At 42.9% G+C, this 144,179-nt stretch overlaps 2 protein-coding genes across 4 annotated transcripts; both read right to left on the minus strand.

Annotated features, from left to right (window-relative positions):
- Positions 1–16,416: 16,416 nt before the first annotated feature.
- Positions 16,417–108,746, minus strand: DERA (deoxyribose-phosphate aldolase). 3 transcript variants are annotated; one of them, XM_084636420.1, is made up of 9 exons: positions 108,587–108,746; positions 90,921–91,018; positions 70,417–70,564; positions 68,314–68,409; positions 66,928–67,062; positions 57,345–57,473; positions 23,358–23,470; positions 17,493–17,642; positions 16,417–16,581 (listed from the first exon to the last, which is right to left on the minus strand). In XM_084636420.1, exons 1-9 carry the CDS (start codon positions 108,615–108,617, stop codon positions 16,525–16,527), a joined length of 957 nt encoding a protein of 318 aa, XP_084492546.1. In that variant the 5' UTR covers positions 108,618–108,746; the 3' UTR covers positions 16,417–16,524. The 3 variants fall into 3 exon arrangements, with proteins under 3 accessions (XP_084492546.1, XP_084492547.1, XP_084492548.1); XM_084636421.1 differs by lacking the exon at positions 108,587–108,746 and adding an exon at positions 100,504–100,581; XM_084636422.1 differs by lacking the exons at positions 90,921–91,018; positions 108,587–108,746 and adding an exon at positions 84,941–85,082.
- A 4,194-nt stretch (positions 108,747–112,940) lies between these two features.
- On the minus strand, positions 112,941–127,726 carry STRAP (serine/threonine kinase receptor associated protein). The gene is made up of 10 exons (XM_084621074.1): positions 127,414–127,726; positions 124,914–125,049; positions 119,996–120,077; positions 119,676–119,748; positions 118,605–118,701; positions 116,849–116,986; positions 115,540–115,676; positions 114,516–114,665; positions 113,834–113,899; positions 112,941–113,478 (listed from the first exon to the last, which is right to left on the minus strand). The coding sequence occupies exons 1-10, from the start codon at positions 127,523–127,525 to the stop codon at positions 113,417–113,419; spliced, it is 1,053 nt and encodes a 350-aa protein (XP_084477200.1). The 5' UTR covers positions 127,526–127,726; the 3' UTR covers positions 112,941–113,416.
- Between the last annotated feature and the right edge of the window lie 16,453 nt (positions 127,727–144,179).

Genomic DNA, 144,179 nt, shown 5'->3' on the forward strand with positions numbered 1-144,179 from the left:
AGATATGCAGTCAGACTGTTGTGTTTTATGTGTGCAGAGCAGATATCTGACTGTTGTAGGACTGCTATTTTGATACGAGTACCTTATGCTTAAGAACCAGGCTTAAGGGTATTTTTAAAGAATTATTCTAAATACACATTATAAAATGTTTATGTGTGCACTAAGGAACATAGTTATGCTATGTTTGTTTGTTTTTTTAAAAATAGTCTCTTTGCACATACTTAAGATGTCAGAAATGATTTGTGGTTCCCTCACCCTCAGGCTGTGCAAAAGAAACTCTTAGAACCTTAAGAGTGCTCCTAAAGTGCACATATAAACAAATCAATTGGCACATTTGTGCTGCTCTTGCCTCGTCTCATGTAGTCTTAGGGCATGACAAGAAACTCTAAGCAAAGTAGAGTTTTTCTGTCACCTTTAGAAAATGAGAGGAGATGCTCTTGGGACAATAAAAGCACTGCTAAGTGCACCTCCAATCATAAATCATTTTCAGAATTGCTCCTGGCTTTTTAATTTCTTTCATTTGTAGGATTTATAACACACTGACTTGTTAAAATGTTTATTCGATGCTTTTTGCATCACATGGGCACTGTTGGCAAGAAACCAGATTCCCGTGTGCATTAATCTAAATCTCGGCAGCAATAACCTATGTTTTTAAGAAATGACCAATAACTGTGTGTGGGGGAAGGGGATTTTTTGCTATCCTTGTACTAAATAAAGTTGCCACCAGTATGGATGGTTAAACTGGCTCGTTCCACTCTTCCCTAACTAATATTCACCATTCTTCCTTTGTAACATTGTGTCATTGAAACAGAAAGCTTCTTGCCTGAAAATTATTTATAGAGCATTGCAGAGCTTTATAAGATTTTTATATGCTCCTCTGCAAGCCAGTCTCCTTTTGGAATAGAGTTTGCTTTCAATTTTAGTTCATGGAAGAGAACTATTTGATTTCTTTTCATAGTTCTCAGCTCCAGAAATATGTATGAACATATATCATCTCTTCTGACAACTTCCTTATTTCTGCTGGCTTTTGGGGAAAACTGTATAGAATCCTAGAAGTTAAAGAGGGATTGGATGATCTAATGGTCTCTTCTATCCTACTCCCAGTGCAAAATTGTGCCCTTACAGTACATGTCTGTCTACTGTTTTATTCAATCTAGTCCCAAGTGATGGGACTTTTGCTATTTCCTCTGGGAGACTATTGAGCAGCCTAACATCTTACTTTCAAAAAGGTTTTTTATATTCATCCTAAATTTAACCTTTGTTAGTTTAATCTTCTACTCCTCGTTCTATTCCAGTGTTTAACATTAAATCAATAGAAGTTAGGCACCTAAATACTTTTGAGGATCTGGGCCAAAGTGCTTGATTCTTCACTGTATTGCGCTGTTTTATGCTGCTGCACTAATTTGACTTCAATGGGCTACATTGGCTTAAAACTGGAGTAACAGAGTGGGGAATGTGGCCAAAAGTAAGTTATACCTGTTGCATGTTGTCAAGGTTCCTTCCCCACTCTGAACTCTAGGGTACAGATGTGGGGACCTGCATGAAAGACCCCCTAAGCTGATTCTTACCAGCTTAAGTTAAAAACTTCCCCAAGGTACAAACTTGTCCTTGTCCTTGAACCGTATGCTGCCACCACCGAATATTTTAAACAAAGAACAGGAAAAGAGACCACTTGGAGATGTCTTCCCCCAAAATATCCTCCCAAGCCCTCCACCCCCTTTCCTGGGGAAGGCTTGATAAGAATCCTCACCAATTTGTACAGGTGAACACAGACCCAAACCCTTGGATCTTAAGAACAATGAAAAATCAATCAGGTTCTTAAAAGAAGAATTTTAATTAAAGAAAAGGTAAAAGAATCATCTCTGTAAAATCAGGATGGTAAATACCTTACAGGGTAATCGGATTTAAAACAGAGAGACTCCTTCTAAGCAAAACCTTAACTTACAAAAAGACACAAAAACAGGAATATACATTCCATCCAGCACAGCTTATTTTACCAGCCATTAAACAAAAGGAAATCTAACACATTTCTAGCTAGATTACTTACTAACTTAACAGGAGTTGTAAGGCTGCATTCCTGATCTGTTCCTGGCAAAAGCATCACACAAACAGACCAACCCTTTGTTCCCCCTCCCTCCAGATTTGAAAGAATCTTGTCCTCTCATTGGTCATTTTGGGTCAGGTGCCAGCTAGGTTACTTTAGCTTCTTAACCCTTTACAGGTGAAAGTGTTTTGCCTCTGGCCAGGAGGGATTTTATAGCATTGTATACAGAAAGGTGGTTACCCTTCCCTTTATATTTATGACACATGTCAACAGTGTGAAACTCCTGAGTGAGTGCCAGGGTATTACTCCTGGGGGATGTCTTTGCCACTGCGCATGTGCAGGATTTATGCCCCCCACAGATTTCTTTGCTTCCCCACAGAAAAATGACTTTCTGATGGGGAAGCAAAGGGAATCCACGAGAGTGGTCATGCCACCTTCCCCAGCAGTATGTTTTGGGTGCCCAGGGCAACTGGCAGAGAGGTAAATCACTGTGGAGCAGGGGACAGGACTGGGGAAAACCAGGCTGGTGGCTCCTACCCTGTGCCAGGTTCAGCTGCTATCCCCAGCTGATCTGAGGTGGGTGGGACTTCCTTGTCTCCTGCACAGCATCCAGGGCCATGTTAAACCCACCCCCAAATTTCTCCCCTGGGTGTATGAAGCTCTGCAATCTCCCCCCCCCCCGCAACGCTTCCTGCACCCATCACTCCTCAGAGGCGGGGGAGAGGGGGAATCAATGTACAGGGAGCTACTCCCCTATCCGCCCAACACCTGTGCATCCAAACCCCCTCATAACCAAACCCTCACACCAAGCCTCACCCCCCCCACTGAGAACCCACCCCCCACAATGAATCCCACACCCCCTGCACCTGGACCACCCCAACAAGCCACCCACATCCAGATCCCCCCTACCAAGCCCCAACCAGCTGTGCCTGGATCCCCAACCCACTGAGTTTCACTCCCTCAGCATCTGGACCCCCTCATTGATTCCTCCACACACACCCAGGCCACCCTTCTGATCTCTATCCCCCCACACCCAGACTGCCCCCTACTGAGCCCCAACCACCTTCACCTGGACCCTCCTGCAGAGTCCCATTACCATAGCACCCAGAACTCTCCAACAAGCCCCTGTACATCCAGATCTCCCCCTGCCCCCAGATCCCCCCACTGAGCCACCCGCACCCAGACTGACCCACACAAACCCTCTCAACCCACACCTGGATCCCTCCACACTAAGCCCCTCCACACTTGGATCCTGTCTTGCTGAGCCTGCTTACCTACACCTGATGCACCTGGCACAGAGGTGCAGGGCCCTGGGGTGTTTCTGGGGCAGGCCCAGTCCTTGCACTGTGTCAGGGTTGGGTGCAGCCTCACTGCTGAGTCTGTGTCCTGGGAGGAGCTACACAGTGATCTCCCACCTCTGTGCAGCCAGTGGCCTGTGCTCACCAATGCCATGCTGGAGCCTCCACATTTATTTGACAAATAAAAATTGCAGAATTTTAAAATATGTGCAGAATTTTTTTTTTTTTTTTGGTGCAGAATGCCCTCAGGAGTAGGTACTGTTAACAATATCTAGACCACTGCCCTTTCGTGGAGAAAATGTCAGACTTCCTCAAGAAAATTAAATTAAGTCACTGCTCAACAAATAAGCAAGTGTGCATGCTGTACCTAAGGGCATAACACCCAAACTTCTCAGGTGCGCCACACGACCCATAAGTGTAGCATTATGCCGTCTTTTTGTCCAGGCTTGGACTTCTGGAAAGGAACCAGCAGAGTTATAAAGCAGACGTATAAAGGTATCTGCTTTATAAGGGGACAGTTCCACACTTGCAGTAGCTACAAGCCAATAACTCAGCTTTCTGCTCCCAGAAAAGTTTTTACAAATGTCCAACTCCAGACTCTCCTTGTGAAATGCTGTTACTCGGGACTTCAGTGCTGGGTGATCTTCAACAGAGACTCTACTTCTTACTCTTCATCTTTTATCGGAGATCCTTTTGATAACAGCTTATATAGATCTAAGGGCAGGATTTGATTATGTCAACAGAACTGCCCTGTGGAAGACCCTATGAGGCACTGGAATTTTCAACATCCTCCTGAAGTTAACTCAAAATCTACACAATGACTCGGGCACCAGTGTGATGGAGGACCCATAGGCCTGATAAGATTACATGAGATCTGGGGTGAATGAGGGATGTATCCTAGCCCCAGCCCTGTTCTTCTACAGAGTGGACTGGCTCTGTTAAGGTTTCTTTCCCACTTTGAACTTTAGGGTACAGATGTGGGGACCCACATGAAAGATCCCCTAAACTTATTTTTACCAGCTTAGGTTAAAAACTTTCCCAGGGTACAAACTTTGCCTTGTCCTTGAACAGTATACTGCCACCACCAAGGGTTTTAAACAAAGAACAGGGAAAGAGACCACTTGGAGATGTCTTTCCCCAAAATATCTCCCCAAGCCCTACACCCCCTTTCCTGGAGAAGGCTTGATAATAATCCTCACCAATTTGTACAGGTGATCACAGACCCAAACCCTTGGATCTTAAGAACAATGAAAAAACAATCAGGTTCTTAAAAGAAGAATTTTAATTAAAGAAAAGGTGAAAGAATCATCTCTGTAAAATCAGGATGGAAAATACTTTACAGGTATTCAGATTCAAAACACAGAGGATCCCCCTCTGGGCAAAACCTTAAAGTTACAGAAAACAGGAATAAACCTCCCTCTTAATACAGGGAAAATTCACATAAAACAAAAGATAAGCTAATTTGTCTTGCCTGGTTTACCTATACTGGTTGCAATATTGGAGACTTGGATTAGGATGGGTTGGAGAAGATGGATTTCTGTCTGGCCTCTCTCAGTCCCAAGAGAGAACGAACACGTAAATAAAGAGCACAAACAAAAGCCTTCCGCCCTCCGCAAGATTTGAAAGTATATTGTTCCCTTATTGGTCCTTTGGGTCAGGTGGCAGCCAGGTTAGCTGAGCTTCTTAACCCTTTACAGGTAACAGGATGTTGCCTCTGACCAGGAGGGATCTTATAGCACTGTATACAAAAAGGTGGTTACCCTTCCCTTTATAACAGGCTCCTTAAACAGATGTCCACAAATAATACTACAGTTGTCAGTTCAGCTTCTTTTACTGACCTGATGACATCATTCATGTAGTCCTCTTTGGCCAGGATGCAAACAACCTTAAATAAAGATTAGGGCTGTCAAGCGATTAAAAAACTAATCGCGATTTAAAAAATTAATCGTGATTAATCATACTGTTAAACAATAATAGAATACGATCTAGTTAAATATTTTTGGACGTTTTCTACATTTTCAAATATATTGATTTCAGTTATAAAGCAGAATACAAAGCGTATAGTGCTCACTTTATTTTTTTACAAATATTTGCACTGTAAAAATAAAAGAAATAGTATTTTTCAATTCACCTAAAACAAGTATTGTAGTGAAATTTCTTTATCATGAAAGTTGAACTTACAAATGTAGAATTATGTACAAAAAATAACTACATTCAAAAATGAAACAATGTAAAACTTTAGATCCTACACGTCCACTCAGTCCTACTTCTTGTTCAGCCAATCGCTCAGACAAACAAGTTTGTTTACATTTGCAGGAGATAATGCTGCCTGCTTCTTGTTCACAATGTCACCTGAAAGTGAGAACAAGGATTCACATGGCACTGTTGCAGCCGGCATTGCAAGATATTTACATGCCAGATGCGCTAAAGAGTCACATGTCCCTTCATGCTTCAACCACCATTCCAGAGGGCATGCGTCCATGCTGATGACGGGTTCTGCTCGATAATGATCCAAACCAGTGCAGACCAACTCATGTTCATTTTCATCATTTGTGTCAGATTCCACCAGCAGAAGGTTGATTTTCTTTTTTGGTGGTTCAGGTTCTGTAGTTTCCGCATCAGAGTGTTGCTCTTTTAAGACTTCTGAAAACATGCTCCACGCCTCGTCCCTCTCAGATTTTGGAAGGCACTTCTGATTCTTAAACCTTGGGTCGAGTGCTGTAGGTAGCTTTAGAAATCTCACAGTGGTACCTTCTTTGCGTTTTGTCAAATCTGCTGTGAAAGTGTTCTTAAAATGAACATGTGCTGAGTCATCATCTGAGACTGCTGTAACATGAAATATATGGTAGAATGGGGGTAAAATAGAGCCAGAGACATGCAGTTCTCCCCCCAGGGAGTTCAGTCACAAATTTAATTAACACATTAATTTTTTAACGAGTTTCATCAGCATGGAAGCATGTTCTGTGGAATAGTGGCTGAAGCATGAAGCGACATACAAATGTTTAGCATATATGGCAAGTAAATACCTTCCAACGCTGGCTACAAAAGTCCCATGTGAATGCCTGTTCTCACTTTCTAGGAACATTATAAATAAGAAGTGGGCAGAATTAGCTCACGTAAATGTAAACAAATTTGTTTGTTTTAGCTATTGGCTGAACAAGAAATAGGATTGAGTGGACTTCTAGGCGCTAAAGTTTTGCATTGTTTTGTTTTTGAGTAGTTATGTAACAAAAAAAAAGCTACATTTGTAAGTTGCACTTTCATGATAAAGAGATTGCACTACAGTACTTGTATGATGTGAATTGAAAAATACTATATCATTTTTACAGTGCAAATATTTGTAATAAAAATAATATAAAGTGAGCACTGTACACTTTGTATTCTGTGTTGTAGTTGAAATCAATAGATTTGAAAATGTAGAAAAACATCCAAAAATATTTAATAAATTTCAATCAACATTCTATTGTTTAACAGTGCGATGAAAACTGTGATTATTCGCAATTCATTTTTTTATCACAATAATTTTTTGAGCTAATCACATGAGTTACCTGCGATTAATTGAGAGCCCTAATAAATATGCACTAGAGAACTTCAGCATGTGGTAGTTGCCTTTGGGCTAAGATTTCTTGGGGGAAAAACAAAATCCAGAGTGTCAGCATAAAAGTTGTGATACAAGACATCTGTGCCGCTGGACAAACCCTGGAAGTATTGGATGAATTCATCTTTCTGAGCAGTAAATTGTCATTAAATGGGCACAGCCCATGAGACATCCAAAGGAGAATCAGTTTAGCAGTCCCATCCGTGAAAGGCCTGCATAGTATCTGGAGCCAAAAGAAGGTGAAATTATATACAAAAGTACAGATTTATCAAACCTGCATACTTCCAGTCCTCTTATATGGATCTGAAACATGGAAGTTGCTTAAACAAGACAGCAGGTGGCTGGAGGCATTGATATGCATTGCCAGCAGTGACTACTGGGCGTAATATGGTTTGATTTTATCAGTAATAGGGATGTATTATTGAGGACTAGCCTGGAGAAGATTGAAGTCAACTGTCACATCTTGGTCATACAGCCACATTGGAGATAAAGTCCCTGCACATCGAGCTCTGACAATCTGACTTGAGATCAGGAAGAGACATTGCCTGGCCACTGACTGGAGGTGGCTATGTGGTCATTCACAGCTAACCTAGTTGGACCAGATCAGTAATAACCCTGTGGAGCTTTTAGACATCTAGAATAAAGCCATGCATCGTGGCCAACATTTGGAGCTATGGACCTCTGCTGTCTACACATGTTGTTTGTTAACAAATGATGATGATGTTGCCCTTTAGGGGCTGACCCAAAGAGCACATGTCCTATTAACAGTGAACAGAGACTTTTTTTCTTTAGCTCAAGGGAATGGGGTCTTTATTTGTTGAGCAGGAAGTCTAGAGTTTTTTACTATTGAAAACCATGTAGTTCTGGTGCGAACAGATTAATGGGAAGAATGCAGACAAGCCATACTGGAGATGTTAGCATCACAATGGAAGCTCCATTTGTATTGATGGGAAGTGAGTTCTGCAGGGGGGCAGTCCACATCAGTGTTTCTTCCTGGTGTCATGGAGAGACAACCTTCTGATAATTACGGATAGAGGTGAGACTTGATCTCACAGTGACCTTTGACACTTCTGTGCCTAAGATGCTGTTGACTCACCCATGAGACCTTGCATGGATAGATGGAGTTGCATTAAGCTAATTCCGATCATTCTTCTCTGGCAAATACCAAAGGGTCATGATGGGCAACTGCTTCTCCTTCCTGTAGGTCTCAAGCCTGTCACTATTCAATGATATATGTGAGAACACAAGGGGTGACTTTTGTGACAATATGGTCCCAGCTGCCCTCACTCTGCCAATGACACCAACTCTGTTTTCCTTTCACTTCCATCACCATCACTGTTTTCTCCCAGCTATCCCACTGTCTGAAGCAAATTCCATCTTGTGTGGAAAGAAAACGGTCTCGAGATACTCCATCCTCTCCTAAATGTGTTGCTGGAATAAAAAATAAAATGCCCAGAGAAGTTTGCAGAAGTGAGTCCACATCCCCTCTCGTGGGGAGAGGATCTGTACCCACACTGGAGAAGAAAGTATGCAGTACCTGGGTGCTGCTGGATTTATCAGGTCTTCTGAACACGTTACAACACTAGGCAGACAGCTTCTGTCATTTTTACCTAGTCAGGAGATTATGCTCTTTCCTTTAGGATGAAGCCCTAGTCACAGTGATTTGTGCTTTTGTCATCTCTGTGCTGGACCGGTGTAATAAATTGTCCAGGATTGAAAGGGGATATCAGGCAAAAAAAATTGCATCTGTTTCATCCCCTGAAAGTGTGCCATCTAAGTGGGACAGATGTAGAGCACACACTAATGCTCTGGGAATTTCAGTGGTTCCCAGAGTCTCTTTAAGGTGTAGGTCTTTAGCTTTAAATGGCCCCAGTCATCTCACAGACCACAAATCACTGTAAGCCATTACCGATGAAGACTACAGCCATCTGACCGAACCCTAAATGAAGCTCTTGTAGGATGGGACAAGGCGTTCTCAGTGGGACTGCCTGCCTCCAAAGGCCAGTATGAGTTTACTATTTGGAGAACATTTTAAGGCTCTTCTCCATGCAGGCCCCCCCACAGCAGCAAACAGGCCTAGCAATGCCTTTCCTCTCATTAAACAAGAGAACAATCCCATTGATGAAGTCATCATAACAAAAAAAGAGTAGGGAGGGGAGTAGCATGCAGTCCTTTGTTCCTAGATCCTATGGTTACAAGTGTGTCACAGCTCGGTCCTAGATACAGTGTGATCCTACCCCTTTGCAGGATTTTGTTTTAAACGTTAGAGAACTCATCAAAACCTGTAATTCAGAATTAAAGGGTGCAGGGAGAAAACCTCCTGGATATAGTGTACTGTGCTTTAAAGCTTCAATTCCTCAACTGTGGCACTCTCGCAGTGCATCTGTTTAACATCCTGCAGGTCCTGGAATTCACTCTGAGAATTATTCTTAAACAGCATTCCACAGAACTGTCCCCCTTGTGCTCACATTACGCTTCTCTTCAAGTTCAGAGGGAAACAACACAAGTTCTCTTTTTCCTACATAGCTCTCTTATCCGCTGCCTAATAAAGGTGGACTATGAAATGTTGGAGAAAAAGTAGCTATTTTTCCCTACAGTAGAATTTCTTTTTTAGTTATTTTTAATCTGACACCTATTTTAACATGCATGCACACTGCATTTATTTAAATTTCTCCCTTCCTTTTGTTTTATTATTTACCTTCTGTTCCAAAGAGATCACAAAAGATTTTATTTCTATGAGCAATTGGTGGTGGTGGTCTTCTTTACCTTACTGCCCACCTTTCTTTATTCCCTTTCCTATCATCATCCAGCCAGGTGCCTGGTTGAAATTGTGATCAGATGAGGTGATTTCACCAATATTTTTGGAATTGGATTAGGTTTCCGCTAACCAGACAACTAAGTGCTACTTGCTCAGAGGCTGGATTGCTATGCTGTGCTTTGATTGTATTCAATTCCTGAAATAAGTCTGAGCATGAAAGAGTGCTTTGGGTTAGACAGGAAGACCAAGACTCAGCCACAGAAAGTGGTAATGCTGATTTTAGTAGGTGATGCTGTTAGTATGCAGCCAGTGCCCCACTACAGTGCTGCTGGATGAATTTTCTTCTGGAGCTGAAGAGACCTTCCACAGTTACATTACGTATGATTTAAAAATATTATTTAAAAAATGTAAATCCTCATGCTTCTAGTCATAAGTCAACAACTAACTCATGGTGGTAAGGCAGAAACGTCCTCTATCGGCAGGTAACTTCAGCATAAGGTTTTAGCACCTTCCACTGAAGCATCTGGTGATGATTGCTGCCAGAAACAACTTACTGGACTAGAAAGACCACATGTTTGATCCAATCTGGCAAGTCCTACACTGGATCAGGCCAGCTGTATTCTTACCTCACAAGTAGCAGGTCAGTATCCCTATGGAGGGAGAAGGAATGTAGCCAGTTAAAAGTACTGCTCTTGAGAGTATGCAAGGAATCCAAGTCCCAACATCACAGATCTCCAGGTATCCATGTGGAGTGTCAGTCCATCCATGCAGTGCTATAGACTCCCTTTCTTGTGGTAGAACACAACCTACTTTGTGATTATGCTACTGTTGGCTACCTGGTCGTCAGCTGTGGGCTTCTACCACTCCTGAGAAGAAAAACTGGTGGGTCTAATGTTGCTTCTGCCAGAAGCAGCATTAATTTTCAAAGAGAAATCTGTATTTCTTCTAGAAGAACATCCAATGCAAACTAACTACTTTGTGGCTCTTCCACCCCTGCAATCTGGCTACATCCTCCCTGAAATGAGAGTCAACCTCAGACATCATTGGGTGTAGGAGCAGCTGGCACTTCATGAGGGTAGGTCCTGCTCGATTTCATATTTATTATACGTCATTCCTCTCCACACTGACTGGTGAAGGGGAGCTCTTGCCCTCCCTTTTTTTTTTTTTTTTAAACCAAGGTACCCTTATCAGCATGTGAGAGCTGTTCAAGCTCAAACACATGACGCAAACCCACTGTGGATTGTAAAACTCTGCAAACAAATTTCACACCACTGGCGAAATGGAGAGGTTGTATTTCTATTGGTCTTGCAGAAAAAACATCATGCCTTGTGCCTCCAATTTTTACAACTACATTAAACATTGCTTACTGTGCCTGCAAACTCCCTTTTCCATGATCCCTAAATAAGGAAAGAGAATTGGGCTTTCGTGCACCTAAATCCTGAAAATAGAGCAGTACAAATTATTTCTTTTGAAGCATCTGGTATAGCTACCAATGCCAAGGGCAGCACAGTGTACACAATGGAGCAATATTCTGATCTGCTGAATAGTCATTTTGCTTTGAATTGAGATAAAGGAAAAACTGAAATGCAGGCCAGAGAATGCAGTAGCTGCGATCTCCAAATAAATAAAATAGATGACTATCAGATGATCCGTCCATAAACAATGTGATGAATGCATGCTGAGTCTGAGTCAATGGAACTGATGGGAGATGATGAGAAATCAGTTTGATTTCATGATAATATCTCTGTAAGGTCAAATGAAAGATGATCTGGGAGATAAGAATGGCCGTACTGTGTCAGACCAAAGGTCCATCTAGCCAGTGTCCTGTCTTCTAACAGTGTCCAATGCCAGGTGCCCCAGAGGGAATGAACAGAACAGATAATCATCAAGTGATCCATCCCGTCGCCCATTCCCAGCTTCTGGCAAACAGAGGCTAGGGACACCATCCCTGCCCATCATGGCTAATAGCAGACATCCCCTTTCTTTAATTTTCCTCTAATACACGTGCTAGTTGCATAAGCTGTTATTAGTCAGCCATTGTTTAGCATGAACATGTGATAAAGCTGGGATACCCTCTGTACTCCATCACTTTTGGCATGATCTATAGAGCAGCTGGGACTTAGGTGCTTGTTTGTCATGGTTGGTAAGGAGGGAATCCAAATTATACTATTTGCCAATATTACTTTTGAAAAATTTAGAACAGAGAAGTTGACTGGCGTGTCAATTCCAAAACCAATTCTAATAAACCCTCATAACTGTGTTTGCATGAGTTTGGTTTTCTAGTATTTCTATTTGGTAGTGAAATGCTTTGCTTTTTAGTCCATCTAAGGCAGTAATTCTACAATGTTCCTTTGAGCAGACAAGTCAACATTCTGAAAAGTGACTAGTGATTTTGGGTGCCATACTTGAGACACCTTGAAGAGGCCTGACTTTCAGAGGATGACTGTTCAGCAATTTCTAAGAATTGGCACCCCTAGGCTATCTCAAGTTAGGCACCCAAAATTGAGGCAATTAAAATCACTAGACACTGGAATAACCTGACGAGGACTGGCTCTCCTTGTTTCAGCTGCTAAATGTCAATAAAAGAAGCTCAAACTGGAATAAATTATTTGAAAATGTTTATTTTCCATATAAGCCATTGCTGAGGTTCCCAATGGGATGTGAGGTGTCTGAACAATCTGTCCATTAAGATGTGGTCTCTACTATGTAAAAGTTCTTGATTACCTGATCTAAGGTATTTCTAGGCTACCCATCACATTCTTGCCACAGCTTGAAAGCTGTGCTCTCTCCAACTCCCTGACAGTGTTTCTTTATCACTCGTAACACAGTTTAGACTAGCTAGGATTTCAATTCAAATGGTCAGTTGGCATTTTATATATGATATCTCTGTACCAAGAATAGTCTCATCCTCATCTGCCCTATTAAGAATTGACCAGCTGGAGCTTCTTCTGTCTTTCCCTCCTGGGTAAATTGTATCTAATTGAAAATTATTCCCTCCCTCCCCCGTCTTGCTACCCTCATAAACATTTGATGTATCATCTAGAGGTTACCTGTGGTTATTTCAGCAAAGGATCATCAGGTCTTGGTTAAAACTTGGGGATTTTCTTTGGGGAGGCAAGAAGCCAAAGTTCTAACTGAGCAAAACAAAATTAAAAGTAGACCAGGTTGTCCTGATGTTATGTTTTACAAAGTACAGGGTTGGTTGTTTTGGGGATGGGTGGTGGACTTTTGCTATAAGGGCATTGCAGCTATCAAAATACAATTTACACAATCTGAAATTTACAGCTGGGATATAATCCCTATGGAAATTCCTTCTTTGTTTTCAATGTTATATTTTATAACAATCTCCATTTTTTTTGCCATGCATGTAGGCACATGGAGCATCTTAGAAATGTTCAGAACTTGGTTTGTACAGTCTTTCACTTGATTCTCTATTGCAAGAATTTTTTTCTTAATAAAGAACCTGAAATGCTTTTTTAAAAAGTACACGAAGATCCCAAATCAATAATGGGGCACTGAAAATGTCCTCATTTAAAAATAATGGTTTTACACGTTAGAACTACAGCATGATCTGAAACAAACTTTGCATTATAATATCCCATGAACTCTGTGGAACTTTGTATTTAAAGCTGAACCGCACAGTTGGCTGCTGTGTCTCTAATGGGCAGAACATAACCTTGGACCTGAACTTTCCCAAAGTTTGGAGTTCTTCCGATATGGTGCCAAACTTTCCATTCAGGCCTATCTCCAGTTAGTAACTGACTTCAGGCACTCAGTCTGTCCTTGTTTCTTGGGCAGCAGCTGATACCATCACAATAACCTAGGCAGGGGCTCATCTTCCTCAGGGATTTATTTTACAATATGACCTTAATATCCTTCAAGCAGTGGTCAGAAAATGGGAAATGGTCATAGGCTGGAGGAGGCAGTACAAACCTAGGGCCAGTCACATAACACTGAGCAGACAGTTTATTATTAAAAAACAAAGCACAAAACAGTTTTAATGTAATCACTTTCATTTTTATTATTTTTTCCTCCTTTCTCAGTGTATCCCAAATTCCAAGACAGAAGCATTTAAAATACAAGCAGATGATGCTTTCTAGAAGTTCAGCTTTTTCAAAGCATTGATTGTCCAGGAGTTGGGTCATTTTTAGTTGGGTCATTTTTAGTTGGGTCATTTTTTTTTTTAACACCTTGAAGAAAAGACATGAGGAGCAGTGTGTGGCTGAGAGGAGTTGCAAAAGGCTGTGTTTAAATCTAGGTTTACCTCACTGGCTGTATAATAGGAGTCTCAAGAAGAAAAGAACAAAACAAAACAAACCTGGAACAGCAGGTGTTGCGTGTCAAGAATTGGGAGTGCACTGGCAGAAATTTGTGCAATTTTGCTTGGCACCTAACTATGCTATGCGGGATATTCTGCCACATTTACTCAGATTAAGTAGTACATAATTATAGGAGTAGCCCCACTGAAATCAATGAGATTATTTGCAAAGCAAGGTACTCATGTTGAGTAGTTAAGGTGGCAGCAACTGGTCCTTTAACCATATCAGTATCTATACAGCACTCTTCATCTATGGATCTCAGAATGCTATTAGTCCCTATGTTGTACATAAATTCTTACAAAAATGTCTGAAATTCAGCAATTAAAAAAATAGCTTTGGGCCAAAATATTGGGATTGGAAGGTTTTAGCTACATTTTCCTCCTCTGAAATGATCCACATCCATTTGGTTTGGTATAAAAATACAAAAATATGCTGCACACATGTTAAGGTTGCTCTTCTATGACGGTGACTTAGGCCTGGTCTACACTAGGGCGGGGATCGATCTAAGTTACGCAGCTACGTGAATAGTGTAGCTGAAGTCGACGTATTTAGATCTACTTACCGCGGTGTCTTCATTGCAGTAAGTTGACGGCGGATGCTCCCCCGTTGACTCCGCCTGCACCTCTCGCGCTGGTGGAGTACCGGAGTCGATGGGAGAGCACTCGGGGGTCGATTTATTGCGTCTAGACTAGACGCGATAAATTCATCCCCGCTGCCCGTCAATCCAGCAGGTAATGTAGACAAGCCCTCAACAATAGCAAGTGATACTGGCCTGCCACCTATTCCATGTGAAGTGGCTGCATTGGGCCATACCTTTGCCTCCCTCCATGGCATGGGCGCTCAGTCACAGGAGCAGAATTTTGCCACAAAGTTATTCTAACCAAGAACTGGAATTTTTCTTCATAGAGACTTGCCACAAAGTCAGAGAGAAGCTCTGTGATAAAAAGCACCACCTTCATTTTGAAAAAGAATATATGCAAACATGGCTACACAGCTCAGTCTAAGAGGCTGATTCTTGTGTGCTGCAGGAGTAAACCAGAAAAGGTCCGAGGCCCTCTGACTCTACTGCATGCTAGGAAATCAGCTGAAAACATATTTTCTAATACCAAGTATTGCATATAGGATTACATTCTCTGCAAATGCTGTACTCCATTTTTTCTACTGTTCAGTTTATCCATTTGTCTAATAGTACACTACGCTACTTTAAAGCACTGGAACTCTGGTAGAACTTCAAGACTAAATAAACCAAATCTTGATTTTTGCATTACAAGAATCTCCTTGAAACTATAATGAATTTACCTGGCAGTTTGATATGTGGCTAAATCCCTCCCACCTTAATCACATGATTAGTCCCATTGAAGTCAATGGGACTAGTTACAGTAATGAGATAATCAAGATTTACCATCTTTCTAGTTACCAGGTAGAATACAGTGATGACATAGTGCATTCAACTCACTGATGGGCAGATGGGTAATGAGTTGGATACTACTGTTACAGTGCTGTAAGTGTAAACACTACTTTACCCAATGTGTAAAAGACAGGGAGCAGACCTGTGTAGGATATCTCTCAAATAACTTATCTTTTTACATATAGGTTTTTAAAATGTCAAAAGTAAGTTTTTTTAGACAGAGTTGGAAACTCAGCCTGTAAGTTCTTGTACAGCAGCAACATTCAAAAACTGACACGCTGAACCTGCACATTAAAATGAAAAGTTCTGCATTAACATGTTTAAAAATTTGGTTTTTGCCAAGCAAGTTAGGCTGAAATTTTCAAACTTGAGTGTCTGAAGATAGGCACCTGAATGTATATTTAAGCATCAAGATACAGATTCCCTGATTTTCAGTGGTTCTGATCTCATTAACATCAGTAGCAACCGTGGATGCTCAGCTGTTTTGGAAATCAGGGATGTAGATGCCTAACTATAACTACTCAAGTTTGAAAAATTTGGCTTTAGCTACAAAGACATTTTATTAAAAAAAAAAATAGCCAACTTTCATTGTCTCCGATTACAGTGTCTGAAATGTAATTAAAGTAACAATTAATAGAGCAATGTGTCTATGGCAAAAGCTGCACACTAACTGACATGGAAAAAAACTGCAAAATCTGTAGCTCTTGAAAGTAATTAGAAATCTGTAGCATTCCACAGATACTTCACATTCGGCTCCTGGAAAGTTTTACCAGACAACTTAAAACTTTATTATAGTATTATCATGTTATCGTTGCCACTGATATGCTTTTCAAGCTGGTCTGAGGAAGACTTTATGTTATTAACACTGCAAATCTTGACTATTTCAGATTTACTTTCCACCTCTCCAAATCCCCCCATTTTGGCTCAAGCACCACTGACTAGACTTGAACATATTTTTAAATACAACAAAAATATGAAGCCAGAGAATTGGTTCTTTTATCCTTTTATATGCACTTTTGGACTAGGTTACAAAAAAGACTTTAGGACATTTTTTTCTTAAAATTCTCTTTATAAAAGTCATCCTGAATTACTCATGGGACTAAGCCATTGGCAGGTCATGGTAAGCTGCATATCTGCCAGTCACATGATGGTAAATCTGCAAGGAAAAGGAGAATTTCTAATGGTATCATACACAACTAAAAATTAAAAAGGTATCATTAGCCAACAAATTCATGACATGCTGAGGGGCAGTTGGGTGTAAATATATTTTAAAATGAGAGAGAGAGAGTGTGTGTGTGTGTATATATATATATACAGGAAGAGTTCTATTGACTACAGTGGGCTTCAGATCAGACCCATGTTGAATATAAAATGTACTTTTTATTTATATCCCTCTTCCCCACCTATCATATGCTCCTGGTAGCTTTAGAGAGTGTAAACTCTATGGGGCACTAGGAGCAGACGAATACTCTAGAATGGGTGTAACACAGCCCTCTCCCCTATGGCTGTTCAGTAGCAAGAGGCAAAATCTCCTTCTGTATGCTGCTTCTACTGCAGAGGGCTGAATCTTACATCATTGGCACGGCAGGCAAGCAGTTCCTAGGCATAGCAGGCAGGTACCAATATCTGGCCACATCCCTCCTTTGCTAACACATTCTCACTTCCTGCAGGGTGAGAAACAAACATGGCATAGCTGCAGGCTTTGGAGCTCAGCAGCAGTGGAGTGACTCTGAGTGGTGGAAAGCCAGCAGAGCAGATTCCCTCTGCTCAGCACTGTGAGCCTGGCCCAGGTAGCTGCCTAGGGAGGCAATGCAGACTGATTGGATCATGGAAGCCCCCTAATGACTCCCTGTAGCAACAAGCTAGATTTAAAGACATCCAGCAGGGAAGCAAAATTGTAGTTCTTAAGTAATTAGAAATGTGCTCCATTATCCTTGAAATGGTGTAGAATACATATTTCATGAAAGCAATAAGCAAACTTTTTCCAGAAAAATGTTTTCTCTCAACCAAGATTGGAAGGAACCTCCTGGGACCTCAAATCCAGTCCCCTGCTATCACAGAACTAACCTGTCTCTCGATATCGGCCAGCAACGTACTGGCACCTAGGCGAAAGAGGTCTGGTTTCAGCCACTCATCTCCTAACTCCTCCTTCATCAATATGAGCCAGGTAAGAGCATCCTTTGCACTACGAATGCCTCCAGCAGGTTTAAATCCAACCTTAAGAAAAATGTAATACATAAAAAATGCTATTTATTTTCAGTGATTTGTCTTCATTTTAGGAGAAATGAAAATCTGCATATCTACAGCTGGGAAATGTCCCCAGTGTGCAGCCAAAACTCTGTTACGGGTTAGGTTCTAACTTTAGGCAAAGCCTTGAGCAAGCAATAGTGTGTAAGCGGGGCACCAACTCAGGAGTAGTCCTGGAGGGCTTTGTGCCTCAGACACCCCTATGAAAGGTACAATTCCCTCCCTGCTTCCGGACCCCCAATGAGATAGTGGGGTAGAGGCAAGACTGTCCGTTCCCAATCCACCCAGCCCCCACTCACATGCTCTGAGGAAAGAGAGAGACGGTATGTAATGTCTCCGACTCTTACAGGCCCGTTCCCAAGTTCTGGGTAGCTGACGTAGGGGTATAAAGGATGATTCTTATTCCTTTGCATAGGCACATAGTCACCATCTAGTTCTAAATGTCTAATAATAAACACATACACAAACATCTCCTCAAAGATGTGGAAGTGAAGAGTTCTGTTTGCAATGGGAGTTAGTTATCTGTCAACAACTGAGAGGCTTCTATATTTTACTGAAAGCGTATGCATGATAATTATACGCTACCAGTCTGTACTCTTAAGCTATATTTAGTACACTAAAATTAATATACAGTTAATTGCCTAGATATAATAAATATTTCTACAGTGATGAACCAAGTTGGGTCCATCCCTGCTAGACATATGAAGTTTTGTTTGTTAATTTGGCAAATACTGTCATTCCAGAGAACATCCACAGAATGTGTTTTTTTATCAGAACTGAAATGTGAGGCCTGCAATATATGAAACAATGTAGATCTGAATTTAAACAATGCACACTGTGTTAAGAGAACGCATTCTGGGTCCTATGTCGGCTGCATATCCATACACTTTTAGAATTGCAGAATCCGTCCACATCACAGTCCTTAAGAGCCTAGGAGTTCCTAAACCAGAATGGACCATTTATCCATCAAGTCTATTATCTTGCCTTCAGCAGTGGTCTACACATGTGCCTTGAAGCTTGAAAAGCAAAGAGAATCAGAAGCAGGCTTGCTGGTATTTGATGTAATGCAGGAACAATCTGGATAGTCTGCAGTGTAGTATATAGTATATAAGAGTAACAAGAAGGGTTTCTTCAGGTATGTTAGCAACAAGAAGAAAGTCAAGGAAAGTGTGGGCCCCTTACTGAATGAGGGAGGCAACCTAGTGACAGAGGATGTGGAAAAAGCTAATGTACTCAATGCTTTTTTTGCCTCTGTTTTCACGAACAAGGTCAGCTCCCAGACTACTGCACTGGGCAGCACAGCATGGGAAGGAGGTGACCAGCCCTCTGTGGAGAAAGAAGTGGTTTGGGACTATTTAGAAAAGCTGGACGAGCACAAGTCCATGGGGCCGGATGCGTTGCATCCGAAAGTGCTAAAGGAGTTGGCAGATGTGATTGCAGAGCCATTGGCCATTATCTTTGAAAACTCATGGCGATCAGGGGAGGTCCCGGACGACTGGAAAAAGGCTGTAATGTCCATCTTTAAAAAAGGGAAGAAGGAGGATCCAGGGAACTACAGGCCAGTCAGCCTCACCTCAGTCCCCAGAAAAATCATGGAGCAGGTCCTCAAGGAATCAATTCTGAAGCACTTAGAGGAAAGAAAAGTGATCAGGAACAGTCACCATGGATTCACCAAGGGCAAGTCATGCCTGACTAATCTAATTGCCTTCTATGATGAGATAACTGGCTCTGGATGAGGGGAAAGCAGTGGACGTGTTGTTCCTTGACTTTAGCAAAGCTTTTGACACAGTCTCCCACAGTATTTTTGCCAGCAAGTTAAAGAAGTATGGGCTGGATGAATGGACTATAAGGTGGATAGAAAGCTGGCTAGATTGTCGGGCTCAACGTGTAGTGATCAATGGCTCCATGTCTAGTTGGCAGCCGGTGTCAAGTGGAGTGCCCCAAGGGTCGGTCCTGGGGCCGGTTTTGTTCAATATCTTCATTAATGATCTGGAGGATGGCATGCATTGCACCCTCAGCAAGTTTGCAGATGACACTAAACTGGAAGGAGAGGTAGATACGCTGGAGGGTAGGAATAGGATACAGAGGGACCTAGACAAATTAGAGATTGGGCCAAAAGAAATCTGATAAGGTTCAACAAGGACAAGTGCAGAGTCCTGCACTTAGGATGGAAGAATCCCATGCACTGCTACAGACTAGGGACCGAATGGCTAGGCAGCAGCTCTGCTGAAAAGGACCTAGGGGTTATAGTGGATGAGAAGCTGGATGTGAGTCAACAGTGTGCCCTTGTTGCCAAGAAGGCCAATGGTATTTTGGGATGTATAAGTAGGGCATTGCCAGCAGATCGAGGGATGTGATCGTTCCCCTCTATTCGACATTGGTGAGGCCTCATCTGGAGTACTGTGTCCAGTTTTGGGCCCCACACTACAAGGAGGATGTGAAAAAATTGGAAAGAGTCCAGTGGAGGGCAACAAAAATGATCAGGGGACTGGAACACATGACTTATGAGGAGAGGCTGAGGGAACTGGGATTGTTTAGTCTGCGGAAGAGAAGAATGAGGGGGGATTTGATAGCTGCTTTCAACTACCTGAAAGAGGGTTCCAAAGAGGATGGATCTAGACTGTTCTCAGTGGTAGCAGATGACAGAATGAGGAGTAATGGTCTCAAGTTGCAGTGGGGGAGGTTTAGATTGGATATTAGGAAAAACTTTTTTACTAGGAGGGTGGTGAAGCACTGGAATGCGTTACCTAGGGAGGTGGTGGAATCTTCTTCCTTTGAAGTTTTTAAGGTCAGGTTTGACAAAGCCCTGGCTGGGATGATTTAGTTGGGGATTGGTCCTGCTTTGACCAGGGGGTTGGCCTAGATGACCTCCTGAGGTCCCTTCCAACCCTGATATTCTGTGATTCTATAGTGGTGCTTTCACAATTCTCTCCACCCCAGGAAGATTCTCCTCAGAGAGCCCTGAGATCTTCCTGTTCCTTTTTTTCCTCTTAATCTGCTTTCTCCTTACACCCTCACCCCCTGAGAGGATTATCGTTCTGCTAAATATTTGGAGAAGTTATATCCTGGAAAGCATGAATCCCATTTTCTATAGGATACAGTGAGATCAGTAAGAAAATGTACTGGAATTTTAAAAAAAAATAATCATTGAGCTACATATTTGGTAAAGATTATAGTAATTTAACAAAACAAACTTGTAGAAGAAGTATGTTTCTCTCACACTGAAGCATTCTAATAACACAATTTCTAAAAGATAAAAACAGGAAAAGCTGCTGAATCTGAAATGCAGAGAGAGACAGAAAGAAAGAGTGAGTGTAATAGCTCTAGTTTTCCAAAAATAATTCAAACCACAGCAACTGGAAAAACATCTGCAATGCAAAGAATTAAAGCAAAGTGTATATGGTGTCTGTTTTTCCTTCACAAAGGGAAAAACTAATGAAAATCTCATTAGATTCTTCCTACCAGTGTCAAAGCCCTTTGAGATAATCTGTGGCTAAAACAAGTAAACTTCAGGTTTTAAAATAAAGGGGGGGGGGGGAGTGGGAGAGAATAATTAAAAATAACACTTGCACAGTTTTTCCTGTTCAGCATTAATATTCTAAAAAAGTTTTTATTTTTGCAAAAAGCTGGCAAAGACTGGCCTATTCTCGCCTCCATTTCCCAGCTTTCCAAGGAGCACATCTGACTGCCATAAAAATGCAAAAAGATATTTAATTCAAGAGCTGCATAAAGTCTAGCTGCCTTTTCCCTGCTGTTTCACAGCATTTCATTATTTTGTTTAATAAGTTCATCTCCTTGAGAATTTTCTTTTCACCTTATATTATTAAAAGTAATATGTTTTTATGGATTGGGGGTTTCCCAACAGAAAAACTAATTTGTGTGTGTCCTTCAAATAATGACAGGAAAAGATTATTTCCCATTGTATTGCACACTTTTCATATCACTACCACAGCTTATCATTCAATAAATGTTACTCTGCAACCTGTTCCTTTCCTTGAAAAAGTTTAATTTCTGTATTAACCTGTTTTTGCCAGCTCACGCCTTGCTAGAAAGCTTCTGTACAGCAGCAGAATTAGTTTGTTAAAGAAACCATTTAGAAATCTCTTGTCACTGATAAAATTGTCTTCAGTTAATAGAAGGATGTAAAGTCGGTTTACATCTAATTCTCTCTCTCACACACACACACACACACACACACTGTCTCTTAATAGCACATTTTAAACTGAGAATGAATTATGTTAAAATGAAAGGTAAATTAAATGATTATATTAATTAAATGTAAAAATCTTATAGTAATGCAGTGTGAAAGGGCAAATCCTGACTTCTGGCACACAGCTCATGGAACTGGGATCTGTACTGAGGACAGCCACAGGGGCTGAAGGTGGGAGGAATCCCCTCCATCACAGAGAAGGTTACAGAGAAGGTGTTACTCTAGCCACATGGCTGCAGAAGCCCCCATAGCCGTTACATACACACACACACGTGCGGGGAAATAGTCAATGGAGTCACATAGGCTTCATCTAGACTAGGATAAAAGGTGTGTTGTTAGAATATACCATGTTCTAACATCACATCTTTAAAATCCTAGTCTAGCCAAGGCCAGAGCTGTGGATAATTGGACCAGATTCTCTGTTACACTAATGCCCACGTAGGCTATTCTGGCAGCCTAAATGGACCTTAAAGGGAGTGGAAATGGTCTCTTGAGACTACTGCCTGTGCCAGGGGCCTTCCCAGCTGACATAAGGGCAGAGGGAGGGGTGAGCCAGCGATGGAGAGGGGATGTAATGGGAGTACTGTACTATAGCTATTTTCTGCTTTCCGGGGACCATGGGAGGAGACGAAGCACACGTAAGAGCAGTTCTGAGGTTGTTTCAACTTAACTTGGGGTTTGCACAGGCCCCCAACTGCCCCAGAACACAGGAAAAGGAAAGGTGGCTTAGAGCTTCCTTTGGCCACCTTCCTCTTCCATTACTGTTGCAAGTACAGGAACAGATGAATGGAAAATTGGATCTGCCCCAAGTCTCTGCTCCACAGTGATACGGAAGGACAGCAGTAGTAAACATCCTGTGTGAGCTCTCAGCAGCCTGTTCCCCACCCATACCAGTTCTGCTGCAGATCTTACACTCTGCCTTTCACGGCTGGTGGGAAACCCTACATGGCCAAGAAGAAAGCAGTAGAATTTGTACTTGGGGTGAGAATATAAAATAATCAAGTAAGTAAAATGTTGTAGCTTCTGACAAGTATTGTATGTATTGGGTCAATTCTCAACTGATGTAAATCTGTGCTGTTCCATAAACTTCAATGGATCTAGGCCAATTTCCATCAGCTGAGGATCTCTCCCATTGTTTATTAAAATTCACATTTATACAGCCTAACTAGTACACCAAAACACTATACATATGCAATGGGGACTGAATGGATGCTGCACAAATTTTCCCAGGGGGAAAAATTCCTCTTAACTGAGACTTAACATGGGAAGTTTCAGCTAAAGAGGAACATTTTTATAAGCAAGTAGAAAGAGGCAGCTATAAGGAAAGTTGAGTTGCACCTTGTCCTATATGAAAGCTAAGATATATGTTAATCAATCAATCATATGTTCTGTATTTTGAAAATATTCAGGTTTTACCTCAACTTCTCAATGACACAGTTTTTATTTACACAAAAGATTCCGATAGTAAGAATTACCTTGTTGCCAGTTTTCCAGTAGAAATCTCTAACGGCTCGCACCATGACTATGCCTACTGGAAGGGTGGCATTAACTGCTTCTTTTCCTGTAGAGGTCTTAATGAAATCAGCACCTTAAAAAAACCAGAACACTCCATGGTAGTTTTATAAAAACAGTAATTCTTTGAATATATATATATATATCTTCTCATCCAAGGATCTCATTATGTTTTACAATCATTATTAAGCCGTACATCATCCCTGTAAGGTAGGCATTATCCCTATTGTACAGCTAGGGAACCTCAACCACAGTAAGGTTAAGAGTCCTGGTCAAAGTTTTAGAGCAACTCAGAACAACCACCAGGGGACAGAACCTAGGCATTTCTACTCCTAGTTCCTGTCTCTAGCCATCAGAACAAAATCTGTCTTTGCTCATGTGTCAATCAGCTAATGTTATGATATACAACATTTAAATGCATGGTCAGTAACGTATGTAGGCATTAAGAAAACATTCCAAAGAAGCGGACAGTTAGCCTTGGTCCCTGGCTTATTTCACTCTGCATTTTCATTTGAATACAATGTTATTCTTCACTTTGTTACCTGAGCTCTTGTGAAGTGTTGGTTGTACCCAGCTGCATTTCAGTGTTGTCTTAAGTGAATTCTGCAACACAGTACTCAGTTTGCAAAATACTACTTTTTTTTTTTTTGAGGGGGGAAGAGTGTAGGTACAGCCAGGTGTCTGATGCTGCTCCCATACAGTTCAATGACATCACTCCCACCGACTTCAGTGCAGCAGGCTGGAGCCCTGGGAACTGCAGGCTCTTTAACTAGCAAAAGTAGTCCAGGAGACCAATTCAACCATAGGGTAAGACTGCAGCTCCCATTTAAATCAAATTACATCTGCTTACACCTCAACATCAAGTTTAGCTCAGGGTCTGGTTTATCTCTCATCCGAACGGTGGCATCTCCAACAGCACAATGCCTTCTAGCAGTAATCTGGAGCAGTTTCACTGGGAGAGCAAAGCAAAGGAGGCCATCTCTTGAATCATTAACACCACATCCCACAACACCATGGGTTTCCTTGTAAGTTTCCCATTCAAGTACTGAACAGACCAATTGCTGTGTAAACTGTGTAATCTGATGAAGATCACATTTTGATCAGATGGGGCAACATAGAAACTCTTCTTAACACCATGGGGATGCAATTTAAAGTAAAGGGCAAATAACAATTTACTTTATCCACCTTAATTTTTTGCAAAGTTCAGTCATCTCTTTTATTGGACCAACTTCTGTTTGTTTTTTCCAACAACAGAAGTTGGTCCAATAAAAGATTTTTAGCTAATCCCTCTTGTCTCTCTAGTATCCGGGAAACAACATCACTACAACAACACTGCAAACAAAGAATTAAGGTCACCCACGTTATATACTTTGGGGCCACTCCCACTGAAGTCAGAGTTTTTCCTTCTGATTTAAAAGGGAGCAGGATTGAGCCCAGTGTATACACTTGATGGTCACATGTTTTTTTTAAATAGAAATCAAACTTTAACATTATCAAATTTTAGTTTTTTCAGTTTTTCTTTTAAGTGCAGAATTTAAGTCCTTCAGTACAATACTCCGCCCCCCCCCCCCCCGCCCATTACAAGGTAAATCAAAGCTTTTATAAGTCTTATAATTACAAGTCTCTATGGTACAGTTTCATTAAAAACTTTCATTAAACAACAGCTGCCCTTGTATATGGTCTTCTAATCAATTTGGTCAAACAGAATGACTTCTAATCAGCTGTTGATAAAAATAGAAGATGAAATTTTAATTCTAATAGATTAACCACAAACTCAAGACCGTCTTCAAAATCCATCTAGCTCCATTCTCCAGTGGATTTAACGACTATTCAGCAACTCATTACTAAATAGAACAAGATGAACATTTTCCAGTTCATTAAAGAAATGTACTATGTATTTTTGCATTGTCCTCAAGATTCGTTACAGGGAGTCTTAATTACAAGATAATGGATAATGGTTATTAAATGCAGACGCCAGTAATGAAGCTCTATTCATTTGCGAGCCTCAGAGACTGCAAATAGGGGAAAATAAAATTACTAGCTTCAAAAGATTAACGGATCAAATTATTATTCAATTTTGAAAATTTCATTGACTACATAGAAACAAGAAGAGATTAAAAACTATTATTAGTACAAAAGTAATGCATTTATTTATTTATTTTTAAATAATATCTTAAGGCTATTATCAGAATAATCAGCTTTTAGATGTGATTATTAGACAAACATACAGCCAATTTAGCATCATCTCCTAACAACGAAAACAATACATTGTTATTTCATGAACAAATTCTATTTATGATACAAGAGCTTGCTAACAGGATTCCATAAAGAATCTTGCGGAACCCAGAAGATGTATGCTATCAGAAAGCACTACAGTGTAAGGCATTACTAACATTTTATATTTCACTTATGAAAAAAAGGGATTTAAAAATCGACCACTGCTTTAAGGAGCAAGGCATTAAGTGGAATTCATGCCAACCTTGAAATTGGAGTTTCTGGTGACATTATTCAAACACCAAAACAAAACAAAACAAAAACCAAGCAATTGACAAAAGTTCAGCAAGAGTTTTATCTGGTGATTCAGATAATTTTGAACCTATAACCATCATCCAGCCACCCTTTTATGAATGCACATACACAGAGGCAAGTTTTCAAATACATTTCTAAATAGCTTGTGAATTAGAAAGTGACTCAATGAAATACTAAGGCTAAGATCTTCAAAAAAGGGTGCCTAAAATTAGGCTTCTAGGTCCAGATCCTCAAACATATGTAGGTGCCTAAGTCGTTTGGCACCTAAATATCTTTGAGGATCTGGGCCTTAGGTCCCTCTATAGGCCCTGATTCCAGAACATGCAGAGCACAGGTGGAAGGCTGTGCCAATGCAGAACCATTTTGTTTAGGTATTTCTATGGAGCTTGAAGGGAGTTAGACACCCAATTCCCATTGCATTTTAATGGGATTTGGGTGCCCAAAATCCTTAGCTAGCTTTGAAAATCCCAGCCATTGACTTCTGTGGAGTTTTGTGCATGCTCAGTAGTATGCCTGCATGCTATATTATACATAGGGCCATACCAAATTCATGGTCCATTTTGGTCAATTTCACAGTCATAGGATTTTAAAAATTGTAAATGTTATGATTTCAGCTATTTAAATCTGAAATTTCATGGCATTGTAACTGCAGGGGTCCTGATCCAAAAGGGGGCCGTGGAGGGATCGCAAGGTTATTGTAGAGGGGTCACAGTATCGTCACTCTTACTTCTGAGCTGCTGCTGACGGCAGCGCTGCCTTCGGAGCTGGGTGGCCAAGAGCCCAGCTCTGAAGGCAGGGCCACTGCCAGCAGCAGCACAGAAGTAAGGATGGCCTGGTATGGTGTTGCCACCCTTACTTCTGCTTTGCTGCTGGCGGGGCGCTGCCTTCAGAGCTGGGTGTCTGGCCAACAGCCACTGCTCTCTGGCCACCAAGCTCTGAAGGCAGCACAGAAGTAAGGGTGGCAATACCTACATTAACCTTGCAAACCCCCCACGTCACCCCCTGCAACCCTATTTGGGTCAGGACCCCCAATTTGAGAAACGCTGGTCTCTCCCATGAAATCTGTATAGTATAGGGTAAAGTACACAAAAGACCAGATTTCATGGTCTGTGACCCATTTTTCATGACCGGGAATTTGGTAGGGCCCTAATTATACAGAACCAGGGACTATGGTGCTAACTACGTGTTCTAACTTACAAAACACTGATTACCTGCACTTTTGAAAATCCCATTAGCTACATTGGGAGCTGCTAGATCAGGCCACATATTTAGGTGCCTCAGTGTGGACTTAGGAACCTATATCTTTAAAAAAAAAAAACCTTGACAAAAGGGTTCAAACATCTGTTATTAGAGCAGAATAATTTGCAACACTGTGGTTACGAGAGAGAGAGAGCCTTCTAAGTATCTCGTTCTGAAGGATTTAATTATTTATTTTGGTGGTGTAACGGGAGTGTGATGGAATGTCTACCCCACACAAGACTGGAAGGGGTTAAGAAGGCCAGACAGGACAACTAACTCCACAGGCTGCATCTGGAAGGGGAGCCAAGGAGCAGGAAATTGAAAACAGGCACAGCTGGGCAGGAACAGACAGGGTCCATAAAGCCAGGAAGCTGTCAACAGACAAAGAAAGACTGAAGGAAGACTTTGGGACCCCTGAAGGGGGAAATACAGATAGTACTGAGCCAGAGGGCTGAGTCATGAAAAGGAGGCTGCCGTTTCTGGAGCGAGAGGGGCCACAGGAGGAGAGGACGGTGAGAAAGACACCACCGGAGGAAGGCACAATACTTGGCTCAAGCAAATCTCTAAAATGACCAGCAGGAGGTGCCACCAGCAGTGAGTGGAGATACTGCTATTTAGTACAGTTTCAAAAGCAAAAAAGTGTACTTTTCAAAAGAAAAGCTTTGTGAGCCAGAAATAAATGCAATACCTAGTAAGGATGGTTTAGCAGCATCCAGGCATAAGGATGAGCTCTACATCTACACTGTCTATCTTAGGTACTTGTATGGCCCCATTACTGTAGTAACTGAGAGCATCACAAGCTTTAATGTATTTATCCTCACAATACTCCCCTGAGGTCGGGCTGTGCTATTATCCCCATTGTAGAGATGGAAACTGAACAGAGAGTCTAACTCACTTGCCCAAGGCCAATCTATGGCAGAGCAGGGAATTGAACACCAAGACTCCCAGGTACTAGGCCTAACCACTGGACGATCCTTTCGTACTTTCCCAATTCATTTCACATGGCAAAGATCCCTCATATCATGTAAATGTAATTAAGCAGCTGCTTAACACTGTTGAATGTTGTTTAGATTACAGTAGTCAGGAACAATATTATGTTTCTATAATTACGCAATAAGAAATAATAAGCAGTGTAGCAATCACGGCGTAATCACAACCTTTGGGTTGCAAAGCACCTCAGATGCCTTGGGGGCATGATTATCTCCTGATAACTGCATACTGCTTGTAGTTGTCTTAGTCTTAATAAAGAACAAAGATGCGGCAGGCAGTTTAAAATAATAGCAATTTTACTGCAATTCTCTATAACTACTAGTAAAGCACTCGTGAAGATTTCTTTATTATTGTACCCCAGTTACAATACCATGTGGCAATATGGGGTAAATGTATGTCCTTACAAGATCTCTAGGTCACAAGCTGACTTAACACAGGCACACTGATCGTGCCACATGATGAAGTAGTAGGAGTGGATTGATATATATTATCAACAATGGATACATGTTTTATGGCCAAGATTGTTTAAAAATGTGCCTAAAGTTAAGCTCCTAAGTCCATACTTAAGCATCTAAATAAGTGGCTTGACTGTGGGAGCTGCTAGGTGCTCAGCTATTAGAAAATCAGACTAGTTAAGTATTTGTGTGCCTACTTCTAAGCTACTATTTTTGAAAATCTTGCTCTATCAGTTTACAGTAAAGTCATTTACATTTTCAAATACTGTATAGTGCATTTCTGCTCTGAAAAGTGGCTGTAAAAAGTACATCAGAGGGCTCCACCCTCCCTGTCTCTCGGTAAGTCCATATCATATTTGCTCTGATAATAAATAAAAGGCTGACCTTTCTAATTGCTAGTCCTGCCATCTCCACTTGGGCTTCAAGAGTCAAAATGGGTTCTTCCCTTCTTGCTTATCATTACCAGTAATTAAGATTCTGCAGGCAAAATGATGCCCTTAGGGACACTTGTGGGCCTTACACAAATCATGAAATCCTTCCTCATGACAAGTCTCTCAAGACAATAACCCCAGGTCAGAGCAGGATGCTGCACCCGTAGATGATGTCTGTGAGAATTATGGCATTAGAATCACTCATGGTTAGCTATTGCACTACTATAGTGTCTACTGCAGTTCTCCATAGGATAGGACCACTTCATTAGTATTGTGTTTCTTGCATGTTCATTTTATACATGTTCTTCTTGGCAATCCAAAAGGAAGAGCTACATCAGCTTTTCTTATTCGCCAGTTTTCCGTGCGTGTTATCATCTCTTGAATATTTTTGGGAGGGGTTCTTCCAATCCAAACTTCACCGGGCATAGTTGCAGGTAAAATACATACTTTATAAATAATGTCATATATAATGAAAATTTCATTTTTTCCTAGCTGAGGTTTTATTTTTCTAATGTAAAACAATGTACATAATGTATTTCATTCAAGGATTTCAGAGCACTTTATCTATAGAAAAATTCAGAACACCCCTGTATGGTATTATCCCCATTTTGCAGATGGAAAAACTGAGAGGAGTAAAGTGACTTGTGTAAGGCCACATAGTAAGACAGAGGTAGAGAGCAGGAAGAGAACCCATGAGTCTAAATACACACACTCACTCCTACTGCAACCACTGGAAAACACTCCCTCAGCTTATCCAACAAGAATGGAAGCTTGCCTATACTATGTTTCTTTACCTAATAATTGTGTGATTACTATTCATACTCTGCTCTGTTTTTGAGCAGGGCAGCATAAATAATGGAGACATGGAGGTATGTTCCAATTTTCATCACGTTTGAAAATACCATGGTGTGTCCAATTCTAAGTATTTGAGTACACGCGATTTCCCATTTTAAACATATAATTAGGTGCACTGGTTTGAAAATCTACCTTTACTTGAACTGAATTGCACTGTGTCCCTCACTAGCTCATAGTAGGGTAATCTAAACTAAATATCCTAGACAATAAAACTATTGTACAATATGTATAATAATATCTACTCTAAATATTATTAACTATTTACTGACTGTCCAAGTTTTAGATCAATATTGTTTAGTAGCACAAGATATTGTCCAGCACAACCTCCATTACATCCGTTTTAAGCGCTAAAATTTGTAACTATAGCAACATATGCTCTGCCACAAGTAACACTATGATTTGGGAGAAAGTAATAGCTATGTACAAATAGTTTAGAAGAATAGCAGTATATAGCATAATATGCTACATATGATTTGAGCAACTGGGTTTAATTTTGTGCTTTCTAATGCCGATAATATATATGTTCCAAACTTGCTAACACTAAAAGTCAGGTATGCTTGAGCATTGTCTATTAACTTGTGAGAAAATTACTCAAATTGAAGAAATAGCTGCTTAAAATGGATTTAGAAATACATTGTACTGAACAAAGCAAGCTAGAAAATTAGTCTACTTCAGGATTAGAAAGTGCTATGAATTTTAAACATAACTTTTAAAAGCCATATATAACGTAACTAAAGTCATGATACTTCAATGTCATCTTGAATATTTTTTCAATATTCTATTATAAAAGTACTTTAAGATGCTGTCCCTGCTCTCTAATTCAGAGAGAAAGAGAAAGAATTGATTTGGGGGGGGAGTGAGGGTGAGGGGAAGGGAATTTCCATGTGCGATGGTTAGAGTCTCTCCTGTAGTCAGCTTCTGCTCAGCAAAGGAGAATATGGAGGTAGCATCATGAAGGTTATGGTGCCAATCATAAAGCCCAACTAATTTGGCTGCCTTTCTCCTGGGCCCTAGCTGTCATCCACTGCAGCTGGACTTCCAACACCATGTAACTCTGGCCACAGCCATCCCCAGTTTGAAGCTAAGATATCTTCTCGGCCTTATGACAGGATTCTTAGATGGGGGATTATAAAAGGGATGATGGAGCATAGAAGGGAGCTCCTTTACAAATCTTAAAGGTCTGGCAATGGAGATGAGGAAAACATTTGGGTCAATTTTTTTTAAATGAATGTATGCCCCCTCTTGCTGCATGTTAGCAGACATAAATTTACCCTGGAATGCTGGGGCCCGATCTGCAACTCTTCCTTATGACTGAGTAGGCACTACTCCCGTTAGTAAGGTTTGTGGGATTGGCAACTCAATGAATAAAATTCTCCATAAATTAACTTCCCTACAGGAGTGATTTGGATCTCTATGCATTTTAAAAGTCAGCTACATATGGCCTTAGCTACTGTCAAATTGTCTATTTGTATTTCACATGGATGCTTTATCAGCACCCAGTTTGGTAATATTTGTAGTCTCACTGAATTTAACCACACTGCTAAAAAAAACCAAAACAACAAAAAACCCCATACTCTTGCAGGTATCTGTCAGAAGTGGCTATAATCCAGGGAATGACTAAACACTATGCTGAATGTTTGAGTCTCTGGGTCCACTAGTCAGTAGTGTCCATTCCTGATCTGGTAATAGGCTACAAACCATCTTCTGGCTTCCAAACCAACACCTCCCGTTACAAAATTAGTAGTCTGATTAAACAGCCTTTTTTTTTTTTTGTAAAAGACTTTCTAAAAAGAATAAATATTCACACTTGCTTTGCATATTTGCATATTACCCTACTTTATAAACCTACATTTTTATTTTTAAATGTAGATCTTACTTTTTAAAATATATATATATTTATAAAATCATTTTGAGTTTTGGCATTTAATTCCTCCCATTGAAATACAGCAGATAGGAGGAACTGAACATGAAACCTTCTTTGTGTTCGATGTATAAATCCTGCCAGGTATTTGGTGAGGAGTTATTAAATGTCAACCTTCAAAGAGCCTGTATGTGTAATGTCTTATTTAAAAAAAAATGTCAACTAAAGATGGCAGTCTTGGGTGGGGAAAAAAAAAAATTAAAGTCCAGCCTTTGACAATATGGACCACTTTCAGGTCACCTCTTCCAAATTTGCATACACAGGAAAAGTGACCAAGTAAAATATTGGTCTCCACTCCAAGCTTCCCCAACATACAGACTTGTCAGTAGGTAGATCTTCTGCAGTTATAACAACACAGGAGACCTTGTGCAGAAGAGCATGATCGGCTTCCTGATGTGGCTATTTTGACTGTAGGATACTCATGAGATTCCAAGGTACACATTGATGCTGCAAAAATTAGCACTAACGTCTGTATCTATACAGTACTATATATGCTCTGTGTAGTGTATATATTAGCAGACACTATATAAAAAACACAGCCAGTCAACACAGTAGCCCGGAGAAATAGAGGCTTGAAAAATCAGGCTCTGATCCTTTCAGCTGAGTGTATTCTTTACCTGTCGCCATCTGCTAATATTTAAGCTGATGTATTGTACCAGACACAAGAACAATTTTTTACTCCTTAGATTTCATATTTATTATTGTCTTTAGTGATCTATGTTATCTAGTGTTGAAATAGGATCAAAAAACCCACTACTATGTTTTATGTCTTCTTCATGTATAACCTAACATATGAATAGTTATACAAAAATGAACAATAAAAGAGGAGTATAAACATGATCTGTACATGTTTGAATAACAGTTGCTTTTAATTAAGTTAACTTTCTTCACTGGTTAGAACTAAAGATCAGGATTCCTGGGTTTCATTCCTAGATCAGCCACTGACTTGCTATGTCATCTTAAACAAACCACTTTGGCTAAAATTTTCAAATGTCAGTACCTGAAGTTAAGCCCTTAAATATACATGTATGCGCCCAAGTAAGCAGTCTGATTTTCAGAGGCGCTGAGCACTTGCAGTGCCTACTGAAGTCAATAGGGGCTATGTGTGCTCAGTATCTCCCATCTAAATTAGGTAGCTAACAGGGGCTTGAATAAGGCTCTAAGTGCAAAATATTAATACGTTTGCATCCATTAGGCTGGCTATATTTTTAATTTACTGCAACTAAAATACCTACATGAAACAGAATGGCAGCTAGTGATGGGAGGCAATATTTAATCAACCTGCTAAGATCATACCATGCAGAGTTAAAACATGCAAGTTGAAATTGCATACTGTCAACTGCACCAGGTGTGTGTTTATAACAGTGTTTAAATATAACTATCCGATTCATTTGCAGTAACTAAAGGGCAAGCAGTCGGCTACCAATGAAATCCAGGGAGGAAATCTCAATGATTTCAATGGGAACTGGATTTGGCCCTAAAAAATAAATAAATGAAACTTATTTAACAACTTTATTAAAATAGTTCATAATCACTAAAATGCAAATGCTGAAAAAAGTGGCACATGAAAGGTAAATATTTATAAGGTGGTTTAAAAAAAGAAATTTCTTGTAAATTTTGGCAGAGGAGTAGACTGAAAAGAATGGTAGTAAAAGGAAGTTTATTGTTTTTTCCTATAACTTATTTTGATCTAAAATGCCATTAAGAAGGCCCAACATCTGCTCAATAGCATCTGTAAGTAACATTATGAACACTCAGACAATTTATATCTTTCCTTTTTATTAAAAAATAAACAGGTCTTTTTAAATTATTCACTAGAAAGTTAACATAAAATCAGTGTGGTAGCAGCTAGCGCTCTGCAGAAAGGCATCTACAAGCTTTGTAGGATCCCACTGATCTAAGTCTTTCTACATTTCACTGACTACTCTGCTCTTTATATGTTGTCCAACCCAATTTAGCAAATGAAAACACAGAAAACCTATATGCCGTATCAAAATCACATCCATAAACAATAAAGAATGGAAAATACATCACTAACGCCTCTAGTGCCCTGCTAGTTACTTTTTCCAGCTTGAAATGACTCTGTTCTCAGCTCCCCTTGGCATCACACCAGTCCCAGTCAAATAATCTCAATCCCTCCTTGCATCCATGTTCCACAACTCCAGGAATTAGACATTTAGCCTCAGCTCTCCAGTGCTTTCTGAATAACTACGTGTTGTGATAGAATATTGACACAAAGTAGTAATACTTTGTGCCTATCCAGAGCGTTTTCCTATGTAGATCTCAAAGCTTATTGCATCCTATTTGCCTGCTTTGGAAGCAACTCTCAAGACCAGGGCACCTCTTAAAACCATACAGAGCAGGTGCTCGCCTTTAAGTCACCCTCTTTTGTCTCTGTTTCTCTAACGTTTTGGCTGAACGGTTCACACAAAATAACCCCACAAAACAGTTACTAACCTTTTGTACCTGTTGTTCTTTGACATGTGTTGCTCACATCCATTCCAGACTAGGTGCCCAGTTGCCGGAGATTTTTCCCTTAGTGGTAGCCGAAGAACTGGCTCCAGCGCGCTCTGGAGCTGTTTATGTATGTGCCAGCATAAGGGGTCCTGCTGGCTCAGCACCCTCTCAGTTCCTTCTTGCCGATAACTCTGACAGAGAGGCAGGAGGGTGGGTCCGTGGAATGGTCATGAGCAACACATCTCGAAGAACAACAGTTACAAAGGTTAGTAACCGTTTTTCTTCTTTGAGTGCTTGCTCATGTCCATTCCATGTTAGTGACTCACAAGCAGTACCCCTGGAGGTGGGCTCAGAGTTCACAGACATGCTGACTGCAACACCTCTCTTCCAAAATTGGCATTTTCACAGGCCTGCTGAGTGATGGCATATAGTGGGACATGAAGGTATGAACTGACGACCATATTGTGGCCCTGCAGATGTCCTGGATTGGTATCTGTATGAGGAACTCTGCTGGCAAAGCCTGAGCTCTCGTGGAATGAGCCATCATGATGGCTGGAGGCAGAACCTTCACCTGCTTGTAGCAAGCCTGGACACAGGTGGCTATCCAGGAAGAAAGTCTTTGGGATGACACCAGCAGCCTTCTCATCCTGTCTGTGACTGCTACAAACATTATACAATGTACTACGAAGTCCAAATCAGTGGGAAAGAAACCTTGGAAGAGCAAGAGGGATTGTTCCAAGCAACCGTCACTGGCGGCAAGAAGGAACTGAGAGGGTATGGAGCTGATGGCACCCCTTATACCAGGGCATCTGCGTGCAGCTCTAGGGAGCGCTAGAGCCGGTCCTACAGATACCACTAAGGAAAAAATCTCCAGCAACTGTTTCACGCGACATGCACACACCTAGCATGGAATGAACATGAGCAAGCACTCAAAGAAGAACTTATTACTCTCTGTTTACACACATTCTTAAATGTATGCATTTGAATAGTCTCATTGAGTTCACTGGGACTACTCACATGTTTAAAGTGCAGCATGTGCATAGGTGTTTGCTGGATCAGGGCCCTGGTTAGTGAGGGCATTCAGCACATATTTCTGGACTGGGCTCACAATCGAGCTGTGCAATTCAAATCTCATGAGGTTTGTCTACACTGCAATTAAACACCCATGTCTGGCCCCTGTCAGTGGGTTGGGCTCACAGGACTTGGGCTCCAGTGTTATTTAAATGCAGCATAGACGTTTGGGCTCAGGCTGGAGTCTGGACTCTGGGAGCCGATGAGGGAGAGGGTGCCCGAGCCCAAATGTCTACCCTGCTATTAAACAGCCCCACAGCCCGAGCCCTGCGAGTCCTAATCAGCTGATGGGCCAGCCCTGGATATTTAATTGCAGTGTGGACATATCCTTAGGGTCTGATGAAAGGGTCCATGAAAGTCAATGGGAGTCATTCAACAGGTTTTAGATCAAACCCTTATTGAATAACAAAATCTCCTTATGACTAACTTGGTTCTTTATACTGGAATATTTTCACTTGCAGTAGCTTTCTATCCCTTTTTTCATCTTATTTTATCATTTGTTTATCCTTTTGTATACTTTCTGTTTTGTATTTGTATGTTTTATAAATCACTGAGGTTTCTTCTGCTATTTATCACAAACCAGTTTTATTTGAATGAATGCAGACCATGTTTCATGCTTTTCTACCGAAGACAGAATTTGTTTTTCTAGACAACAAATTCCTAATCAATTTTCTCATTCAACATGTTTTTCTTTTAAGTCAATTTCATATTCTGCTACCTTAGATACACACCTTCAAGAAAATCTAAAATCAGATAAACATGATCTCTAAGCCGAGCCTATTTAAAGAAAAACAACAAAAAAACCAACCCCAAAGTCATGCCTCTTTTATTTCCAAAACTATATTAAATTTATTTTAATGGTGGTGAGTTTTCCAGCTACTGTTCCTCCCAGCAATCTCTTAAAATTACTTTAATATTTCATAAGTCAATTTTGTATTTCTATAATTTCTAGATACAGTAAGTTAAATATTTATTTCCATTTATCGCTTGTTTGTTAAATTTAACAACTGCTGCTCAAGTAATAAAAAACAACCTGAAATAATATAGAAAGATACTGTACCCTGTACCTATATTGATTTTCATAATATCTACATGTTTTAAAATTATCGCAACCCATTACCCTCAAATAGAGAGTCTTCACAGATGCTAAGTTTTATTCTATGAAGCCATATTATTTTGCTGGCATGTCTGACTAGAACTATCCACTCTGCAATAATTTCTGAGTTTGATGCGGTATGAAACTTCAGAAGTTTTAGCACAAACTCTAACAAATTATTTAATAGGGAAGCAAGCTTTCATTCATGAGGACAATTAACACAATAGGGGTGCATTCTCACCTCTATGCATTGGTGGTTATAAATTGAAAATATATCATTTACTTAATGTTTGCTGCAAAGAGCTTTAAGATCATCAAATGAAAAATGCTATGCAAGTATTAGCACTAAAATATAAATAGAATGTTTACCCTTCACAACAGTAGCAATGAACTTTATCATAACGCTACTCCGTGTAACCCACTGTTCAGTGTATCTTATGCATTCTGCTCCAGTGGGTGATTCAGTGAGCCATTTGCTTTTTCCTCAGGTGGCAGCAATCTGGGCTAAAGGTCCTGGGTTCAAACCTTGCTGATAAGCCATATGGGAGGGTCATTACACCGATGGAAATTTACAAAGGCTGTCAACCCTTTGGCTAGTGTAAAACAAAGCACAGTTTTATTGTGTAACTGTGGTGGTTTCATTATCACAAAGACAAGTCTCTAAGCTACATTTAGCAAATTAGAGAATGATAGGCAAGATATAAATAAAGTGATCTCATTGACTGCTCATGCTTTAGGACTCGACTACTGAAGACTTATAAAAGGTCTCCCTCTGGGTCAGATCCAAGCCTAGTGAAATCACTGGAAACGCTACTATTGCCTTCAATGGGTTTTGGCCATTCATCCATATCTATACTAGACAGTATCACTTCAACAGAATGGAGATTGCACCAAACCCTGGGGTGTCCTGTGCTGCCAGGGAAGTGCTGCTACTCCATCCTGCATGCAGGTCTCTCTGCTCTGACTCCATGTTGCTCAAGGCAAAGGGAGCATTGGGGGCATGGCCACAAGGAAGAAACGTGGTACCGCTGCTAGGCATCCTCAGCTAGAATGCTGCATTCCTCCTTACACTGAGCTCCTCATTAGGTGTATGTGCTCACCACATGCACCAGTGCAAGAAGTTTCTCCCTTAGCAGTATCCGAAGGGGACCAGCTCTGGTGCCCTTGGAATGGCGCCCACATGGTGCAGCACAAGGGGTGCCACCGGTTCCCCCCACCCTCAGTTCCTTCTTGCCAGAAACTCCGACAGTGGGGAAGGAGGGTGGGTTGTGGAATGGACATGAGCAACACATCTCGAAGAACACCAGTTACGGAAAAGGTAACTGTCTTTTCTTCTTCATGTCCATTCCAAAGCAGTACCTCTGGAGATGGGTGTGACAGTGCCCCCCATAAGGCTTTATGGAAATATGCTTATGAATGTATATGTGACATAACTAGAATATGTTTTATGCTACGTATGCCATGTAACATATCTCTGTAAAGGTTATGATCTACTGAATCTATTAATCCTATTTGTATGCATGTATCATTTTTGTGTTCGAAGTTATGAATATTGGGTGTGTACTGGCTTGATTTTTAAGTAGCCTTTGTAAGCATTTGGTCAGCTTCTTGAGAAAGGAATGTGCAAGTTAAATGCCCAATCAAGAAGCACTTAACGGACAATGGATCTTGAAGACGCCAATCCACATCTGAGCTTTCTCAGGAATGTGGCTTGGCTTGTAAAAAACTCAGTCATACATGGACATGTGACTTGCCCATGTGACTCCAAAACTCCATTTTGCAGCTGGATTCTACACAGGGGGCTGGGGGGCTGGGTGTCCACCCACAGGAGAAAGTCTATTTAAACCCCTGGGAGACCCCTCCATTTGGTCTTCAGCTGGCTAAGGAAATAGCCTCTCCACCCCCAAGGATACCTGAAAGAAACTGGAACAAAGGACAGTAACTACAGGGGGTGTGCGTGATTGCTGGACCCAGCCTAGAAGGAGTCTAGTCTGTAAAAGGAAGGTTACTGGAATTCCTCTAAGGGTGAGGTTTTTATCTGTATTCAGAGTTCTTACTGTATTAGACACAGACTTGTATGTTCTATTTTATTTGGCTTTGTAATTCACTTTGTTCTGTCTGTTACTACCTGGAACCACTTAAATCCTACTTTCTGTATTTAATAAAATCATTTTTTACTTATTAATTAACCCAGAGTATGTATTAATACCTGGAGGGGCAAACAGCTGTGCATATCTCTCTATCAGTGTTATAGAGGGCGAACAATTTATGAGTTTACCCTGTATAAGCTTCATACAGGGTAAAACGGATTTATTTGGGGTTTGGACCCCATTGGGAGTTGGGTATCTGAGTGTTAAAGGCAGGAATATTTCTTAAGTTGCTTTCAGCTAAGTTTGCAGGTTTGGGGCACGTGGTTCAGACCTTGGGTCTATGTTGGAGCAGACTGGCATGTCTGGCTCAGCAAGACAGGGTGCTGGAGTCCCAAACTGGCAGAGAAAGCAGGGGCAGAAGTAGTCTTGGCACATCAGTTGGCAGTTCCCAAGGGGGTTTCTGTGATCTAACCCATCACAGTGGGTAGGAGTTCACGGACGTGTAGATTGCAAAACCACTCTGCCGAACCCAGCATTGTCCCTGGCCTGCTGAGTGAAGGCATAATGAGCGGTAAACGTGTGGACAGACTACCACATTGAGGCTCTACAGATATCCTGGATAGGGATGTATGTCAGGAAGGCCACCGAAGACGTCTGCGTTTGGGTTCTGACAATCAGTGGCAGCGGAACACCTGCCAGGTCGTAACAGGTCCTTATGCACAAGGTGATCCAATTGGAAATCCTCTGCAAGGACATCAGGTGACCCTTCATCCTATTGGCTGTAGCAATAAAGAGTTGAGTTGATTTTTGGAAAGACTTGGTTCATTCTAAGTAAAAAGCCAAGGCCCTCTGGACATCCAGGGAGTGAAGATGCCTCTCCTCACTGGTCTTGTGCGGTTTGGGACAGAACACTGGGAGGAAGATGTCCTGGTTCATATGGAAGGGTGGAGACCACCTTTGGCAGGAAGGCAGAGTGGGGCCGCAGCTGAACCTTATCTTTTTAGAAGACCATGTACGGATGTACTGAGGTCAAGTCTTTAATTTCAGAGACTTGTCTCGCTGATGTCACCGCCACCAGGAATGTGACCTTCCATGACAGGTGAGAAAGGGAGCAGGAACCCAGCAACTCAAAGGGCAGGCCGGTGAGCCTAGAGAGGACCAAGTTAAGATTCCACTGCGGGACGGAGTCCATACCTGCGGGAAGAGTCTCTCGAGGCCTCTCAAGAATCTGACCCTCATGTCATGGGAGAACACCGTCTGGTCCTGGTTCGGTGGGTGAAAAGTGGAGATGGCCACGAGATGCACCCTAATGGAAGAGTGTGCCAGGCCTTGGTTCATCAGATGAAGCTGGAAGTCTAAGATAGACTGTACGGAAGAGTGCGAGGGAGAGATGCCATGCTTGGACACCCAGCGGGGAAACCTTGTTCACTTGGCCAGGTAAGTCAGTCTGGTTGAGGGCTTCCTGCTTCTCAGGAGGACCTGTTGGACCTCATCTGAGAAGGTCTGCTCCTCCGAGTTTAGCCATGCAGCATCCACGCCAAGAGGTGGAGGGACATGAGGTTGGAGTGCAGGAGCTGACCATGGTCCTGTAACCGCAGGTCTGGTTGGTTGGGCAGGGGCCAGGGAGGGGCCACTGTCAGGTCCATGAATGTGCTGAACCAGTGCTGGCAAGGCCACGCTGGGGTGATCATGATAACCTATGCCGGGTCTCTCTTGCAAGGACCCTGCTCATGAAAAGAATCAGAGTGAATGTGTACATCAGGTTCCCTGACCATGACAGAAGGAAGGCATTGGAGAGGGAGCCCTTGCTCAGGCATTGCCAAGAAAAAAACTGGTGGCGTTTCCTGTTTAGCCTGGTGGCAAACAGGTCCACTTGGAGAGTTCCCTACCTCTGGAAGATCATACAGGCTACCTCTGACACCTGAGGTACCTCTGGGTGGAGCGACCACTTGTGGTGAGAGGAGAAGGCCCTGCTGAGGTGATCCACTAGCGTGTTCTTGACACCAGGGAGGTGACAAGCCTCCAGATGGATTTTGTAGCTGATGCAGAAGTCCCAAAGATGGAGTCCCTCTTGGCAGAGAGTCAATGAACGTGCTCCTCCCTTGCCTGTTGATGTAGAACATCGAGGATGTGTTGTCTGTCAGAACTCTCATCACCTTGCCCAACAGGTGAGGTAGGAAAACTCCGCATGCCAAGCAGACTGCTCGGAGCTCTTTGACATTTATGTATAATGTCATCTCCTTCTGGACCACATACCCTGGGTCTGGAGGCCGCCGAGGGGCATGCCCCAGCCGAAGTCCGAGGCGTTTGACATCAACTCGATGGAGTGATGGGGAGTGTCGAATGGAACTCCCTCTAGGACGGTCATGAGATCGGTCCACTATCGCAGTGAGGCGAGTACCATTGAGGGAATGATAACGACCTTGTCCAGGTGATCTGTGGACAGGGAATAGACCATCACCATCCATTGCTGCAGGGGCCGCATCCGGAGCCTGGCATGGCAGACAATGTATGTGCAAGCTGCCATGTGACCCAGCAAGTGCAGGCAAAGCCTGCCTATAGTCGGGGGAACGCAAAGACCTCCGCGACGAGGTCCATCAACATCTGGAACATTTCTAGTGGCTGGAACACTCTGGTCGAGTCGAGCACCGCTCTGATGAACTCTATCCTTTACACCAGAACTAACGTAGACTTTTTGTCATTCACCAATAGGCTCAGGGAGCAGCATGTGGCTTGCAGCACCCTGGCATCCTCTTGGACCTGAGACCTGGAGTTGCTCTTGACTAGCCAGTCGTCAAGGTATGGGTAGATCTGGATACCCTGACACCTGAGGTAAGTAGCCACCACCAACATGCACTTGGTAAGGACTCTGGGTGCTGTCACCAGGTCGAACGGGAGGACTGCAAACGGGTAGTGGTGGGGCCCCACTGTAAACTGGAGGAAGCTTTTTTATATACTTGTTGAGGTTCCTCAGGTCCAGGATGGGCCACAGACCGCCCTTGGCCTTTGGGATTAAGTAGTACCAGAAACAGAACCCCTTGTTCCTGTACTAAAGAGGAACTTCTTCCACCGCACCCAACTGTAGCAACTCTTTACCTCCTGCGCGAGGACACTCTCGTGAGAAGGGTCCCTGAAGAGGGATGGGAAAGAGGGATTGGAAGGGGGGAAAGTAAACTATAGAGTATTGACCTCTGCCACAGTATTGAGGACCCAGCGGTCTGAAGTTATAGCTGTCCATGGGGGGAGGAAAAAAGAAAGGCAGTTGGAGAACAGCAGGACAGACAGATCTGGGGTAAAGCCTGTTAGATTGCCCTCAAGTGCACCTTCAAAATGCTCGCTTACCCCTCTGCTTATTCTGGGTCGAGCCTGACGGGGCAGAGGGAGGAGCTGGGTGACTCAGGTGGCGCTTTTAGCCCCTATTCTTCTTATGGGGGGGCTCCTGGTGGGTTTGACTCCCTTGGCCTTGAGATTGCTGCAGTTTGAACTGCTTACGGGCTGGACCTGGAATGTACAGCCCCAGAGTTTTCAGGGTAGTGGGAGAGTCCTTAAGGCCATGCAGTTTACGGTCCATCTGTTCTTCAAACAGGGCCTGGCCATTGAAGGGGAGGTCATGCATCGATTTCTGAGCCTCTGTTGACAGACCCGAGAGGAGCAGCCGGGACGCCCTTCACATGGAGATGGCCGAGGCCATGGTGCGAGCCACGGAGTCTGCTGTGTCTGAGGCTGCCTGGAGGGCTGCTCTTGCTGCAGCCGTGCCCTCTTCGAGGATTGCCCAGAATTCCTTCTTGGACCCTTCAGGCAGCGAGACCTCGAACTTGGACATGGCTTGCCACATACTGAGGTCATAGCAGCCAAGGAGGGTTTGGTGGTTGGCACTCTCAACTGAAGGCTGGAAGACTAATAAATCTTTTGCCCAAACAGATCCAGTTTCTTCGAGTCTTTATTCTTGGGTGTAACCATGGATTGACCCTGCTTCTCCCTCTGGTTAATGGCCTCAACTATGAGGGAGTTTGGGGCTGGGTGAGCATAGAGATACTCATGGCCTTTACCTGTCACAAAATATTTGCACTCAGCCCTTTTTGAGATAGGTGGCAGGGAGGAGGGGGTTTGCCATAGGGCATTAGTTATTTTCGATAACACCCTACATGAGGGGGTAAGTCACTCCAGCGGGTGCTGTGGACCAAAGGACATCGAACCAGGAGTCCGATGGCTCCTCTAGCTCCTGCCTAAAGTCCCATGTTGGAGGCGACCCTCTTCAAAAGCTCCTGATGAGCCTTGGCGTCATATTGTGGAACTGGGTGAGGGGGACCTGTAATTGCTTGATCCAGTGATGATGAGGATGAAGCCAGCACTGAGGGATCCACAACATCCCCTGGTAGTCCATCTGGCTGCTCCCCCTAGGTCCTCATGTGCCTGGGCGGGGGGGTCTTTCCCTTTGGGGCCTCCACCTCCAGAGGAGGGCGGGATGCTGCGGCTGATGGCCTATCTGAGGCCGCCCCACTGATCGGGCAGCCTGGGAAGGCTGGGTGAACCCCCATGGATTCCAGGGGTACCACACTGCTGGCCATTGGCTGGAGGCCCTGGGGTCGGTTGCAGTGCCAATGAGGTCAATGATACCTCTGGTTCTGGGGCCTGTCTTGCTACCAGGGACTCCTGATCAGCACCGGAGTCATAAGCGGAACAGATGTTGCAGAGTGACCTGTGCCTCGATGCCGACTTGTCCGATCAGGACGAGTTCCTCCCGTGGGACCCCGGAGATCTTTGATGGATCTGCATTGCTAGACTGGTGAGCTATGCCTCATGCTGTTTGACCTGTACCAGGACCTAGAGCGGGCTGGCCATTGATAGAATCTACCCGATCGAGGGGATTCGCGTCTCAGCAACGGGTGCTGTTGGGCGGGTGACTGGTAACCCCATTCCACCGATCGGTTGCAGGACCAGTGCCGATGGATCGTAAACCTGATGGGTCAGTCTCGATGCTCAAGCCGGGGAGCGCATGCTTCCGCAGGTCTGTGCCAGGTTACCGGCGAGACGCGCCTCAAATTCTGCTGTCCGTGCCCAGGGTCTGGACCCCGAAGAGGGCTTCTCTGAGCCTGCCTCCCAAAGCCCAACACATGATAGCTCCATGCAGGCGAGGGCTGGCGGGATGTCCTCTGCAATGGGGAGCGGCGCTGCTGAGTCGGGGACACTGAGAACGATCCCACGGTGGGTTTACCCTTGGGCTTGGGTATTGCCAGAACTGGTTTGGGCAGCACCGATAGCGTGAGGATCTCCTGCACTGCCTGCAGGGCCTCGGGCATAGGCGGGACTTGGAGTTGACGGTGGCCTTCGTCACCGTCCTGTGTGGCAGGCATAGTATAGGAGAGGCTTGACTGCTCAACATGAGCTGGGGCCCAGCTCCCTGACGGAGGTGTCAAGCCACCCAGCACGGGTCTTGGCTTTCCTCCAGCCCTCTCCTTTCCCTTATGAGAAGTGGGAGATCTTCCCCTCACAGACCTCTTCGGCTTCTTGGTCGGGGCAGGCTGGCTCATAGACGGCACCAGCGGGACGCTCCGTGCCGATGCTGCAGCGTTTGGGGCCAGGTCAAACCTCTGCTCCGGTGCTGGGGACAGCGCTGACTCCATCAGGAGTGCCCTGAAACGGATGTCTCTCTGCTTTTTTGTTCTCAGTTTGAATGACTTACAGATGCGACTTAAACAGCTAACATGCAGGTCACTGATGGGCATGGGCCACTTACAAAAATCGCATTGTTTAAAGCCTGGGTATCGGGGCATCGTTTAAAGCCTGAGGATCAGTCCCTAGGCTGAGTCCCGTCCAGGACCAACTAACTAGAACTAATACTAAGGGTAAATACTAAACTATATACAACTATTTTACAAAGAAATATTCATGAGACACATTGAACTAAGCAAAAGCTAGCCGAAGCAGCAGAAGTTCCAGCACCGTCATTGGCGGCAAGAAGGAACTGAGGATGCGGGGAGCCAGCAGCGCCCCTTACACCATGCGGGCGCCACTCCAGAGGGTGCCAGAGCCGGTCCCCTACAGACACTGCTAAGGGAAAAACTTCTGCCAACAGTGCATGCGGTGAGCACACACACCTAATATGGAATGGATATGAGGAAGCACTCAAAGAACTACCTTTTACGACAGAAGACTATGTGGAGAGAAATGCGTCTCTGCTCCACAAACAGATCTTCTCTGAGGAGCATTTGGCCTTCAGTCCTTACTCAGGCAAAATGCCCAGTTGATCGTGTGCCTTTAAGAGGAGTAATATTTTTGTCATTGAGAAAATTCTCTCCCCCTCCCCATTTGGTACTTTTCATGTTCTCCAAACTTTATAAACATTAATTCATTCATTACTTTGACAAAAGGTCTGGTAAAAGGTATTACATCCATATTACAGATGGCTAAGCAGAAGCCCAAGGGGGTTGAGTGATTTGTCTAACGTCCATGGCAGGCTGGCAGTCAGGAGTCCGAATCCCCAGTCTTCTGCACTGTCTCCGAGTATACTACCTCCTTTAGTTGTTCCTCCCTCCCTGACACCCATTTGTCTGTCTGTCCATCTCTCCACTGAGAGCTCCTTGGGGAAAGCACACTCTTGCTTGTAGGGCTGGAAAGAACCTTGCATATCATGGCCTTTACCAAATCAAACTGTAATAATTCATAAATAGTAGGCCAGATTATCTGGTTTAAGTTGGTATGGTTGCTTTGATTTAGGGGAGCGGGGCATTTGAACCAGCGTGTTTGTATATGAACAAAATGTAAATGCACATAGACAGATAAGCCTCACTGCTAATTATGACTGCTTGCAATTTCTTGTCAATTTTGTTTTCTAATTTCCACTTTCTACATATGCAAACATTATGAACCAGCAAGTGTCATCATTTGAGAAGTAGGATGTGCCCCAGTACACACCCTGATCTTCCCTGCAATACTGCTATAGAAGCCAGCTAGTACACTTTTTGGTAAGTAGAAGACCTACAAATATGCAATAGAAGTGTGGTGCTGTAAAGTATTTGGGTTTGCAGCTTATTGAAGTGTAAACTAATGAAATTCTAGTCTTCTCACTTTATTTCTGTAACACTCAGACTCTCCCTTGCAGGTGCTTTCTATTTTTTTCCAATGCCTCTGTTTGTTTCTGGTATGACTTTAGCTCTCTAATTAACCACACTCTCTTCTGTTCCTCTTTTGACAATACTGGAAGAATTTTTATAAGATCCCCTACTGTTTCTTAACTACTTTCCACTCCTTCACTTTTGATTCCCCATACATAAATTATTGAATTCCAGCCAGATTTTTAAAATCTCATTTTGCATTCCTTCAAGGTCTGCTTTACCCACGTCCAATATTTTTTGTGTCACCACCCTTTTTATGGGCTGTCATCAGCAATTCAAATCTGAGGATGATGTGATTGGATCTTTAGAGCTTTTCAACTTCAAACTTATCTATCATGCCCACATTATTTCCAATGATTAGTTGTAGAATAACTCTAAGCTTGTTGGCAATTACACCATTTCAGGGAGCAGTCCTGTACTGCCTTATTGAACATGCATCTTCCTTCATTTTTCTATTACTGCTTTTTCACTCAGAATCAGAATAATTGAAGTCCCTTTTATTGCTATACCAGCCCTTTTCAGAGGGAGAGAGTCAGTCTTATTTCTGCACAAACATTTCCTGCTCTACCTTGTCATCCAAAAACATTTTTATTCCATAATCTAATCTAAACGTTTATTCAAAATCCTCCTCTTTGTCCTGCACTGTGATGCACTCTTCCATAGAGCAGATCTTCAGTGCACAGAATCTGTTCTCATTCTTTACACTGAACTTCTGATGATGTCAGCTGAAGTTCTGAATGTGCAGTACACATGCAGTCTATGCAGGATGCAAGACATCTGCTGTGCAGAATGGAGAGAGTTATACAAAGATAATGTGCTTTCTTTCTGTTGATTATGGGCCTGATTCTCCTCTCATGAAGGACCAGATTGTGACCTGCTGTACACATGCAGGGAAGGAAGGAGGTGTAAAGTGTAAATATGCATAAGGAAATTAAATGATTGCATATCAAAGCATAATGGATTTAGTCAAATACATTTAGAAATACAATCCTAGAATAATTGAGTTTAAAAAGAGGATGAGGCAAATGGCCTATGCAGGGAAGGAAGGAGGTGTAAAGTGTTTCCTTGCTCCCTTGCATGGACTATCAGTATCATGTGTCACAGCATGAGTGACGGAGCAGCCTGAGAGACTGCTACGCTCTCTTCAACAACAGTGTGCTGGAAGGAGCAAGGACTGGGTCAAACATTAACTCCATTTGTCCCCTGCCCCAACACTGCCAGCCAGTGCATCAGAACCACTGTGGAGGGGAAGCAATTCATGCCTGCTATGGGACTCACACAGATTACTTCCTTCTGGAAGGATGAAAGGAACTAGGCACCAGATTGTGCCTCAGGCTAACAGTCTGGACCTGTATGCTCTTGGAGCAATTATGCACTGCCCCTTATTCAGGAGTTATGGTAAGGACATAAGCTATCCTTCCCATTGTGTAAAGCAGAAGTAAATTAGTGAACTCAATGATATTGCAACTCTGTAATAAAAAGTGAAGAATAGGGCTCAACATTGTTACACCTTCAACTCTTGCTAAACCTTCTCCTGCTTTGGTTTGCTTCTTGCTTTCAGTTTCATAATGAACTAGATCTCTGCAGTTTTAGTTACAAATCACAGTTCTCCTTAAACACAATATGCTTTGAACTCTGAGTGACATCTCAACTTCTGGACTGAGCACAAGAACTCCTGAGTTCTAATCCTAGTTCCTGACTTGCTGGGCCAGTTGCGTTCTTCTTATGTAAAAAATCAAAAAGAGAATCCTTTTACACCTCAGTGGGGTGTGGTAAAGGTTTCTCTGCTAATGTGTGTAGCGTGCTTTGAAGATGTACATAGTTATCATAAGTGCTACGTCTTATTTATTCAGCAGTCTTGTTTCCTACAGTGCAGACAGTATGCCTAGTTTTTCACTCAGATTTTGCTAGCTTGCTTGCCTCCCTTGTTCATTTCTCATAAAACATTTGCTTGGAAGAATTTTTCTCCTTTGGGGCAGGACAGTCCACATGTCACAGCAGGAATATGTTCCCAGCACCCAGACAGCTACCAGTATGTTTACTGCCCTTCATAGAACAGGACATGGTGCTTAAAATGCCAATAACTGACAGCTCCTTTCTGACCATGTTCCCAATATTCATAGCATAAGCAGAGCTGCACCAGCATTAGGAACAGAGGAAACCTTGTGGCAGAGAAAGTGAGTCAAGACTCTGTTTTCTAGTGCCCATCCCCTAAACACCTTGGATTGTCCTTTCTCTTCTTTTAAGCTATTAGCCTGTCACATCCCCTCTTCATCCAACAGTGGGTGCCTGTGCAAGGTAATGTACTGGCACTTTAAGGATCAGGCCAGTACTACCATGTACTTGCACAGAAAACAGTACCATTTTGGGAGAGGAACTCATCTAGGGTTTGTGAAGAAGCCCAACCTATTGCCTGTGGCTTCAGGGCCCTAGGCTGGGGATCCATGAACAGGGCAGGCTAGAACTCCCCGCTTCCCTCAGTAGTCAAGGACAAGGCTGGCTTATTGTAAGAAAGCCAATCACTTTCTGAGATCCAGAACAGCAAGTTTTCTGGGAAATGTCTTTCCTAACAGTCCTAAATTCTGGCAAGGCCTGCTGGGAAATTGGGAGGGGTATATAAACAGTGCCATTCTGGCCAAGGAGCCAGACTGGGCTAGTTGGCTTTCCTCAAAGTTGTGGGTAAGAGAAACCATTTGCTTCAATTTCGGTTTGGTTGTAAAAGTTTAATTGTTTTTTGTAATGAGCTGTGGCAGATACTTCGGAAGGGTGCCTAGGAAACTGGGAATTTTTTTTCTTTTCCTGTTTTGAGCAGACTGAAATAGAGACTTGGTCAGGGAATGTTTTCTGTTTGCAAATTTCATCTGCCTTTTTTCTTTTGGCTGGCCTGCCAGTGTAGCCCTTTCACACAGTAGTTTTCCTCCCTCCTTTATATTTTTTGCAGTTGTTGCAATACAGAGAGATCACAGGTGTTAGCTTGTTCAGACATTTGCCTCATCCTCTTTTTAAACTCAATTATTCTAGGATTGTATTTCCAAATGTATTTGACTAAATCCATTATGCTTTGATATGCAATCATTTAATTTCCTTATGCATATTCAGTCATTTCAAAGAGCATCTTTGTTAAAGAGTATGGGTTACACCTTCATGACCTTTCTGGGGGTAGTTGCATACTTGTGTAAACACCTCTAATATTCTAATAAACCCAAACATCTATAACATCCTCATAGTCTCTTCCCCCACACATCCCGGGGTGAGACAGAGGAAGGTCTGAGTGATATTAGACCAGCTTTCATGTGGGGGAAAAATGACACACACACACACAAAATTAGTTCCTAAAATGGGTACATTTATCTATCAGTCCCCCCATTTTAATCCCCCACCTGCATCCCTTTCTTGCTCCATACAAGTCTTTGGGTACTAATGGGATATTTTCGAAAATTGGACAATATGGCTAAAACCCATTTTCCGAAACCAAACAAGCTTTCAGCAGGGCATGTGCCCTTACTTAATTCATACAGAAAAGGTTTTCCTCGTGTTTTCTAAAGCTACTGCTGCCTTCCCCATTCCTTGTACAGCTGGCTTGCCAATTTTTTGATGTCTTTGTCAAAAACACACAGACCTTCTTGTCATAAGCAAAGCAGTGTATACAGGCTAAGACAGAAGCAACGATACATATAAAAACGATTTCCAAGTGGAGAAAAACTTAGCACAGCATCTACTGGTGTGGAGAAAATGTGCTCGTATTTGGCCCCTCTAGTCTTGGTACTGCCAATAGGTTAAATGGATTGAGTATCTGCTCTAGGAATGGGCACGACTTGCACAGCGAGTGCAGCCGCCAGCGAAGGAACTCCACTGATTGGTTCAATCTCCTCAGTGTTTGGCAACCAGCTGATAGAATTACAGGTGTAATCAGTGTCCCTTAAGCTGATCTTCCTTAGCCCACCTCTAAGGGCCTGTCTTCACTTGCAACGTTAAAGCTTTAATGTGGCTTGTGTAGTCGCTGTAACAAAACCACCCCCATGAGGGGAGTAGCTCCCACCGCTGGTGCACTGTCTACACTGCCACTTTACAGTGCTCAGGGCGGTGTTTTTTCACTCCCCTGAGAGAGAAAGTTGTAGAGCTGTAAAGTGCCAGTGTAGACAAGGCCTAAGAGTATGTCTACACTGCCATTAAAACCCTGTGGCTGGCCTGTGTCAGCTGACTTGGGCTCGCACTTAGGGGCTGTTTAATTATGGTGTAGAAGTTTGAGCTCAGGCTGGAGCCCAGGCGTTAGGATCCTGCAAGGTGGGTAGGTCCCAGAGTTTAGGCTATATATAACCCCAGTCTGAACAGCTACACCACAATGACACAGCCCCTTAGCCTGAGCCTGAACCAACTGGCTTGGGCCAGGCACCATACACATAACCTAAGACTTCAAAGAGCTCAAGATCCAACAGTGCGGCAGATAAACAGCCAGTGATGCAAGATTCCTGATTCATATTGAAATGCAGTCTGCTTCCTTGAAAACAATGTACTTCCTCAGCCACTGATGTGCACTCACTCCCAGGTGCCACTTTCTTTTCCCTAACACTGCAAGAATTGCACCTCTCAGCTAACTGATTATCCTTTAAGGGATATCAAGATCTTTGTAGCTGTTTAGCACAGGGTTAAATAAAGAGAGATGTACAATGTTAAATATTCCAGAAGAATTAATACTGTCAGTCAAATCTCAAAGACTTCATCTGGGTTTTCCAAAAGAGATTAAAGAAGGCAGGTGTCCAACTCCCATTGAATTTCAATGGAATTTAAGCACATATTTTCCACTCCTTTGAAAATCACAGCCTTCATTTAGGCACACATTTTGCCAGATCAGATGAATGGTACATGTAGTCTAGTATCCTGCTTCTGGCTGCTGTCAACACCTTATGTTTCAGAGGACAATGAAATGCTTGAATAATGTGGCTACAATGCACAGTGCAATGCTGAACATTCAGAATGTGGGTGGGTTGAGGATAACGAAATGGTGATGTTAAGAAATTGAATACGAAGGAGCACCTCCTTTAACAAAAAACCTGTGACTAGTGTTGACATGTGCCTCATGTTCTCTAAATACTAATATAATTCAACAACATGACCGCATGCAATCAAGTCACATGGGCTGATCTACTAACTTCTTTTTTGGGTTTGTTGGGCAGATGAGCTCTAAGCACTCGCTCCCCAACCTTCTGTAGACCTAATCCTAAAACCGTTAGGCCAATGGGAGTCTTTCCATTGATTTCAAGGGTACTGGATTAGGTGAAGAGCGCTTGCTAACTAAAGATGACATGTTGCCTAGCAAAGTCTAAAGAACAGGTAGGAATCCTAGGCCGAAGATGGACGTTTGTCCTCTGCCGTAAGGAAACAGAATTGGGATGTGAAATAACATAGGACATGTCTAGCTGGGGACATAGGGTACCTCACCACTGCAATTAAGATCAACTGGGATGTTGACCATCCTTTGTTATAATCTTGAGAGGACAGAAAGGCGATAGGGCCTTCTCTGTCACAGGAACTCTCACCCTCTGAATATTTACCAAAGTACATCCCTGGCCTGCTCCACAGCAAGGCAAAGCTTAAAATTCCTGTTTACGGGGCAAAGAGTTTGTTACTGTGGGGAAGAGGGTTAGTTTGCTGACCTGGATTTAAAATGATGACCCAGAAAAAGTACTTTTGATTCAATTCTGGGATTAATTTGGGATTGCTGTAGTGCCTATAGGCCTTTTGAAATTTGCAAGACTTACTGAATTAATATTAGCACTGCAGGAGCCAGTTGTTTCTCCAGTTATTTTTAGATATCACTGGCAACGTAAAATCTAACGTAACCCATTATTTCCTGGCTTTTGGAGGTGCTGGGCACCCACAGCTCCTACTAAAGTCAAACTGCCATGAGTGTACAACACCTCTGAAAATCGGGCAGTATCTGTACAGAAATGCTTAGACAAAATAAACCCTTGACAAATTATCCAGGGAGTCAGCCAGAAGACTTCTCTTACTTGCCACCAGTGTTCAAGGTGCACACAAGGTTTGGAGCGACAGATGACAGAAGATCAAAGATCCTATACATTAGACATAGCATTTTTCAGGAGTGATATTAAGACACAGACAGGAGTTGCATAGTTAGCACCCCATTGAGCTGGAAGGAGGCAATTTCACCAGTCCCACCCACTCCCCAATGGCTATGGCTGGCCTCCTGTAGCAGAACCAGTTCTAGTAGGCAAATGGCATGTAGCAGCACTTGGAGTGGCTATGCAGAGCAAGTGGTACAGAGGCTTCTCCAGCCATGAGCTGTAAGGGCAACAGAACTTCTCTGCTGCTAGTGATTGCCAAAGGCAGAACGATTCCTCCCCCTCCGGCCCTGGAGGAAGTTGTCAGTGCACAACCTGACGGCTCAGGCTGTTTGCTCATCTCAGATTTGGATCTCAGGGGCCTATCTGTTTCAGATTAGCTGTCTGCAAATTCAAGATGGCAGCACTGAATCAGCATGTGTTCAGAAGGGTTCCTGCACCAGACAAGAGTGAGAAATTTATTTTAGATTAAAGCTTATTCTACAGAAACTTCTGGCTAAGATCCCACCAACTTGTCCCAGACAACTCCCTACGTGCCTTGGCAACTGGATTACTTAGATTGCAACCACTTTGGGGCAGGGATGGTCTTCTTGTTCTGTGTTTGTAAAGTACCTAGCACAATGCAGTTCTGGTCCATGACTGGGGCTGGTAGTCATACTACTACTAATACAGTAACTCCCCACTTAACGTCCTCCCGCTTAACGTTGTTTCAAAGTTACATCGCTGCTCCATTATCATAGACTCATAGACTATCCGGCTTGGAAGGGACCACAGGAGGTCCAAAGTACCATTAGGGAACATGCTAGTTTAAAGTTGTACAATGCTCCCTTATAACGTCATTTGGCTGCCTGCTCTGTCCACTGCTTGTAAGATTTTGTGGAAGAGCAGCGACTTTACAAGGGAGCATTGTACAAGTTCCTCTTCTCTGCCTCCTCCCCCTCCCTCCCAGCGCTTCCCCCACTGCCAAACAGCAGTTTGGCAGCGCTTAGGACTTTTTGGGAGTGGGGGAGAAGGAGCGAGGATGTGGCATGCTCCGCAGAGGAGTTGGAGTGGGAAGAGGTGAGCCCGGAGTGGAGCGGGGATGGGAAGAGATGGGCCTGGAGCATCCCCCGGCAAAGTCTGCGCCTATTCTTCTCCAGATAAGCTGCCACTGCTGCTGTGAAGGTGCTTCTTAGCATCCTTGCCTGCAACGGGCTGTGCCTGTGTGGGGTAAGCCGGGGCACTTCCCAACCACAGTACAGTACTGTACAGTATATAATGCCTTTTATCTGCCCCAGAAAACTTTCCTTGGAACCTAACCCTCTGCATTTACATTAAATCTTATGGGAAAATTGAATTAGTTTAACATTGTTTCACTTTAAGTTGCATTTTCCAGGAACATAACTACAACGTGAAGTGAGGAGTTACTGTACTAATAGTTAAATCACAGAAAGCCATATCTGTCCCTTTGAATTTCTGGTGTCCTTATTCTTTACACTCTTTGGGCCCTTCCCAATCTAGGAACCAGATTCAGCATCAGTGTAACTTTTTTAAAGTTAACAGCATTGACAACATGCTTCTTGCTAGTATAATTGTAGCTCAATTTCCATGAGTCATTTAATGAGGGTGAAGATTTAAAAAAACAAAAGCAAAGCCCACAGCTGTATTACTTTTTAAATTATCTGATTAGTCTGTGGTGAAAAACTTATTATGGTCACAAGAATTAAGCACATGGAAATCAGTGGGAACGGCTGGATCTGCAGCTGTTTTGCAAATCAGGTGACTTCTTAGTGTGCCTAAATCTTGACTTAGGAGCCTAACGAGGCACTCAGTTTTGAAAACCTGAGCCCAAGTTCACAATTTTGGCTTGTTGTGATACTGTCAGCTTCAGGCAGTAACAGATATTTAACCACAAAATAATCAGATCACAACAACAGTACAAATGTTTACTTTAAAAAAAAAAAAAAAAAAGTCCTCATCTCTGTTAGGCATGATAGCAAGAAGTATGCTGGTCAAGCCCAATTTTTACAGGATCATGCAATGGTAACTTTTTTTTTGGCATCCATGCATGTACAATTATAGTTTCTAGCACGGTCCAAGATGTAGTGTCAAATTCATCCTTCAGGCAACTACCTAGCTCTGTAGGTCTGCTTGATGATCAGCACATATGAAAATCAGACCACGTATTCAGGATCTGAAATAAAGATTTAGGAGCTGAAAATTAGGCACACCTTTTAAAAAAGAAATCATCGTATTGGTTGCAAAGAAGTTAGGTGCCTGAAAATAGAGATTTAGGAACCTAACTTTAGGTGCACAGGCTCAGATTCTCCAAGGTATTTAGATGCTTAATGGCTATTGATTTCCATGGGAGACAGGCGTCTAAACACCTGTGAAGGTCTGGGCAACAGCACCTTATTTTTCAGAGATGCTGAGCACCTGCAGCTCGCACTGACTTCCACTGGAGTTTTGGGTTCTCTGTCTATGTGAAAGTCAGGCTCCCGTGTTTCCAAATTTGACCCAGACCACTTGGGTACAGCGCTCAGTTCACATTCCCACACTTGCCCCCAAACAGAAAGCAAGAGATCAAAATAAAGAAGCTACCATACATATTCACAAGGATAAGCACTTACAAAATGAATCACGATGCAAAGAAAATCATTAACAATACAGCCACCTGCTGTACTGCAAGAACACTACACCAGTAAAAAAAAAAAAAAGGGGGGGGGGGAGGAGGGTTAATGTATAGAATAAACCAAAATAATTTGCTAGTTTTCAACTATTATGTATTACAAAAGAGGTCAAAATGATCAGCAGATCAAATTAAACGACAGTGTAATTGTTATAAGGCTCATCACTTGTCACAATGATTTTGATGTATGGATAAAAACTATATTTACAGGCATAGTCCTCATCACTGTACTATCTGAACATCTCAGAAACACTAATGAATTGACCCTCTCAACACTCTTTAGGTAGAAAAGTATCATCTCTATATTACAGAGGGAGAAACTGAGGCACAGAGAGAGAGGTTAACTTGTACAAGGTCACAGAAGAAAGCTGTGGCAGAGCCAGAAAATTATTAGAGTAGTATTCGTTCAATGTCAATAATGTGCTTGGCGATTTCTCCTACACAAAAATAAAGATATTCTCAGAGAGCTTACCATAATAAAGATGGGCACAAACAAAACAGGACACTCCAAAGGTGAGGATAACTTAGGTGATTCTAATTTAAACTTCCCTCCATCTAATTCAATTATTAAAGTCTCTTCTTAATGAGCACTGTGAAATAAGCGGGTTTAAAGAAGGGATTTTGAGAATAGAACCCTTGTCAGCTAACTGCTAGTTCTGAGTCTTAATTATGAAACCACCTTATGTCCCTAAAAGCTTGTGTAGACTAAAGAAATTTGCACCTGGCTAATGTAGATACATAGCACTGGTACAAAACAGTGCTTGAACTGTTGTCATGCACCTAAGCAGGTTGCACTGTTGCAGCTATACCAGTGCAAAAAACAAACAGTAGGAGGAAGCCCTAAATCACTAAAAAAAAAAAAAAATCACTTCCTTTTTATGCTGAGGTGTTTGTCTCCCACTTACTTTGCAGCTTTTAGCTAAGTCCTAAGGATCAGATTAAAAGTAATTTTCTTTGATGTTTTCAACAAGGAGGAAAGATTTTGCAATTTTGGAGTGTCTCTTAGCTGCAGATAGAGAACACTGCTGCTTCTCTGTCCCAATTATAACCTGACTAACCATTTTACCACTAAAATACCTAATTAATGTGTGCTAATCTTACAAGTTTGAGATTTTTGCATGTAGAGTATCAACATATGTTATTTCGGAAGTTAACCATTTCATGGAGCTGTTATTCTCTACACCACAATGGAGGAAGATGGCAATGGGGGTTGCCCAAAGCAATCTTTCTAGGCAGTTTTCACTGAATTTAAAATATTAAGGTGACAGAATCCACGTTGGATATTTATCTTTGTGCGTTTTGGAATTGCTTGGACAAGGATCCGCCCTCCCTCCCCACAAAATTGTATGCATCCCTGTTCAGATGCACTGAGGATGGGATGCTTTAGTTGACACCATTTGCTCCCTGAAAATGCAGAGGGCCTTGTCATTTTGAGGCTATCTGCACAGAAGTACTAATGAATGTTATCTGTAATTCCTATAATAGCCACAGTAGAATAGTCTTATTTATAAAACAAATCAAAGCAATTCTTTACTATCAGTGTATATCTCTAAAAGAATGATCAAATGAATAAAATCCATTAAGCACTTACTGGATAGATTTTCAGTTTTCATTGATCTGACTGTATTCTAGTACTAAGCAGTACTTTTTCACTGCAAATTTCTATTATACATTCTTACAAGGACTTGGTCCAGTCAAGATGTTAGCGCACAACAAGCCAGGGTGTGAATATACAGCGTGCCAGCTTGCCACATAGTAACATCCCATATGCACACTGCTACATTACGCTAAAAGTTCCATTGTCAGAGTGCACTATGGAACTTTTAGTTCACCGTAGCAGTACCCACACAGGACGTTACTGCACGGCAAGCTGGTGCACTATAGATTCGCACAATGGCTTGCCACGCACTAACATCCTGAGTAGACAAGCCCTAATATTGGGTGATATTCATACCTGTGCAGAGGCCCAGCCCAAGGCACATGCACCACTTAAACCCTGAGAACACCAGAATTCAGGGGCTCAAGGGTTAATTTCAGCCTCAATACTCATTTCTAAATTTGCACATATATAGGGATAGACAGGGCTCATCAACATGAGCTTACAGGAGCAGTCCCAATGATATCGGAGCAATGTGGTCTATTGGATAGAACACAGGACTGGGATTCAAGAGTCTCTGGTTCTATTTCCATCTCTTTCACTGACCTACTGGGTAAACTTATGAGAGGGAAACTTACCTCTTTGCCTCAGTTTCCCCATCTGGAAACTGGAGACACTAATCCGGACCACCTTTGCAAAGTACTTTGAGATCTAATGATAAGTGCTATTTAAGAATATATAAGGTGGTAGAATTATTATATTGGACTTACTCGTGTAAGTGGTCATTGGAATGAGTAAGGGTTGCACAATATAGCCCGAGGTAAACGTAAACAGTTCTCCCATATATACTATTTAGCAAATTAATAATGTTTACAAATCAGATTTTTCGTCCATTTCAACTGGTCCAAATGTTTTGAATTCTGAAATTTTGATGGAAAGCTTTGTTGACATTCTGAATTTAGATGAAACTTACTACTTTATTGTAAGTTCTTCAGAGGAAGAAGTGTCTCTTACTATGGGTTTGTACTGTTAGTAGTAGAATGAGGCCCAATCTCAGTGAGGGCCTCTAGGAGCTGCTATACATACAAATAAATAAAAATATAGGAAAAAAATTACTAAACTTTTGAAAATTATTCTTCCCATTTTATGACCAGCTCCAGTAAATATCATAGTTTTATACAAAACAAGTGACATATCTTATTACCTGCAATATTAATAGTTACTGGCAGGGTTGTTGCATCACAGTTTTGCCTATTCTGAGTATTTAACATCCAATTGTCAAGCCCCTAATTTAAAACTAAAGATTTCTGTGGCTGCATTACCTACAAAATGGTTAAAAATGCATATATTTACCTGCCATCATCGCTACCATGCTGGCTTTGTAGACATTGGTAAGTGATCCCAGCTCTCCTGTTCCCAAGATTGTTTTCATATGAGCATCTCCACAGGCCTGACGAAACTGATGGATCTCTTCATAGAGGCCTACAGGAAAGTCATTTTAAAACTATAAAAGCTGGTCAAGAAACATTCTCAAGTATGGTGTTAATTTCCACTTCGGGGTGAATGCAGACAGGTCTAAGAACTAGTTATAAAGCAAAGTGTTAAAGGTTCATTGAATCACATGGCTGTGTAGATAGTTAGCACTGCTATACAGTTTCAAATTCATTTTAATAGCTGTTAACTTCATTTCATTCAAAACCAAGAATATATTCAAATATGTTTGGCATATGAGAACAAGTCAGCAGTATAAACAGGACAAAGACTTAAAAATTTCACTGATTAGCCCTAAATATACCAATAAAACACTATCAATACTTTCTAAAGTCTTTCCTGTATGCTTGTTAATAGCTTTCCTGTATATTCATCATGTCATTTTTCTCCTTCTCACTCCAGCCTTCTGATGCTCTTGGCCTTGCCATCAACTTTCTGGAATGTCTTCTACTTTCTGGAATGTTGTTTTGTTTTTTTTTCAGCCTGTCCCACTCTGTCTCGTCTTCCACTTCTCTTCTACCCCCACATTTCTAATTCTGCCCTTAGATGAGATACAGTTCTCACTGGAGTTGCATATGTGCATCCAAGGGCAGAATTTGGCCCTTACCCTTATCCATAGTTGATAAGATGAACTGGTTAGAATTCAGGAAGGAGCTCTTGTGTGAACCTGTAGCTATTAAACAAACAAACCAAAAACTCTCCTTTTGAATGTGAAAAGATTGTCATAGCCACAGGAATGCCACACACCCCAGTGCACACTCCTCGTAACTTGACAGATTCCTATTTCAGTAAGAATAAATTTGAAAACATTAAGGGATTTCTAATTGATATTTTTTTTAAAAAATGATTAAACCCCTTTGACCTGATCAGATAATGAGGGTTGAGTGTGGGAGCACTGAGAAATCCACCATATTTTGGTGGAGACTGAAGTATTCTAAAACAACAAAGAATGGGAAATAGCCGCTAGATAAATCTAAACATGAATATTAATACACAGTCATGCTTTTCTAGTAAAATATAACTGCAGACGTTTTGAAAAAGGGCAGATACCCCAACATTAGCGACCTGGTGAAATCAAGTATGGAAAGCCCCTACAGAGGAAACAATGACAGACAGCTTTATATCAGAATCAAGTAGATTCTATAATATAGTGTTCCCATTTTTGGAATTTTAACAAAATAAAGATACAGACAAAAGGATGACCGACCAAACTGGGTCCTTTAAAGGTAACAAATTCAGATTATGAGTAAGATTTGTTAATACATATATGGAAATCAATGTATATTAATAATGATAAAATAAAGTTAAAATATATTTAAATACATCTTTGCTGTGCAATGACCATGATAATTGTGGACACTGCAGAGCAAAGGCATGTTTAGTGATAAACTATAAATGCTCTCTCCACTCCCAAGAGAGTCTCCAAACCATTCGGTGGACTTATCAAACTGCTTCACTGCTGGTCCTCCACTCCACCTGCTGTGCTGATGCATTCCATTGATGTCAGGATGTAGCCGCTATGTTTGATAGTACTGCAGTGTTCCGCTGCGACATATTATGCATATTCGCAGACAACTGGCTAATGCACTTAGTGAGTCCCTTTATAGACACCTGGCTTATCTCACATCTCACTAGGTACCCAAAGCGTGAATTAATCAGTGCTACCATACAGTCGAACATGTATTATTGATAATTGACGATACTCCAGAAGCCTCCTAGATCAAATCAACACTCAGAAAGGAAACACAAAGAACCTGTGTTATTTGCTTGAGTAGAGGATTTGAGAGGTGATAATATGACTGGCTGATGCTCATGTTAGATCATAATACAGTCTCTTTTTGTGGTGTGACTATTTCATGAAGCCTTTAGAAAACCAAGGAAAGCAGCTTTCATGTTCTACTAGTTTCAGTAGCAATAAGAAAAGATTCAAGTTTTCTCTAGTTCTAAGACATGCTGCCAAAAATTTCAAAACAAATTAACAGAATGTAAATTTAGGGTGGATGCCATAAAAGAGAATTATCTTGTTCTCTGAAGGTAGTGCTGTAGTTATAGTATTATCCCCACACTTTTGATATGTGTTTCTCTATGAAATTAGTGCTGGAATGAGTTAACAGCCCCAATGGCATGTATGGCACCCAATGAAGAGGAATAACTGAAGCTCCTCAGCTATGAATATCTTTTCTGCCACGTTCTTCAAGGTAATGGAGAAAGTGCATATGTACTTTTTTTTCCTAACTCTAGCAGTGGGGATACAAGAACTTGTCTGTAATAATTACCATATATTCAGAGAACAATTGTTACAGATAGTATCTCGTTTTTATGTGGTGCCTTTGATCCTAAAATATCCCAACACACTTTGCAGCTTTACAGCATGGGGGGGGGCAGGGGGGCGCGGAGAGGAGAGGAAGGTACCCAACCGGCACAAGTCATATTGCTATATAGTAAAGAGAAAGGAAGTTTTGATCACAGATGTTGGGACAAACCCCAAACCCTATAAAAAAGGCTTCAGTATTTACACAGAGCAGACAGGAGATCATTTTACAGTTGCATCCAAATGACTTGCACAAGCTTCATGATACTCAAGTTACATGCTTCTTAAAGAAACAGGGTTGTGTAGCTCATACCCAGACCTAAACCCATGGTTTCCTGGAGTCTGGGCTTTGTATGTGGTAGGGTTTGCTACCAAAAATGTCTGTCTATAGTTCAGCTCCACCAGTCCCATCACTGGGAAAGTGCACACAGGATGCTAGCAGCCACTGGTATTTTAACCACTATATTGTTCGGATTTCCTGAAGGGGGATAAGTGACAAAGTGGTTAAAATGCCAGTTACTGCCTCATGCCGTGTCTACACTAGTGCTCCTTTTGCTACAACTGGTGGCACTGAACCAGTTAGTAGTAATGGTGGAAAAGTTCTTTTGTCAAAAATGTCTAGTGTAGAAACAGCCTTCTTGTTTCAGACGTGAAACTTAGACCATTACACTACTCCACAGTCATTGGAAAGGCTATGAGAGAGCCAACTTCTGGCTGCTGTTTAAACAAAAACAAAAAAACAAAACAAAAAAAACAGCCAACCAGCCCTCGTCACTCCAGGGAAGATTGTTAATAGTAACATCTTGATACACAGAGCAATATCTCTATTAAAAGTTGTCACTTTCAACGCAGCAAAGACTCAAAGTATAAACAATCAAAGGGGAGAAAGAGAATCATAGCCTGTCTTTTAGCCTTTAGATCTGGGCCAGATCCTCAGCTGATGTGTAAAGCAGCATAGCCCCATTCACTGTTAATTGGTAGCACTAAAGTCAACAGAACTGTGTCAGTTTACACCAGCTGAGGAGCTGACTGAGGTACAGTCTGTGCTGATCTGGATGCAGAGTGGCATGAGGCAACAACAGCTTTGTTAAAAGACTGAACCCCTCAGTGACCCAACTCAATCTTAAAATTCTCTATGGCCTGCCAAAGAATTTTAGTGGATTTGTGGCCCTCTATTATCTTAAAGTTGCCCAACCCTGTTTTAAGGAATCTCTCCTTTTCTGGTTTGACCTTCACTTGCTCTTTCGTTGGTTGGTTAGTTTTTTAATCTTCCTTTTCTTTCTCTCCTCATAGTTCTCTCCCCTCTGTTTCCATCCCTCATCCAACCTCTTAAAATGAGAATCGGAAACAGGGTGCTCCACCAAATCCAAGCAAGTTTTGGAAACTGAGCACATAGTGAAGTCATTTTGTGGATGTCACTCTCCAAATACAGGTCTGTCAATAGCCCCGTTAACAATGCAGCTTCCAGTTACCAAAGTCCAGTGGGCCAATGGAGATGGAGGCAAATTTGAAGTGGCCTTCTGAAAAGGTGACAGATCCTTCAATTCCTTAGTGGCATCCAAGGGGGAAGCCTTGCTGGAACCGATACTGGGGAGGGATTTGGTATACAGTACCTCTATAGGGTTCGGTCTACAGAAAGACATTGATGCTTCAATTATAATAGAGCAAATGATGCTCATAACTACCTAGAAGGGATTGGTGGAGATTGAGCAGCATGATCGTGGCATCTCAGCAGGTTTGGGACCATAGTGCCCAATCCCACACACCTTCTGATGTCAATAGAGAAATTCCCATTAACTTCAATGGGCCATGGATCAAGCCCATAATTTTTGATGCATGGAAATGGAACACTATACAACAGTATAGGCCATTTCTGCAGCCTATTGCTCTCCCAAACAAAAATGTCACTTGCCTTTCATTCATGATATGCCAGTGGAAAAATCAGATAGTTAAGAACACAATACTTTCTGAAAAGTACTACTGTACTAAATCTGCTCTTTAACAATGTTTTAACGTGCACCATTAGAAAGCATGTTAAAAAATTGTTAAAAAGCAGATTTAGACAATTATATTTCAAGTGCAATAAATATATTCAACAATATGTAAGAATAGCTTTAAAATAACTCTCAGTACAATTGTATGTTCACTAAAATACTTAATATAACATTGTCCAGCAACTTTTTAAACAAAGTCACAAAAAACTCTTAAAAAATGCAGTTTTCATCTATCAAGGTGACTCCAGTTATCCCAGTGTCTAGGGGGGGAAAGCTGAAAAAATACATAAAAACAGAAAGATCTAGTTTGCAAAATAAAATACAGTATAAACCACACATATTTTTGTCAATAACATCTGAAGTTTTGAAGAATCATAGCATGAGAAAACAACCATAAAAATACACTGGGGCTACAAGTATATGCAAAGGTTCTGTCATTATTATAAAGCATATGAGCAAAGCAGTTGTGGTTTATGAAGTCACTGGAACAAAGATGTATTTACTGCCCTCACCACCACTTTTCAATTTTATATAACACATGGGTCCTGCTTGGAAAGACTTCCTTAGCCCTTTCTCTGCCTTCCTCAAATAAACTGTAGAATGCAAAAAGATTTATCGTTTCTAGACATTAGATATAGCCAGAGTTTAGGCTATATTATAAATCATATATATGTCTGTAGAATGTTAATCCTATATACTGAACATCAGCCTTGCAACAAAATTTCCCCTCATCCACTGGAGTTGCTTTCCTTGATGGGCGACTTAAATATCAGGGGTCCCCCCACCCCCCATTAACGTCATCCTCAATGTTGTAAAGGTTGGTGAGTAAATTTTGTTCCTTGGATAGTTCTCTTTTCATGACAAATATGAGAGGCTACAGTACACAAGGATGTACATTCCTACATAAATTCTCAGAAATCTATCAGTGATAAACTCAGTGACCCCCTTGTGGAAATAAATCAAAACTATTTATTAAAAAAAAAAAACTGCTTTCTTCAAGCTTGCCACAACACTTGCTGTGGATAAAAGAAGTGAATGAAATGAAGAAAAGTCAAAATCTGATTTATTTTTAATCTACTCCACCCACCCTGTCACATCTGAGTGCTCCTTCCCAGTTACTTCCGTTTATACGTAACTGTCTGTAACCCCATGCAGAAAAAGCTGATACAGTTCAAGTTAAAACATCCACACCACAGTTGCAGTGGTGCCAGTTCATCCTGTTTTATATGGCAAATCCTGAGACCTGCAACTTCCATTTAACTTCAATAGGAGTTAATTCATTTTAAGGCCAGGAGGGACCATAGCGATCACCTAGTCTGACCTCCTGCATAACACAGGTCACAATTTCAGGCAGTAATTTCTGCGCCATGCCCAGTAACTTGTGACTGAGTGTCAGGTGTTCAGGATCTGTCCCTCTATTATTTCTTCTATGACATCCCTTTTCATAATCATGTACAATATACTTTAAGTTCTATTTTCTGTTGATTGCATGGGGTAACTCAGTGACCCTTGTTCTAAGTAGTCTGTGTCTAGAGCCTGCCCATGCTTTGACCTCTGAAGCATGGTAATTGCAGGCATGTTCAGAAACAGCTATCAAGCACTGTTCTGCACATTAAGCAGAACAATTCTTGACAACTTTTTCAGGCACCAACTGTCGCTACTCTAGGCCAGATTGGTGCTCTCTTGTGGAGAGGGCTCTCTTGAGTCAGCTGGGTTAGCTGGATCTGTGCTCAAGACTAGTCCTCGCTCCCATTCCTGGCTATGCAGTGATCATATGCTTTGTAACTCTGACTGTGCACAAAAGTACAGGCATGAGAAAGTGATCGGGATGGATGGAATATCTGAACTGTATGGGAACAGTGTAATTGTCAGATGTCTGTCTGAACACTAAAGAAGAAACAAATACAAATATTGCATTTGTTTATAACATGGCCACCACTGAGCAGCAGTGGCCACTTCAAGTCCGCTGTAGGGGTGCAAACTCTGCTCAAGCAATAATGTGGAGATAGTCACATAGAGGCACCCATTTCATATGTGGTTCTCTCCTTGCCCATACAAATAAAGGGGGTGGGGGAATATTGCAATTTCTCTCAATTTTATCTCAAGTCTTGCAATATTTGATTTTTCCTTAAAGCCCCAGCTCCCAGAGACAAACGATTATACAAGAACTTTAGTTTTCACTTACAAAGTTTATAGCTTTCACGGTTGTGGAAAAACGTTTGTGATCCAAGTGAATCCTAAAAACTCTAAAGCAAGAAGGCAAATCAAAAGAACCTAAATTTTTTATTTGTGGGGGAGGAGGTTGTTTTGTTTTAAATCTCATGATTTTCCATAGTCGGGGTTGGCAATGCTCTCTGTCCAGCTTTTCATAGGCTTAGAGATCCCTGTGTGGGAGAGGTGGAAGGCACTGTGCCTTTTTTTTTCTTTGGCATCCGGATGATCTTAATACAGTCTGAGTTTGTATAGCTCCATCTGCAATGTGGAACTCCCTTAGGAGGATTGTTGGTGGGTCAGGGAGCCTCTGGCTGTGGCTGAATGGAGTTGAGGAAAGCAAATAAACTCAGAGCAAGTGTGGAGACAAAGGGGCCTGTTGTACAGATGGCTCTGGCCTCCAGTAGCATTTAGAGGATGGGGAAATCTGAGCTGAACCCTTTCTTTGCTCCTTAGGTGGACAGGACAAACCCTGCCTTGATAACAGAACTTTCTATCGGAAACACCGTGAGCAAACTTTTTGAATATCCCCCCCACTGATCCCATTCAGTGGGTTTCTCTACAGAAGGACACAATCTGCATTTTTAAAAATTAATTTGGTCATAGCTGATAACTAATTAGCTGCTTTTTTTAAATTTAAACATTTTGATTTTTGCAGCTCTCAAGAATGTTTAATAGTAGAACTATATTAGTTGCCTTATCTAATTATTTGGATCCATATTAGGATCCTACACAAAAAAACCTATTATTCAGAATTTAGTTAGATAGTAAAAAAAAAAAAAAGAGTGAATTAATGCTATTGATATTCTGCATAATGTGACCCGTTAAATATGTTTATGAGAAGATTATTTATGAATAGTTCCATTTGTATACACCCTATAAAAAGTGCTAGAAGACTGTGTGCCTCCACTGCTGTCTATATTACTACTTCATATAGCTTAGTTTGTGTCTAAACTAAGCAGTTTCTGAACCATGCAGTGAGCACACTGTTCCAACTAGAAGTCTAGCACATCTAATCTTTGTAGTGTGGTCACTCAAAGGATATGTCTACGCTCATAAAATACTTTGTTTTAGAAAATGTGTTAACACACATTTTAACTAGCATGATGCTAAACACAATTTGGAGCCTACTGTAAACGTGCGCTTTTGTGTTTGAAAAAATGTGTTAGCTGATCTTGGGAGGGGGACATATGATTAACCACAAACAACTAATATATTTTTAAAAACCCACACAATGGTACTAGTCTATTCTAGAAGATAAGTCATGTTTAACTAAGTTAAAATGGTGCTAGTGCATTTTCTAATGTGATACATTTCTACAGTGCAGAAAAGGCCTAAACTGGCTTCTAAAATGGTTTCACTTACCACTGTTCAAATTGTAACAAACTCTTTTCAAGACCAGCATGGACATGGCATAAGTATCTCCCATGTCACTGAATTAGACTAATTTTTGCAACACAAAAATCAACACAACAAATTAGCTTTAAGATGGCATTTGAATGATAATGATTATTTATATCTCCACTTAGGTCCTTAGAACAAATATATTGTGGACAGCAGCTGTTTGAGCTTTCTGATTACTTTCCAGTTAATATCCTTTAATCTTTTACTGGAGGTATGACCTAGTGGAGGAAAAGAGGATCATCTAGTTACTATGGCAATTTCAGTCCTGTTGTGTTTATCATTTGTATTGTGGTAGCATCTGAAAGCCCCAATCATGGACCAGGAATCCATTGTCCTAGGCAGTCTACAAACACAGAACAAAAGGACTGTCTGTGCCCCAAAGAGCTAACAATCTAAGTAAGATTTGCCAACAAAAGTTGAACTATGATGGCTTTTGTGATATAGATGTCAGTCCACACTGATCTGGACTGAGATCACCAACATATTTATTGCATCTGAAATCAAAATAGCCATTTTGAAAGATAGACAAGCTGATGCCAGCGACCTGGGTTACTGCATATATTTGACTACAAACTGGTATAAGTGAAGAATATTGTGAAGAAGATCAAGATACATGAATAAGTTAGCACTAGGATAACACTGAAAGATACAAATATTGGCATGTTGCAATTGATGACATTTTAGTCCAATTCTACTTGTTAATTGAAGGAAGACAGATCAGAAAATATGGTATGTCACCATGATGATTACATTTCCTTAACTAAACTCCGTTATCATATGTTCCTTTCTGAAGTGTTCTCAGTGAAGGCTACTAGTGCTTGTTTACCTTTACATGGAGATTAGTTATAGGACCATTGTCAGCACTTAAGGTAAACCATTCATGGTACATTAAGGGAGAACCAATTAGAGTAAAACCATCTCCAGTATTATTACACGTACTAATGAGAGAGAGAGAGAGAACGAACACCAGTAATAATATGAACTGTAAATTTGTACCTTGAACTTTGGAGAAAAGCAATTAGAAGACACATCCATTTTTGTCAAGAACCAAAACACACATTTTAACGACATATCATCTACACTGACAACCCGTTTGGGTATTTTTTAACCATTCTGTTTGTGGGTAATTAGCCCAGAGTAATTAGACCAGAAGCATTCACTTTTCTGCTGTTTCATTTGAACTATGCAGAAGTTGGGAAATTATTTTTCAAATATCTCTTTATATAAACCCTTTCAAAGACTAAATCTAAAAGTCAGGATTTTCCAAAGTGAACAAGTGATTCTTGCTGTCTAACATGACACCTCTTAAAGTAGTCTGAATTTTCAGAAAGTGGTAAGCACGCCCACCATCTGAAAATCAGGCTCTTTCAGGGTATTTGAAGTTCAGCACCCAAAAAACAGACACCCAAATCACTAGTCATTTCTGAAAATCTTGGCCCAAAGTGGGCAACCAAAAGTCAAATTCTGCTATCACCGACATGAGCAGAGGATAAAACTTGGCTCCTTAGCTTTAGTAAGTACTTACCTTCCCACTGGCCAGTCAGCACAAGGGTTCTGTTAATTACAATGTCGATCTCTCTGGCACCATCTTCCACTGCTATCCTAATCTCTTCTAATTTGGTTTTCAGTGGAGTTTGTGCAGCTGGAAACCCAGTTGCCACTATGAAGAATGGGAAAAATAAAGTTGTGAAGTAAGCAAAGACTTTTATATAAATATAATTATTAAGGCAGATTGAGGGTATAAAAAGTCAAGGGTTTTTTTTCTTTTTTCCCTGAAAGGAAGTTACTCTATAGCTCCAGTAAAGACTCAAAGACTTGGAAAGCACCTAATTCATCCCCCACCTCATTTACAAGAACATTTGTTCTTCCCTTGAGATCCTTAATCAGTGCTTTGCTCAGTTTTAAATGTCTCCTGCAAATGGATTTCTCCCACTTTCCTTACAACTATTTCCAGTTCCGCCTGGCTAATACATATAAGTCCATTGCCTTCAACAAAGTTCTGCCTGTATACACAAGCTCTGAATTTTGCCTAATGTGTGAAATGATCTTTGATGTATACGTGCTTCAGTTCTCCAAAATTCTTATAAAAGGTATTTGAAAATACATGCAACTAATATGGGTAAGTAATAGTCACAATATAGGTAAAGTTGAATGCAATCATACCCTATTCAGCAGTCATTTGAATTTTTGTACTTAAACAATATAAAGGTAACTTAGAAAGGAAAAAAATTAGCCTTGTTTCACTCCCACCCCTCCACCGCACCCTTCTGATGTATAAAGAGAATCTGGAAAAGTTCTCTTTCCCCCTTGCAAACACAAACATGTTTCTGTGGTGTTTTTTTCAATCCAAAATTCCACATTGTCTCCCTTCTGTGGTGCCCAAAGAACTAGTGAATTGATGACATCACAAAGAATCGAGACAAAGGTATTTTTACAGGGATGGACCCTTGCACCTGCACAGAGCCTTGCTGACTTCAATGGGTGGAGGGATCCACCTGCATGCAACCTAAAAGTTGAGCTATTAAGCAAGGAATGGTTTTCATTTGTTGATGTTAACATCTATTCAGCTTTAATGACTAATTCCACTTGGGAGAAAAAATGTCTGTGTAAAGATTCATTATTCCTATCCCTTCAGTTCAGGTATGAGATCAACATACACGCCTCCAAGACCCCCACAGGAGATCCTCCTCCAGCAAAACTTAGACTTGACAACTAAAAACTTGATATTCCAGATACATTTTAGTGAAAAAGGAGGAGGATCCTCCCCACCTCACCCTCCAGCAAAAAAACCAACCAACAAAAAACAACCACCCTTTCAAGTATTCTTTACCCATCTTATAAAAGCAAAAAGGGCACAAGCCCACTGGGAAAAGAATCTTTTAAATAATACTTGTAAAGAAGAGAAACTTACCTGAAGCTACTGGTATGTTACAACCAGCAGCCTTGAGTGCTTTAACAGCATCAGCTACCCTAGCTGGATACACACAGACAGCTGCTGTAGTAATACCTGCAAAAAGTTACAATCCACTGTTTCACCTGTATATTTCCATGTAATGTGCATTGTCTTCTAGTCCACACTATGGCCTTGTGTGCACTAGATTTTTTTTTTTTTTTTTTTAAATCCCGTACTCTTGCACAACCACCAGCTGCTCTCCAATAGCTGTAGCAACCATGAGAGCTTTACTGACAGCGGGGCTCAGGTGGCCACTGGCAGAGCTACCACCTTGTCCATTAGCCCTGCCCCGAGTACACTGAAGCTGCATCAATAGTAGCTCAATTGCAGACACAGTTTAAGGCTGGAGTTCTTTAAACGTCAGTTTCAGACCAGTTTGCTCAGGGATTTATGATGTCAGAAACAATGTTATCAGAGTATTGTACCTAGAGGCCTATAGCACAGTTTGATTAGCATGGAATACCCTTTGTGTTAGCACAGTTTTGCTGTGTTTCTATTTCAAATTTTATTCTCACGTTCTAAGCAACTTGGCCTGATATTTAATAGTTTTTTAAAATGTATCAAGGATTAGAAAGAATTCATAAATCAGAGTTTAAAAAAGGATTGGGTCTTTCCTATTTCATGAGTATGGCTAAGAATCCAAGGCCTGATTCATCACTATGTTGTTCTAGTTTTACACCACACACCTCTGTTGAAAACAATGGGGTTATGCCTGTGTAAAACTTACCATTGCGATTCGTCAATCAGGCTCCAAATGTTTATACAGTATTGATGGATTTGATTTTTGTTTGAATGTGGCTCAAACAAAGCACCAAAATCATGTGGCATTTTAAAACAGCCTCCTGTATCTGACACATCAGTGATATTAATACTTCTGAGAAGTTACGTTGTGCAATGCTGACTATTGTATGAAAAGATGCCATTTTATGGCTATCATTTAATACTAACTCTGTGTGGCCACATTAACGCCTTGACAATTCCATTCCTGTCGGTATTGGGTGTAACATTTAGACTTGTATTGAGGGCCCAGTTCTGCAAAATACTTTGGGAATGCCTATGCCACAGCAGGGAGGTGTGATTCCCAGTGTGGGTAGATAGACTTGTGCTAGCTCTGCTCTAGCTACCGTGCTAAAAATAGTAGCATGGAAATTGCTGCAAGGGTGGTGGCTCAGCTAGCTGCCTAAGCTTGGACCCAAGGGGTCAGGTGGACTTGGACTTGGGCAGCTTGCCTGAGCTGCTGCCCGTGCAGTAATGTCCACACTACTATTTTTAGTGCACTAGCTCTACTCGAGCTAGAGCAAATCTGTCTGCCCACACTGGGAATCATGTCTTCCAGCTGCAGTGGACACACCCTTATGGTCAACTCCTGACCCCTAGTGAAGTCCCCAGTAGTAGTTAGAACTAACTGCTATTTTGATCCCTTGCTTAGTTACTGACATAGCTGGGTGGCAGAGACAATTCTGAGGCGAGATAAAAAAGCCAAATATTTCAACACACAGCACGTGTCTGTATCTAATTGTCTGCACAAAGGCAAAGAGCCAGATCCTGGAGCTACACAAAATAACCTCAACCAGGGTTACGACCCAAAGTATTTACAGACACTAAAAAAAAAGCCCAAACGTTTATTGGGGATATCATGTGCATTTTAATGCAAATAAATTTAGTGCCATCTTATCATCCAGTTATTTAAAAGAGAGATGTGGGTTTTTTGTATTTCTTTATGGTTTCCATGTCAAATACTGTAGTATATTCTATAACTGCCCATATTACAATCTCAATCTGGGATCTGTAAATCAAGGTGAGGTTCCCCCCCCCACACACACATCTTACATCATAACTAGGGATAAAGATTTTGCCATCAGACCTTATATTACCATTTCTTTGAATGAGACTGTCTAGGCAGTTCAGTTTGCCAGGGCTGTTTGGCTGTGCAATACTAGCTCTAACATCAGTAATGTTCAGGCAGTAGAAATCGAAAAAGAAGATGTTGAGTTAATGTTCTGTCCGTAACCAGTTTTATAAAGCCAAAGCTTGCAAGTAATGTAACCAAAACCATCATACCTTTATCATGCATGTTCATGGCTCTCAAAAGATCCTCTCTGATTGGATGCTTGGCTTTGTAACAAAGCCTGTGAATGTTTGAAGGGGTGTCATCGCCTGAAAGGGTGGTGAGATCTATGCAGGTGACAGCTCTCAGTAGCCAAGCAGCCTTTATTAGGGAAAAAAGTAATATACAAAAAAAATGGATTAAATTTTTTAAGGTGGCCCAGGTGATTTAGGAGACTAAGCCCATCTCAAAAGTGAGTCACTTAGGTACCTAAGTTTCATTGACAATCAATGGTGCTTTTGAAAATTTTACCCAATGTCTAAAAATCAGCTACTGTACAATCAAAGGACCAAGTTCCAATTTATGGCACTGGATCAAAGACTGAATAATGAGCAGGAATCCTAGCAGATTATTATACACCAGGATCCTAAACCAATGACGCTTTATCTGGGCAACCCCCTGGAGTAAGGATGCAACAACCTCTACCCAACAGAGTTGTCTATGTGCCCGTAACATGCTAAGTCTGCCTCATGCAGAGCTAGTCTGCATAGAAAGCATACACATTCTTCAGCGGGCACATGAATTATAAGTGCAAGTCACCTGAATGCACACAAGTCAGGAATATGCATGCCACCATTACATATTACAACCCTAATCTGTGCATATGCATCAGGGTGAAATCCTGGTCCCACTGAAGTTAATGGACATTTTGCCAGTTACTTCAATGGAACAAGGATTTCACCCTAGGTGTCTTGCACATGTTTTAATATTTGGGTCCTAAACTCTAGGTGTCTCGGTTTTCCTGTCTCTAAAATGGGAGCAATAATATTTACATATCTTCCTGCAAAAAAGTTGAGAAATTGACTAACATTGCTAAAGCATTTCAGTATCCTTGGACAAAAGATGCTACATAACTTTAAAAACTGTTATTTTTAACTGTAATTGGGGTTGTGTTTTTACTTCAGAAAGTTAGCTTTTTACATCAATGAGTTTTTTTTATAACTGGTTTAAATTAAAACAAAAACTGTTGTCCAAAAAGAAGAGAATAACTAACCAGCTGCTATGAAAGGGATTCTAGTCTCATCCCTTAGGAAATGAGTTGTGAAGACAGATGTAGTAAACTGCTTCCAAGAAATGGTGTGAACCTTATTTGTTTTAAAATAGGATTTTGGCTTATATATATATATATACACACACACACACTTGGATATGGACTTGAGCAACAAAGTTTGGATGTGGAATATTATGCACATCCAAACTTTCCCGAAGTTCACGGTGTTAAGAGCTAAGGATCACATTCAGGCCTATCTCTGTTAAACAGCACATGGATTTTCTGCTACATCTGTACTTGGGTAGATGAAAACAACCCCTTGATGTTCTTTAAAGAAAAACTGAATTATTTAGTTCAACAGTAGTGTCACTACACAAATAAAGAGCTGAAGGGTACTGGGGGGCAACAATGCATCTGCCCTGCAGCCACATTAATGGGGACATCAATACCAGAGTAAATCACCACCCCAAGTGATTATATCTATGCAATCCAAGGGGTGGATTCTTCACTCTGTTGCACCTTATGTGAATATGTGGTAATTTACAGCAAATCAGAATGGTCCTCCTAGACTTTAAGGCCAGAAGGGACCATCATGATCATCTAGTCTGAGCACCTGCACATTGCAGGCCACAGAATCTCACTCCCGTAATAGATCCGTAACCTCTGGCTGAGTTACTGAAGTCCTCAAATCATGATTTAAAGAGTTCATGTTACAGAGAATTCACCATTTACACTAGTTCAAACATGCAAGTGACCCATGCCTCATGCTGCAGAAGACAACAAAAAATCCCATGGTCTCTGCCAATCTGACCTGGGGGAAAATTCCTTTCTGACCCCAAATATGGCGAACAGTTAGATCCTGAGCATGTGGTCAAAACGCACCAGCCAGACACCTAGGAAAGAATTCTCTGTAGTAACTCAAAATCCTCCCCATCTAGTGTCCCATCACCAGCCGTTGGAGATAGTTGCAGATCAGCTACATGCTATTGTAGGCAGTCTCCTCGTACCATCCCCTCCATAAATTTATCAAGCTCAGTCTTGAACCCAGCTGGGTATTTTTTTGTCTCCACTGCTCCCCTTGGAAGGCTGTTCCAGAACTTCACTCCTCTGATAGTTAGAAACCTTACTCTAATTTCAAGCCTAAACTTGCTGATGGCCAGCTTATATCCATTTATTCTTCCGACAACTTTGGTGCTTAATTAAATAACTCCTCTCCCTCCCTGGTATTTATCCCTCTCATGTGTTTATAGAGAGCAATCATATTTCCCCTCAGCCTTCTTTTGGTTAGGCTAAATAAGCCACGCTCTTTAAGCCTCCTCTCATAAGGTAGGTTTTCCATTCTCGGATCATCCTAGTAACCCTTCTCTGCACCTGTTCCAGTCTGAATTCATCTTTCTGAAAGACAGGAGACTGGAATTGCAAAGAGTAGGTCTCACTAATGCTTTGTATAATGGTACTAACAGTTCTCTATCTCTACTGGAAATATTTCTCCTGATGCATCCTAAGTCTGCATTAGCTTTTTTTTTCACAGCTGCATCACATTGGCGGCTCATAGTCATCCTGTGGTCAACCAATACACCCAGATCTTTCTCCTCCTCGGTCTCTTCCAACTGACGTGACCCCATTTCATAGTAAAAATTCTTGTTACTCAATCCTTAAGTGCATGACCTGGCAAGTTGTTCTATTAAAATTTCATCTCATTTCTATTGTGACATTGTACCCCATATTCTTCACAGTTGTATAATTATGATGCATGTCATAAATATAAAGGGAAGGGTAAACCCCTTTGAAATCCCTCCTGGCCAGGGGAAGCTCCTCTCACCTGTAAAGGGTTAAGAAGCTAAAGGTAACCTCGCTGGCACCTGACCAAAATGACCAATGAGGAGACAAGATACTTTCAAAAGCTGGGAGGAGGGAGAGAAACAAAGGGTTTGTGTGTCTGTCTGTAGTCGTCTTGGCCGGGGACAGAACAGGAATGGAGCCTTAGAACTTTTAGTAAGTAATCTAGCTAGGTATGTTAGATTATGATTTCTTTAAATGGCTGAGAAAAGAATTGTGCTGAATAGAATAACTATTTCTGTCTGTGTATCTTTTTTGTAACTTAAGGTTTTGCCTAGAGGGGTTCTCTATGTTTTTGAATCTAATTACCCTGTAAGATATCTACCATCCTGATTTTACAGGGGGGATTTCTTTATTTCTATTTACTTCTATTTTTTATTAAAAGTCTTCTTGTAAAACACTGAATGCTTTTTCATTGTTCTCAGATCCAAGGGTTTGGGTCTGTGGTCACCTATGCAAATTGGTGAGGCTTTTTATCCAACATTTCCCAGGAAAGGGGGAGTGCAAGTGTTGGGAGGATTGTTCATTGTTCTTAAGATCCAAGGGTCTGGGTCTGTAGTCACCTAGGCAAATTGGTGAGGCTTTTTACCAAACCTTGTCCAGGAAGTGGGGTGCAAGGTTTTGGGAAGTATTTTGGGGGGAAGGACGCGTCCAAACAGCTCTTCCCCAGTAACCAGTATTAGTTTGGTGGTGGTAGCGGCCATTCCAAGGATAACGGGGGTAATATTTTGTACCTTGGGGAAGTTTTGACCTAAGCTGGTAAAAATAAGCTTAGGAGGTTTTTCATGCAGGTCCCCACATCTGTACCCTAGAGTTCAGAGTGGGGGAGGAACCTTGACAATGCATCTTGGACAAGATGGGTCATGTAAGGTGTGACTGGAAAAGTTATGATTTTCTGAATGATTATCTTATTTGTATGTATGTATGTATCATTTTTGTATCTGAAGTTATGAATATTAAACTATTGTGACGGGGCAAGGCCAGATGGCTATAGAAAAGTAGTGGGAGATAGATATATTAGCTCCAGGCTAAACAAATCCTTGGTACCAGGATAAGTGAAATGGCAGCTGCTCCAGGTCAATTAAGACACCTGGGGCCAATTAAGAACTTTCCGGAAGGCAGGGAGAATGCTAGGTTGATTGGAACACCTGAAGCCAATCAGGGGCTGGCTGAAACTAGTTAAAAGCCTCCCAGTCACTCAGGTGAGTGTGCATGTCAGGAGCTGTGGGAGGAAGTTGTGCTGTTGGAGAGACTGAGTAGTACACACCATATCAGGCACAAGGAAGGAGGCCCTGAGGTAAGGGTGAAGTGGAGCTTGAGGAAGTGAGGGCTGCTGTGGGGGAAGTAGCCCAGGGAATTGTACATGTCATGTTTCTAAAAGGTCAGCTACCATAGTTGATACTATTAGGGTCCCGGGACTGGACTGGAGCCTGGAGTAGAGGGTGGGCCTGGGCTCCCCCCCACACCTTTGCCCCTGATTAATCACTGAGACTGGGAGACAACAGAGACTGTGCAAGGAAGGATAACTTCTCCTCACCTCCCCCGCTGGCTTATGATGAAAATGGCTCAGTAGACTGTGACCCTTGTCTCTAGAGAGAGAAGGGTTATGTGGAGGGTCACAGTGAGCCTTTGAGGCTAGCAAAATCTGCCAAGAAACGTGGGACCCACGGAGGCAAGGACAGAGCTTTGTCACACTATGTATCTGAATTTCACATGTAGTCACATCTAGGTGACCCCCACTAGGCAAAATGCTTCCAAGTCTAGATAGCCGACTGTGAAGGGCCTAGTCAAGGTAATGGGCATTAGGAAAAACAACAGGCCTTAGGGGATGCTTATCCCCCACTTGGTGAGCCTTCCTGAGAATGCTCCAGACAGCTTGTAAGTAATGGCTGCTATGACTCAGCAAGGTATGCAAGGGCATGTGACTAGGCCACATGACACAGAACTCCATCTTGGATACCAGTGTTTTTCCACAAACTGAGTTTGGTACAAAGGGTTCCCGTCATATGCTAAAGCTATATAAGTCAGTGAGTGACATCATTTGTTGTTCTTCACTCCCACACAACTGAACATCTAAGAGAAGCTCCTAAGGAAAAGGACTTGGAACGGAGGTAGGGATCCCAAGCTGCAAAAAAAATGCAGCTTGTCCCTTAAGAATCTGCAAGCTTGCTTGTATCATCAGCCAGGGTTAGAAACTGCTAATTCACATCCAATTGGTCTAGTATGTTAAGCTTAGTTTGCGGTTTTGTTTATTTGCTAGGTAATCTGCTTTGATCTGTTTGCCATCCCTTATAATTAATTAAAATCTATCTTTTTGTAGTTAATAAACTTATTTTATGTTTTAATCTAAACCAGTAAGTTTGGTGTGAAGTGCTTGGGAATCTTAGCTCAAGGGGCAGGAGCTGTTGCATTTCCTCTCTACATTGAGGGAGAGGCAAACTCTATGACCTTACACTGTACAGTTCCCTGTGCACTGCAAGATGGCATAATTTTGGGTTTATACTCCAGTGCGGGGATGTGTGCCTGCGGAGCTGGAGGTTATCTTGGCTGTAGCATCTCTATTGTTGATTCATGCAGTGGCTGGACAGAGAGCCTGCATGTAACTGCAGCTGGGTGTGTCCCTGCCTGTGTGAATGCTGGTGGAAGTGTAGGACCAGGAGCGGTCTGCAGCTTGTCACAGCAGCACAGTGTAAGAGGGAGCCCAGGCTGGTGAGTCAGAGGGCGAAGTGGTATCCCACTTCCAGGTGGCACCCTGGAGGGAACCCATCACATCTGTTACTCCAGTTTTCAAAGTCATCCAGATCTTCTTATATGATATTCCAGTCCTCCTCCAGATTGGCAGTACCTCCCAACTTTGTGTCCTCCGCAAATTTTATTAGCGCACTCCCCCTTTTTGTGCCAAGATCATTAGTAAAAATGTTAAATAAGATTGGTCCCAATACTGATATCTGAGGAACTCCACTAATAAATTCCCTCCAGCCTGACTGATCACAGTTCAATATGACCTGTTGCAGTCTCCTCTTTAACAAGTTCCTTATCCATCTTTCGATTTTCATATTCATCCCCATCTTCTCCAATTTCCATAATTTCCCATATGGAACTGTATCAAATGCCTTACTGAAATCCAGGTAAACTGGATCTACTGCATTTCCTTTGTCTGAAAAAATCAGTTATCTTCTCAAAGGAGATCAGGTTGGTCTGGCATGATCTAACTTGTGTAAAACCATGTTGTATTTTATCCCAATTACCATTTAACTCTAAATCCTTAACTACTTCCTCTTTCAAAATGTGTTCCAAGACCTGGCATACAATTGAGGTCAAACTAACAGGCCTGTAGTTTCCCAGATCATTTTTTCCCCATTAAAAATAGCAATTCTCCAGTTAACTGAGTCAACCCCCGAGTTTACAGATTCATTAAAAATCCTTGCTATTGGGTTTGCAATTTCATGTGCCAGTTCCTTTAATATTCTTGGATGAAGATTATCTGGGGCCCCCAATTTAGTTCTATTAAACTGTTTGAGTTTGACTTCCACCTCAGTTGTGGTAATTTCTACTTCCAGATCCTCACTCCCATTAGCCAACCTACCACTATCCCTAAGATATTTATTAGCCTTACTAAAATCAGTGACAAAGTAGTTGTTTAGATGTTGGGCCATACCTAGTGTGATGCTGTATAAAAAGAAAGATGACCATGTTTACGCTAAAGTATCACCACTGATCTATCGCCAGTGTTGCACAGTTGTAATAAATCTTATACGAAGTATGCCGTGTAAGATATCATTGGAAAAGTTGTGATCTGTTGAACAACGCTGTTTTGGTGCAATCCGTGTATCATCATTGTATAGGAAGTTATGAATATATTTGTAGCTCAAACATGTTGTGTTTCTGGGTAACACCCACAAGACAGATTTATATTAAGACCAGCCAGCCATATGTTGATGGGCCATTAAGGAGAACCAACTCTTCCAGTGGGCTCCTCCCAAAGATGCTTCAAAGAGCCTATGGACAATGGAGGCCCAGTGACTCAGCAGGGCTCTTAAAACATGTGATCCCTGAGTCCATGTTTCAGACAGTAACTTTCCATGCACATAGGCTGAGAATATAAATGGAGACTGTCAGATCATCCACTGGCCATTTTTCTGCTCCCCATTTCTGGACTGTGATTTCTAACAAAGGGAACTTTTAACAAGGGACTGAGGACTCCAATAAGACAGTTAATTTTTCTGTAATTGGTGTTCTTTGAGATGTATTGCTCATGTCCATTCCATATTAGGTGTGTGTGCTTGGCATGTACACTGGTGCCAGATGTTTTTCCCTTATCATGGTCCCCTAGGGATACTGCTAATCTGTGCCTGGTTTCTCTTGATCTTTGCCAGGGCCCAGCTGATGAGTGGAATCAGATGGGACGTGTACATCAGGCTCCCTGACCATGACAGGAGGAAGGCATCTGAGAGGGATTCCTTGCTTAGACCCTGTTGAGAACAAAACTGGTGGCATTTCCTGTTCTGTCTGGTAGTGAACAGGTCCACTTGGGGAATTCACCACCTTTGGAAGATCATACAGGCTACCTCTTTATGGAGCGACCACTCAAGATGAGAGGAGAAGTCCCTGGTGAGCTGGTCTGCCAGTGTATTTCTGACTCTGGGAAGGTGACAAGCTTCCAGGTGGATTTCGTGGCTGATGCAGAAGTCCCACAGACAGAGCGCTTCCTGACAGAGAGTTGAGGAGCGCGCTGCCCCTTGCCTGTTGATGTAGAACATCGAGGCTGTGTTGTCAGTCAGGACTCGTACCACCTTGCCCGACAGGTGGGGCAGGAAGACTCCGCACGCCAGCGGAACTGCTCGTAGCTCTTTGACATTTATATGTAATCGCGCCTCCTCCAGGGACCACATCCCCTGTGTCTGGGGGTTGCCGAGATGTTCCCCCTAGTGAGGTCCAAGGCGTCCAACACCAATTCGATGGAGTGAGGAGGGTTGTTTCGGAACCCCTTCTAGGACTGTCCCGCAGTCGGTCCACCATCTCAGCGAGGTGACTATCGCCTGGAGAATGGTAACCATCTTCTCTAGGGGGTTTTGGGTCTGTGAATAGACTGTCACCAGCCATTGTTGCAGGGGCCGCATCTGGAGCCTGGCACGGCGGACCACATAAGTGCAAGCTGCCATCTGGCCCAGCAGGCACAGACAACCCCTGGCTGTAGTCAGAGGGAACGCGGAGACTTCCATGATGAGGTTCGCCATCATTTGGAACCTTGCCTGTGGCAGAAACGCTCTGGTGCAGGTGAAGTCGAGGACCGCGCCGATGAACTCTATCCTCCGCACTGGCACTAACGTCGACTTTTTGTCATTCACCAGTAGGCCCAGAGAGCAGCAAGTGGCTTGAAGCACCACGATGTCCCTTCAGACTTGACGACTGGCTTGCCAAAGGTGGCTCCAGGTCTCGAGGTACGGGTAACTTTGGATACCCCAGCACCTGAGGTAAGTCACTACCACCAACATGCAGTTGGTAAACACCCTCGGCGCTGTCGCCAGGCCAAATGGGAGAATCGAAAACTGGTAGTGGTGGGGCCCCACCGTAAACCGGAGGAAGCATCTGTGTCCTTGAAAGATCACTATGTGGAAGTATGCATCCTTCGAGTCGAGGGCGGCATACCAGTCTCCCGGATCAAGGGAGGGGATGATAGAGGCCATAGACACCATTTGGAACTTTAGCTTCTGTAGGTACTTGTTGAGGTCTCTCAGGTCCAGGATGGGCTGTAGACCGCTCTTGGCCTTTGGGATTAAAAAGTACCGGGAATAAACCCCCATGTTCCTGTACTGTAGAGGAACTTTTTCCACCACACTTAGCTGTAGTAACCTCTTTACCTTCTGCACAAAGAGACCCTCATGAGAGGGGTCCCTGAAAAGGGATGGGGAAGGCGGGTGGGAAGGGGTAGTAGAAAGGAACTGGAGGGTATAACCGCATTCCACTGTGCTGAGGACCCAGTGGTCCGAAGTTATAGTGGTCCAAGCCTGGAGGAAAGGGGAAAGGTAGTCAGATAACACAGGGAAAGATGGATCCGGGAAAGAGTCTGGTAGGTCGCCCTTGGGCACACCCTCAAAACAACTGTTTGGCCCCCTGCTTATTACGGGTTGAGCCCCACTGGGCAGAGGGTGGAGGCGGGTGGCTCAGGCGGTGCTTGTAACCCTTGGCTCGTTTATAGGGCTGGTCCTGCCGAAGCTGGCTCCCCTGGCCCTGAGGCTGCTGTAGTTTGAACCGCTTATATGCCGGGGCTGGGACGTAGAGACCCAGGGTTTTCAGGGTGGTGCGGGGGACCTTGAGGCCATGCAACTTGCTGTCTGTTTGCTCTGCAAATAGGGCCCTGCCGTTGAAGGGCAGGTCCTGCAATGACTGCTGGGCCCTGGTGGACAACCCAGAGAGGAACACCTGGTTATGTGACTCACCACATGGAAATAGCTGAAGCCAGGTGTGGGCAGCAGCATCTGATGCCTCCTGGAGGACTGCCTGGGCCGCAGTCGTGCCCTCATCAAGGATGGTTCGGAAATCCTCCTTGAAAGCATCGGGGAGCCACCCTTCAAACTTGGCTTGCCACATACTGAAGTCATATCGGCCAAGGAGGGTGGTTGGCTACCCTCAGCTGAAGGCTGGAAGACTAATAAACTTTACATCTGAAAAGATCCAGCCTCCTCAAGTCTTTATTTTTGGCGGTGGCCCTGGGTTGTCCCTGCCTCTCCTTATGGTTAACTGCCTCAATCACAAGGGCACTGGGGGCTGGGTGGGAGTATAAGTACTCACGCCCTTTGGTTGGCACAAAGTACCTCTCGGCTCTTTTAGAGATAGGCACCAGGGAAGACAAGGTCTGCCACAGGGTATTAGTGATCTTGGAGACCCCTTCATGAAGGGGTAAGGCCAAGGACCAGAGGACGTCAAACAGAGTCCAAAGGCTCTTCCAATTCCTCTGCCTGATGCCCCAGTTTAGAAGCGACCCTCTTCAAAAGTTCCTGGTGCACCTTGGTGTCATCCTGAGGAACTGGATGAGGGGGCCCCGTGATAGCCTTGTTTGGCAATGACGATACCAGTGCCACCTCCACATCCATTGGTGGTCCAGCAGCTTGCTCCACTGGGTCCTCCTGCACCTGCAGGGTCTTACCGCCTGAAGCCTCGAGCAACGGAGTGGGACAGGATACTGAGGCTCCAGCACCAATCAGGCAGCCTGAGAAGGTTGGGTGAACTTCCAGGGGTTCCATGGGTACCATGGTGCCAGCCACTGCCTTGGGGCCATGGGACAGGTTTTGGTGCTGATAATGTAGTCGGCACCACTGGTACCCGGGCTTGTCCTGCAGTCAGGGAACCTTGCTCTGAGCCGGAGCTACCAGCAGAACGGTTGGTACTGGGCAATGAGGATCGGGCTGAGCGGTGGCTCTTGTCCAACCAGTGCCAGTCACTACATGCAAAGCTGACCAGTCCGAGCAAGATTGTCTTGGTTGGGCTCTCAGGGACCAATGGCGTTCAGTGGATCTGCGCCAGATACCGGCGATCCACGCCTCACGCTACTCGACCAGTACCGGGACGTCAAACGGGACTGGAAGCTACTACGGGCTGGTTGCTGGGAGGATCGCCCTGAGTAGTGCAATCTCCTTCTTGGAGATGGGCAATGACGGCCTGGCGATTGGCGGTCTCTGGTGTCTGATCGGTACCGGACCCTTGGAAACTGTCGGGTCTGGTCCCAGAGTTTCTGCCAGGTGGCACATGCCACAGAAGGTCTGCACCAATCCACCGGCAAGGTATGCCTTGAGTCCCTTGATCGCTAACCCTGGTGCAGGGACCGAAGAGGGCTCAGCTGAGCCTGTCTCTCTAGTCCTAAGGCATGACAGCTTCAGGCGGGCGAGCGATGGCAGGACATCCCTCTTGATGGGAAATGGTGCTGCTGGGGCAGGGACAGACGTATAGGTCCCAACGCGGGCTTTCCTTGAGACCAGGATACCACTGGAGCCAGTGTGGGTGGCACCAAGAGGGTCAGGATCTCCTGAGCCGCTTGAAGGGCTTCAGCCGTCGACAGCACCTGAAGCTGGCCTGGGCCCGCAATGCTATCTGGGGTCCCAGGCAAAGTATGGGATGGGCTGCACTGCTCGACCTAGGCTGGGGCCCAAGTTCCCAATGGGGGCATTGAGCAGCCTGGCATGGGTCATGGCTCACCCCCCGCCCTCTCCTTTCCCTTCCGGGAGGTAGGAGATCTTCCCCTCAGTCTTTTTTGGCTTCTTGACCGGAGCTGTGGAGGGGGACTGGTGCTGGCTCATGGATGGCGCCAGTGGAGCACTGCACACGGAGGCCGCGATGCTTGGTGCGGAGTTGGACCGCTACTCCGGTGCCAGAGTGAGGGCCAACTCCATCAGGACTGCTTTCAGATGGATATCGCGCTCCTTCTTCATCCTAGGTTTGAAGAACTTGCAGATACTGCACTTGTCACTTATGTGCCCTTCGCCCAAGCATCTTAGGCTGCTGGTATGTGGATCACTGACGGGCATAGGCCGTTTGCATCGATCACAGGGCTTAAAGCCTGGAGACTGGGGCACGGGGACTGGGGTAACTAAGAACTACTAACTATATACAACTATATTACACCTTAGAGACTAACCAATTTATTAGAGCATAAGCTTTCATGAGCTACAGCTCACTTCCTCAGATGCATATCGTGGAAACTGCAGCAGACTTTATATATACACAGAGAATATGCAACAATACCTCCTCCCACCCCACTGTCCTGCTGGTAGTAGCTTATCTAAAGTGATCATCAGGTGGGCCATTTCCAGCACAAGTCCAGGTTTTCTCACCCTCCACCCCCCCACACACAAATTCACTCTCCTGCTGGGCTATCACCAGCAGGAGAGTGAATTTGTGTGTGGGGGGGGGGGGTGGAGGGTGAGAAAACCTGGATTTGTGCTGGAAATGGCCCACCTGATGATCACTTTAGATAAGCTACTACCAGCAGGACAGTGGGGTGGGAGGAGGTATTGTTGCATATTCTCTGTGTATATATAAAGTCTGCTGCAGTTTCCACGATATGCATCTGAGGAAGTGAGCTGTAGCTCACGAAAGCTTATGCTCTAATAAATTGGTTAGTCTCTAAGGTGCCACAAGTACTCCTTTTCTTTTTGCGAATACAGACTAACACGGCTGTTACTCTGAAACTATATTACAGGTTTTTCAAAGGTCTCAAGAACTGAGAACAAAACAATGCTAGAAGTTCCAGCACCATCACTGGTGGCACGTAGGAACTAAGGGTTGGGGGGAGTCACAATCCTATGAGGTTATGAACTTAAAAAGGTATGTAAAGATAGAAAAATAGGTCTTACAGGGGACATCTCTGGTCAGGAGAGGAAAGATTTGCTCATGGAATGTGACCAAAAAGTAGCAGCAGAGGCAATCCAGATGCAGATCCGGGCAAACAAGCAACAGTTTGAGCATGAAGGAAAAAATGGCAGCACTTCAAATGAAGGAGAAGGAGGCTGAGAATGCAGAGGAAAGGGTATACCAGAGACACCTAGCAGAGGTTGAAACTGAAAAGGAGGCTCATAAAATGCACATGGAAGAGATACAAGCCGAGAGAGAAGCACATCAAAAAAAGGTAGAGGCTCACACGCTGCAATGCCAAGTCCTGAACAGGCAAAGAGAACAGCCTGTGGATACTTCTCCTCTCAACAGAGACTGGGATAAAACCTGCCAAATTTATAAAGAATCTAAGTATCTTGAATTTTTATCTACATTCTGTGGTGTTCATAAAATTCCAGAAGAAAACTGGATGCCAATTCTCTTGACCAAATTGACTGGCAAAGCGAGGCAAGTGTCTAATGAAATGGGCTGGAGGAAGCTTTGAATTATAAAAAGATTAAAGCAACTATATTGCAAAGGTTAAAATTACTCCTGAGTCCTATAGGTTGAAATTTAGTAATCTTAAGATGTCTGATAATGTTACTTATGTGGAATGCACACACAAACTGCTTGGTTATGTTAAGAAGTGGGTCATGGGAGCGGGAGCATATGATGACTTTGGTAAACTGTTGAATTTAATTACTCTAGAGCAGTTGTTTAGGCTGACATCAGAAGATGTTAAGGCTACAGTTTGTGATAGGCTGACTCAGTTTTAAAAAGCAGCAGAAATGATGACAAATATATAGAAAATAGGACTCGTGAGTGTAAGCCCCAGGGGAAAGGTAATCCCTCTGCATCCCAATTTAAAAGGGCTGAAAGGTTTGAGAATAAACCTAACCCCAATTTTGTTAAATAACCTCATAAAAGTCCAAAACATAAAACCTCTCACTCTAACAGGAAACAGGTGATCTGTAATCACTGTGGGACCCATGCCATATAAAACCCAATTGCCCAAACCTTAAAAACACCCAACAGTCTGCACCCACGAAACCCGCCTTGAGTGCTAATGATGTTAAATACAGTGCTAATGATGTTAAATACAGAGGCTAACCATGTAAGCACTAACACTGCCACCTGGCGTGCAAATGCTGTCTCTTAGTCTGAAAGGAGATGGAAAAGGAAGGGAATGACCCCACAAATTATATTAATGCAGAGTCTTTGGATGGTGGCAAAGAATTTATTAACAGCGCAAAAGTTAATAACGTTAGATGTGTAGGATGGCACGGTTAAGCATCTGACATTACTTTAGTTAAGAGAAGTCTTGTCAGAGCAGGACATTTGTTGCCAAATAAAAGTGTAAATATTTTGGCTCTCTGAGTTCTCTGTGAAAGTACTTTTGGCCAAAATCCACCTGGAGGGGGAAATTTTTAAAGGTGATATTGTGGTTGGTATTCGCGATTTGCTACCCACTGATATCTTGATTGTTAACAACATCGTAACTATATTTAATCAAGCTAATATCATAACCAGGTCACAGGGAAGGTATGGCTTTGATGCAGCTGGTGTCAGTGAGGAAAACTGTGAGCAGGCAAAGAGTGTCTCCCAGTTTATGACAGTTGAGAACTTGTCTGATATGATTCTGAGGTGATTCTGGACTTAAATTAAACACAGGAAGAATTTGTTGCTGCTCAGAGTAGTGCCCCAGCTGAAGAAGGAAGGAGAAGATTTTTTATGAAAAATGGATTTTTGTTTAGGAAGGCTCCTTCAGGGAAAGAGGCTTCCTAGTGAACTTGTGAATGAATGGATAGCTGTGCCTGAAGAGTGCAGGAGAGAATTGCTCCAATTAGCTCAAGAATCATTGTCTGTTGAGAGTAGCAGTGTACCCACTGAAAAGACTGTCTCCATTACTAACTGCTAGAGTTTTTCAGCTGAGCATAGCTCCACTGACTTAACTCTACAGAGCACCAGGAAAGGTGGCTTAGCGAAGGTTTCAGAAGGGGAAAATGGAAAAAGAATTTTTGGGGCCTATTAAAAACGCCCTGTAACCAGTTGGCTTTGCCCAACCAGCATTCTGGAGTAGTACAGTTGTTGGCACATGGGTATTCCTATGCTGATTCTTTAATGGAAAATGCCCAGGACAGGGAGGCTGATGCAGCACCTGTCCATCTGGCTTGTGTCTCAGATCCAGAGGGTAGGGTGGGTAACTGACTTTTCAGAGCAGAGCAGCCAGGCAGACGAACCCTCGTCGGGAACACAAAGGGTGGTGGTAGACAGACTCTCACCTCTAGACCCTTTGAATATGTCCTAGTGAGCTCAGGCACATCTGATTCCATGTGGAAGCACAATTTAATAGTTGAAAGTCATCAGGACACTGATTCGGACATGCAGGTGGAAATTCTCTTAGAGAGAGGCCAGTCTCTGAAGATTCAAAGTAGATTCAAAACGAAGCAGCCAGCAGTATCTGTGAACATGCAAATTAACAGGCTGGGAGGGGGAAGGGAGCTTTGCCACTTACCCAAAGAAAGCTGCTGAGAGGATGCTGCTGGAAATGGCCCACCTGATAATCACTTTAGATAAGCTATTACCAGCAGGACAGTGGGGTGGGAGGAGGTATTTTTTCATATTCTCTGTGTATATAAAGTCTGCTGCAGTTTCCACGGCATGCATCCGATGAAGTGAGCTGTAGCTCACGAAAGCTCATGCTCAAATAAATTGGTTAGTCTCTAAGGTGCCACAAGTACTCCTTTTCTTTTTGCTAGAAACAGACATTCCTGGTCAGCAGCAGAGTTGTTTACACAAGAAGGCTCAGATTACAACCCTACAGGAAGTGGAGAAGGGCTGGGTCCTGAAGGTGAGGGCCACAAATTAATCCCAAGAAGGTAAATAGGCTTTTTACATGTGCACAACCATGATGTTGGGAGACAGCTCCACAGAAGGTCTGCTAGTATACAAGATTCCCCTACATCCTTACCTCACTGAACACTCAAATACCACAGCCCTCAAGATATGATTGAATTAAAGGCATATGCCAAGGGAAATACTAAGATAAAGGAAAACCTAGTGACTAGTTATGGTGCTAATGATAAACCTTGTTTTTGATCACACAGTTTATCATAAGCACCATAATTTTCATTACAAATGAACGTTTACAAGTATTTTTATACTATGCTTTCTGCTTAGACAAAAGAAAAGGAGTACTTGTGGCACCTTAGCGACTAACCAATTTATTTGAGCATAAGCTTTCGTGAGCTACAGCTCACTTCATCGGATGCATCCTTTTCTTTTTGCGAATACAGACTAACACGGCTGCTACTCTGAAATCTGCTTAGACAGTTTGTCTCTGAGGTTAGTTTGTTCAGTACCCTTCTTGAACCTCTGCACAGTGATACCTTAGTATAAACATAATTTTTTTTTTTTTTAAATACAGCATCACACTCCGAACGCAAAATTGATGTAGGAATGGGTATCCCGGACACTGTTGAATACATCCTAAGAATTTCCCATTCTTTGTAAGGACTGTTATGGGGGCCACAATGTTACTGAACCCCTTTACAAATCTATTGTAACAATTAGCCAGACCAATAATGGATTGGACCGGCTTCTTTGTTCTAGGGGCAGGCCAGCTTTTGATGGCCTCTACTTCTAAGAGATCAGGGCATACCAACCTCTTGCTCATACTGTGTCCTATATAGGATACTTTTGCAAACCCTAGTCCGCATTTGGAGACCTTGGCAGTGAGGTTGAGTTCCTTCAGCTTTTGTAACACAATTCTTACGATTTATGTGATCTTGCCAGGAGTTACTGAAAACAGCTAAACTGTTTATACAAGCTCTGGCAAATGTTTGTAATCCATTCAATACTTTGTGAACCAGTATAGTGATTTTATGGGCTGACAACTATGCCACCTTATGATAGAATACACCACCAGTCTGAGGTATATGCCCTGTATTCTAGCAGTTTGACCTGAGATTGGTGCTTTTACCGGTGTTCTATTCCAGATGGAATGACACCTAGATTATCTTTAATCTCCACCCCATCCTCAGCATTTAGTAGTCCCACTTCTTCTTTCCTTGTTTTGTTCTTATTTATATGGCTATAGAAACTTTTACTATTGGTTTTAATTCTCTTTGCAAGGTCCAACTCTGCTTGGCTTTTGGTAGTTCTCACTTTATCCCTACTCTTTCTGACCTCTAAGAGGTAGCTTTCCTTGCTGATCCACCCCATCTTCCATTCCTTGTAGACTTTCTGCTTTCTCTTAATCACCTGTTTGAGATGCTTGCTCATCCAGCTTGGTCTCAAACACTTCCCTACAAGGTTTTTCCCCTTGCTTGGGATTCAGGCTTCAGATCATTTCTGCAACTTTGACCTAAAGTAATTCCAAGCCTCCTCTGCATTTAGATCCTTGAGTTCTTCAGTCCAGACCACTTCCCTAACTAATTCCCTTTAATGTTTTTAAGTTTGTCCTTTTGAAATCAAGGACCCTAATTGCAGATCTATTTATTTTTTGTTTATCCTTCCATTTAGTTTAAACTGAATTAGCTCATACTCCCTAACACCAGCTCTTCTAGGAGGTCCTCACTACTCACCAGAACCAAAATCTAAAATGGCATCACCTCTTGGTGATCAGCAACTATTTGGTAAAGAAATCTGCCAGCTATCACATCCAGGAAAATCTGGACTCTACTATTATTAGTAGCACTTGTCCTCCAATCTATATCTGGGAACTTAAAGTCTCCCATAATCACTCAATTCCCAGTAATACTTATTTCATTAAAAACATTAGAGGTCTCTCTCCATATCCAAATCGGATCCTGGTGGTCTGTAGCACACCCCATCTGTTGATCAAGCACTATCCCAGGAGACCCACTACTAGCTTTCTTCCCCAAAGTGATTTTAGCCCAAACAGACTCTGTCTTATCCATTCCGTTACTTCTAACTTCTTTCCAGTCTACCTCATCATTACATACAATGCTACTCTACCACCTTTACCTTTATTTCTGTCTTTTCTGAACACCACATACTCTTCAATACCTGTACTACAATCATGACCACTATTCCACCATGTTCCTGTTATTCCTATAATATCTGGTTTCACTTTCTGCACCAGTAGCTCTAGTTCCTTCGTTGTGTTACCCAGGCTCCTTGCATTGCTGTACAAACATCTTAGTTGTTTCTGTTTCCTCACCTGACTGAGTAGTCATTCTGCTGCCAGTATTGCCTACCTGACTGTTAGCTTCTTTGGTATCAGCACTCTCTCTCCTCTTAATGTTCATTTTCCTACCCACTGCTGTTACTTTCTCATTGCTGTATCTTTTCTTACCTGATTTTCCTTCTGCTCAATATTAGAATCAGGTGTGGAGATTACATGAGCATCTCCCCAAAGTTCCTAGTTTAATGCTCTTTCTATCAATGGTTCCAGCCTCCATCCCAGATGTCTATTTCCCTCCCTACTCAAGTGGAGTCCATTCCATGAGAACCGTCCTCTGTCCATGAATGCCTCCCAGTGGTCAGACATCCCGAAGCATTCCTAATAGCACCACTGAGCCACCTGTTGAGCATCATAATCTTGTCTTGCTTTCATTTTCCTCCTCTAGGGACAGGCAGAATTCCACTGAAGATCACCTGAGCCTCCGTTTCCTTAAGCGTCTTCCCCAGCCTGGCATAGTTTTCCTTGATGAGTTCCAGCGAGAATCTAGCTGTCTCATTTGTTCCCACATAAAGTCAATCAGTAGATTCTTTCCTGCTCCCATTAGGATCCTCTTCAGGATCAGGCTCACATCCCATATCTTAGCTCCTGGCAGACAGCACACACCCTTCTGTTCTCCGGATCAGCTCTGGTGACAGACCTGTCTGTTCGTCTTAGCAAGGAGTCACCAATCACACAGACTTGCTTTTTCTTGGTGATGGTGTGATTCTCCAGACTTCCTCCTGTTCTTTCTGGTTTCAAGTCCTCTTGTCTTTTATTCTCCCTTGCAATCTTCTGTGAGTCTTCCTGTATCCTCCTGGGGCTCTGAACTCTGGGTATCTCCACTGGCTCTTCCCCTCTTCTTATGACTAGCCGCTGTTCTCTTCTTCCTTGTCCTCCCTCCTTCAGTTACAGCCCCTTCTTCCTTTTTCAACTCAGCAAACCGGTCCTGAGCTCTATTTACCCTTAACTAGCCAGTCCTTTCCTCTGCCTGATTCTCATAGTCACACGCTTCCACTGGCCACTTTCCTCACCCAGCAGTCTCCACTCCAAGTTCTTCAATCCAGCTTGCATCTGTGAGTCTTGGCTTTTCCCTTCAACCTGCTCTTGCCTTCTGTCCATCACCAGCTTGGAACCCTTCAAAACTCAACCATAGTTTTCACCTGCATTTCCAAGCCTCATATCTTCTCTTCCACCAGCTCTGTCAGGCGGCACTTCATAAAAAGCAAGCTCTTTTCAGGTACCTGCTCAGGAAAATGTACATGCCACAGTTTCCATATCTGGTCATCCTCATTTGTCTCTTCCATTCCTTGGATCACTACCACTGCTGCCTCTGTAGCTGTCATACCCTACCCTCCTAAGCACCTTTCAGGGAAAAAGAAAAAACAAAAACAAAAACAAAACCCCAAAACAAAAACCCAACAAACCCAGTTTGCTGGCTCCTGTGCTGCTGGCTGACTGCTTGCCTGCCTTTATAGGACTCCTGATCAGGAAAGCCCCGCCCCCTAATCAGGGTTCTGCTTCCCACACAGCACACTGCCTCCTACCAGCCTCTGCAAACTGAACAGAACAAAACAAAAACCAACCCCACCCCCCAAAACAGAAAAAAACACACAACACACACAAAACTCACTCACTGCCTTTAAGGTACAGGGGCTTGCCCAATCCTCCCTTCTCCTGCAACAGACCTCCCACTCAAACTCCCCCTGTTTACAGCTCTGTTTGCTGGCTCTTGTTTTATACCCACTTCACACAGGTACAAATGAAAGGGAGTAGAGAATCAGGCTCCAAGCATCTAAATGTTCTCTAGGTTAAGAAGCACTCCAAGATTTTTTTTTTATCACTACTGGTGTTTCTCAGCCTAACGCTGGGGGGAAGCTTCCAACCTGCCTTAAACTTGCTGTAACAGACTGGAGAAAAAATGATGGTTTAAAAGTGTGTTTTTGAACTATTAACGTTATGATTGTTAAACAGTTCTTATACCAGGGTAGAAAGCGGTCTTACAGATTCTTTCACTGGGTTTTCACATTGATAGCACCAAATGCATCCTGATGTAAACAGAGAACTTTCACTGTGATCCATGGGAACTGTGCTCACTTACACTAGGGCTGAATTTGGCCTCTAGCATCACAAGTTTTGTCAAGAGGGCTGCCACCAGCCATAAGCTCAGAAATGCCAATTATAATGTAACAATTTCCTAATTCAGTGTTTAAAGTTTTCAGTTTATTCCTGGAGATAAGCCATTTTTACCTATCTATGAATTTTTAGACAGCTGCCCTGAGCAGAATAGGTGCAGTTTTTCTTTAAGACACTACCACAACTTTCTATGGGTCAAGTTCTGCCCCCCAACAGGGCTCCCACTGGAATCTCTGAAAGTTGTGCGTGTATTTGAAGGCAAAATTTGGTCAAGTCTTAGGACACTCTTGCACCTTGCCAGGTTTTCTATCATGGGGTCCAGTTCAATACATTTTATGCATGTTAAACATTTATTAATGCAAGTAGCCCCTCTGAAGCCAGTGGGACTCCTGGCAAAATACTGCTCAACATGCATAAGAGTTGCAGAATCAGCCCCCTTAACATGCATGATGTACTAATTTCTTTACCATGAGTCCCACAGTAAATTGAGTATTTTGAATTGTACGTAACTAGTTAAGCAAAAATCACCCATTTGGGATAGTTAAGGAAAAAAACCAGTTAGGTAGGTCAAACTTGACAGGGACCACAATTATATCATACAGCTTTAAAATAAAAAAATAAGACTTTGTAGAGAGATCTGTCTGGGAAACAGAATAAATATGCTAGGATGGTAATATACAATTTAATCCACTCATGAATAAAGATGCCTGCAATTCATTTGTAGTTTGGCCACTCATGAGTTATCAGGTTTTTAACTTTTTTGGATAAATGCATTATCTTATTCCAACTCATCATCAAATACAAATTATTAAAATAAGACATGGACAACCACAATCTTTTAGGTTTACATGCATCTTGAATGAAATTCAATACTACAGTCTAGAGAGCGAAAATGACTGCTTTAAATATACAGGAACAGAATGCTTAAAAAGAGCACTTACTTGCCAATCCTTTTTCACAGTTCTTCGTGACTGAATTTGTTCTGCATGCCTTATAACTGCAGGTTGATTCACTTGCACTCTTGAGATCGAGCCAAGGTCTACGAAGAAGACTCTCATTAGTTTTAGTGTATTTTTAATATATTTTAGTGGTATTTAAAAAGGAGAGGTCCTCCTTATAATTCAAGTCCTTTGAAGGCCGCTTTGGACTCATGTGTCCCTTTAAGGGCTTAAAGGCCTTTCACCAATCCAAAATATTAAAAACCCTTTAACGTGACACCTTGTCAACACTTATTCAAGGGAAGAGTCTGTGAATCAGATGTATATACTGAATTTTTGTTTCTCTTTAAAACTTCTGAGTTAATTTAATGGTGTTGAAGGATGGCAGATTGCTAGTCCTGGACTCTGAAATCTTCTATGCCTATAAGAAGTACAGCACAGAAATGGCGGTTCAGCTTCCTCACACTGCCCACCAGTGTGCTTCACTAACCCCTCACTTGTCCCTTGAGGGGCAAGAGCATGCCCGTTCAATCTTTGGCTGCTCTCTGCTCAGGCTGCCAGTTATAACCAATTGTGATGTGGACACTTGTCTCCTGGGTTCTATACTCATGCCATCACCTTTCACCAAAGCTACCACACAACGCCTGTGATGGTAAGGAGTTTGGGTCACTATTGTCCTAGGCGAATTTAAACGAGGAGCCTACAGATCAGGCCCTGTATTTATCAGTTTCTAAATCATCCATTTTTTAAACACACACACACACACAGACTCTCTCAAAACCTGTAAGATGCTACATACTCCCTAAGAGGTGCTAAGCACTCTCAGCCCTTAAGGAAATTGAAGGCAGAACATTCAAAAGTGGGTACTGAGTTGGATGTTGTGCATCCACAAACTGCAAGTGAAGTCAACAGGAGCTGTGGCTTCTCCCCACCTCTGATAGTCAGGCCTAAACTGTTCCAAGCTGAGCACCAAAAATTGGAGGCACCCACAATGAACATCCACTTTTGAAAACAGGCTAACTAGCAAATGAGAGCTGAGGGCACTCAGCACATTCCAGGATTGAGCCTTCTACATCTTCAACTTTTAAACTTCCAAGGGCATGACAATGCAAATGTTTGAATTAATGTTCACTTGTGTACATATCCTCTTGATCAAGTAATGAGTCAATGATGAAACTAAAGGCGGACAGATATAAGCAAAGAAAAATAATCTATAAATCTATGGTCAGCTAAACTGCAACTAGTTCTTCCTAAATATCTCTTGACCAGGGAATTAAACCCTGTGCCTGAAGATAACTTACCTATGGACAGTGCAACGATTCAAGGGTAACATTTCCAAAAGTGACTAGTGATTCCGACTGCCTCCATTTTTTAAAGCCCAAATAGAGGTACCTTGAAGGGGCTTAATTTTTCAGGAGGTGGGTGCTCTGCACTTTCTGAAAAATCAGGTCCCTCTGAAGACTCTTAGGTTGGACACCGAACAGCTGATGCAACCAAAAATCACAAAGCACCTTTAGAAACCTTGGCCCAAGTCTTTTTCCTCATGGGACTCTAGGATTGACTATGACTAGCTAACCCATTTTTAAAGTTGTTAAACCTTATCGATGTTTGTGTTTAAAATCATGTTAGTTCAAATATATGAGACAATGCATTTTTAAGCACAACCTGTTTTCCTAATTTAGATATGACCTGGGACTTGCTGGAAGCTCAAGGAGGAAACAAGTGTGACTGGAAAGTTAAGGACAGATGTGGTGGGAACGCAGAACAAACGCAAAAAACTAAGGCCTGGTCTATGCTAAAAAGTTAGGTTGACTCAGTTATGTTGCTCAGGGGTGTGAAAAATCCATACTCCTGAGTGATGTAGCTAAGGAAACCTAATCCCCAGTATAGACAGCACTAGGTCAGTAAAAGAATTCTTCCATCAATCTAGAAACTGCCCATGTAGTGTTTTAACTGCGTTTATCAGCAGAGTAACTAGAGACATCTGTACAGAGCTAACACCATGCAAAATTTTAACATCCCACCATGCCAACATTTTCTTACTACCATGTATTTATTTACAGATAATTAAACAAGCAACAAAGACAGAGAGAAAATACTGGCTGCAAGCAGAGAAATCAAAATGAACCAAGTGTGTTAGATGTAATTCTAGAGAACAAATGATCATTTACAAATTTGTAAAGTTTCCATCAAGATTATAGCAGCATTCACCATACACATCCACTTATGCTTTAAAATCAGAGTGGAAGGAATTTATGTAATTGCAAACACATTTTATAACAGAAGAACCTCAATGATTCTGCATGGGCTAAGTCAAAAACCTGCACATTCTGTTTCAAAGGAACAGCACTCTGGTCTCGCCCCACATCTCTAAAAATATTGGAAAGGGCTATAGCTATATGTTCCTATAACCTGGGGTTGGTGGTGGAATTTTCATCCCTTTAAGAATTTTTGACAAATGAAATGCAACCAGAAGACCTTTGAACATGCACATATAAACAGTTTAACTATAAGGTAGCTGATCCCTTAGGGCTTGTACACATTAGCACTTACTTCGGTATAACTTTAAGTCTCTCAGGAGTGTGGAAAAGTCACAATATATGTTACACTTACCTAAGTGCTGGTGTGGACAGCGCTATGTCAACAGGAGAAGCTCTCCCGCCGACTGGAGCACCCATGGGGGGAAAAAAAAAATAGTGGGTATGCTGCACTCACCAGGCACAGCTGTTTGGCTGCACCCCCAATCAGCTGCTTGGCAGCGCCCCCAATTAGCTGATTGGCAGCTGGAGGAGGGCAGAGAGCACATAGGGGCCACAGGGAGGGGGCAGGAAGAGGCAGAGTGAGAGCAAGGCCTTGGGGAAGGCAATGGAAGGGGCGGGGGGCCCTTGGGGCAAAGTAGGGGTGGAGCACCCACCAGGGAAAAGAAAAACTCAGTGCCTATGGACAGGAGCTCTCTGCACTAGCAGCGCTTCAAGGGCGCAGCTACATCGGTGCAGCTGTAGCAATTCTAGCGTAGACTATCCCTTACAAAGACCTCTGCATCCTCTGGAGCTAATCTGATGTTGAGACCCTGAAGTGATCAGTGTTCCTGGCTTCCCAGAAACCATTATATACAACGATTGACTTAGTCTACTGATAGGAATTAAAACATGGATCTGTGTCAGAGTTGTGATTCTCCTCCTACGTGCCTAGTGTACAGGCAGAATCATTAGACCTTGCTGCAATTTATCAAGACTCCTGATAACTTTACTACGTACTGGGGGCAGCATGACCTTTCAATCCCTTTGGAAGACTTGATCAAGTCTTTTAGAAGCTCAGTACTTTGTCTGAAATGTTTCACCTCTTCTCTAATAAGACCTACTGTCCACAGTTACTCTGGCGCTGGGCGGCAAACAGTGAAGAGTCCCCTTTGTTCATGATATCTTGATTCTTTCCAGACTCACTCACTGTGTTCAAGGCTACGAAAGACAACTGAGTTGATCTGTCAGAAAATTAACTTTGTATCACTTCTTCATGGAGCTAAAACGTCTGTCGTAACACAACTGCTTGTATAGAATATGCAAAGCATGCAGAAGAGGAAGAATTTGAATGTTAAATCCAATTTGTTACAAATCAATAATTCTTTCCTTTTGTGCTATCTTATGCCATAAACCTAAATCTGACTGAGCATGAGTCTACACAGCCAAAGCTGTCCACAGGTTAGCCTACCTAAGTGACACAATAGCAGTGAAGACAGCGCTGCAATGACCTCAGAGTGGGCTAATGAGCTGAGTACATACCCAGGGACCATGCAAGGCTTGTGTTACCCGCACTGCATGGTCTTCACTACTATTGTTATCTACACTAACTGGATTCAAGCATGTGTGTCAGCTGGCCTGCACACAGCTTTTTGCTGTGTAGACAAACCCTCCGGGGGTAAGAAGAAACTTCCCCCACGGGCAAGTTATTCCATTATTATCCACTTTGGAGTCTTTAGCAACTTCCTCCGATGCATCTGATACTGGGCATTCTTAGGGACATGATACTGTACTAGATGATCTAATCTGGTTATGGCAGTTCATATGGTCATAGTTAACCCATGGGTCAAAGCTACTGAGGAACTCTGGGTAACTTTCTCTGGGAGGGAGAATCACAGACATATATTTGAGGAAGTAACGAGCATGTTAACAGATATATTTGGTTTAAACAAAAGACACAACTGAGTCTGTGCCATTCGAGAGATGGCTGGACAACTGGGGAAAACCAACAATCCCATTAAGGGAGTCTTCTGTTAACTCATGTTTTCAGCTTTCCCATTCAATACCCCTTTAAAAAGTCATCTGCTCATTATCATTATTACTACAGCACCAAAAAAGCATGCTGGGTGCTTACCAGAACAAATAAAACAAGAGCCTAGATTTTTACAGATTACAATCCTGAGCGAAGCGATGCCTAAATACTTTTAAAAATCTGGACCAAAAGCCCTGCCAAGAAGAATTTACAATCTAATATTAGACATGAGAGGGTAACAAAAAATTGTAAGGGATGTGGTGTGGAAGGACAAAGGTTATGGTAATAAGCAGGAGCAGATGGAGACTCCAATGCAGCACAGATCCTTTCTTCAAGCACACATCTCTATTAATTAAGAAGGGGGTGGAGAAGAAAAAACAAATAAATATGTATCAGCATAATCATCTCTAAATAGATTTTCAAAGTTTGCCATGTGGGATCTTACCAGACCTTTAAACATAAATGTCTTTAGTCAGAAAAAAAATCAGTCTCAATCCTAACTTTTGTCTATTAAAATTCAGAACATAACCATTATTTTAAAACAGAACTGTTTGCCTTGGATTTTTCCCCCCACTTTATGATTGAGCGAGTCTGGCTAGGGAAAACTATATTTAATTAGGCTCATTAACCTTGCAGTGTGAACACTCTTTTTTTTTTTTCAAATAAGTCATCTGCTAGTCATCTGCATAGTCATGTGGCTTCAGGGATAAAAGCAATTAAAGCAGCTACATTACAGCTAATTAGCCAATATTCTGTAATCACTCTCTTAAAGTTTACTTTTTCCTCTGAAGACATCTGAAAACCTTCAAAACCGTAGTTAAAACTTTAACAGGAAAACCATTCCCTTTTGAATTGGCAACACAAATCCAATAATACTAAGCTATTCCTTCAGTAACAAATAAATTAAAAATCTGCTTCAATACATAACTTTATAAATACCCAAGCTACATAACCCACTCTTTTTTTAAATACAGATTTGCTCCTGACCAGAAGTTGGACTTTTATTTAATCCCTTTGAACAGCTAAATTGAATGCTTAAAAATTAAAATATTTTTTTAAAAGATAGTGTTTGCATATTTTAGTGGTAAAGTGAGAAATTCAACTAAGCATAGTCCAAATCCAGCCTCCCACACTCATTTACATAGGCCTAATGAGTTCAATAGAACTACAAATGTAAGTAAGAGCTCAAGGATCAAATCTCATAACGGAATGTGTTAAATTGGCTACCATTTGAGGTTTGATTTTTTGAGTTAGAAACTATGATCATATGTGATATTTTGGGTATCACCTAAACCGTAAGGGGTTCTGTCACTACATGCATTGTAACTCTGGGGGCCTATGTGCTGTGCAGTGGTTGTTCAAATTTCTGACACCAGCGTTACTTTGAACAGCAACAGAACCTAGTGAAAATGTCCCTGCAATGGTGACTGTCAGAGAGCATTTTCTAGAATTTATTGACATTGACGATACTACAAGAGCTGGTATGACAAATGTGCTTCTTAAAAAGCTGGAAGATACAGGAATTGCAATAGCTGACATGAGAGGTCAGGGCTACGATAATGGTGCCAACATGAGAGGAAAGAACAGAGGAGTACAGACACGGATCCGAGAGTTAAACTCTCAAACTTTTTTTGTCCCTTGCAGTTCTCATTCATTGAACTTGGTGATTCTGTTGCTGTTAAAAATGCACCATTAAAGTCATTTGTTCCGTATGGCTGTCAGGTGTGCAGTCCAGAATAAGAGAGTAATATCTTGCTGACTTCAGATCTGCCACAATCTTCTGTTTGACTTTTGTTGCCAGTAACTGTATGATCTCATTTTGAATTGTTTTTCTAAGGTACTGGTGGGTGTACATTTATTGGGTGGTGACTATTCTTAGATGCTCCTGCAGTACAGCATCAAACTTAGCCATCAGCTCCACAATTTTAAGGAAGTTTCCATTGTTTGGCACATACAGCTGATCTGAAGTGCCACACAGTGCTATGTTTTGGGTAGCAAGCATTCTCACAATGGCAATGAGCCTTTTCAGAACTTTTTGCCAGTAAAGAGACTCTGATGTAATCTTCTCTTGATGCTGATCCTCTATGGTGGCCTTTAAACTTACTCTCATCTCAAGCTCTTTCAACCTATGGAATGCTCTCTGGTGATTTGCTGCCTTCTCATGGCATGACAGATTTCTAACCAGATTTTTCCAGTCCTTTGTTCCTGGAGAACCCAATGTAGCTGGAGCATTAGACTGGAAGAGTTTGCAACAAAAACAGTATGCAGCATTCTGGGGTTCTGAGTACATAAGCCATGGCCTAGCCACTTTGTCACCATTGGGGATTTCATGCCAGTAATGTGTTGGATGGAAACTTCTATTTTCATTGTCTTTAGGGAACATGAAGTTTTTCACTTGCTGTGGCCCATGCAGTACAAGGAAGTCCCTTAGGCTCCTGCTCAAATGGGTCCACAGTCCTGGATCATCTAGACTTAAGGAACTAAACTCAGCAGCAGCTGTTTCTTGCGCCTCCACCACACTCTTCTCTGATCTACACTTTTCTTCAGGAATGTGCATAGTTACATCCATTTGAGATGGAGATATGGACGCTGCAGTAGCTGCCAGGTCACGGGCACTCTGACTAACTGGAAGATCAGGCATCTCCTCACTACTCACATCCTCACTGGGAAGGCTCACCGTAAACATTTGTATCTCAGGAGAGCTCCTTCCTGCTTAGATAGAAAGAAAAGGAAGCTTTTCTTTCTTTTTCTGAATGCTGCCCCAGAAGGGTGTTTTCTTCTTTCTCTCATGACTGCTGTTCTGTACCAGCTATAGTGGCTCTCAACACTCCATTGAAGGGGACAAATAAGCAGGCTTGTAGCAGGGCCTGAGTGAGGGAAGATATCAGCCTCTTAAGGGCCTAACTGGCTCCTACTGCTTCAGTTGACTTCCCGTTCGCCTCAAGTGGGTTCAGGGAAGCAGCAGGAAACAGGAAGCTCCCTGAGAAGCTGGTGTGAATCAGTCCAGGCTCCTGGGGGTGCTAGAGAGGTACATAGAATCATAGAATATCAGGGTTGGAAGGGACCCCAGAAGGTCATCTAGTCCAACCCCCTGCTCAAAGCAGGACCAATTCCCAGTTAAATCATCCCAGCCAGGGCTTTGTCAAGCCTGACCTTAAAAACCTCTAAGGAAGGAGATTCTACCACCTCCCTAGGTAACGCATTCCAGTGTTTCACCACCCTTTTAGTGAAAAAGTTTTTCCTAATATCCAATCTAAACCTCCCCCACTGCAACTTGAGACCATTACTCCTCGTTCTGTCATCTACTACAATTGAGAACAGTCTAGAGCCATCCTCTTTGGAACCCCCTTTCAGGTAGTTGAAAGCAGCTATCAAATCCCCCCTCATTCTTCTCTTCTGCAGGCTAAACAATCCCAGCTCCCTCAGCCTCTCCTCATAAGTCATGTGTTCCAGTCCCCTAATCATTTTTGTTGCCCTTCGCTGGACTCTCTCCAATTTATCCACATCCTTCTTGTAGTGTGGGGCCCAAAACTGGACACAGTACTCCAGATGAGGCCTCACCAATGTCGAATAGAGGGGAACGATCACGTCCCTCGATCTGCTCGCTATGCCCCTACTTATACATCCCAAAATGCCATTGGCCTTCTTGGCAACAAGGGCACACTGCTGACTCATATCCAGCTTCTCGTCCACTGTCACCCCTAGGTCCTTTTCCGCAGAACTGCTGCCTAGCCATTCGGTCCCTAGTCTGTAGCTGTGCATTGGGTTCTTCCGTCCTAAGTGCAGGACCCTGCACTTATCCTTATTGAACCTCATCAGATTTCTTTTGGCCCAATCCTCCAATTTGTCTAGGTCCTTCTGTATCCTATCCCTCCCCTCCAGCGTATCTACCACTCCTCCCAGTTTAGTATCATCCGCAAATTTGCTGAGAGTGCAATCCACACCATCCTCCAGATCATTTATGAAGATATTGAACAAAACCGGTCCCAGGACCGACCCTTGGGGCACTCCACTTGATACCGGCTGCCAACTAGATATAGAGCCATTGATCACTACCCGTTGAGCCCGACAATCTAGCCAGCTTTCTACCCACCTTGTAGTGCATTCATCCAGTCCATACTTCCTTAACTTGCTGACAAGAATACTGTGGGAGACCGTGTCAAAAGCTTTGCTAAAGTCAAGAAACAATACATCCACTGCTTTCCCTTCATCCACAGAACCAGTAATCTCATCATAAAAGGCGATTAGATTAGTCAGGCATGACCTTCCCTTGGTGAATCCATGCTGGCTGTTCCTGATCACTTTCCTCTCATGCAAGTGCTTCAGGATTGATTCTTTGAGGACCTGCTCCATGATTTTTCCAGGGACTGAAGTGAGGCTGACTGGCCTGTAGTTCCCAGGATCCTCCTTCTTCCCTTTTTTAAAGATTGGCACTACATTAGCCTTTTTCCAGTCATCCGGGACTTCCCCGGTTCGCCACGAGTTTTCATAAGAGGCTCCTCCTCCTCCTCTCTTTCCCTGCAGCTCCTGCTGCTTTCTGTTACTCCCTCTCACCTTTTCTCCTGCCTGTTATGTCTCTTGTGCCCTCCTTCCTCCAGCACTGCATTCCATCATCTCTGTGCATCTAGAGCAGGGAGAATCCATATGCACCAGCAGCAGACAGAATTTTATACACTCTGGGTCCTAGTGGCGCCCCCGCACAGTCTGGCACCTGAGGCGGCCGCCTCAGTTCGCCTCATGGTAAGGCCAGTCCTGCTTCCTTTCAGTTCAGCCTCCCTACTCCATCGGACCTCAACACCCTCAGTTCAGCCCCGCTCCCGGCAACCTCCCCCATCAGTTCAGCAGCTCCCACCTCACTCAGTTCAGCCCCCTCAGGCAACCTTCATAGGCAGTGCTCCCAGCCCATCTTAAAGTATAACATCCAGTCTTTAGGAATGGTTAATGTTTAATGCTTCAAAGAAAGACAAACAAATAAGTCCTGAATGAGAAACCGTAAGCCAGTTTCTACTCTGCTGTAACATTAGTTTAATAATCACAAGAAAACATTAATATTTAATATTTAAATCAAATGGCCAATCACAAAAAAATTTCAGTTTAATAATTAAGCCAATATAATGATATTTACATCCTTTGTAAAGCACTTTCACATCCACTAATGAAAATCACTATATCAAAGCTAGGTATTAATAATAATATTAAAACCAGGTTTATGCTCTCTTGAACAAGGATGCCACACTGCATTATATAAATGCCACTTTCCAACAGGCTAGATTTCACATGTAAATGGCTCAGAAATGCCAACTATAAAAATACATACCTTTCAAATAAACTAGATTATATTCCCGGTGGAAAAATCCATCCATCCATCCATCCTTCTACTCTCAGATTTCTGGGCTGAGGAAAATGGGCAGGGTTTTGTTTGTTTGTTTAACATTCAAGAATGCACTTTAATCATTGTAATTCTGAGGACACTGTTTTGCAAAGGCAGATAATGATGTAATAATGATGAGAGTACAGGATTGGTAGCCAGGTTTCCTGGGTTCTAGTCATAACTTTCCCACTGATTTGCTGCAGGATCTCTCACCCCCACATCCACCTGGGGCTAATCATTAGGCACCTAAGTTTGAAAACGTGGCCTAAAAGTACGGCACCTAAATAAGTCGCATATTTTTAAAAGGTGTTGAGCCCTAGCTGCCACATACTAATGCTCACGAGGGAAAGTTTATTTCTAGACGCAAGTCAGGCTCTACACAGACTAGCTGCATCTCTGGTTTTAAGCGTCTTTTTTATCTTCTGTCTGTAACGTGTGTTACAGGGTGTCCCTTCTTTCTCTGATGTGGCTACCTCGTATGAAAATCTCTCTGAGAGGATTATGATAAACTTCCTGGTAGAAAGTCTGTATATCAGTTTGCTAAACCCACAGTGAAACCAAATGAGGCAAGAGGGGAATGCTAAAGGCATGCATTACAAAAGTAACTCCTCTAGGGAGAATGCTTTCCAGAAAAAGTCTATTTTATTCATCTGATACAGTCGTAGCCCGTGCCGCACCAAATCAGACCAATGGTCTATCAAATCCACTATCCTGTTTCCAGGAGTAGTCTATACCTGGTGCTTCAGAGGAAAGTGGTAAAACATGCAGACTAAGCACCTGGTCAGGGCATCTTTGGAAGCAGTGTGGGAGAGGACAGATTCCTTCTTCCCTGATGCCTGTGACAACCAGTTTATATATAAATACAGGAGATTTATTCCCCAATCTCAGCATGTATAGCTACAAATGGTGTAGACTGTAAAATTTTCTAGCCCTTTTCAAAATCTGCCTTCAGTACGTGACTCTCTTGTGGCAAGCAAATTTCACAGGCTGACTGTATTCTGTATGAAGTGGCATTTCCTTTTATCTGTTCTAACTGCACCTGCCCTTTGTTTTAATCAAGTAACTACCTTCTTCTAATATTATGGGACAGTGGGGGAGGGAGCGAGAAGATGGAATTAATGATTTTTTTTATACTTTACAGAAAATAGGAATGGAAAATTGCAATAAACAAAGGGTGATTATATAATATGGCATGAGTTGAGGACAACAGTGTCACTTTCATTTATGGAAAAGATAGGAGTGCTATACTCTTGGTATTTTATAAGACATTTTAGATGTACAAGTGGCACGTTTTAGCACAGAAGAGAAGAGAAAAGAAGAAATCAGATGGAATAATCTTTTTAAATTATTTGTAAATATATTTGACCACTAGGTGTCTACTAGTTTCAGAGTAACAGCCGTGTTAGTCTGTATTTGCAAAAAGAAAAGGAGTACTTGTGGCACCTTAGACCAATTTATTTGAGCATAAGCTTTCGTGAGCTACAGCTCACTTCATCGGATGCATACTGTGGAAAATACAGAAGACGTCTTTATACACACAAACCATGAAAAAATGGGTGATTATCACAACAAAAGGTTTTTTCTCCCCCCACCCCACTCTCCTGCTGGTAATAGCTTATGTAAAGTGATCACTCTCCTTACAATGTGTATGATAATCAAGGTGGGCCATTTCCAGCACAAATCCAGGATTTAAAAAGAACGTGGGGGTGGGGGGTAGGAAAAAACAAGGGGAAATAGGTTACCTTGCATAATGACTTAGCCACTCCCAGTCTCTATTCAAGCCTAAGTTAAGTGTATCCAATTTGCAAATGAATTCCAATTCAGCAGTCTCTTGCTGGAGTCTGGATTTGAAGTTTTTCTGTTGTAATATCGCAACTTTCATGTCTGTAATCGCATGACCAGAGAGATTGAAGTGTTCTCCAACTGGTTTATGAATGTTATAATTCTTGACATCTGATTTGTGTCTAGTAGAAAACTTGAATCACCATCCAAATTGTGTGCAGTAAGCATTGCCGGGTAGGCATTAGGAAACTGCTTTGCACTGCCATTGAAAGGACATTAGCACAAACTAGCTAAGCCCTTAGAATACCTGCTGAGCCCTCCCATTTTGCATGGGTCTAGGAGAAAAGGTTTGTAACACGGGCAGCTGCCATCAGAGCAAAGCCATGAAACTGGCAGAAATGTGGACGTTCAAAGTGTCTTTTTTTTATGCTTTGACTTTGATATGAAAAACTTTCAGGTCATCCGACCAAAATCTCTCTCTGCATTCCCCAGCATAAATATGCCATTGACAGTTAAATCACTGCCTCTTGAGAATCCACTGGTGTCCTCAGATGCTTGTTTGCATGCTCTGTCCAAACAATGCCCTTTATTTTAAATAAAAAGAAAAGGAGGACTTGTGGCACCTTAGAGACTAACCAATTTATTTGAGCATAAGCTTTCGTGAGCTACAGCTCACTTCATCGGATGCATATGAAGTGAGCTGTAGCTCACGAAAGCTTATGCTCAAATAAATTGGTTAGTCTCTAAGGTGCCACAAGTACTCCTTTTCTTTTTGCGAATACAGACTAACACGGCTGTTACTCTGAAACCTGTCTTTATTTTAAATGACTCTTTCTGCTTGAAGTTTATTGTACATCTAAAGAATTAATACATATAGGACCTAAGCAATCCAAAAATATTTAAAACAGCAGCACTCCAAAGTTTTCAAAAAGAGCATTTGATTTTTAAAAAAATATATTTTATTTGTGCCCAATTTGGAAAACCTTGGGCATGTTTTTTTTAGAAATGCTGAGCACCCATAAGTCCAACAGAAGTTAATGGGAGCTGCAGGTGCTCAGAAAATCTGACCCTAGGTGTCTCAGATTTGGTTCCCAAACACCTTAACATTTGGGACACAGTATCTGTCGCTGCACAAGGAAGGTTTTACCTACCTAAAAAAAACAGTCCAGAAATATTACTATTCTTTAAGAAATGGATTTAAAACATTCTTCCAATATGCAGGCAGGAATACCTCTAACATTATTTTACATTTTAAATGGACCTTTAGCCTGATGGATCACACAGTGCTTTCCATACTATAATCTTGCACTCAAAATAAGTCCAGGAGGAGAGCTGTTTGGGAGAGGGAAAACAATTAATTTCAGAAGGGAATACTTGCTATAGAAATGTTTTGAACACACTTGAATGTAAATTATAGAGAATGAGTGGTAATAATAAATGTATATAGTACTTTTCTGCTGTAGATTTCAAAGTACTTTACAAATCATTATTTTTGAGTTTTGTTGTAGAAGCTAGAGACCAATGTATAGAATGACTTGACCAAGGTTATGCAGCAAGTCATGAACTCAGCCAGAAATAAAAACCTGGTGCCCCTGAGTTAGTCCCATAACCTATCCACCAGACAATACTACCTCCCTTATATTCACTTAGACATGTGGATCTATTTGAGGACAATTTACTGAGAGGGATACAACCTGCTTTGCCTGATAATATTATAGGATTCTACATAAACACTTCACAGTGAACCACATAGGTGATCACTATATAAGATGTGTACATTAAAGTAAGTGTTTAAAAAAAACACATGCAATCTGCATGAATAAGGTTTGCACATACCCTCCAGTACGATGGTATGAGTCAAACACTGAACATTATCATACATATTCCAGCAAAAAGATGTCTTTCAGATAGGGATACTTAAGAGTAATTCTCCTGTAACTTCAAGTTACCACAGATCATACACTAGATCAGTGGTTCTCAACTAGGGGTACACGTGTGTACCCCTCTGAGTACACAGAGATCTTCCCGGGGGTACATCCACTCATCTAGATATTTGCCTAGTTTTGCAACAGGCTACATAAAATGCACTAGCAAATTCAGTACAAACTAAAATTTCATACAGACAATGACTTGTTTATACTGCTCTATATACTATACACTGAAACGTAAGTACAATATTTATATTCCAACTGATTTATAATTATGTGGTAAAAAGGAGACAGTAAGCAATTTTTCAGTAGTAGTATGCTGTGACACTTTTGTATTTTTATGTCTGATTTTAAGCAAGTAGTTTTTAAGTGAGGTGCAACTTGGGGGTATACAAGCCAAATCAGACTCCTGAAAGGGGTATAGTAGTCTGGAAAGGTTGAGAGCTGCTGCACTATATCACAGTAACTCAGCAGCTTACTTGTAGGACATGCAACATTTCAAAGAGATGGAAATAAAAGATGTCCTGTTGGTTAAAGATAATGTAATGGAGGGCAAAAAAAACCCCGCAAAAACCCAGTAATCTTGTGGGGAAACTCAAAATCAGTCCCTCCGGCGGGGGGGGATGGAGGGAAATAATTGCTTTTACTCCAGGAAAGAAAAAGGAATGTACAGAGCAAGGTGAATCCCTTGATTCAATGAGAATGCAATGAGTAGAAAAACATCCCGTTCTCTCACTACCCAGTAAGGATGGTGCAAGGAACAGAGAAAACATTGATTCGGTCAGAACCCTAGAGTCACAAAACAATTAGGGCAGGGAGTCCTGCCATGTTTTTGTGGCACTCGTGGCGTGTACCTAAAGCTGTTTGGAATAGCAGTGGTGACAACTCCTGAAATGTTTTTATAAATCTTGCCCTATTGAGGTATTACTTAGAGCCTCGGGTTCTGGAGACAGGTGATTACAAGTGAATCTCAGCATTCCTTTAACAACAACAAAATATATTTCTAGCCCTCATGGTTATGCAGAAAAGCTTGACAATGTGACCCTTGATTAGCATAAAGGCTAAAGAACAAGGAAAATAAGAATAACCGAAATTTTTATGGCTTATGATTTTTTAAGCCAATCTCATGATGTTGGGGGCCTTGACTCAGGATATTTGAAATTTTGTGGTTGTCACTACTGAAACAGTGTGAAAATCTGATTTATAAACACATCCCTGGATTATAAACCAGGTTTGGAATCAGCCCCTTCATACTGCTTTACTAGTCTCTAGTTGTGAGCAGTTACACCCTTGCACTGTTGTTCTCACAAATGTTTATGGACAGCGAATTTTGGGCCCAGACCCCATATTTGTTTAATCAAGAAAATAATCTGTTTCAGAAGAAAGCAGTTCATAAAAGTAAGGTCAACCCTTGCGAAAAAAGAAAAATACTACGTGGCACAGACTAATCACTAAGTCCAAAGAGCAAACTCCAAATATTTAATCATCAAAACCTTGAATGATCCCATAGGTTGAAATATGCTCATAAAAGCTACTCAACAATTTTCATAATACAAAAATTCCTTTAAAACTGTGATCTCTTCTCAGAATTCACCAGCAGGAGAATTCATCATATAAACTGTTAGCAAGTCATAGTTCAAACAGATAGAGCCGACCCCAAGATGACAATTCCATAGCTCGACAACTTTGGAGCTTTGGAGCAAAAAGAAAAACTTTCAAACGGTTTCAGGGAATTGAAACTGGGAGTGTGTAAGATATACCCCAGGCCAGTACCCTAACCACCCAGCTAGAGAGAGCCTCTCTTTCTCTGCCCTTCCCGATGAAAGTTTTGTGGAAATTGGCATGTTCCCACCTTGATACTAATTATTCTGGAGGGATCCACATGTCATGTTGTTGGGTCACAGCTGGCCCACTAACCTCTCTGTAGCTGCAGCCCATGAGGCATAGGTCTACCAGCAACAACAAAACTTGGAGTCCCTTTATTACTTCTGCACACACATCCCTTCCCTGAAGGTTCAGGCAGGGATGAAAGTAACTTAAAGGACTTGCCAGTACTCTGGAGTCCTGAGGATCGGACCGGGCCTCAACTGGAAGAAGCGTGGCCTCTACCAGAAGAGGCAGGGCCTTTAAATTCTGGGGCCCTTTAAATTGGGATTTAAAGACCTGGTGCTAGGGCTGTGGTAGCAGCAGCTGGGAGCCCCGGACCCTTTAAATCACCCCCTGAGCTCCTAGTTGCAGAGGTGGCTGGGAGCCCTGGGGCTCGGGGGCAATTTAAAGGGGGCGATTTAAAGGGCCCGGGGCTCTAGCTGCCGCAGTGGAGCCCCAGGCCCTTTAAATAGCCGCCAGAGCCCCAGGGGCCAAGCAGCAGGGCCCGGGGCTCCGGCTGCTGCTACCCTCCAGGGCCCTTTAAATTGTCCCCGGAGCCCTGCTGCCAGAGCCCTGGGGTAGCGGTGGTGGGGCTCCAGCGGCTATTTAAAAGGCCCAAGTGGTAGAGGCAGCAGGAGCCCCGGACCCTTTAAATAGCCGCCAGAGTCCCACTGCCACTACCCCAGGACTCCGGCAGGCTCTGGTGGCTATTTAAAGGGCCTGGAGCTCCCACTGCCTCTACCGCCCCAGGCCCTTTAAATCATCCCCGGAGCCCTGGGGTAGCAGCAGCCGGGCTACAGCAGCGATTTACAGGGCCTGGGGCGGTAGCGGCAGCAGGAGCCTTGGGTCCTTTAAATCACCACCCGAGCCCCACTGCCACTACCCCAGGGCTCCAGCAGCGATTTAAAGGGCCTGGGGCTCCAGCCACTGCTGGGAGTCCCAAGCCCTTTAAATTGCCACCTGAGGAAACTGGTCCGCCCCAGTATGGCACACCGGCTCTTGTCGGCGGGGGTGGCAGGTTTGTAGAAATTTTGGTGGTGCCCAGAATCTGCCCCTGCCCAAACTCTGCCTCCCCCCCCCAAACTCAACCCCCCACCTGCCCAAGGCTTTGGGAGGGAGTTTGGGTGGGGGAAGAGGTCTGGGGTGCAGGCCCTGGGCTGGGGCAGGGGATTGGGGTGCAGGCTCTGGGAGGGAGTTTGGGGATGGGATGGGAGGAGGTGCAGGGGGAGTGCAGGTTCTGGGAGGGAGTTTAGGGATGGGATGGGGTGCAGAGGTGAGAGCTGTGGGTGAGGCTGGGGATGGGTGTGGCTAGGGATGAGGGGTTTGGGGTGTGGAAGGGGGCTCAGGCAGAGGCTTAGGGTGTGGGGAAGATGAGGGCTCTGGCTGGGGCTGGAGATGGGGGGTTTGAGGTGTTGGAGAGGCTCAGGGCTAGAGCAGAGGGTTGGGGTGTGGGGGGATGAGGGCTCTGGCTGGGGGAATGGGCTCTGGGGTGGGGTGGGGCAGGGCTGGGGATGAGTTTTGGGTGCAGGCAGGCTGCCCCAGGACTGGAGCCAGAGAGGAGGACTCCTCCCAGCCCTCTCCCCACCAGCAACAGCGAGCTCTGGGATAGGGGCCCCCCTCTCCCCCCTGGCAGCACACTCACCCCCACCACTGTCACTGCATGTGCTCCTAAGGCCCCTCTCAGGTCCAGGAATCTCCCTTGCCTCCCCTGTGGTGGGTGCCTTGGGGGAGGGGGTGTTTTGCCATCACATGTGCACCTTGTCCCCTGCTGCTGCCTCTCACTGTAGCCTCACTGAGGGTGGGTGGGGGATGGGGCTGCCCCTTGCCCAGCATAGGGCAGGAGCAGTGACTGCAGGCAGGGGGGGCAGCTGTTCTGGTGGAGGGTCCCGCCGGAAAATGAAAGGGTCTGAGGGGGAAGGGCAAGGTAAGGGCAGCCTGCCCTGGCTCTAGTGACTGAGGGGCGCTAGGACCCTGCAGCAGCAGTTGATGCAGGGAGGCAGCATGGAGCTGCAGGGGAGACACAGGGAGGCTCTGCCCCAGGACCCCCGGGGAGGCGCGTGCAAGGGGCAGCAAGGGGGGGGGGGGCAGGAGACACTCGGGGAGGGGGGGGGGAGCAGGTGGGACCAGCGCGGGAGACCTGGCCCTGAACATTGGTGGAGCCGGGCCCACGAGCCCTCAATATTGCTGGAGCCAGGAGCCCACATAGCTCGCCTCTGCTGCTTGCTCTGGGCTCAGGCAGGGTTTGAGGTGGGTACGATCCCTAGCGCCCCAGTAAGCGCTGCTGACAGTTTCACCTCCACTGGGGGGGGGGGGGGGCCGGGCGGGCTGTCCCCTTGGCACCTGAACGCCGGGCAATGTCTCCACTCTCTCCGTGTGTCTGCTGCGGGCCCCCACCCCGCCCTCCACTGCACGTGCCGGCTACTCAGTGGGGCAGATCAGCTGCTGTCCCTTACCCAGCTCTGTGCCCGGGTTTCTAGCCGACATCAGCAGCAGCAGCGGGCCCCGCTCCGACCCCTCGCTGCCCGCGGGCCAAAGCAGCAGGCTTGAGCGCGGGACTTCCTGGGTACGCCCCTGCTGCGCCCTGCGCTTCCTCCCCTCACAGGGCGGGCAGGAAACAGGGCTCCAGGGCCAGGCTGGGAGGGGCCAGCTGCGCCTTCCCACCAAGCTCAGATCAGACCCTTTCTGCTCGGAAGGAGAGTCTGGGGAACTCGCGCCCCCCAGTAATAATCCACCCTTCCATTGCTGTCTGCAGGCAGGGACAGCCCCCGTTAGCTCCTTCCCCATGTCCATTACGCACTCGTGCGTTGCTGTCGCCACTAGAGACACCCACGGCATCTTCCCCACATGCACAAGCATCCATTGCTGTACATGCCTCCGGGGACACAAGCCACTGCCCCGGCATGATTATGCACTCATACCTTGCACTCTCCAGCCGGGGGATGCTGACCGGCTCCCTCAGCGGGTGAAACCGTGAATTGCTGTCTGCTGGTAGGGAATGCTGGCGCCTGTTTAAAGAGCATAAGTGCTCTGGTAAAGGCAACACCATCTTATGCTTCTTTTGGGGAAAGGCATTGTATAGGGCGTGGGTAGTTTTAGTTAAACCACTAGAGCAGTGGTTCCCAAACTTTAACAACCTGTGAACCCCTTTCACTAAAATGTCAAGGCACGTGAACCCCCTCCTAAAAATGACTATTTCCAGGGATTTTCTCCTTTACCTGAGTATAAATTACAAAAGCAGTGAGTGATCTTGGAAATATAAAATATGTTTTTATGACATGCTTATTACACACTATTTATTATTATTTATCATTATAGTATTTTTATTACATGATGAAAACGGCAGCACTCTTCCAAGATCTCACTTTTGTAGCTTGTATCACTTTGAATAAGCCTGTTAGAAGACAAGGCTCCTATGTTTCATCAAGGAGTATCAGATATGAAACAGCATGAAGGTATTTAAGAAGCCAACTCAGAGTTCCTGCTGCACAAGCCTTCAGGTCTTGAGCAGTCCAGGCAAACAATGCACGTTACAACAAAGCTTAAACTTGTTCTTCATAATTTTAAAAACAATACTAGCTGCCTATTTAATTTTAAAAACTGCAGAATATATCCACCTCCCTTGCCATTTCTTAAAATGAGTCGAAGTTTAAATCTCAGTGCGACAGATATGCTTGCTTTGATCTGCTTAGCTCTCGGAAGTCCAGGGGCTCCAGGCTGCTGGCCCTGTGCTGCACGGGGACCCTAGGGACAACTCTGTCCACCATCAGGGATTTTTTTCCCCGAGAACCCCCTGTAACATTTTGTGAACCCTCAAGGGTTCACAAACCCCAGTTTGGAAACCACTGCACTAGAGCTATAACATGAAATTTTTTCACATAAAAATAGTAGTGTGGCCAGGGCCGGCTCCAGCTTTTTTGCCCCCTCCCTCCCCCCCCCACCCCGTAGCAAAGACGAAAAAAAAAAAAAGCAGGACCTGCCACCGAAGAGGGAGAGAGGGGCCCGCCGCCGAATTGCCACCAAAGATGTGGATGTGCCGTCCCAATCATGGACAGAATGGCACCCCTTTCTGTTGGCCGCACCTGCTTCCTTCGCTGATGCCTGAAGCTGGCCCTGTGTGTGGCCTTTCTTTTCACGGCTGATGAAAGGTGTTTTTTATTTACAGCCTGAAATAAGCCATCACTCACAGCTATCCCAGCTCCTGGAATTCTCCAGACTCTAGTCTTCAGTATAAAGAGCCTGCAAAAAAAAATCTAGCTTCAGCAACATGATACTTTCTCTTCCTCATAATAAATCATAGCTAATTGTGTTTCCCTTCCTGATATAATCTATTTTCAGTTTGTGTATGTGATGTTCTGTACCTCAGGGGAACACCTTGCACCCCCATATTCAGCCTTGTAAAATGACTGTGTATCATCATGGCTTAAAATAAGCCAAAGCAAAAACTCTCCAAGAGCAGAGAGGTAGTTCACTCCTCATCAGAGCAGATATGGGACAAACCCAGCCCCGCCTCACAGGAACAAAGGACGCTGGCCTAAGCAGCAACACAAGGGTGTGTTAGACTCTAGTGAGTCACCCCCCCCTTCCTTTGGCCAGTTTGGGACTGCGCTGAGGTAATGCTCACCTGACTTGGGGGGGGGGGGAAGGGCGCAATGCCAAGAGGGAAGAAAGAACATGATAAAAGGAAGGTAAGTTTGCCAGGCTCTCTCTCTCTTCCACTTACATCTACAGCCGCCACACTAAGTGACTGAAGCACTGATGAAAGGGGAGCCAGCTAGCCTACCCGTGGTGAGAAGCATCGAAGTTTGTACGGGCATTGAAAATGTTAAGAGCAGCTTAGAATGCATTTTGCTTTTATTTCATTTGACTTACAATCACTTATTAACTATGAAAGATAGCTTTTAAGTCTGTTTATTCTACCTAAAGCAGTGTGTTTGGTTTAAAGTGCGTCACAGACCTCCCTTGGGATAACAAGCTTGGTACATATCAATTTCTTTGTTAAATTGATGAACTCACATAAGCTTGCAGCATCCAGCAGGCATAACTGGATACTGCAAGATGAAGGTTCCTAGGGTTGTGTCTAGGACTGGAGATATTGGCTAGTGTCATTCGGTTGCATAATCCAAGGAGCAGCTTACATGCCAGAGGCTGTGCATGAACAGCCCAGGAGTGGGGGTTCTCACAGCAGAGCAGGCTGGCTCCCAGAGTGAAGGATTGGAGTGACCTAGCAAATCACTGGTCCAGGTAACACCAGAGGGGAATGTCACAGTTAAAATTTGTTAAATCTTATTTAACTGCCCTATGCACACATTTTTCAAAGTTTGTAAGAATAGGGTCCTACATCCACAACCTTTTTATTTAAGTCAGCTGTTTTGGCCCCTCTCCTTCATTCCAGCACCAGACACTGCAAAATCTCACTTCAGTAGGCCACTGCAAGAGAGCAGGGGTCAGGGCTACAAGATTTTGATACAGCATATAGACTTCAGATAGCTTAAAATACTATTAGGAAAAGACCAATTTAAAAACTGGATTAAAAAGCAACTCTGTACTTTTCAACACCAACTTCAAGATGTGATAGTTAGTTGGAATTTAGCTTTTCAAAGACATGTATCTGATTTTTTCAGAAATGTTGAGAACACAATAGCTCCAACTAAAGCTAGAGGAAGCCACCAGGCCGTTGCCTGATTTTTGAAAAAAGGTGAACACTTAAGTAGCTTCCAATGAACTACCGGATGCTCAACTGTTCTGAAAATTAGGCAGATGCTTAAATATGGATTTAGGAGTCTAATTTTGGACTACTCATTTAAGATCTTGGCATTGTCTATTTCCAGCCCTCCACTGGAATGAAGTATTACTTACTTTTGTAACACCTATGTTAAAGTAGGGTCAGATAGTTTTACTATAAATTATATTTGACAGTTACTACTACTTTAAAATATGGAAAGACAAAACAAGGAGTCATACTATGTTTGACTTATTTTAACTTTTATAAATCCACTTGAACTCTTAACTGCACTCACAGAGTTCGCTTTTTAAATTTCCTTTAAATTTTAACAAGTATGATAAAGCTACAATATCAATATTTCTTTGGAAAGAGCCATTCTGGTATTTTAAGGACTGCAAGGTCTGAATACCAGAAGTACAGAAAACATTTTAAAATCCTCATTCCCATGCCATGAAATTCACATTTTGGTTCACTTAGAATTTATTTGGCAGACTATAACAGCAAGAAGATAGTATTTTGTCAAAAGCTATTTCTCCTGAAGCCACATTATTTGATAAATGATGCCTTTATTACCTCTCAGAAAGGAAGAAAGTTATGGCTATCAGGCTGCTGCAACATGCACTACACAAATGAAAAGTTATACAATATTAAGTGACATTACAAATTTAAGTATGGCAATAATATGGCTTTAATGAAGAAAAATACGGTTTATACTGAAGGAAAAGAGAAACCTATTTTGTAAGCCAGCTTGGATGACTAAAAGCATGTTCTGTACAAATCCACTGTAGAGGAATATGGTCAGCTTCTGAAACAATTCTGATGTACAACCAAAATATTTTTGCTGTATATACTTCAGGTGTTTCAAAAATTGATCTTTTAGAGATTTTAACGAAATTTAAAGAATAAAAGATACAAGACTTGTGAAGCAGGGTACCTGTCACCCACTATTCCAGAGACTTTAATATGAAAAAATGCTCTTGTTCCTTTTCCTCTTTGCAGAATACTAAAAAATGAATACTAGTAAGAACTGAGCAATAACAATTGCTTTTCTATTCCATGAACCCAATGTTAACAATAAAATATGAGTCTATTGTCAAGGCATTTTATTTACACAACTGAAAATGGTTAGATGTTCAGAAGCGGTGTACAATGAAACAGAAAAAACGAACCAAATACTTGAGCACATAATCCCGTCTTTACAACTAAAGCCACATCTTCCAACTTTCAGAAAAAACACTGGTAAAAGCCATTACATTTTTTCTCCACAATAAAGAAAACACACTACAATAAGTTTAATTGAAATTGGAGAGACTGGATCTTGGCTTGCACACTTCATTTAAAAAGACAGTAGGCAGGTGCACTAAAATATAGCAAAACTCTACTACTTGTCTTTTTCGATACTCAGTTCTCTTATGGATACCACCTAGCCAGTTCCAACGCATTCTCATCAATTACTGCCCATCTTTGCCTTATGTAGAGGGCGTACTCTGGAAGGCTGCTGTTGATCACCGTTTGCTTGATTTAGTCTCTATGTCCATTTGTTGCATAAGAGCTGTGATGGTCAAGCCTTAACTTCAGGAGTTGAGCTGTAGATGGAATCTGAATTTTCAGAAGTAAGGTCTTCTGTGGTTAAAATAGCAAAATTATTTTCAAACTTCACCTTAGATACAGAAAATAAAACACCACCACCATAGCAGGACCTGAATCCATCTTTAAATTAAACTTTTCACAAATGTTTCACCATATCCCTTTAAAACAGTTTGCAAGATTACACACAGTTCTACTCGCTGGTCTATATTTTTCTCATTAGTTTATTTGCACATATTTTCAGGAAACTAGTTGTGAACTTTGAAAAGTATCAGTAGAGCGCTGACACAGTACCCACAAATTCTAAAGGAAATTTTATGCAGATTAAACCCTTTGGATTAGTTCTGACACTGTTAGGTGTATCTGAAGTATATAGTTATCAATACATTACCTAGCTCCTCTTCTGCAGTTCCTGGAAGGCTGACCCTTGCTTTTGCCAGCTCTCCACCTTCCTCTTCTGTGAAAAACAAAAACATTTCTTCTAATTCTAAACCCTATTCACCTCAGACCCCGACAGAAAATCCTCATTGTTATTTTTAAGTGACAAAAAATAGTTTCTTTTAAAACTTTGTCTAGTGGTGACGGGGGCGGGAGGGTTGGCAAACAGTTCCCATTACTGGAGAGGTGTTCTGCATGTGGCTAGGCATTTTATTGTTGGTTTTAATCAAATTTTTTTTTAAAATGCCCTCAATTTTATAATACCTCTCTTTGCTTCTCTACTTGCACACTTGTTTCTACTGTCTTGCCCTTGCTTAAATTACTGAAAAAAATACAGTGTTTCACATGTGTTGTTTGAGTCTTATTTTACGTTTCTAGAACACAAAAGAAAAAACTCTACATGAGACTATTTTGCTTAGAATATTCCCTGAGAAAGTGTTAAAAGGTTAATTTTGTAGCTGCAAAAAGAAACAGCGAGTATTTATGTAATTAAACTGAACGGATCTGATATAGAGATTGTTAAAGGAAAGAAGTTACTCTGGCAGGTCTGAGTTTTAACCGGCAACTAGTTGTATAAGATTTTGACAAGTTACGATGCAACTGAGTTTTACCAAACACACACACAAAATTCTTACCCGGAACTACACATTTCCAAAGACCATATGTTTTCCCTACTGTCGTCTGCCACAGTCTTAACGTTCCATCCTCAGAGCCACTAGCATACAACTCTCCATCAGGGCTAAATCTCACACAGTGAATGGGACCAAAGTGTCCTTTGTAAGATTCTATAAGAAATAGTTTCAACACAGTGTTAAATTTCACATTAGCCAACAAATAAATAGAACTAATAAATTACTGGTGAAGAGGGGAGGGGAAGGAAGAGGGAAGTTTTTGTTTTGTTTTTTTAAATACAGCAGTTTCTCAAAAGGTTGCACGTGTATCTTCTCAGACCAAGGAGTACAAGCTACCCGGTGAACTTGAATTTTGGTGCCTATTAAAAACTGACAAGTTAATAACCAATTGCTAGCCTGTTCCAGGGAAATAACCATTTCCCCTTCTTGTATAAAGCAAGCATGCCAACAAAGATGACATTGGTATCACAAGTGCACATCAGGCTCTTACATCCATCCTCCTGACTATATCCATTATTCTAAACTAGTATGGGACTTGAATTGGTAAGATTCTCTTGTGTGCTTCTAAAACAAGAATTTTGCTAAATTCATTTGGCTGGAAAAACAACAGACAAAGAAAAGGGAGAAACAAACATGTGCATTGTCCATACAAACAAATGAAATGTTTAAGTTACTTATTTTTTGTGCAACCAGTGAATGCCACACTACTTTACACCCCATATGCAATTTACACTACCATTTACAATACATCAACACTGAATGTGTCTCAGGGATTTCTATTGGAGTGGATGCCTGCTTAATCCAAGCTGCTCTGAAAGTGTTGTGTTAGGTTTGTTGGTGCAGGAGGCTGCAGGCTATATTTTTTAGACAAGTTAAAGTTAACAGCATGCCTTTAAATACGTAACAAATGTGTTCTGAAATCATACGCATGATAAATAAACTTTCAAATTTAAACCGAGTACAAGTTATCACAAGATACTGTGAAATATAATTATAATCTTTACCACCTGAAAACTGGAAAACTTACCTAGCTCTTCTCCTGTATTATAGTCATATTTATAAAGTTTAAAGTCTTCACCACCTGCAACAAGAAATTCTTTCTCAGGGTGAAGGGATGCAGAGTTGACTGTAGCAGGAGCGTCAAACGATTTAATCTGCTCCAGACTAGGGAAAAAGTTTTGTTAATACTATATATGTTTTTAAAAAAAACACACTTTAAAAACAGCACTTTAAGCCTGTCATTCTAGGAAAATGTGATGCTGTTCCTACAGATCACAGCTTTCTTAAAAATGCTGTTTCCAGTATAAATCTTAAAATGGTAAATTTACATTTCACTAAGCTAAAGACAAGCTATTACACCTTAATATTTTGTGACCAATGCCTCACTTATTTTATGCATTGTCACAATTCTCTTGCATGTGCTTCTTGTGTTGTACTTAAAAGTAAAAATCTGAGGCTGTAGTGGACATATTAAACCAAAATTAGATTTATTGTATAAATTATACGTGGAAAAATATTTGCTGCCTGATGATACAGGCATAGCCAAACAGTCGTCATATTCTTGTCTGCCCTTGTTCTTTCCTTAATCTCTTCTTTTTCCTTGTCTTCAAATTGTTGTGTCTAATTTTATACTGTAAACTCTTGGACTCTGGTACCTTGTTACCTATTCACTAGTACAAGAGAGTCTTAACAGTGAGCTAATGAGTAATTTGTTGGAAAGTTGTCCTTTAACAAAAAGGCTTTTTAAACTGTAAGCTCTGCAGGGAGTTTGTCCACAACTGGGCCCTGATCCTGATTGAAGTATTATATAGAGAGGCCAATACAAATACTAATTCTCAACAAGAGCATATAATATAAGTACTATATCCATGTATAGCTATGGCAAATTTATATGTCCATTAGTTTAGATGTGTGTGCTAGTAAGTATGATTCTAGGGCTGATTGAGTAGTTCAGTCCCCAACCTCAGTCAGACCTTTGCCTCTCCACCATTCCGAACAAAGATGCGAATCACTACAAACTGAGGTGGTTTAGTGATACGTCCTTTGTGCAATAAGAACTGGATAGAGACCTGCAAACAACTGTTAGCTGCTAATGATTTTCAAGTACTATTTCAGCTAGATTTTTTGAAGTTAAACTAAAGATGAGGGTCTATGCTCCTTTATTTTGGGGAAAACAAGGGCAGAAGAAAGGAATAGAAGGGAAAATGTTGGTTTCATTAGCGTGGCAGATCAAGATCCTTTTCCCACAACCATACTGGCTCAGTGTCACCTGTCACCTCTCCCATATGCCCTCTAGTCCTCTTTATACTTCTGAAGATTTCAAGTTTGAAACTTACGTCTCTGCACTATGAAAAGCAATAGTCCTCCCATAGGTTATCACCAGTATCTCCCCCTCAGGAACATACTCCATGCTGCTTACAGACATTGCAACATTTATTGCTTTTACTTCAGTCATGGTATTCCGGTCCCAGAGGCTGTTGAAAAAAGAGACACTTAAAATTACTTGAGTAAACCAAATTACTTTCATTCACATCAATGCTAGGCTTTGGTTTACAAATGCTACCTAAACAAAAACTCCAAAGTTGGTTCTAGTCATTCTAGATTGTTAATGGTATGCTTATCTTAATCACTGGCCACAACATGCTCTTAAAGTACAGCTACCTCTGGAGCAGAATGCAGCAATGGTTCTGCCACAGCAACACTAAGTGATATTTACACTGTTAAACTGGTCTGGTGTTTCAGTCAGTCACCCAGGGATGATGAGCTCTGTACACAACCACCAGTGCCCTGAGCAATCCAGCTTCCTAGTGACAACACTTATGATCAAGACGTCAAAACCCCACTGGTAAGCAGGAAGCTTTTTCTGGTGAGGGTGCAGGGGGGACCAATGCTAATACATATACAGTATCTCAGGTTCCACTTACAGCAAGATGTAGCTGTACTAACAGTCTAAATATAAAACACCATATGCAATTCTGTCTTCCTATGACTGCAAACGGTCAGCTCTAGGGCCTCAGCTAAGCTTTGGCAGAGTGAAAACTAATCAGGATATTTCCAGTTTTAATTACTATTATTTCAAGCCCTGTGAACAACTGTGAACCCATCAGTTGCTGATGGAGCTAAAATGGAGACTGAGGAGAAGGGACTGAATGGCAGAGTTGACCCCACCCCATGCCACAGACCTCTCTACTAATCTGCACTCAACATGACATCAGACAGAAGTCTAGGGAATGGGGGAGAGGAGATAACACCCTGGTCACACCAGCAGACATAGTATAGATTCCTCCACGCTTGGTCAGGAGGTTCTAGGCTATGGGGAAAAAAACCAAAAAGAATGCTCTTCCTTCCAGTCAGAGGGGCTGTGGGGACTTCAAGTTTATCAGACACCTACCAGTCAGACTTGAGCCAAAGATGCAGTGATTGGAGTAGAATCCCAGCGCCCTCCCCTTTCTCAGTAGTGTGGCAGAGTGGGGAAGAGGACTGAGCTTGTCACCAGAGCACTGCCTCCAGACAGCAGAACTCTTCCCCATCTTTTATATCAGCCTCTGACTAGTGAATGCCTCGTACATTTTTCAAGCTTGACTATGATGGACATGTTACATTTGTTTGCCACTATCTCTTCACAGGCAATAAGAGTTCCCTCCCAATGCCTCAGTGACAGGACTCATCCCAGTTATGAATTCATCCTCTCTGGGGTTTTTGTCATGAAAAAAAACAGATGGCAGTGACTTAGCAATATGAAATCAATCAACTGGTATATTGGGGTTTAGTGACAGAAAGTATATTTGATAAGATCACATGATTAACAATTCTTATCTCAGATATATACCCTTAGAGATTACGACATTAAGAAAGATGGGGTGGTCTTATATTGACCTGGTATATAATAATTAGGAATCTCACATACCACAAATCAGACACTGACTATTGAAGTGTATATACTTAAATTACAGAAATAAATGAATCCGAGTTCTAAATATAACTATGTTTTTGATATTATAAACCCAAAAGCCAACTGTACCCAAATACAATTATATGGAGAGAGTCCATTTTAAAAAAAAAAAAAGAAAAAGTTAAGTTAGTGTTTCTTACCGGACAGTTTTATCATCAGCTGAAAGGATCTGTTTGTCATCACTGCTCCATAAAGCCTTTTTAATACCTGAAGTATGTCCACTGACCACCTGAGGTTCTTAAGATTAAAGCAAACAACTTAGAAGATGAAATAACAGGGAGATTAAAAAAATCTTACAACTTAAATCAAACAACAAACCATTTCACCTGGTTTATAAGTCACTATAATCACCAGTTGCCATAAATCAGTAAATGGCATCAGGATGACAATGCTGTCAAGTTGCTTGAGTTGTATTTTAATTTTTTACCTGAAGTAATTCCAGAAGTGAATGACACAGGCCAAATTGATACCTGCTTCTTAGTGCTTGTCTACACGAAAAAGTTGCACCAATTTAACTTCATGTATGAATTTAAACCTACTTTGTTAAATTAATGCAAACTCTCTTACTTCAGTTGAGTCTCAGTTGAGACCAAGTAAATAAGGAATAGGTATAAGCTAAACTGAAATGAGCCACTCAAACCAAAATGAGAGTCCACACAGGATTTTGTACAGGTTCAAACTAATCCTGTTTAAAAATCCATTTAAATTAAACCAGTGCAACTTTATTGTTTAGACAAGCCCCCAATCTAGAAATACTGTGAACATTACATAAGTAGCTGGTGTTAAACAAGTTTACATGTCCCTGCAGGTAAATGCAAGATGCAAGCACACAGAGCCCAGCAAACACACAGAGGCAAGTACCTTGTGTGCATGAACCCATGCTTCATACTGATGAGATATATCAAACAGTTTAAATTATTGCACATTTTTAAATGCTTTAACTCACTTTAAAAACAGAAAACTTCAAATCAAGCTAGTGTTGACAGTAAAATAAATAAGATGTAATGCAACCTGAAAGATGCTTTTTGTGATTTTCAGCACATCGTACAACACTAATTTATATCTCAAATCCTATCAACACCAACCATTAAGAACTCTAAGTATAATTCATGAAACAGAACAGATTTGAATATTTTCAAAGGAACAGTCAACTGAATTGTGTGCAACTCTACAAAATGAATGAGTAAGTAGGATAAGAAAAGCAAACTAACCTGCTTCTGGCTTGCTCAAGTCATAAATACGCAACAATTTATCTTGTCCACCTGTCAACAGGTAATTGCTGTCCTGAAATAGTTAGAAATCATGGCAAGTCACTCTTCTATTAAAACTAAAATATTACTTTTATAATGAATATTACAATAGCACTTTTCTAGTAACCCGCTAAAACACCTATTACATTTACATTCATCCCTTAGAAATGAAAAGTTGACCTGAACATCTCCCTGACAAAGCATAAAGCACATGAAAACAAGGGCAGCAGTTACATCCAATTGTTTGACTCCCTGACAAATAAGACAAAGATTTTTCATACCTCAGTAAAATCCACACTTTTGACAATATGCTTATGAGCCAGTGTGATCAGTTCATCCCCTGAAACAGCATCCCATACTTTGCTGAAAGACAAGAAAGTACAAGTGTGGTTTCATTAGCCACTACTGACTTTATTACAAGCTAATTTGGCTGTTCCGGTTACAGGGACATTTCCCTGATAACTAGCATTATTTCTAACACAACAGATCCTTTTAATTACTATGTTCTGATAATTACTGCACAATAGGGATCACCATTCTGGATAAAGGTGAGTCTCTCAGATAGTTAAAACCCAAAACTGGAAATGATTAGTTTGTGAGAATACTTTTTTTTCCCCCCTAAAAGCCATTTCCTTAATTCTTTTTTGTACTACCAGCCCATTGCTCCTACCTCTCTTCTCTCTCGAACAGTTCAGGATTAACAGCACTTGTAGCTTTAGAGGCACCTTGGTACAGTATTCCTACTTAGATCTACATAGACTAAGAGCTCATGTGTGGAATTCAGATTTTCACAAAGACTTGCGTACATACTTAACTTTCCACACTGCGAGTATCCCCAGTGACATCAAGGTGATCGCTCACAGTGCTTGTGCTTAAGCCTTTGTAAGTCTGAGGCTCAATAGTATCTAATATTCATCAATTTCACTTAACAGGAGGTACTTTGAGTTACGTGCTTCTATACAGAATCTTGGTGGGAAAGTTGTATGGGTTACTACCTGACCCATGAGCAATGGAAAAACGGAGTGTTAAAAAGTAGGGAATTAGCAGTGGTGGAACAAAATCATTAACTCTGGTATCCCACATAATTGCAACATAACTAAGGATTATGAAGGATATCTGAATGGTCTGTGTAGGCCACTATGCTATTTATCAGTCTGTTCATCCATAAAATAGGAGTTATCCAACTTGACAGTATTAACTGCCATTCCGCTCTTTGGATCGTTACCCTGTTGTGGTGGAGAGGCTTGTGTGTCCCAATGACCCTCAGAACTATGTCATCCGAAGTTGGGTGGCCACCCTTGGCGAACAGTTCTGAGGGGAGGTTCCAGACAAAGCATGCAGAACGGCTGTATTTCAAGGACCTGTCAGTTCTCTGCAGCTGTGAAGGTGGGTGAGGGCTGCAGCAGGACCGAGACCTTTGGTTGTCCTGAACTTCCCTGCCCCTGGCTCCAGGGCTCTTTCCTGTAAAGTTTTGTGAGGTTGCCACCTGTGCACTGGCTCACCCACGTTAAAAGATTTCACACACCTCTGCCCTGCCCAGGTTGTTAACATCTCCCACTAACCAAGTCCTACAACGCTAAATGGATGAGTCGTGGTGGAGACGAGCAGTGATCTCTGGGAGTTCCTAGTCAAAAATCTGCATGCAAGCGGCAGCCGTGTGTTGGTCGTCTTGCGCTTGGACTTGTGAGACAGAAGCACAATTAGACAGCTGCGGCCACTACTGAGCAGTCCTTTTCAGGATTCCTTCTGCTCACCACAAATGGGGAATGGACTAGGAAAGGTGCCCTAAACATAGGCTCTCCCAACCCCTTCCCCCGGCTGGATCACTCTACCTACAGTCAGAACATATGATGCAAAGTAACGAAGTTCGCCCTTGGAATGTTCGCACCCTCTCATGGATTCCCCGAACAGTGACTGTCCTGAAAGAAGTGCCATAACAGCTAGAGAATTTGCAAAATATGACATTGAAATTGCTGCCCTAAATGAGAGCTGTCTGGCCAATGAAGGCCAACTGAAAGAAGATGGAGTTGGCTATACCTTTTTTTGGAAAGGAAACTCAGCTGAAGAGGTGCGTATTCATGGGGTTAGTTTTACCACCAAAAACAAGATTGCTAGTGATTTTTTTTTTAAAACTCTCTATGAGTATTAACGAATGTCTGAAGACTCTTCATTTTAAGCTTAGTAACATCCAGTATGCCATGGTCATCAGTGCATATGCTCCCACACTTGATGAAGTCAACAAGTAGAAGTTTTACTGTGCTCTTGATGCAGTCCTGACTGACACAGCCAAGGAAGACAAGCTCATCCTCAGGGATGACTTCAATGCAAGAGTTGGTTGACATTCCGAACTCTGGAGAATCACCACTGGGAAAGAAGGGGGTGGGGAAAATCTACTCTAATGGCATTCTCCTCCTCAGCAAATATGTGAAGCATGATTTGCTTATCACAAATACCATCTTTAGACAGAGGCACAAATATAAGACCACTTGTAAACACCCACATTTCAGGCACTGGCATCTTTTTTACTACGTCATCATCAGGTCCTGTGATCATACTGATGTCTATATTACACGAGCCGTGAGGTATGGATGACTGCTGGACAGATCAATTATGAACATGCGGCTTACACCACAATGCTGAAAACAACCAAAAGGAATGCAGAAGAGATTTAGCATCAAAATCACACTAGTTGTAAGACTCGTCAGCAATGCCTCATGAGAAACTCTCTAACCTACCTGCCCATCAATGATACCCAAACACACTGGGAGGAGTTCAAGACCATTATTCACAACGTGCTGAACAGATTGCATATGCCACTCACCGCCATCAGAATTAGTTTAATAAGAACAAGGAAATCTTAGCACTTATTTATCAGAAGAAAAGTGTAGAGACCACCATTTTGCACTTGGCAAAAAGAACCTGCAAAAATGAGAAACTTAATATAGGCTTAAAACTGCAGTTCAAAGGAGGCTGCGACACATCAAGAATCAGTGACAACAGGCAAATGCCAGGGAGATCCAGAGTTTTGCTGATCAACATGATATGAGCAACTTTTTTCAAGCAAATCTCAGAACAGCTCCACCCTCCTTAAGGACAATGTTGGAAGGAGCATTTCGAAACTCTATTGAACTGTAAATCTGAAGTCTCAGCTGCCACCATCAAGTCCATTTCTCAGTATTCAGTAACAGAAATGCTTGCAGACACCCCCTCCCCATCTTCTGAGGAAGTCTGGCATGCCGTTACTCGGACTAGACACAACAAGGCGCCAGGCCCAGACAGCGTCCCTGTGAAGGTCTTCAAAATTGATGGAATAGCACTCAAGTGAAAACTTCATCAACTTTGTGTTAGAATTTGAGTTAATGAGGAAAATTCCACCCGACCTAAAGAATGCTACTATTGTGACCATTTTTAAGAAAGGGGACAAGTCAATGTGAAGGAATTACCGAGGCACTGACCTCTTCTCCATTGCCGGGAAGACCCTTGCTTGCATCCTTTTGAATCATTTCCTCCCTCTTACCAAAGACGTCCTTTTGGAATCCCAATGTAGTTTCAGACTCTCTCAGGGCACCACCAATATGATTTGTGTAGCACAACAGTTCCAAAAAAAGCGTAGAGAAAGCCACCAGCAATCGTTTATGGCATTTACTGACCTAACTAAGGCCTCTGATTCCATCAATCTTGGAGCATTATGGAAGGTGCTATCTAGGTTCAGTTGTCCATTGAAGTTCATTCACATTCTCAGGCTACTTCATAATGGTATGACCGCCACCGTCCTCTCTATTGGGCTGGAGACAGACCCATTCATAATCTATACTGGTGTTAAGAAGGGCTTTGTTACTGCCCCAAACCCTTTTTCCATCTATCTTGCCATGATCTTTATTCTTCTTTATGACTGCCTTTTTCTGGAACTGGAATTATTGCATTGCATAGACGGCCAGCTCTTCAACTTGCGGCATCTTCATTCTAAAACTAAGGTCAGCAGGATCATTACTACTGATCTTCAGTATGCTGATGACAATGCTATCCTCATGCACACCAAGGCTAACTTGTAATCCACTCTAAACTTTTTCTTGGGCACCTGTGACTTTTCCTCCACATTGAGAAAACTAAGGTAGCTCCACCAACCTGCCCCAGCACAAGTTGCCCCCTTCTCCCACAAATTGTCATTGGTGGTGAACTCCTGGAACATGGTGACTATTTCCCTTACCTTGGTAGCCACCTCTCCCAGACAGCTAATCTCAATGTGGAGTTTGAACAGAGGATCTGTTGTGCCATGGCATCCTTTGGAAAGTTGCTTCATCGTGTCTTTATTGGCAGAGATCTGCAGATGAAAACTAAGATCCTGGTCTACAAGGCAGTAGTCATCCCCACTCTTGTTTGTGTGTGTGAGACATGGATGACATACCAAAGCCACTTGGAATGATACCACCAGCACTGAGTTAGGAAGATTCTCCATATCAGATGGGAAGATCATTGTACCAAATGCCAGCGTTCTCTCTGCAGCTAACACCACCAGTGCTGAGTCGAAGATTATGAAAAATCAACTTCACTGGGCTGGCCATTGTGTGCGGATGGCTGATACTTGTCTTCTGAAGCAAGTCTTCTTTTCTCAACTTAGTCATGGTAACAGAACTTGCAGCGAGACAGAGGAAATGCCACAATGACACCCTGAAAGCATATCTTGAGTCATTGAGCCCATGAATTGGGTAGAGATGGCTGGCAATAGACCGCAATGGTGTTGCATTATACATCAAGCCTCAGCCTGTTTTGAGCAAGGCAATTCTCTTCAAGAGGCTGAGGAACAGCAGAGGAGGAAGGAAAGCGTGTACAGCACCCCAGCCAGCAGCTGTGCTCTCTCCAAGCAACCACCTGTCATATATGTGGAAAAACCTGTTGAGCATGGATTGGACTCCTCAGCCATCTTAAGTCTCATCAATGACTCCTCCTCCTTCCCCTCCAGCAGACATCATCCTCATATCGAGGGACAGCTGATGACGACGATTAACTGCCATTACTGTACTTCCATAAAATACCAAAAACCTAAGTTTCTAAACTTTTAAGGTAGCCAGCTGTAACTAATGGTTTATTAAAGGGCAAACACATAAAACAGTAATTCCTTTAACACCACAATTAAGAAAAATATAGTATCACAAGATGAAAGCACAACACAGTGAAATTTCAGTATTAACCAGTACTTACGCTGTAAAATCTGCAGCTGCTGTCGCTGCTTTAGTGGCATCCCTATTCAGAGTGGCACCCCAGACGGCACCTTTATGACCTAGAAATGTTCCAATCCAGTCCCCCGTGTCACCTTGGCGTAGCATAGGTTTACCATCTAGGCAAAAAACAAAGATTAATTTTCAAGCAAAACAGTTTTATTTTACTTAACAGTAATCATAGTTCTAATGAAACAGTTCAATTTACACTACTGTGGAACAAAAAAGAAAACACCAGAGCTCTTTGGCAATGGAATGTGACATACCTTTGAAACGATATATTTTGTTATCAATTTAATTAGAATTGGATCTTTAATTTTGTATCTGTACATATAGGGACTGACTCTTGCTATGTGTATCTAACAAAATGGTGCCACAATTTTGGCTGCGGCCTTTAGACACTACTGCAATACAAATAATATGTTTGTTCTATGTTCTGGTTCTTTTACTAATTAGTATTTTTTGTCACCGTGTTAACAGTTCTGTATTTGTTTTAGTTTCAACATATTAGCACCTGCTTTTGATGCCAACACTGCTTACAAAAAGTTTCATTTTAAAATTGTCTGATATATAAATTACTTTTCAGATACATAGAGCAGTTGTAAAAATAAAACAGAATTAAGAAGTGGCATTGTAGACAGACAAATACAACCCAGACTCAGTAAAAGGTCCAAGAGGGCCTTTCAAAGAAGGGGATATGTAGAGGAATAAAATGTGTGTGTATGTATTTGGTGGGAGGGTGGCATCTTCTTGAGGTTTGGAAGAAAGCCCTGCTGGAAAGGCATATGAGCATGAAGAAAAGTCAATTCAGTGCTGCTAATGTACTATAATACTAGTGCAATTATGAGCCAGTTAATTTATTTGAAAAACATCTCACTGTATGATGAGCTACCACCTAGAACAGGGGTGGGCAAATGTTTTCGCCCGAGGGCCACATCGGGGTTGCAAAACGGTATGGAGGGCTGGGTAGAGAAGGCCATGCCTCCGGAAACAGCCTGGTCCCCACCCCCTACCCACCCCCCTCAGAACCCCTGACCCACTCCTAACAGTCCCCCCAGGACCCCACCCCCGCTCCCTGCCCCGACCCCTCTCCACACCCTGCCCCTGACAAGCTCCCCCAACCCATCCACCCCACCACCACCACTTCTTGTCCCGACGGCCCCCTCCCGAGACCCCCATCCCTAACTGCCCCCCCGGACCCCACCCCCTATCCAACCCCACCTGCTCCCTGTTGTCCCCCCCACCCCAGGACCCGACCTCCTATCCAACCCCCCCCCGCTCCCTGTCATCCCCCCACCCCAGGACCCCACCCCCTATCTAACCCCCCCCGCTCCCTGTCGTCCCCCCCACCCCAGGGCCCCACCTCCTATCCAACCCCCCCTGCTCCCTGTCTCCTGCCTGCCCTCCTCCACCCCATTCAACCACATCCTGTCCACCCCCTGGGATCTCCTGCCCCTTATCCAACCCCCTTCTCCCTTACCTTGCCACTCAGAGCAGCAGGACAGGCTTAATGGAAAGCCTGGGAGGTGGGCAGGTGCAAGCCACTGCCCGTGGCGGTGCAAGTAGGTGGGACAGCAGGGGAGGGGCCGGGGCTAGCCTCCCCAGCCAAGAGCTCGGGGCCAAGCAGGACAGTCCCACAGGTCATAGTTTGCCCACCTCTGACCTAGAAAGTGCAGAGGTTGAAGGGGGCTAGGCTCACAGCAACTTGTAGAACTGCCATTTTCACCTGGTGGTGATGCCTAATTTCAGAATTTAAAAAAATCCACTAGCAAAATTTTTAATTCTCTACCCCTTTAGGAGTATGACGAGAACTGTTCAGATGCGAGCTGAACATAACTCAGCTAGGTAATGGAGTAATGAGCATGCAGACAGTCTGAAATAAGTGCGAACTTACTATTCTTTTCAGTTTGTTAGCACCCTAAGGGTGTTTCCACAAATATCAGCGCTGTCAGGTATTTCACTGGTGACCAAAGCATGCAAGCAATAAGGGTTACAGCTACATAAGGAACAGCGGTGCAAACTGAGATGTCAGACTGAGATCATGCTTATTGAGGGCGGAATGTGACACAATCCCACCCATTACCTTCCCCCCAGACCGACCCCTGGGGCTGCCTCTATCCCCCAGGTGGGGAACTCAGCCTGGGTACAGGGCAAGGCATCAGCAGGCTTGTGTCTCCCACGCTAAGGTTAGGACGTAAGGTGTGTTTGGGTAACCGCCTGCCCGTGTCCACAGCGCAACTAGAACCAGGAGGGGGAGACGAGTCTCAGCCTCCAGCTTCGGGGCTCGGGCACCGCGAGGGCGGCCGCGCACAGACCTGGGAGTAGAGCAGAGAAAACCGGCCTCTCCTCCTCGCGACTCTCCCAGCGCTGGTAGGTTTGGGAGCGGAGCGCGGCCGAGCCACGCCAGGACAGGGATCCCCCCGCCCCCACCTCATCCACGGCAGGAGAGCGCTAGGACCCCCCCCCCCTCGCCCCGAGCTCACCCTTGCAGGCGCTGATGAGAAAGTAGCCGTAGGGGGTGATGTCGCTGAAGGCCAAGTCCACCACGGGCCGCGTGTGCCCGGAGCACGTCAGCGGGGTCTGTCTCATCGCCATGGCGATGGGGGAGGCGGAGGGCGGGAGAAAAACGCGGCGCGCGTGGCGGCAGGCGGGGAAGGGGAGAGGGAGGCGCGCGCGCGCGACGAGCGCACACACACGGGACAGCACAGGACGGGAACACGAGCTAGGCCGCGCTGCGCTGGGCAGGAACCGGAAGCGGCAGCCCAGGAAGTGACGACGAGCCGGCGCCGTGGGTGCCGCCGGAAGTTACGTTGACAGAGGGAGGCGGCGGGAGAGAATGGAGCTCAGTGTTTGTTTGCCTCCGTGCGGAAGTTACGCGCGCCCTCGCTCTTGCGAAGTGGCGGTTCCGTCAGTTCCTCCCTGCCAACCGCGGGGCGGGGTCCGAGGAGCCGTAGGCGTCAGGGGCCATTGTCTCGCGGGGGCGGGGCTGTGAGGTCACGCGGCTGGGGGCGGGGACGACGAGCGGGGATCTCGGCCTCTGTCCCGCTCCCACAGGGGGTCCCTGGCCGCAGCTGCAGATTCATCCTCTGCGCGCGCCGCCGGCTCCCTGGCGGTTCTGAACCGTCGTTGCCCCTTCCCGGCGCAGGCGCCCGGGGGCGCTGGGACGTTTCGCTGAGTTCAGGGGTGGAGGCTTCTCGGGGTTACCGTAATACACGGCGTAGAGGACAGACGGGTTTGTCCAGAGCGGGTTGCCCCGCGGCATTGAGCTGGGCCTGCTGCCCTGGGCACCCCCCACCCCGCGGGCTGGGGGCGTTCAGCGCTCGCTGAGCTGTGTCGGGGCGCGGGGTTGTAAATCCAGCGCTGGGGCGGGGCGTCCGCGCTCAGCTGGCTGGAGGCGCGGCAAGGGCGCCCCTGCTATAGCGCGCTCGCTCTCGCGCCCCCTGAGCGCGGGTCCGGCTACCCCGGTAGGGGGAGGCTCGCTCCCAACTGCAGTGTAGACACAGCCTCTTCTGTCTCCTCGCTCTTTGAGCCAGGCCTCTAGTTTAATATAGGTTTCGGAGTAGCAGCCGTGTTAGTCTGTGTTGGCAGAAAGAAAAGGAGGACTTGTGGCACCTTACACCCGGGACTGCTTTCATTGAGATTGCAAATGTCTCAATAAAAGCTGAGGCAGGACGGAAATGAATCCCCCACCTAAGCGGGTCTTGAGTCTGACTGTGACTCTCTGAGGAAGTTTGCAGTGTCCTCCTATCCCATTGTTAGGCTCCTGAGCAGTGATTCTCAATCCAGGGGCTGCTTGTGTCCTAGTCAGCACATGGCAGCAGTCCATGTGATGTCCTCAGAGCCATACATGTAACAGAGTGAGTGGCTGTGTCCCCCGTTGCACATAGAGAGCTGGATCTGGAGTCCACTAAGGTAAATAGATTGAGAACCACTGATCTAGAGAGACAACTGCAGTGAGAGGGAAGTGAGATATTTCACTGGCATAACACTCCGTTTATACAATTTTATTAAATAAAGTGACAAGATTTTTAAAATCCAATATCCCAAACACTTTCTGTAATCCTGTCACAGGGAGTACAGGAAAGGTGTTGAAAGGAAGGGCTATATGTTTGGTGCTTTTCTTGGGAAGAGTTTTGGGAATTGGGGAATATTTATTGCTTGCTTTCTGTCTTAATGGGACTCTAAACCTTCTCCTATCCAGCACTATCATTTGCCCCCTCCTTTTCTCTCTCCCACACACCCCTTAAAAATTAAGGTAGGCTAATATACTGTGTTGGATCTCAGAACAGCACTTCCCCCCTGAAATGTACATTCATGGGAATCAGATTTCAGAGTAACAGCCGTGTTAGTCTGTATTCGCAAAAAGAAAAGGAGGACTTGTGGCACCTTAGAGACTAACCAATTTATTAGAGCATAAGCTTTCGTGAGCTACAGCTCACTTCCTCAGATGCATATCGTGGAAACTGCAGCAGGCTTTATATATACACAGAGAATATGAAACAATACCTATTCCCACCCCACTGTCCTGCTGGTAATAGCTTATCTAAAGTGATCATCAGGTGGGCCATTTCCAGCACAAATCCAGGTTTTCTCACCCTCCACCCCCCCACACAAATTCACTCTCCTGCTGGTGATAGCCCATCCAAAGTGACAACTCTTTACACAATGTGCATGACAATCAAGCTGGGCTATTTGTGCTGGAAATGGCCCACCTGATGATCACTTTAGATAAGCTATTACCAGCAGGACAGTGGGGTGGGAATAGGTATTGTTTCATATTCTCTGTGTATATATAAAGCCTGCTGCAGTTTCCACGATATGCATCTGAGGAAGTGAGCTGTAGCTCACGAAAGCTTATGCTCTAATAAATTGGTTAGTCTCTAAGGTGCCACAAGTCCTCTTATTCATGGGAATGTGAGAGGGACTTAAGATGGAAACTAATTAGAAAGAGGAAGTCATATCTAACTGATTATATTTAAAATAGGACAAAACATCTTTTGCTCTGATGAGTGAAATGTGCTGGCACCTGTGCTCTTCATGGGCTTAAATTCAGTATTAAAAATTAAGGCTTCCATGTTCTACGTGTTGTGGGCTGCCTAAGGTCTGTGGGCTACACTTTGACTATCCCAATTTAATTTAAATATATTCAGTTATTTTGTTTAGGTATAAAAATGCTTACACATCACTCAGGCCTCTTTAGCAGCTTAATCATTACTTGTTAAGATAGACAGTTCCCAGACTTGACAAAATAAGTTAAATTAACAGCCAGGTTTTAATTTAGTTTTAAAAGCACTTTTGTAACTGTCACAAAAGATTGATATGAACTGAGGGGGAAAATCCAAGGTCAGCAAAGCTGAAACTTTAAAGAAACTTGGAACACTTAAAGCTCAAGCACCAATGACATTACAGACAAGCTGTGCTCAGGAACGTACGGCTTTAATGGTCCTACAGCTTTGATTAATTTTCTTTAATCTTGGACTGCATTTTACCCTCTGCACAAAGCAGCAATATGATCTTTAGTTGCGGAGATATAAAACTGTTAAGACAGAGAAAGGCATAAATATCTCAAACATGATTAAATGCAAATGAAAACTATTGAGATGTCAAGCCTATTACATTCAGACTATATTAAAATCTCACCAGGCCAGACAAAATCCTGTAGCTGCTTGTCTCAAAAAAAGAAAATAGGGTCATAAAAAAAAAAAAACCACAGCTGATGGTGCATAATTTTATATAGATCCTATCATTAATTCTGTAAGTCAGGGGTTTCCATATGCTGCAGAAACATGAAAATATTAAAGAACATGATGGCTGTTGCTAAGAGCCTGCTCTCCAAGCACTTATACCAAGGGCTTCAGATAAACCAAATAGTTACAAACAACTGCATAAATGGATTCAAGCTACATGGTTCCTAAATTACTGCGAGGATTACTTTAATGAGGCCTAGATAGAATAGTTAAGATATGGAAAACTAGCTTCCAAAAACTGGCTGACTTTTGTCTATCCCACGAAGTTGTTTATATTTATGGCCACTGAAACTTCTACAATGGTAGTACAGCTTATGTTGATATAATACTGTTCACCCAAGCAGATTTCGAAGTGTTTCATATGACTGAGAAATAGATAGTAATATACAAACCATACATGGAAAGAACTTTATACACCCCTGAAACCAGCTACATCAGGGTGAAATGCAGCAGCTGTTTAACAGCGTAGCTACACTGCTGGCTGCTTAGAACAGCAAGTGAGCAATACTGTATTAAAATACAGGGGGATTTTAGGCAGACATAAAATTATCCTAGGTTGGGACACCACATTTAACACTGAAAGAATTCTTACAGAAATCACCACAAGATCTTTAATGCCCACGCAGCTAGCCAGGCCCTCAGTTTGAGGGTATGTCTACTACAAGTACTACAGCAATGAAAGGTATTTTTCCATTGCTATAGTAAATCAACCCTCTCAACAGGCAATAGCTAGGTTGATGGATGAATTTTTCCTTTGACCTGACAGTATCTACTCTGGGCCTTAGGTTGGCTTAACTGCATTTCAGGGGTGCTTGAATTTTTCACATCCCTGAGCAACATAGCTAGCTTGACCTAAATTTTAGGTGTAGATCAGACCTTATATCTCACCTGATCTATGGCAGCCCCAGCAGTACAGTGCCTTTTCATGTAGCATTGATTTAGTACTGATGTAAAGAGAAGTGTCCTATCTGTTTAGGCTCTGATTCAGGAAAGCACCTCTAACATCTTCAGGAAAACATTCAAAACATGTACTTTGAGCACATGCCTAAATAATACTGAGACAAATGGGATTTAACCATGTGATAACTGATTTCCTGAATTGGCACCTTAATGACTAAAACCACTTCCTGGGTTTCCCTGGGACTTGAAGGACTCCCATCAAAATACTGCCTGGCCTAACTTAAGCTAGTCACAGAAAAAATGGAGGCAGCATGGGGAAGATTAGAAAAAGTAGGGTAAGTAAGGTTACTTATGCAGACTGTGAATCTAAGCATAGCATATCAGATAAAACTGGATAATTAAAAAAATTAGGGGCTCTCATCTCAAATGCTGATGATTGAATAAATCAGAAACTCAATGGTAGCATAGCCTTATAATTCATAGTTAACTGTTCATTATTCTTCCAGTTATTATCAAAGTAATTTCTTGTTTTGACTGATACAGGCAGCCCTTCACCAACCACTCATGTCAGGAAACTTTCATCATCTTGTAGTATCTGGACCCATATGACCACCAGGATGCATATCACAGTTTACAAAGTACATGGTAGGGCTCTTGTGGGAGACTGAAAATTCAGATCTGCCTCCTTTATTAAATGGTATCTTTATACAGTCAGTGATTAAATTTTCTTAAAAATAGCTGAAAAGTGATCAGTGTTATCAAAATGAAGGGTGGAAGTTATGTTATTTTTAATTTAAAAAAATTGGAATCCTGAAGTTTTGATAAAAATTAAACAATGACTCAATTTAGGCATAGGGCAGTGTAATATATAAGTGTTCAGTCCCTGAAGGTCCCTTTCATATGTTGTCTCAGGTACAATTTTCAATAAAAGAAAAGGAGTACTTGTGGCACCTTAGAGACTAACCAATTTATTTGAGCATAAGCTTTCGTGAGCTACAGCTCACTTCATCAGATGCATACTGTGGAAAGTGTAGAAGATCTTTTTATACACACAAAGCATGAAAAAATACCTCCCCTCACCCCACTCTCCTGCTGGTAATAGCTTATCTATGGCCCAACTTGATTATCATACACATTGTAAGGAGAGTGATCACTTTAGATAAGCTATTACAAGCAGGATAGTGGAGTGGGAGGAGGTATTTTTTCATGCTTTGTGTGTATAAAAAGATCTTCTACACTTTCCACAGTATGCATCCGATGAAGTGAGCTGTAGCTCACGAAAGCTTATGCTCAAATAAATTGGTTAGTCTCTAAGGTGCCACAAGTACTCCTTTTTTTTTTTTTGCAAATACAGACTAACACGGCTGTTACTCTGAAATTTTCAATACTTACCATGCACTTTACTCCTTTTGTCACTAGGTGGAGCCCTTTCCATATCCACTGCTATTAGATTATATTATGGGTAAGGCCCTTCATTTCTGAGTTTTGGTTTAATTTCCTGGGAATTTATCAATGTTTATTTCAATAAATAAAAACGGGTGAAAGTTGGTGCAAAAAAATAACTTCAGTTTTTCTTATGAATATCATAGTTTATGAGGGATAGGACAGAAAAAAACAACAAATAGAGAAAAGTAAAAGTTTGTTTATGAAAACCCATTACAAAAATAAATTTCTTTTAAAAACAAAAGCTGTTTACTGTCGGTGACTTACACAGTTATGGTTGTTATAAGGGGCTTCTGTATGAATTCCACAGCTCACTGTCTTCTGGTTGTTTTTTAAGTGTCAAAATCCTCCTTATGTTCTGAAATATAGTCAGATGCAGTTTTTTGTTTTCAACCCATTTAGCATGAAATGATGTCTTTGCTGCACAAAACTGAAGTATTCCAGTATTTCTGTGACAAAGAAAAGGCTTCCTCCTCTAGCAACCAAAGTGGGTTACTATCACCTGAAGGACACCAGAGAGAATAGACAAAAAACAGTACTTGAACAGAGCCCCCATCCCAATATCATCATCTTCCGTGTCACAGAGGTTAGGACTAGGGATGTAAAATACTAACCAGTTAACTGGTAAGGTATTGGTCATACCAGTTAACCGACCCTAACCATTAACCCCTAGCCCCAGGGCCAGCCGGAGCAGCCCCAGCCCTGTGCTGACCTCAGGCTGCTGACCACTGCCCCCTGCCAGCCATGCTGGCCGGCCGAACCCAGGCCTGTGCTGGCCAACCAACCACAGCCACAGCGGCTCCAGCCCCTCTCCCTTTATTTGGTTAACTGTTTAAACGACAATCATTTAAACTTTAATGGGTTTGAATTGTTTAAACGGTTAACTTTTTAAATGGATATTTACATCCCTAGTTAGGACACAGGGGCTGGGAGCCGGGAGCCAGGAGCCAGTCACTGAGACGCAGACCTGCCAGCAGCTGGCAGGCTGCCAGTAGTCTCCTCCCCGCGCCATTTGCTCCTCAACTCCATGTCCCTGGGGCGTGCAGGAGGATTGAAGTGACTTATTGTTCCTGGCCTGGCAGCAAGAGGTGGTGCTGTCTTGGGGGGTAAAGGAGACAGTGCTCTTTCCTCTGTGGCTCGTGTCTGAGCAGTGACACATCCCTGGGCCCAGCTACTCACGGGAGAGCCGGGGCAAGCGGGGTGCTTAGCACTTGTGGTGTCAATTGGGAGGAGAAGTGGTGCCTGATAGGCAGGTGTCCGGTACTCATGGGGGGAGCGAGCATTGGGAGAAGGGTTTGCCCAGTGGTGGAGAGGGGGACAGAGGAAGTGAATGAGGCTCTATGGCCCAGGGCCATGCTGAAGGCCAGGAGCCAGCAGGGGGCCAATACTCATGAGGCTTCCCTTTCCCTGTGGCCTGTCACTGCAATAGTCTGCCACCTTGGCAGGCCTCCCCCCACCAACCAACAGTTTCCCTGTGCACAGCCATACTGAAGAGACCAGTGGGGAGTCTGCAAGCGAGAGATGGGGTCCAAAAAATTCAAGCAAGTGCAAAAATCCAGGTAATTTCTTAATTGGGTGGACCCCATGCCTTCCCTGTCCTCCTTCATGGAACACACAGCATCCCATGGTCAAGGAAGCCAAAGCCGACCCATTGACACCATCATGAGGATGCTGAATAGTGTTACAGGTCCAGATCTGGGGTCATTTGAGAAAGGGGTTCCTAGGCTATAGACCTCTCCCAACCCCCCCCCCCCAGCATTTTACAAAATCTATAGGTTCTTATAACAGGATTTGCACACACCTGTGGCTCATACTTAGAGCCCTGCGCGGATACGAAAATGTGTATCTGCATCTGATCTGCGATCCGCAAAAATTCCACAGATTTTCAGGGCTCTACACCGCTGCCGGGGTGGGGCTGCGAGGCACCTCCTTCCCTGCCGGAGCCGGGTAGGGAAGAGCCGCACGGGCAGCTCTGGGGAGCCCGCGTGGAGTCATGGACCCTCCACCTGCCCTCAGCCAGATAGGGAGCCTGGGGGTGGGGACACGGCCACAGCTGCTCTGCCCCCCCCCCCCCACACACACACACACTGCAGGCAGGTGGAGAGTCCACCACAGCTCCCTATGGCTCCCCGGCTGGGCTCCACACTAGCCAGGGAGAGGGGGCAACCTGTGGAGCTGCCTGGGGGCTGTTCTTCCACCTGCCCGGGGCAGGGGGCCTGAACCCAGACTCCCCACAGTTGCCAGCGTGGCTCTCCCCCACCCAGCTCCAGCTGGGCGGGGCGGCTCTCGGAGCCACAGCCCAGCCACGGTAAGAGCAAGGTGGGCAGCTGCAGGAAGCCGTGGCAGACCCTTCACCTGCCCTGGGAGGGGCGCCTGAGCAGTTCCCGACCCAGTATCCTTGCCCCCCAGGTGCCCCACCCAGTGTCCCTGCCCCCAGGGCAGATGGAGGGGTGGTGCCACGGTTCCTCACAGCTGCTTGCCTGGCTCTTATCAGAGCCCTGCACAGATACAAAATTTTTATCCACATCCATGCTATCCACAAAAATGGTCCACAGATATTCGCATCCATGGATCCGGATATCCACAGATATAAAGCAGATACCTGCAGATTTGCTATCATACTATCAATACTATCATTCTGAATGTCCCCCAACTGATTTCAGATGCTTGACATTTATTTCAACTGGTGCCTGGCACCCACTGCCCTTTGAGGAAGTAGTATTGAAAAACAGATAACAGAACATATAATAGAAAGGTCAAAATGTAAGAGTTTACTTCTGTATAATGGTATGTGCTAAACACGCGTGCAAAAAAGATTGAAATATTCATATGCAGCAAGACTAGGTAAGAGGGTTTGCAGGCAGTGCGTTGCTATAGCAATTTGGTGTCCCAAGAGAACATGCTGTGGTCATTGAACTAAGTTACACATTCATGCACTGTAAATTCAAACCCTACCCTTGGTAGCAATCTGAGAATGATCTGTAGGCATGTTGCTTCTAACTGCTTCTGTTTTTTGTTTTGCTTTTTTACTATTGGGGAAATATGTGCTGCTAATTTGTACAGCTAATTTACAAGGGATTCTAACTTTTCTGAAGGATAATAAATTACATACTTTACACAGACAAGTGAGAGCGATTGCTGGCCATGTTGCTACTTTTTCCAGCTGGGGGATTATTATAGCAGAGCACCACCACTGATTAACTAGTGGGAGGCTGAAAAACAGAATAATGTAGTAATCTTTCCTGAACAATGGAATTGAGTGTGCTTAAAGACAAGGGGTCCCTGACTCCCAGTCCCCTAACATGAGCGGCTCATAACGTTTTTAGATTTTTATAACATTTTTGGTGCACTGCTGGGAATATTGGGGTTAGAGCAGTGAGGGGGAATGTAGGTGTGTATGGGAGCAGTGGTAGGGATGTATGGGCTGTGAGAGAGCAGGAATGGGGGATTAGGATGTTGAGGAGTAGGGAGAGAGGGATTCAGGTTGGGGGGATAAGTGGTTAATGGGTGGTAGGAGAAGGGTTGGGGGATTCAGGGGATGTGGGCACAGATGGAGGACGGGGGGGCACATGGCCTGGGGAGTAGGTGTGCCTGTCAGTCTCACATTCTCCCATCCCATCTTGTGTATGTGCTAGGATCTGGAATTTTGTCTTTTTCTCATATAGGCTCCTATTACCCCCCACCCCCTGTCCCGATTTTTCACATTTGCTGTCTGGTCACCCTAGGTGAACTTGAGACCTCTATAAAAATAGAGTGTATACAGAAAACAGGTAATACAGGCTTAGAATACTTGTGATATTCAAAGAAATACTAGTGATATAATCTCTATTGTACATACAACTAATTCATACTATTATTTCAACCCTTAGGACATAAACGGCCTTCTAAATGAACATTTATTATTTCTGTTCTGTAATTTTTCAATTTTACTTCTGTTCTGTAATTGAAAATGTGTTCAATTTAAAAGCAAAATAGGCAATAGTCATCTCTGGTGTGAATCCACGAATGTCAACAGAGTTAGACTAGGGCTGAGTTTGGCTCATTGTGTACAAATTTTGAGGGGTTTGGTTTGGTTTGGGTTTTTGCCAGTCTCAAACCTGATAGAATGCATTGATGAAGTTCAACTGATTGTATGTGTATGAGCCCATAGTGGTGGGTGTGATATTAGGCACCCCTGTATTCACACCCTACACACTATTCTAATAATTACAAAATATGCCTTTTCAAGTATCATTTGAGAACTAATAATCCACTGATCATTAATATTTTTGCATGATGTACTGGTATGTACATGGTGGGTATTAAGAGTTACGGATATATGCTAGAATTATGAGTGAAATGTGTGTAAACCAACTATGTCAGGGGTAGCTGTGAAATAGGTCTGTCCTAAACAAAGGAATGTGTGTTTACTTCAATTTTCATAGGAGCAGTAAACAGCACCATGAAGACAACAGGGGGGAGGAGATGGCAGGAAACAGAACAATTTGCATTACAGCAAATACATGTGGATGAAGAAAGAGCATGGAGCTTCCTTCACCACCAGACTCCATGTTGCCTTCTTCACAGCTTGAATAAACTTTACTTTGAGGGGTGTCAAAGTCAGATTCAGGACTCACATAATTTGTCAGACCACTCTGATTATTAGCAAAGCGCCTTGCTAATGCACCCAGATGTGAGCCCCTCTCTGAGGCCCAAGATGTGAGGCCCCTCTCTGAGGCTCTCTGTATAGCCCATTTATACAGCTAAGCCAAAGCTAATTTAACATAAGAGACAAAAGAAAGCAGAAACTGACAAATATACATACATATCTTATTTGCATACTAATGTTTACCAATCTCCTAGCTCAGTAGGAGCTCTAAGTTAATTAGTTTGAGGACCCATTGTCTCACACGCCTTAATATTTCTCTTCCTGACAACTATATTTCAACAAACCCTTCAAGTAGCATTTCTTTAATGAATTATAATTTCAATATAATTCATTCTACTTTCACAGGGGTAACCCTTAGAAGAATCCATTTCAAAGGTTTACTAATTTATAAAGACTAACTGGATGGGGCTTGACCTCAAGCAATAAGGAATTGAATAAAGTGATTGTATACAATATTACTGTGTTATAAAAGTGCACAGAATCAGGACTATTCTGAAAGCTAACAATACCCTGGTGATTAATGTCATTGTGAAATATATGTATTAACACTTTATGAGGAAATATGGATATTTAATGATACTATGTTTTAAAGTCTGTGGCCAAACAGGGAGAAACAGGTTCCCTCCCAGACAGGAGAGAAGGCAGCTGTTTACCTGTCTCCTATGTAAATTAAGCATGGTAGAATCAAAACAACGGAAGCCCCATTTACATACAGGGAGATGAGAAGCCATAGGAATAGAAGAACAGCATGAGGTCACACTATTTCTTGAAACAAAGTCATTGAACTTTGGACGACATAAGCAAAGACAAAAACCATCTTTGGCTCCATAACTAGACAGACACAAGGGAATAGAACTCTTGCAAGCTGAGAACAATGGTTCCTTCAAACAAGGGGGACTGAAGTCACTGGAAACGGAATACAGGTGAGAAGCCTGCTTGGGCAAAGATTGTATTGCACTACATTAAGTTTTAGACTTAGGATGCATGTTTTCACTGTATTTACTTCTAACCATTTCTAACTGTATCTCTTATACTTGAACTCACTTTAAATTCTATTTTCTTCTGGTAATAATCTTGTTTTACTAGTAATCTAAACCAACAGTTTAGAATTGATGTTTGAATTAAAGTGAATGTTAACTCCAGTTACTATGGCAAGCTGGTAGGTTTTGTGTCTTTAGAGGAACAAACAAACCTTATTATTTCTCTGAACTGTCGAGGAGAGGCATAGACTTTACAGATCACAACATTTGGGGAATATCTGGGACTGGGAATGTATTGGGGTTACCCTGCAAGTAGTAACCAAGGCTGATGGAAGCCAAATTGTAGCTGTAGACAGGCTGCTGGGGTCAGAACTTCTGAACCTGGGCGGTCTAAGCACACAGACACTCATGGTGTGAGCTGCATGCTTGTAGGGTGGTTGAGAGCATCCCAGTTTGGAAGCTACAACAGCAAAACCTTGTGAGGCACCCAGGGTTACAGGGCAGGCAGTGACAAAACCCCTCACTGGTCTGGACCCCATCACAGTGGTTGGGCTGCTCAGGTTTCTATTCTATTCCCATAAAAGTGAAGCTTGCCCATGAAGAGAAGAGCTGCATGCCCTGAGACCAGGCACTTGCAAAACAGTTCCAGATAAGGGAAAGTACATAACCGCTAGGGTAGGTTAAAAGATAGTGAATTGAATGGAATGATGACGCTTGACTTGAACTTTATTCATGAGACTGATCCATAGACTTTGAACTTTACTTGTGCAGTGGGAACTCTTACCAGCTGCATTTCTATGTAATCTCTAGGAATGATATTGTATGTGATTTGATTGTATCACAAAAATTTAAGGCTTGAATTCAAGCAGTGTGATCATACAATCTTTCTTGTTTTCTTTGCTTTTTCCTTGTAATTGTCTATGAATGACTACAGATATAAAACCAAATCACTCAAGTAGGTCTATTTGCCTCTTTGAGCCTCTTTGTGTGAGTAATAATAAAATAATAACTGATACTTAGTGCATATCTATCACTTCAGATTTTAAAAGTGTTGTACACAATTAGTCATCAGCACATCTGTGAAGTGAGTAAGTAAGGTGAGCTAAAGTTGGAATCTGGTAACAGGTCACCTACAGGAGTGCCATTGTTATGCTAATTTACCTTGTTCCATAGTGGTGGTCATTCCAAACATCTGTTTCCATGTCTAGTAGAGGCATAGAGTCAGAGAAAATGTCATGTGGAATTGGTAATAGCTACATAGCCTCTTATTTGTAGACCATGAATCAAATCTGTGCCAACTCAAAAAACCAAGAATTGTAACCATATTGATAATTTCTATTAGTCAGTTCAGTCATATATATTTTTTAAAAACCAACATGATCACAATTGACTCCCTTCTTGGTAGTATCAGTAAAGAGGCTGAGGACTGAATGAGTCTGTACACTGAACTAGTTCTCATTTCCAGGTCAGAGTTGAAATACATTGGTAAGAAAGTGATACCGTGATGCATTTGTCCATTTGTCTCCAATTATTGCTGATCTTGGCTGGATATGAATTGCTGACAGGCTCTGTTTCCCAGAATCACCTGAATCAGCCAGTCCCCTTCACAAGTTTTCTTCATCCACCTGCCTTCTTTCATCCACATGCACTGTAGCTTCTAAGCAGGGCCTGCCACCTTCCTTTTACTTTTCTGTTTGTCCTTTCCTCACCTCCCCTATTAAAAGCTGCAATTAATTTGCTTGGCATCATATCGCTCTATTGGTTCATAAAGGGGCTTGCAAACTTCACTTACCCTCTCACTCTCTTCCTAATCCACTCTTTACCACAGCAGTTAAGAGCAATGCAAAAGATTCCAGGTAACGATTTTTGCTTTTGTGATTTCACATGAGAGCCCTCCGTTCACTGCATGTTAGACTTTCTCTGTTCTCTTGAATGCCCACTTCTGACCCTATTCTGCTTTGAGAAAGGCACCTTGAAGTGGAACATTTATAGCATTAAGGTATGCAAACATGAGAGGAGATTCAGCTACAATACCTGAATTCAAAGCTGCCATATGAACAAAAGAAAAAAACCTTTTATATATAGTCTATTGGTTGCCTTCAAATAGCATATTTATATATAGTCTATTGGTTGCCTTCAAAAATTGATGGTGAGTAGCATTCAAGCATCAGAAAGAAACAATATCAACTAAATCCTTTTTGAGAGACTTTGGATTAATGTTTGTTTGTGCTGAAACAATTATATACTTGCATGCCTACATCGTTTCAACTTGAGTTGGGGCCAAATCCCATCTCCAAACACCCCCTAAATTTGAGGCCATTCAGTTCTGGATCTGAACTTTGTGACTGGCTCATAGCTAAATAATTACCTCAACCAAAAGCCTGGATCCAAACTACCATCCATAAGCTTGATTTATATTTAATAGTTAGGTCAACATAGCTATGTCAGTCCAGGGTGTGACAAAATGATCCTGACCACCATAGCTATGCATCCTCTATGTAGATGCAGCTGTGTTGATGGAAGAATGTTTCCATCAATGTAGCTAACTTCATTTGGGAAGGCAGTTTTACTACACCAATGGAAAAACCCCTTCTGTCAGTGTAAGCTGTCCACACTGTTATGCTGGCATAGCTAGCCAATTGAGGAGCTCATCGTCAACAGGAAACTAGGCGAAACTATACTTCCAAATGAATTTTGCTTCGAGATTTTGGGTTTGTTCAAACCTCCACCCTGCCCAAACTCTTAACAAATGTGTATGTGTGCCATAAAAATCCATAAAAAAAACGTTCAAACAAACTCCTGTGAACCAAAGCAGCTGATTTTGGCAGAGCTCAACATGTTTTCTAGACTCACTTCAGCTTCTATTATGAAGATAACCCAAGCACTATCAACTTGATGTTCTTTCCACAAGGGTCTTTTATGCTTCTCCCAGGACAAAATGATAACACAGGCGTCAAAGATTTGCAGCATCAGAGAGCTATGGACCAAGATGATTTCTTTGTAGCAACAGAGCTGCAGGACAACAGAGGCTTGTTTTCCAGTATGAGGAACAGTGGTGGGGAGTGATAGAAATCCTAGTATTTCTCAGTTAGATTCAATAATTTTGAGAAGGCTTGGGTGCCCTTTCACTAATATAAATTTACAGTACTGTATTTAACACACACACATTTTGTTTCCATAGCAATCAGCTGCTGACTTTAGGGGGATAATAAAACAAATTTCCATTCACACCAACACATTATGATGTATTGTGACTGATTTACTTATTTCAGGAAAGCTAAGAAGGAAACATACATAATAGCAGCCTTGTCAGTTAGAATAAATACTGGGATGTCTGTATGGAATACCAATCATCCACTGAAGCTCGAGCAGATGTATGGGGTGTGAAGTACAGAAAAGGGAATTGGGGAATTATAATCAGCAAAACTGATCTGAGTAATTAATAAGCAGCAGGATACATGTGTTTATGTGTGTGTGTATGAAATGAGGACGTCTTTATTAACCATGTGATGGAGTAAATCAAGGAAAGTCAGTTTCAAAAACCAGTGTTTTGCAGATGTTCAGCCTTATGGCTACAGAAAGTTTAATGGATTAGTGGAAGAATGGCCTTGTGCTTAAGGCACAAGACTGGAGGCATAGGATATAAGTTTCATTCCTGGCTTTGCCATAGGTTCACCATGTGACAAGTGTCTTAGGCCCAGATCCTCAAAGTATATAGGCTCCTCATTTCCAGTAATTTTTCAATGATGCTGAGCACCCAAAACTCTTACTGAAGTCAATGATAGTTGTTGGTGCGCAACTCCTCTGAAAATTGGGTCCTTAATTTCTCCCTGTGGCTCAGTTTGCCCACTTGAGAAAGTCACATTCAGTAACAACACCCCGTATGTGTGGTGATGTGTGGCTCAATTCAATCATATTTATAAAGTCGTTGAACTCTTCATATGGAAAGTGCTCCAGAAGTGCCAAGTGTTTAATATTAATGGCCTGTGTGTCTGCCTTTCTGTGCCTTTTCTACATTGCCCATTCAATGTCTTCCCAAGAAGTGTCGATTAATTATCACCTACTATTTTTGTTATTTTAATTAATTTTGTGAATGTTTTATTATTTAAAAAAAGAGATACCAAGTACTTTTAATTGAGCCATCAAGACATGCACATGCCTAAACTGAGTAGCCACAAAATCTTATTGTTAAGGCTGCGAATTTGTCACAGAGGTCACGGAAGTCACGTGACTTCTGTAGCAGCCGGTGCAGCTGGTCCAGGGTCCACCTGAGCCGCTCAGGCAGCCTCTCGGCCAGGCACACCAGCCGCTGCTGGGACAGTCTTGGGCCATCCCCCCCCCCCCCCCAGCAGCAGGAGGAATTTGGGTGTGGGAGGGGGCTCAGAGCTGCGGGGTGGGGTACAGAAGTGGGTGAGGGCTCTGGGCCACACTTACCTTGGGAGGCTCTCCAGAAGTGGCTACATGTCCCTTCCTCAGCTCCTAGCTCTGCATGCTACCTCTGCCTGCAGGCACCATCCCTACAGCTCTGATTGGCAGCGGTTCCCGGCCAATGGGAGCTGCGGAGCTGGCACTTTGGGGCCGGAGCAGTGCACAGAGCTAGGAGCTGAGGGAAGGGACATGTCACCGCTTCCAGGGAGCCACAAGGAGCCGGGCAGGGAGCCTGCCAGCCCCACCAACCCCCCACCCAGCACCAGTGGGAGGCCCCGGGCCGTGTGCTACTGCCTACCCCACCTCCCCAGCACCAAGAGGGGCCTGGCATGGCTCCCCCGAAGCATCCGCAGGGTCCCCCAGACTGCCCCCTCATGAGCACCTGTGGCACCCCTTCCCCCTCCCCCCCGATATTTAGTCAGGGGTATATAGTACAAGTCATGGACAGGTCACGGGCTGTGAATTTTTGTTTACTTCCCGTGACCTGACCATGACTTTTACAAAAAATACCCATGACTAAAACATAGTCTTACAAATTGTTGGAAACATTGTCCTTTATCTAATTTTAGACATAACACAAGTGAAAGCAACAAATGTCAGGGAAGAGAGGTTGATAGTCAGCTTTTTTTGTGGGAGGGATCTTGGATGGGACCCACAAAGGAACTTAAGCATTGCAACACCAAGCATCACTGCGCCTAACATTTAGGCGCCTAGGAAATCACAAGAAGAACACTGCAATCCAAAAAGCTGAGTGAGGTGCCTAGGCTTCCGGTACAAAGAATGGAAAGAGACAGGCACCAAAGAATGTGATCCCCAAAAGCCAGAATGCTAGCCATGATGCCCCCTAAGCTAGCCAATAGGAAATGCTGATGACAAGAATGTGTAGTAAACCCCACCCTCCTCACAGAGATTGGTGCATAAACCTGGAGTGCAGGGAAGCACCCAGATATCTTTTTGGATTTGGGCCCTTATCTTTTTAGTTGTCTGCTAAAGAACCTTGCATCCTGGGGTAAAAATAATGAAAGTACCCAGATATCTATAAACCCAGGCTTTTAAAGCATTCTCCAGAGACTAGTTAGAAGTGTGTACAGTCCATGCCCAAT

The sequence above is a fragment of the Lepidochelys olivacea genome (genome assembly GCF_965140295.1).
Source record: "Lepidochelys olivacea isolate rLepOli2 genome assembly, chromosome: 1".
Lineage (NCBI taxonomy): Eukaryota > Metazoa > Chordata > Testudines > Cheloniidae > Lepidochelys > Lepidochelys olivacea.

Excerpts from the sequence above, each read along its gene's own strand:
- STRAP (XM_084621074.1), bottom strand. The coding sequence starts at position 127,525 with ATGGCGATGAGACAGACCCCGCTGACGTGCTCCGGGCACACGCGGCCC. Across the intron at positions 120,078-124,913 it reads GCAGCTGCAGATTTTACAGC|CAAAGTATGGGATGCTGTTT; the intron begins GTAAGTACTGGT and ends CTTGTCTTTCAG. Across the intron at positions 115,677-116,848 it reads GCTTTTCATAGTGCAGAGAC|TCTGGAGCAGATTAAATCGT; the intron begins GTAAGTTTCAAA and ends CTTTTTCCCTAG.
- DERA (XM_084636421.1), bottom strand. The coding sequence starts at position 100,549 with ATGGATGGATTTTTCCACCGGGAATATAATCTAGTTTATTTGAAAG. Across the intron at positions 91,019-100,503 it reads TAATCTAGTTTATTTGAAAG|ACCTTGGCTCGATCTCAAGA; the intron begins GTATGTATTTTT and ends TCTTCTTCGTAG. Across the intron at positions 67,063-68,313 it reads TAACATACCAGTAGCTTCAG|TGGCAACTGGGTTTCCAGCT; the intron begins GTAAGTTTCTCT and ends CATTCTTCATAG.